This window comes from Sceloporus occidentalis, unplaced genomic scaffold (assembly GCF_023333645.1).
Source record: "Sceloporus occidentalis isolate IW3139 unplaced genomic scaffold, rSceOcc1.0.p SCAF_378, whole genome shotgun sequence".
Classification (NCBI taxonomy): Eukaryota; Metazoa; Chordata; class Lepidosauria; order Squamata; family Phrynosomatidae; genus Sceloporus; species Sceloporus occidentalis.
In genome coordinates this window covers 1-144,179 of record NW_028317358.1, presented here as the reverse complement: position 1 = coordinate 144,179, position 144,179 = coordinate 1, and the positions used below count along the sequence as shown (strand labels likewise).

Here is a 144,179-nt window from a genome sequence, read left to right as displayed (position 1 = left end):
TCCAATGGGGGAATTTTTTTTAATGTAGAATGTTGAAATATGACATTTATCAAGTACTGCGCTGCTATTTGGGGTGCTATATCTTTAAATTTCCACAGTAAAAATGCACCATATTGTAAGATATTATATAGGGGTGTGTGTGTGAGATATGTGCAGTGTAAATGTGTTGGTCCAACGGTGGAATTTTGTAATATATGCAGAAATGTTATAAAAGGTAATTTGCTAGATATGAGCGGATATTTACCTTTAATTTGTTTTATAAACGTATCTAATTTTGCAGGGAGATATATTTGTGTGAGAACTCTGCAAAATCCACTAAAAATTGTAACATTATATGATTATTATCACATTTCCAGGTCTAATGAACCTTTTGCTAATCTAAAGAAAAAGCGTCTGATGGCATGCCCACTGATTTTAAAGGGTCTCATAGCTTGACTCCAGTTGAAACCAAGCACTATGGGAACTGAAAATAGTAATATAATAATTATATATAATTATATAATAATAATAATATAAAAATACCAATAAAAATCATAATTCTATAAAAAAATCTATCTGCACTAGCTAAAGAAAACAAAATGCAATAGTTTTGTAATGAAAAAAAATGGATTCCAATATGATCATTTAGTGACTCCCCCCCCCCCCACCATTGCAATAGCCCTTTAATAATAAAATGCAACAATAATAATTTTGGAGGATGTCACACAATGTATTACACGCTGGCAGATTAAACACCAGGTACTCAGGCTATTTCACAGTGGGGGAAGCCTTCTATAGCCCAAAGCAGTATTCTGTGAATTACATGTATATACTGCTGTAGTAATGCGGGGGATATTTTTTGTTTTTTTTAGGGCACCTAAAGTAGACTGACGTAGCTGTTTTGCATGTGGTTAACATTATATTTTCTTTCATAAGGGAAAATCACAGAAAGCTAAGAATTTGGTTAAAATGTAATGTGTGAAATGTAAAAAATATGCTTAGAAAAATAAGCGAGAAGAAGGCGATTCTGCCAAAACAAACCCACAAACACCTTTTTTAATATTTTCAAAACCACATCAACTACATGAACTGTAGTGAATTCCCAACTTCAGGCTGACAAAGACATTAACAAGCTAATATTTTAGGTTCCCCAACCCATAAAGCATTATTTATACGAATAGTATGAATGGATAATGTGGTTGACATTTAGGTCACCACAAGCTTTTTTACACATTTTCAAACCAAGAAAGAGCAATTTGACATTACTTATTGCCTATCCTAGATGTGTTTATTAATCTCATTTATCAAATGCAAGAACAAAAACAATTTTTAACATCATTAATTAATAACCAAAGGGCCACAGAAAATAATAAAGCCTCTAAATGAAACATATAATCATGACAGAGATATTAAATATATGTAAAACAATGCATTATAATAAATGATGAACAATGGCATCATTATTGGTGGACCCTAAGTAAAGGGATTTCATTAAGGATTTCATTAAGTCTTGCATATACAGATAAATGTGCACAAAATGAAAAAAAAATATGGTAAATTACTTCTTATCATGAGATTTCCCCCCCTAATATTTTATCAAATTTCCCAACATGATCATTTAGTACCCGACCCCCCTGATCTTCTGTTGACGTCTATAATATTGTGCTGTTTTGAAGATCACTGTAAGGTTTTTGCAGGGGGTGCCTTTAAGCCAGGCCTTAAAGAGCTTCTCATGGGCTGCATGTCTACAGCTAATGTGGGTATTTTAGCCGATGTGTGGCACAAGCCTATGCAGACCCCTACTATAAAAGTAGAGTTGGGATGATTTATTTTCACAGTGTACCGTATTTAAGTAGTTGATAATATGGATCTTCGTTTGGTCACTAAGAAGTATCACAGTATGTAAACATGGTAGGTTTATTTTTGGGTTTCCATTAGGTTGGTTTGCGCAACTATATGTCTCATCTAATTGTGTCTCTTGGAAGCACCAAACTTGTATCCTGATGTGTCCACTTACCCAGAAGGGTTTTTAAGGTGGAAAATAGATGTTTAGGGTTATAGGAAAGGGGAGCGATTGATGACATAAAATAGGTTTGTTTGGTTTAAAGTATGTGCAAAGAGTTTGAACTTGCATGATGACAATAAACGGTGATCACTTGGCAAACACTTGAATTAATAAGAACTTAATTTTGTTCAGTATGTTCAGTGGGTACAAGGAATACCCCTTCTGTAGACCTGGTATGGCCAATACTATGGTCACATAGTAAGGTGGAAGAGGGTCCTTAAGTTGAGTTTTGCCAAGATATCCCTAGTTGTAGATGAAAGCAAAAAAACAAATTAAGCAGATTTTTGCTCAGAAATTCCTTCATGACTCTATGTTCTTGGAACTTGAAAATACTGAGAAAGTCAAGTATAAATGTGAGATTTCCTACACCTTTGATTAAACGTGATAACATCATCAGCCGTCTATATACTGTATATATACAGTATATACATGGGTAAATCATAACATTTCATAATTTTAGATGATTTCCTGAATTGCCTGTCTCCTTAAACTTTATATGTAACAAAACATTGCTATATTAGATGTACAGCAGGTAAATGACACAAAATTGAAATACCGATAATTGTTCAGAATTTACATTAATAGAAGGCACAACATGGTGATTGATGCACATTATTGATGGCAGATGGCTATGTGGGGTCAAGAATCACTGAACACTGAAAGGAGAAATCCTCATTTTTATTATGAAAGAGAATAGAGCTGTTTAAACAAAAAGCCAATTTTGATCCTGGGAGATGTTATGTGAACAGTTAGTGTCTTTGGGCACTCTCCAAACATGACAGAGCTCTTGCTTTGTCTGACCTAACACCTTCCTCTACACTCACGCAGCCACATCATCAATGATGCAACATGGACTGGAAAAACTAATCTCAGATCACCTTAAGTCAGCTTGGGATACCATGTATAATGATAGTATTGTTTTAACACACAATACCTTGAAGATATGTTTACCCAGAATAATCATATTGGGACTTATTTATTTTTTCAGTTCTGTTTTGGAAGTGTTATATAAAGTTTATATTAATAAATTCAAGAAACAGAACAAATAAGACATTTGCCATTACAAGCAGTATGATTATGTTTGTAGCACTTGTGTTGTTGTTCATCTGAAGTTGTATTTACCTAATGTTTAGACTAGGGCTGAAACAACGAATCGATAAAATCGATAATAATCGATAATAATCGATAACGGAAATCGTTGTCGACGATTTCCGTTATCGATTAATCGAGTGATCGATTCGTTGTTGGCTCCTTTTACTTACCTCTGCGAGCGTTCCCTGCTTCCGCTACACGCTCTGCACTGCGTGACGGATATGACGCGTTCCGGGGGTAAGTATTCTTCATGTCTGTGCGAATCGCTCTGTGCGAGTGGCTCCGTTCGCACAGAGCGGTTCGCTCTGTGCGAGTGGCTCCGTTCGCACAGAGCGGTTCGCTCTGTGCGAGTGGCTCCGTTCGCACAGAGCGGTTTGCTCTGTGCGAGTGGCTCCGTTCGCACAGAGCGGTTCGCTCTGTGCGAGTGGCTCCGTTGGGGGGGGCAGGCCAGGGTAGGAGACTGAGTGCAGGGCAGAGTGGGGGTGCAGGGCAGAGTGGGGGTGGGGATGCAGGGCAGGGTGTGAGTGTGGGGGCAGGGGACTGAGTGCAGGGCAGAGTGGGGGTGGGGGTGCAGGGCAGAGTGGGGGTGGGGATGCAGGGCAGAGTGGGGGTGGGGATGCAGGGCAGAGTGGGGGTGGGGGTGCAGGGCAGAGTGGGAGACTGGGTGCAGGGCAGAGTGGGGGTGTGGATGCAGGGCAGGGTGTGAGTGTGGGTGCAGGGCAGAGTGGGTGCAGGGTGTGAGTGTGGGGGCAGGGCAGAATGTGGGGGCAGGGCTGGGTGCAGGGCAGAGTTGGAGACTGGGTGCAGGGGCACAGTGCAAAGTGCTGGGTGCAAAGTGCCAGGGCTGGGTGCAAAGTTCTGGGTGCAAAGTGCCAGGGCTGGGTGCAAAGTGCTGAGTGCAAAGTGCTGCGTGCAAAGTGCCAGGGCTGGGTCAAAGTGCTGAGTGCTGGGTGCAAAGTGCCAGGGCTGGGTGCAAAGTGCTGGGTGCAAAGTGCCAGGGGTGGGGCAAAGTGCTGGGTGCAAAGTGCCAGGGCTGGGTGCAAAGTGCCGGGTGCAAAGTGCTGGGTGCAAAGTGCCAGGGGTGGGGCAAAGTGCTGGGTGCAAAGTGCCAGGGCTGGGTGCAAAGTGCTGGTTGCAAAGTGCTGGGTGCAAAGTACCAGGGCTGGGGCAAAGTTTCTTGAACAGTAATAGTCCACCTCTTTTCAGAATGTTTGGGGTTATTTTGTTTCATAAATATTGTGTTTGGGTTTTTGTACTTTGAAAATATTGTTTTTTTATTACATCATAACAAAATAAGAATGTTAATGTAAATTTTAAGTTGTTTTTTAACATCCAGTTCATTAAATTATTTTAAATAAACTAAAAATTTGCATATTGTTTTTTTTTATCCGATTAATCGGCCAACTAATCGATTATTAAAATAATCGTTAGTTGCAGCCCTAGTTTAGACCTGCTAAGGAATAGATGATTGTTATTATGTCCTACACAAAATAAAGGCTTGAGAAAGACCTGTGCGTCGAAACGTTGCCTGTGTGAAATAAACTCACCTTATCATTTGAGTGCTGAGCCTCTGCTTCTTTATTTTGTTAGTATGTCCATGGAATTCAAAGAGGGTGTACTTACCTTCTTCTTCTTCACATGACTGTATGCTTGCAAGAGCTATAACACAGGCCTAAATATCTAAGAGGGGTTTCAACAGACTTTACATTTCACTTCATGCTCCAAGAAACTTGCTGTTTGTGACGAGGTACATCTATGATTTAAAAGCACAAAAAATGAGTAACCTGTCAGGGGAAACGTAATTGTGATCAGGTGCTGATCACTTGCCAATAAGAGCTTATTGTTTGAGGGTCTTGTGAGAGCTTAATTGATTTCATTTTTTTTTTTATTCTGCAAAATGTTTTGCACTCTGTACATGTATGGGGAAAAGAGATGGGGAAAAGAGAATGAAATAAGAGATACAGCAGACAGGGGGGGCAGAGAGTAGAAAGAGCAGCCCCGAAAAGGTGTACAGCCTAAACAGAGGGGCAGCACCCTTTATTTAGTTTGGTGTGGGAGGCTTAATTCTCCGTCACAGCGGTGGTCTATCTTAATGATGGATCCTTGGTGATCGTGGTGTTTGTGGTACTAAGGAACTTATTTAGACAGGAGCTTCCTTGAGATGCTGTTATTGTGGAGGTGTTCCTGGGCCATACGGGGACACCATTGAGCTGGTGTTTTGCGGCTGGTGGTATGGGTCTTTGATGGTAAGGTTTTGGGGTTCCGAGGGACATGTTTGTTAATATACATATTATATGTATGTTTATGATCTGTTAATAATTCATTCAACAGTTAAATTGTAAACGCTTCGGACGTTATCCAAAAGAACTACATAAAATATATTATATACATTTGTTGTGTCATTATTCATAAGGGTCTTGTTTGTTTGGGGAGAAGGGAAGTTTTTATACGATTGCTATGAGGATGGTCTGCAGTGTGGGTCGTTTACACTCCTCAATGTCAATGTGCAAAAACAGTATATGCATAAAAAGGTGAAAATGAATAATATTTATGTGGAACATGGGTACGAAGGAGAAATGTATATAATGAAAAGAGAAGAGGAGATTAACAACCCTGCAGAACCTAGTATTAGCCCTGAGCACTGGATACAGTAGTAGTGGTTGGATAGCTTTCCAGAGAATGGTTCTGAATTAAGCAAAATATGCACAGAGCAGATCTACGTTCAATTAAAAGCTTGATATATTTAACATATCACAATAATGAGTTGTGCAGTTACATCGGAGTATAGTGTGGTACAATAAATTATGCAGACTTTTGAGTGAAGTGGAATTAATTTGTGAAGCAAGTGTGTATATTGATTTAATTAACCACTGGCAATAGCATCTGTTGCACAATGTGTCTCCCAAGCACACATAAAAGCTTTATCTTTTCCATATAGTTTGGCGTTTATGTAGGGTGGATTAAGAATGTGGAAAAAAGAGACATTTGCCTCTTTGTAGCAAGGGGCCCCATATTGCTGCTTAGTTTTTGCCGAAATAAAGCGCGTGTTGCACTGGGTGATGAGCACATCTGGAAACTCTCCTGCTGTCAACCTTTCTTTTCTTTCTCAGATTTTAGGGTTTTATTCTACTACTCAGTGAGTCATGTTACAGAGGAACTTGTATTATCAGTACAAGTTATACCTTATAGCAACATGCATTTATTCATTTACAAAGTAAGTGTAAAAACCCTCAAACAAAATTCATACTATATTATGGAGAAGAACATTTCATACAGGTGCATAAGGGTCCAGTAACAAATCTGGAAAACGGGGAAGGAGAAAGAGCTGTTCTCACATCATAATGCAATGTGAATTCCATCTTGGTGGTGCTGCCATTGGTTCTCAGTAGTAATTTGGGACACTTGCCCCCAGCCCATCATCTCGATCCATGATGTAACGACATATCCTTGAATATCAGAATCTTTTAAAACCATATTATCGTTTCTAATACATACATGACAGTCCAGTGACATCTGATAAGTGTTATTATCGGTGACTTATTTTTCATTATGACATATTCATTTGTCTGTATGATACTTCTCAATAAAAATGCAAACAAAAAAGTGTAAAAACAAAGAACAAAAAACATTTGAATCTGCCAGGAGGGCTACATTTATAGTAATATTTAATATAATAATAGTTTTTAATAGTCTACCCTTGGAATTTAGAGACTCCAATGTTCAGGCAGAGATATAGGGAGAGACAGATGAATCTAAAACATGGATACTTGGGTTGTATGCTTAAATACTTTGCAGTCTGGCCTTAGGAGTGTGCGATCTGTACAGTTACATAGAGCCACCATGAGGTGGGGGCATTCTACATGGTATGACACCCCAAGGAAGAAGTAGGAGATCTGTCAGCGATGATGATGAGTGTGTAAATGTTATACCAATTTGTGTATATGTATAATGGTCAGTATATGAATGTTTAGTGTGTACCTGTCGACGTGCATATATCATATTTATCAGTATGCATGTATGTCGGTGTCAGTGTGGTGAGTTTCTGTGTGTCTTTTCAAAAGGTGCCTGATGGCCTTGGGTTCCCAGTGCTTACAGATTCCTCAGGGATGCACAAGGTATTTAAAGGTACAGTCTGTTTACATATTATTAATGTGTTTCTCTGAGGACATTATTTAACAGGAGTAGGACATTCTGGATGCATTTCGGTAAAGGCCCCACATGGCCAATGATTTCCCTAAGTGTATAGACACTTTAGATACTTTTATTGTCTGGATGAGCAGTTAGTATAGCCCAGCATTACTACTGTATTGATGTTGTCTGTCAGTCATTCTGATATTTCCTACAAGCAGTGTAAGTATGACTGTTTGTGTAAATGCACAGCTGTGTAATTGTAGTTTGGTTGTTCAGTTCCTTTTATTTAGAAAATAATAATAATTATGTATTTCTCAAGAAAACAGCAATCATATAGACAATGTGTAGCTATACTTGGGGTAATTTGGGGATATTGCCTTACAGAAAAGAGAAGTAACAGGAAAATCAATAATTTCCAGCTGCACTACTGTCTATGTAAACTATTTGGTTGCATATGTTACTGTAATACAAAATGCTACATTAATACCAAGGGGCAGAATTCTCTTAAAAAATGTAATGATATCCTGAGCCATCTGTCTGAATAGAAAATTAATGTGGCACAAATTCAAGAAACTTCCTTTAATAAAACTGTCATATGAGCGCTACTTCCCATATTAACTGTACTGAAAGCAGAGGAAAATTGGTTGCTTAATTTTAGTATCTGCTCATAACCCATTTATATTACCAAGCAACAAGGTAGATGTCTCTGTGAAATGGCAGGAAGGAACAGCTTATTCCAAACCAGCGGTCTTGTTAACCCTTAGTGTTTAAGGAAACAGGTAATGTAGCTTAAATGGCCAGGAATGTCTAGTGTTGTCTGACTATATGACCATGTGTGACCTCATGCCTAGGTGCCAGCAGAAATCCTGTGTGCCTTGGTCTCCAGGCTTTGTTGGACAGTTTGCTAGCATATAATGTACTTTTTATTTTTACCTACAATGTTTATATGAAAGTAAATGTATTCAGATTTATACCACCACTTTAAGGAATAGGCAACTAAAATAGTCTCTATGAAAATGTCTGCTTCTTTAATTAATATAGTTATTAATGATTAATGACTTAAAATCCTGAGATTGGAACGACAGATCAAGCGTCCACAGGTAGGTCAGGATCCAAGAGTAGCATACAGATTAATACAGTAGAATGAAATAAAATCAATCACTTTTTAAGTGATTTTTTTCAAGATTTTATTTAATTCCATTGTATTAATCTGTATGCTACTCTTGGATCCTGACCTACCTGTGGACGCTTGATCTGTCGTTCCAATCTCGGGATTTTTTACACTATATGGCTGATTTTGCATAACGTCATTTGAGTTATGCCACCAATTTTGTAAATTTTTACTGTACTTTATTAAAATTTTGGATAAAAGATACTGCACCATTTGGGTCTCTGTACATTTCCAGACTGTAAGAAGATTGAAAGCCCTTTGGTCTCTTTTGATGAGCTTCCCATACTGCAATACTTGTGAGTGCACTGCACACCTACACTACTAAGTGTATATTTTTTACTGCACTATTATTGTTGTTTTTGTTTTCTCCACATGTACTTGCGCCCCAATCTCGTGAAGTTTCACCCTTAATGAGATGTTGTGTTGTCACATGTTTGATATCAGATATGACATCACCATAACATCAATGAATTGTCTTTATGCAGCAAAACCCATGCACCCTCAACTGTTAACTGGTAAAGGGGTTGAAACTAATGACAGGAGCGGTATTTCATCCAAAAATGGGGTATAGTTTATTCAGGGGCGTACCTAGAGTATTTGGCACCTGGGGCGGATCCTATATGTGGCACCCCCCCCCCACAGGCACACTTTAAAACTGCATAGCTTCTACCGTTATATACTGAGGCAGACATTGACGGTGGTACAGCATAACACTTATCACTATATACTGAGGCAGAAATTGACGGTGGTACAGCATAACACCTATCACTATATACTGAGGCAGACATTGACGGTTGTACAGCATAACTCCTATCACTATATACTAAGCCAAACATTGATGTGGTGTAGGCCCACCACTTAATTGTCTGGCTTAGGGATGCACCGAAACGATTTCTGGACTGAAACCGAAAATGCAGCATTTACCTGGCCAAAACCGAATATGACCCCCCCACACCATAAAAAAAATCTAACACTTTTATTTAAAGTAAGTAACACACCAAAATAGGACAAAACTATTAAATAACTATATATACATATATATAACTGTTAACAACAATCACATTCCTATCATGCCCAGGCATACCCAGATTCCAGGATGTACTCGCAGACTTGGCATGATGGAAGTATGATTGCCCTACTACCCCTTCTCACTACCTTCTCCTTATCTACCCCCTATCCCCCGTCTCACTCCCTTCCCCCTATCTACCCCCTCCTAACTATCTACCCTCTCCCTCTTTGAAGTTCACTTACCTTTCAGGAGTCCTGCGGTGGGGGTGCAAGGCCTCTGTCTCCCAGCTCTGCCACTGTATGGAACAGTATAGAGTGATGGGAGTTATGATGTACTTTAGAGCATAATTATATAATGAAAAATACATTGGAAATGGTACAGCATAACACCCATCACTATCACACACTTACCAATCCACACATATACCAATCCACACATACACCAATCCACACATACACTAATTCACTCTCACTGTCACTCTCACTGTCACTCTCATGCTTTCCTACCTTTCCTCTTTTCTCCTTACAGCTCCTTTTCCTCCTCTTCGCTCCTCTTCTTCAGTTCTTCTGTCTTCTTCCAGTTCAGAGGGCACGGGCAGCGGTGGGCGCGGCTTCAGTGTTGTGCACAGCAGCTGTTGCCGCGCGGATCGCAAGGGAGCGGTATCGGAGATCCTTGAACCGGCTTAAAATCACTCAAGGGAGCCAGGGGTCTGTTAAAAACCTCAGATACCGCTCCCTTGTGAGCCTGCTCCTCCAGTGGCGGACATTACTGTCCGTCTCTGGAGGGGTGCCGGGTGCCGGCAACAGTGGCGTCTCCAGCTTTCATATTTAGGGGGGGCACATGGGGGGCCAGGAACCAAAGTATGGGGGCCAATTATAAAACGGTACATATACACTATATATATATATATATATATATATATATATATATATATATATACACACATATACACACACACGTTAGGCAGTTATTTCTCATTCTGTAATATTAGCCCCTGCTGATGACAATATATAGAAATATTACACCCTGCTTCTGATATATATTAATATTAACCCCTGCTGCGGATATATATTGATATTAGCCCCTGCTGCGGATATATACTTATATTATATCCTGCTGCCGATATACATAAAAATTATACCCTGCTGCCGATATATATTAATATTTGACCCTGCTACCAGTATATATTAATATTAGCCCCTACTGCCAATATATATTATTAGTCCCTGCAGCCAATATATATATAAACTTAGCCCCTGCAGCCAATATATATTAATATTAGCCCCTGCTGCCGATATATATATAAATACTAGACCCTGCTGCCAATATGAATATAAATACTAGACCCTGCTGCCAATTAATATTAATATTAGCCCCTGCTGCCAATATATGTTAATATCTCCCTCTCCCTCCCAAACTATCCTAACTACCCCCTCTCCCTCCCAATCTATCCTAACTACCCCCTCTCCCTCCCAATCTATCCTAACTACCCCCTCTCCCTCCCAATCTATCCTAACTACCCCCTCTCCCTCCCAATCTATCCTATCTACCCCCTATCTCCCTCCCAATGTATCCCTATCTACCTCTTCTCACTTCCTATCTACCTCTTTTCACTCTCTACCCTCTGTTATGGAGTTATTATGCAAATACTGTGACTGTCTGTTTATGGTAATATTGCATTGCCTTGTACTTCCTGTTTCCTGTTCCAACCTCTAACCTGGATGCAGTTATGCAGTTCAACATGATTCCTCAAACCAACAGCTTACTGTGTCTTGATTTCTTTACATGAAACATGGTGTCAGAAGTGGCTAGATTCAGAACTGAGCCTCTTGTTTGGAGCACAGCAGCTTTGGGATACTGCACAGGTTTGTGAATTATAACCTAAGACTGTGCTTTGTGGATTTTCAGACATTTAAGAGCTCAGAGGCTTAAACATGGCAGCCATGAATTGCATACCTCCCCCTGAGGGCATGAGAATCAGTGGGGATTGGAGCAGCAATTGGGATACTTTCAGAGCTGAATTTGAAGATTATTCCCTGGCTACAGGGTTGAATGAGAAATCTGCAGCAGTGCAAGCAGCAACTCTGAGGAGAATCATGGGCAGTGAATGTAGGCATGTGTATAAGCACAATCTGAACCTCACAGTAGGGCAGCAAGAGAATGTTACAGCAATTTTAGATGCACTGGAAGTTTATTTCAAACCTGCTAGAAATGTCATATATGAAAGATATGTGTTTGGATGCTGCAAACAAGAAGAGGGAGAATCTCTTGATAACTTTGTAACACGCTTGAGAGAAAAGGCAGCAACTTGTGAATATGGTACACTAAGGGATGAATTAATAAGGGACAAAATTGTTCTCGGTATAGCTAGTGAGAGCACACGCAGGCGTCTCCTAAGAGAACGTGACTTAACTTTAAACACAGCCATTGAAACGTGCCGTACAGCGGAGCTCACTGACAGGCGTATGAAAGTTATGGACCAGGACAGACAGCAGACCGACAGCATAAATATTGCAATGCAGCGACACCACATAAGCAAACCGCAGCAACAACGCCGCCTGTTTAGCACAAATGCTGCCGACCCTACAGCGTGTAAATATTGTGGGACTCTGCATCAAAGAATTAAAGAGCAGTGTCCAGCTTATGGGAAGTCTTGTAGGTCTTGTGGCAGAACAAATCATTTTGCTAAAGTATGTTTGTCAAGTAAAAGACAGCCATCAATAGGAAAGTTACACACCATGGAGAATGCATCTGCATATGAGGAAGAACCACACACCGCTGAAATGATATACAGCAGTGAATTGATCGGCGCTGTGCAAACCAGAGGAAAGAAATGGTTTGTCACTTTAAATTTGAATAATAAGCCCCAATCCTGCCAGCTTGATTCAGGAGCAACATGTGATGTGATGTGCTTGAGAGACAAAATGAAGTTAGCACCAGAAGCACGTTTACTGCCAAGTGACACCAGACTAAAGTTATACTCAGGTGACCTTATGAAATCTTTGGGACTCTTCAAGACTGAATGTGTCATACATGGACTAAGGCACAAGCTAGAGTTTGAAATTGTGGAAGCCTGCCAAAAGCCACTGTTATCCGGCTCAACCTGTGAGCGTCTAGGGCTGATACATTTCTCCATCCCTGCAGAGCTCAACGTGATGGACAATCAATTCAAAGGGCCCTTGACAAAACAACTTCTATTACAGGAATTTAGTGATGTTTTTACTGGACCTGTAGAATCTGTACCAGGGGAAGTTCATTTTGACCTTGACGTGAGTGTCCCTCCAGTCCAATGTGCACCACGCAATGTGCCAGTAGCCATTAAGCAGGCAGTTAAGGCACAACTCGACCAGTATGAAGCTGATGGACATATTGCACCAGTGACTGAACCGACTGATTGGATAAGTAACATGGTGATTGTAAAGAAGCCTGATAAGCTAAGAATATGTATCGATCCCAAATTCTTGAATCTGGCACTGAGGCGATCCCACTACATCATGCCAACTCTTGAGGATGTTTTGTACAAGCTGCCTAAGGCACGTCTGTTCACACTTGTTGATGCCCGGGATGCATTTTTACAATGTAAATTGGATGATGCAAGTAGCTACATGACAACCTTCTGGACTCCCTGGGGCAGGAAAAGATGGCTCAAATTGCCTTTTGGAGTATCCGTTGCACCAGAGGTGTATCAACGAAAACAACATGAACTATTGGCTGGACTCAGTGGTATTGAACCAATAGCTGATGACATCCTTGTGGTTGGTTGTGGGGATACAGATGAGGAAGCAGAGCAAGATCATGATGGCAAACTGCTTGACCTGATGAATCGTTGTAGACAGGTGAAACTAAAACTTGGCGTGAAAAAACTGCAGTTCAAGGTCAAAGAGGTCCGCTTCCATGGACACATACTATCCTTGGAGGGTTTGAAGGCTGACCCGGACAAAATCAGAGCCATACTGGATATGCCTCAGCCGGCGAATGTGAAATCCCTGCAGCGCTTCATAGGGTTTGTTACCTACCTAGCAAAATTCCTGCCGCATCTCTCAGAGGTTTGCGAGCCGTTGAGAAGGCTTCTGGACAAGGATGCAGTTTGGCATTGGCTTCCTAAGCATGATAATGCGGTGCAGGAGATCAAACGTTTGGTCACGGATACGCCTGTCCTGAAGTACTATGACGTTACAAAACCTGTAACTATTCAAAGTGACGCAAGCAAAAGTGGACTTGGGTGTTGCCTATTGCAAGCTGACCAGCCTATCGCTTTTGCTTCAAGGGCACTGACCCTTACTGAGCAAAACTACGCACAGATCGAAAAGGAATGTCTGAGTATTGTGTTTGCCTGCCAGCGCTTTCATCACTACCTCTATGGTCGTGACAAGATCACAGCAGAAACTGACCATAAGCCTCTGATATCAATCTTTAAGAAACCACTTTTGTGTGCACCCAAGCGCTTACAGAGCATGTTGCTCACATTACAAAACTATTGCCTAAATGTTGTCTATAAACCTGGACCTGAAATGTACATTAGTGACACTCTTAGCAGAGCTACAGCAGCGGGTGGTACACCTGAGTGTGCACAACACACAGTTTGCAATGTTCAGCTGCACCTGGATGACCTGTCGCAGATTAATCATTCAGACTATTTAAATGTCACAGACCAACGATTGCTTCAGATAAGACAGCACACAGAAATCGACGAGAGCTTGCAAGCACTTAAGTCTGTTGTTCTTTATGGTTGGCCAGATTCGAAAGCAGAGGTGCCATTAATTGTGAGAGAATACTGGACTTTCCGAGATGAAATCGGCATTCAGGATGGCGTACTGTACAAAGGGTCAAGGGTCATCATTCCAAGATCATTAAGATCGGAGATGCTGACACGTATACATGCCAGTCACATTGGTGGAGAAGCATGCTATAGGCAGGCACGAGATACCTTATACTGGCCCAACATGCAGAATGAGATTAGAGACTTTGTTAGTCGTTGTTCAGCATGCAATGAATATGCACAGGCACAACAGAAAGAACCCATGATGTCGCATGTGCTGCCCACCCGGCCTTGGCAAATTGTAAGCATGGATTTATTGAATTATGCAGGGCAAGATCTTCTAGTAATTGTTGATCACTATTCTGACTTTTGGGAGATTGAGCTCCTTCCCGATCTGTCTGCTGAAACTACGATCAAGCGTTGTAAAGCACAGTTTGCACGTCATGGACAGCCGGAGAGGGTAATCTCGGATAATGGACCTCAATTTGCATGTGAGCAATTTAGACGGTTCTCTACAGATTGGGGGTTTGAGCATCTTACCTCTTCCCCACGGCACCCGCAAGCTAACGGCAAAGCGGAATCAGCTGTAAAGATAGTAAAGAATCTTTGCAAGAAGGCCAAGTATGATGGAAATGACCCATGGAAAGCCATTCTACATTGGAGGAACACCCCAACCGAAGGCATGGACAGTAGTCCTGCACAGCGCTTGATGTCGAGGAGACTGAAGACTTCACTGCCAGTGGCCAACAAATTACTTGAACCTTGTGTGGTAACAGGTGTACTGGAGAAACTGCGACGGAGGAAACAGCTCTCCAAACTGACATATGATGTCTCTGCCAAAGACTTACCTGAATTAAGTGTTGGAGAGCCAATCCGTATGAAGCCACTCCCTGGTGACAGGACTGGTCGCTGGAGACTGGGTACCTGTGTTCAGAGGGTTGCTCCTCGCTCATATCTTGTGGATGTGGAAGGCAGTCTCTACCGCCGCAATCGAATTGACCTGCGAGTGGCTGAACAACTCACCGAACAAACCTATGAACATCCTGCACGGGACCCTACCGAGGCGCTCAATGCCCCTAGTCCTACTGGACCACGTAAGCAAGGCAGAGACAATACTGCTGTCATATCAGAAGGATACGAGGATGACATAATGCAGCCGCATGTACCAGTATGTTCTTCTGTGCCAAACACACCAGCCAGGAACAATGGCAGCCCCTTATCAACGCCTTTTGGAGCTGAACAGCTTCCCCCAGGCAAAATCCCTGTGGCCCTGCGTAGTGGTCGAGTTTCAAGACCACCAGATAGACTCAATCTGTAGTGTATCTACCTGTAACACAGTATGTTATGTTTTAGACTGTTCAGGATCTGTTTTTGGTTAATTGCTTGCAAATTCTGTATTGAATGCAAAAAAGGGGAGATGTTATGGAGTTATTATGCAAATACTGTGACTGTCTGTTTATGGTAATATTGCATTGCCTTGTACTTCCTGTTTCCTGTTCCAACCTCTAACCTGGATGCAGTTATGCAGTTCAACATGATTCCTCAAACCAACAGCTTACTGTGTCTTGATTTCTTTACATGAAACACCCTCCTCCCCCCCCCCTTTGAAGTTCACTTACCTTGGGCTTGTAGAAGTCCAGCGGCGGGATCGCGAGGTCTCTGTCTTCCTGGTTCTGCCGCAGTGTGCGCGGCTTCATTGCTCAGCGCCGGATATGACATCATATACCGGCGCTCGGCTTGAAATGCCCGCACTGCGACCAAGGCAGAGGCCTCGCGGTCGCGGAAAAGAGTGAGAGGCGCCGAACGGTCGCTGAGAACTTATTCCTCAGCGACCGCTCGGCGCCTCTCTCTCTCCTCCGGATCTATAAAAAAAAAAAAAAAAAAAGACGGCGTTTCAATTGGGGGGGCACACCGGGGGGCACAGCATGATTTAGGGGGGGCCATGGCCCCCTCTGGCCCCCCCCTGCAGACGCCACTGGCCGGCAAGTTGGCACCCCCCTGATGAACGGCACCCGGTGCGGACCGCGCCCCCCGCTAGGTACGCTACTGAGTTTATTATATACACATCACTAGGTTGTTTACAACACCCACCACACACCTGTCGGACTAGAACGCCTACAAGCTATCAAGCAGAATTTAGGCAATAGCTGTTAGTTTCCTGAGAGAAATTGCAGACTTGTAGATTCTTGTGTTGCTAGCTTATACACATTTAGATCTATTTGTTTGGGTTTATGCAAGATGCATGTCTGGTAAATTCAGACATATGCTGCCTTTTTTACATTGCTATTTCAATAATTGGCTAATAAATCTCAATAGGTATATGCTGCCTGGTATATATATATATATATATATATATATATATATCACTTTCTATCTTTTATCCCCTTTTCTGTAACGTTCTGTCTATTCACCGACAAACTGGATAGCATTCCTTAGTTGATCAAACCTCTCTTAATAAAATAATGTGATTTAATTGATTCAGCATTAGCATGTTATTAGCTATATGGCCATGATTTTTAACCAAAATATCCATAATTTGCTAGATTGAATCCAAACGTTCTCTTATTAGCTAGCCTAAAAGCATTTTGCCTTTGTGTGAAAAATGCACAGTCCATCAAAGCCTTGTTACTAATTGTTTGCAATAATTTTGAGTCATTAGCAATAAACCTTTTAGGCTTCTCTACCGCCGTTCAGAAACTTTAGAAATCCCCAATTCATACTTTTTTCAGATTTAAAAGCTGCTCTTATCTGCAACATAATTCTTTGACATTTATCAACATGTGATGGTTTATAGCATGCCTCTGCTTTAATGTCAATGTTTAGGGCCCCCAAAAGACCCAATGTTCTATTACACTCGCCTTCATGATAAGTGTGAAAAAGTGTAAAAAAGGGAGAGGGAACACTGCAATTGTCACTTTCTTAAAGTCATGACTCCATTATGATGGTGTTGATGTATCCTAAAAACCATTATGGCACAAAAAAACACTATGAACGCAAACAGATGAAGAGCTAGTCATATGCATTATGCAGCCACTTTTAGCTAGTCACAATCACATTTTTTTTCTATTCTTTGCTATTGGTAGAATATATAGATAGATAGATAGATAGATAGATAGATAGATAATATATGCAGTTCATTTCAAGGGGGTCTTAGCGCCAGTGTTCCCTCTAAGCTGTGCGCTTGTGCGCGCGCACATAGCATTTTTAGAGAGCGCACATGTCCAAAAATTGTGCGCACAACAGTTTTTCCCAATAAAAAAAATATATATTATTTTTTTGGATACTTTATGTGGCGCGGATATTGTGCGCACAAAATTTTGGCTCTGGGAAAATTTTTGCACAAGAGAAATTTTCTGCGCACGCCACCTTAGAAAAATTAGATGGAACATTGCTTACCGCTAGTACTTTCGGAAGTGTAAAAGAAGATGTAGAACAAATATATAAAACAACAAACCAACCTTTTACTTTCTCTACTGCCTGACCTTGCCTTCTCACAGCTCCAGTATCTTTCCCAACAACCTCCACCCTGGCACTTTTCCAGTGGTGTATTTACCTTTGGGTCCGCCAGTCATCTCCAACTCTGTCCACCTTTAAGAAATGGAACGCCAAGATATACTGTCATATCCCTGCATGCTGTATCTTAAAAACGTGCAGAGCCTTATAATAAAGTCTATGGAGGTTGTGCTGAGCCTCCATAACGTAATTAGGTCTGTTGGGGAGATCGAGATCATGCCCCCCTGGACCTGCGGCCCTAGGCCTGGGCCTAGTCGGCCTATGCCGGCATACATTCCTGCTCAAGAGACAGTGGAGGGAGGGAAATATTGCAGTCTGATGGCAGGTGAGGAGGAAGACATTGGGAAGCTTTAAATGTGAATGACTGTTGGCCCAGTGCTGAAAACTCACCACCTATACAATGGCTTAGTCTGCAGCATCCAATAATAGAGCTGGACTGGGAATGACTTTGTGGTCTTGGCATTCTAAGGCTGTGATGTAGGTGCAGATGCCACCTAAATAACGTAGCTGGAGGCCACACTCTGCAGGACCAGATCTGGCTCTGGAGCAGCAGTACCAGTAAGTATGTGGCCCTGTCTACCACAGACACAACAGGCATGTGCCAGGTGAGCCAGATGGCCAGTCCATACCTGTGCAATAGACAGTGAGTTTTAGCATCACATCAGCACCTTGGTGCCCTCCCCCCATTCAGGTGCCCAAGGCTTCCTGGAACCGTGACCTTGGGGGTGAATACAGCATTGTTAATCCTAGGTTGCTGTTAATAGTAATTTAATTTAATTTGAACTCTAAATGTAGACCCTTCACATCTTTACAACATGACTGTAATGAACCTTGTGCGGGATGTGGAAAGTCCTGGTCCCACATTGATATCTGTTTCCAAACAATGAGTTCACTTCTAATCTTTTTAAATTGCATCAATTTGTAAACCCAATGGGAAATTTCTCCTAGCACATAGCTGTCACATTTCCTTTATGATTACGCCCTTCGCACTTATCAACGTGTTTCGTATACAACTAAAATGATTGAGTGGGTGCAGAATGAGACATAACACTTTGGTCCAATTTCCTGTGTGACCACATCCTCTTTACAAGGGGACTGATTTTAATCTTTCTTGTAAAAGTGATAACATCAGATAACCTGTAATTTGTGCCATAAATCAAAGGTTTACATACCTCATCAAATTTCCCTGAAATAAAGGCAAATTGACTCAGGTGATTTATTAAAAAATACCTACATGTGGCTTAAAGGAAATGTTGCCCTCTCCAGGAGTTATCAGAAATACTGATACCATATTAACATAACATCCATGGTTTTATTAAAGATAACTGCATAGGTTATACATTTAGCCCGAGCTCAATATTCGTTATTCTTGTCCATATAAGTTGTTATGTGAACAAATATGCCTAGCACTGGTATTGACTGGGATAGACATATGGCTTCATCATAGGACAAGACCAAAGACTGAATAAAGGTTTGGGGTTCTTCTAGAATGAAAAAGGTAGAATAGAAGGGATGAATGGTTCTTTGCCTCAGACTCTGCCCTAAGTCTGACCTAGTGAAGCCACCCCTTCTATGTCCGCCGCCTTCACTGTGGATCGTCAGCACATGACATCATATCTCATTCCCACGTGACTTTTAAAGCAGTCTATGAAGGCTGTGCTGACTCATCACAACCTCTATGGTATAGGAGATCGCTGGTCTCCCTTGTAATGCCCCATTAAACGGCGACACACCAGGGGACAGATTGCCCTCATCAGGGAGCCTGGTCGCCCAAGAGGGCAATCTGCCCTCTTAGTTTAGCGGTGTGGGGGGGGAGACTCTCACCCCTCTGGACCTGCTAGCCTAGGACTAATCACCCTAGGCCAGAATACATTGCTGCTTCTTATCTATTATAGGGTGAGAAACACAGTAAAAAGAAAGTTACATTATCCAACCTAGCATAGTATAGTTTCCACATACAATATTGGTATTGTATTTCCTAAGCATGCACAGAATTCATTTTCCACATTCTCAATATTTTGTAAGAATTTAGAGTTTGTTCAATATAAGGTAGCATAGGAAATAAGAAGAACGTAATTAAGCACCCATGACATATATAACATATAATGTGGCGTTAATATATGTGTATCACAGATGAATTCTACAGATTATTTCTGTAAAATAAAATAGATTGTCATAATGTATATCTTTGTAGGAGGATGTGATGTTTGAAAAAATGCATGTTAAATGAATCTCACGTGTTGTTGGTCTTTTTATTATGTGAGAAGTGGGAAAATGTACGGATCTGCACGAATGTAAGGATATATGTGAGGGAGAGTCCCATGAAAGTAAACAGCTGGGTGCATTTAGTTTTAAGGGATAAAATAGGAAATAATATATACATTTCAACAAGGAAAATATTATGAACTGACAGTTGCAGTGTCCAGATATGATATTCTAGACCCAATGCAGTTAGCATATCATAGTAGATATAATATTTTGTTTTAGTTCAGCACAGAGGACAACATATTTGCGGTCACTCCTTTACAAACTATGGATTTTAAAACTATGCGGATAAGCGTGATGGAACTTAGCATTTTTTAAGTATGAGTAGTTTCAGCTTGGGGTACTTGGTACATACATTTGTCCCTGATCATAGGGCAACAGTTCAATTATTAATGCAATATATGTTTTTACAATTTTGGTGACATGGACGATTTTTAAAGAGCAGTGTTTTACGACCATGGTAGCCAAAGATTTGTTCATTTGCGCCAGAATAATTTTTTAGATCATTTTAACAATTAATTTAGTTTCTTTTTTGTTTCCATAGCTCAATTTTCTGCATCTTTCTCTCTCCACTTTGTGTGTTTAATTCCTAAAAGGAAGAAATACGTTTCAGTAAGACGTGCTGTATAGATTTCTACAACAACCTAAGAACCATTACAGACATGGGGATACAGTCAGTTGTCTGAATAGTAGCCAACAGAGCGGAGCATGTTTCTAAAAAAGAAACAAAAAACATCACCATCAAAGTGTCAACCTCTATTGACACAAAAAGAGATCTATCAGTCCCTTTGTGTCCCAGGATTGGCCGTAAAGCTTGCCTGGTTCAAGGCAAACTATGTTTCCGACCACATCCCAGACATAATGGAAAAATAAATTCTGGTGCAAAGCCAACTTCGAATCACAGAAACCAATATAATGGAATGCGAATTCCAACAATGTTATTAACAGCAATGAAGCTGTGGATTTTTGCTTGATAGACACTGAGTATGAGTCTATCACAGTGTTCTGCAGCCCTAACATCCACAATAGTGTGTATATAAACAAAAGATATGCGTTTACAAGGGTAAATTACAGGAATAAAATACATCATTTTCCTTCTCCATGTCTGGCCCCTCCCCGGGTCATACACTGTATGGCGGTGGACCCCCATTTTAAAAGAGTTCAATGGTGTCACTGAAATGCCTCAATAGCGAGCCATTCAGCGGCACCGAGCACCTACCCCACGACGCGATGTGACCGCTCCAGTATAACTACCAACATAAATAGTTAGCAACGTCTTGATAAAGCCATGTCTCCAAGCCATGCTTCTAACCATACCATCTAAAACCAGCACTTAGAAACAAATTAAATAGTGAAAAGCAGCTCTATCATAATGCAAAGATCAGTTTGGTTGATCTATCCGATATCAAGCAACCACATTAATACATGTGACATCATGAATTGCCCCACCAGGTTGTTGACAGCATCTTCTTATTGATATCAGTCTGTATAAGTATCTATATATCACCTTCATATCTATACATCTAATAATATAAGGTACCAACAGCTGGAAGCTAGTATACAAAAAGCCTCTGGGTATATTTATCATATTGGAACTAGTCACTTTCCTCCTTCAATCTCAAAGGCAGCAGCTGTGTCATGAAGTCTATATGAAGTCAGTGCGCTGAGCCGCTCTGAGCTGTGTTATCTATGAGCTGCAGCCTCTTTCATCTCCCACATGAAATCCCTTATCTCTGCTAAATAATATCACCCCAGTTCTCTCCTCAGGAAAGATAAGGCTTTGCAGTCTGTACACAGAGAGGAAAACCAAACTGATTTGTAGCGTAACTGCATAAATAAGACAAATCTTCATAAAATATTAAACTCCGATGTTCAAAGGAGTTAAAGGTTGCGCTATAAGCTTTTCGTTTAATAGATAAAGCTTCTTATTAACTTTTGATTAAAAGGGGAATTATATTTTATGTTACTTAACCAGGTTAAAAGTAATATCCGGTAAAACGATGCTAGCAATATATGTTATTAAAAACAAAAAAAAAAATTCATTTACAGTTTTTTCATTAAGGAGATTTATGCATTTTTGCTAAAACTACTGTAGAAAAGCACAACATTTTAGATTTCACTTCTTGTAATTAAACAATAAAAGAGTTTATTTTTCTGGTAATAACTGTTTAAATAAATGAATAATATATCTTCTGTCAGGTTTTTGTCATTTTTGTTTAAAGCAATGACTAAAATTTTATTTTGATTTCAATATATGCATGCAATTCTAATTAAAATTAAAAAGGGGTTAAATATTTTCATATAAATTAAGGGGAAACCTTAAGAGGTTATGTGAACTTTTCCTTATATCCTTTCCCACACTCAGATTTTGTTCCCATGATTTAAATTGGTTTTTTTATGGGAGAAAAATGATTGTCCCTCATTATTAAATGAAACATGCTGCTCCCTTGAAGAGACTCTTCTCCCTGGAGAGACTCTGTGGGCTCTCTTAAGATTTCATGGTCTTCTTTAGGTTGGATATTGAGCTTGTTGGTCAGAGCAGTTGGTGCTATGGCCTGGTGAGAGCAGGCGGTGAGTGTGTATGCAGGGCCGGCCCAAGGCAGCTGCCGGCGGCCCGGGAAAAAAAACAATAAAGGTGAAAAAGTTCGCTAGATGGTCTCCAGACCATCTAGAGAACTCTGGCTCCACTTGCAGGTTGAATACAGGTACTGCATTCACCATGCAAGTCAATGGAGCCCAGCTTTCTAATCACAGTGTGATTAGTAAAAATAAATTAAAAAATAAAATAAAATTAATAATAATTAGAAAAAAATAGTAAAAAAACAATAAAATGTTAAAATAATTTCCCACTGATGTCACTATCAGGGGAACCTTCAAGTTGAAATTTTTTTTTTTTTTAAAAAGGCAAGAAAAAAAAAAAATATATATATAAAAAATATATTTTTGTGAGGAAGTCCTAAAATTGGCATATTAGCTTAAAACAATTCTCGCATGGAAAGAGTTAAAATACTGGCATATTAAATGCCCATGGGGTGTCTACTTTTAAAAAATGTATGATTTGATGGGGTAAATTGAATTGGCCGGGTTCAACAATGTCCCAAATAACACGGGGGGAAGGATGGCCACACATCTAATTTCCAATTAGAAAAATGCACACGTACCAAATGTGGCCTTTTAATTCCCCCCAAAAATGACAAACCCATGCATGTGGGGTATCACTGCGCTCAGGAGATGTTGCTGAACACATATTGGGGTGTCGTGTGACAGCGGCATAAACCAGGAGCTGTAAACTCATACATAAAGTAGGTGTGTGCGGGAAAAATACACACAAAAAAATACTACTGCAAACTTTGAAAAAATTCTGGTGGTAAAATGTGTGCATGCAAAGAGTTAAAATACCAGCATTTAAAATACCCTGGGGTGTCTAGTTTTCAAAAATATATGGCTTTATTGGGCACACTGAAATGGCCCGGCTCAAAGATGTACCAAATAGGGCATGGGCAGTGGATCCCCAAATGCCAAAGTTCAACATTGAAAATGCGCATGCCCCAAATGTGGCCCTTTTGCCCCCAAACAGCAAGGCAAAATCATTCATGAGGTATCGCTGTACTCAGGAGATGTTGCTGAACACATATTGGGGTGTTTTGTGATAGTGACATATACGAGAACCTTTTAATTCATACCTGAAGTAAAATGTGTGTGGAAAAACAAATGCAAAAAAAATTACTACCATAAAGTTTGACAAAGGCTGATGGTAGAATTAGTGCTTTGAAAGGGTTAAAATACTAGCATTTGGAATACCCTGGGCTGTCTAGTTTCCAAAAATATATGACTTGATGGGGTAAATTGAATTGGCTGGCTTCAAATATACCTGAAATGGCACATGGGGGGAAGAATTACCAGATTCGGAAAAAATGGCTTTGAAATAGCAAAACGCTACCTGTACTTATTGCCCCATAATGTGTAGAAAAAAGCAAAAAAAACATAAAAACATTGGGTATTTCTAAACTCAGGACAAATAGTAGAATCTATTTAGCAGTTTTTTTCATTACCTTTTATAGATGAGTAAATGATTTTCCAACTAAAAGTTAGAAAAAGTCATTTTTTTTCAAAATTTTTCACCATATTTTATACTTTTTTAATAGTAAATAATACGATACAATCAAAACAATGTCATCTAAAGAAAGCCCTTCTTGTCTTGAAAAAAACAATATCTAATGTGTGTGGGTTCAGTAAACGGGAAAGAAGAAAATTACAGCTAAACACGAGCACCGCAGAAATGTTAAAACGGCCATTGTCACGAAGGGTACAAAAAGTAAAATCAGCCTTTGTCACGAAGGGGTTAAACAGGAATATCAACCATAACATACTGGTTGCAAAAGCACCATTTGGGATATGATTAGAGATGATCACAGCAGTGTAGAATAGGAAGGCGTCATCTCCAGACTGTGTGACCCTGAGAATCTGCCCCTTTACCCTCAGACCCTGATACTGGAGAAAAAAAAATCCCTGAGACTCAGGGTAAAACCCTGGGACTTCCCAGACATGCTCATTGCTCATCTTCCTATGTAAATATAGCCCATAATGTTCACAGTTATCTTGCACACTGTATCTGCTCTATCTTCGCATCGCGTTGACAGGCTCTAGGGCTTCTGAATGCCTTGTGTACTGTGAATCAGTCACTCACCTGCTACCCCATACTGATGCCCCCTCCATAGCAGGGCTGGCAGGCCAACGAGTATATTAATTGCTCAGGTATTTTATAGTATTATGTATTACCCAGGGATCCAAGACTTTTAATGTTTGCTGTTTCAGGTTTATAACAGAATATTATATCTCACTGCTCATTCATAGTGAAACTAGAATTATGCATGGCAAAGTACTAAGGATTATTAACTATTAGCAGATTTTGTCCAAAAGGGGAAAAAAGCCCAGATTTATCCATGGCATAACCTCTTATTGCATGTAGAACAAGCATTCTGGGTAACTGCTTGTCAATAAGCACCCACAGGACATCACTATTTTTGTTCTACAAATTTAAACATGGATATTTTTAAGCTAATGTGTGCTTTTCAGCACGGCTTTTAAAGCGTTGATCAGGTTAGAGTGCATAGGGAGAAAACCTTTAGCTGGTAGCTGATGAGACCTTTTGGGCATGACCACTTCAATGCTTATCCCATTTTGTGTTGCCCTTAGTAAGTGTGATTCACGGCATGCAGGGCCTTGCAACTCAGAGCTATATAGAAACAAAATAAAATGTACTCATCAGAAGACTAGTCTTTATCCTTTGAATATCAAGGATTAGGAGCATACCTGGTAACTTTTAGGGTTTGGCCCAGAATCTCAGGGTCAGAACCTTAAGCAGGCAGATGTACAGATCGAAGTGCATTTAAAAAAGGTTAGATTGGGAACGGTGGTCTTGGTGCTAATAATCCAAAGGCCGCCGGATGGAAGTGGAGGGGCACTGAGGGTCACACAGTCTGGAACTGACCCATTCCTATTCCACACTGCGGTTATAATATATAAGACTCCCAAATTGGTGCTTTTGATACCAGTCTCAAAATGTACAATGAACAAGTGGGGACATTTATGGTAGTAACTCAAAGTTACAGAGCCAACCCGTCATACCGCATTTTATTTGTTTTTAGCTGGATATTTTTCAGATATAGACAATCTCCTCAAGGTCTACAATGTGGGGTGCATTTTGTGTACTCCTCTGCTTCTATTGCTGCAATCTAAGCTTCTAGAAAAGGTGATGGGAAATTAACTGAGGGCTTTTGGTCACCTTAAGAGAGATATTTGTGCATGGAGACCATTTAGTCTGCGTCTAACCTGCATATTAATGAGCATTTATATTTTAGTAACGTAGGAAGGATACACAATACACATTAGCACAACCACAAGATTCAAATGTACTAAAGCAACTCTGCTGTCTCTATTCCTTTGGTGGTGTTTTTTAGGGCAAAAAGTCTGGCATTTTTTTAATAACTAGGCTGTGTAATTGCCGCAGAAATCCGACATGTTTAACTGGTTGGCACACTTGTCAGTAACCTTCTAATTATGTCAAACTATTGTTATAATTTGTTACAAGTACGAATTTCCATCACCTTGACAGAAATTATAACCCCCCGTGTATTTTGGCCTTTTATTTCCAAGAATATATAGTCATTATATGTACTCATGCTTATATATGTATTAATTGACCCTCTCAAGAGGACACTCAACAGGTAAAAGACATAAATCCAGCTGTATGTAGTTTTAGGAGTTGCTCATATGAAAGTAATTGTATACATTGTTTATGAAAATTGCCATAATTGTTTAATTTCAGTACATTTTTGCCTCTGGTTTTCTCTCAGAAGCACAGTCCTGTCCTGCTGTGGCAGGCTTTTCCTGGCAGAATTATTGGTTATTATTTTCCACCTATTTAAATCCACGCAGGAGTAAATTCTGGCTAAATCTATATCTAGCCAGTAAAATTGCTGTAATCAAAAAATGCCTGGGTAGAAAATTGTCACCGCCAGGCTTGATAAAGATCATATGGAGGTTTGAAGAATATTATTTTCTGCTCTATGCTACTGTCATGCGTTAAAGACTATTTTAATAAAGAATTTTTAGCTTTCAGTCATGGGCCATCACTTGGTCCCCGGCAGCTGCAGGGTTTTCACCGAGACATCAATGTAAGGGGCTAAAAGTCTCCAGCATGGGGTGATAACCTTGATAACCTTCCCCTGTATAAGGGCCCCGTGCATGTATATAGATATAACCTTCCCCTGTATAAGGGCCCCGCGCCTGTATATAGATATAACCTTCCCCTGTATAAGGGCCCCCGCGCCTGTATATAGATATAACCTTCCCCTGTATAAGGGCCCCCGCGCCTGTATATAGATATAACCTTCCCCCGTATAAGGGCCCCTGCTCCTGTATATAGGTATAACCTTCCCCCGTCTAAGGGCCCCGCTCCTGTATATAGATATAACCTTCCCCCGTATAAGGGCCCCAGCTCCAGTATATAGGTATAACCTTCCCCAGTATAAGGGCTCCGGGCCTGGATATAGATATAACCTTCCCCTGTATAAGGGCCCCGCGCCTGTATACAGATATAATCTTCTCCTGTATAAGGGCTCCCGCCCCTGTATATAGATATAACCTTCCCCTGTATTAGGGCTCCCGCGCCTGTATATAGATATAACTTTCCCCCGTATAAGGGCTCCGCACCTGTATATAGATATAACCTTCCCCTGTATAAGGGCCCCGCGCCTGTATATAGGTATAACCTTCCCCTGTATAAGGGCTCCCGCTCCTGTATATAGATATAACCTTCCCCCGTATAAGGGCCCCCGCACCTGTATATATACATATAACCTTCCCCTGTATAAGGGCTCCCGTGCCTGTATATAGATATAACCTTCCCCTGTATAAGGGCCCCCACGCCTGTATATAGATATAACCTTCCCCTGTATAAGGGCCCCGCACCTGTATATAGATATAACCTTCCCCCGTATAAGGGCCCCCTGAAGGTTCGGCGAATATCAACGACAGGAGCATGCTGGGAAAACGTGACAGCGAGCTGACGGTGATCGTGGAGGATACAGAGCTGGTCGCGTCGCTGATGGACGAGCAGCCGTACCAAGCCGGGAAGTTCGCACTCGGCCTGCTTCACGTGCGTCTTGGGATAGTCGGTGGCTGTGCGACCTTCTCCTCACTCGCCGTCTCTGTCAGCACTCTCTTGGGCGCCCTGACCCCCCCCCCCCACGCGTGAATGTCTCGGACCCGATTAGTGACCACTTCTTTAACGACGTTTGGAACCAGACGGCCGTCACTAACACAGCGCTGTACGATCAGGTGAGCGCTCGCAGGTGGCCCCCGAGGGCCGAAGAACGGGGGGTGGGGAGCGGACTGTAGGAGTCTCGTAGGGCTTGTCTTTCTTTCCGTCGGAATGAGAAGGCAAAGGCTGTGCTATTCATAAACCGAGAGCGTTACGTATTCGGGGGGGGGGGCACCTTCTCGAGGGTCCTCAGGGTTGGACGGCCTTCTTTCAGGGGTATTAAATAACCGTCTGTGTGCTGGTTGGAGTCCGGTGAGTACAAACCGGTGAGTCTGACATCTTGCGGTGGACGTTAGAACGCTCTTCTGAAATGATACTTTTTGGAATAAAATATAGCAGCGGATGTTCTTGTCTAGGCTGACAGCCCCCGTTCTGTATCACGTGGGGCAGACCACCCTGTCGGGCCATCAGCTCGCTGGGGCAATTAACGGGTCGGTTGGGGAGCGCAGACATAACATAGCTCTTACCTCCAAGGCAATCACTCTGAAAAGCCCCGTGACGGTGCCCCTTTACGCGTCTCCCTTTTTGTCTCCCCCCCCCCCCCACCACCACATATTCCGCTGTCTTCCCACCACCGCTGTTCAGACCCACCGGACCCTCAGAGAGTACAGAGCCGTTCCCAGTATGGCTATCACAGATCGCCCTTGAACAGCAAAGAGTGGGCGATCCCTACGGATGTCTGGACTTAATTCTGTGACGGGGACGGCGTTCTGGTGGCGCCCTCCGCCAGAACATCACGCAAAACATAGTCGCAAGGCTAAGCGTGTCAGCTTTCCCTCCACATACAACATAGGTCATCCTGCACTGACACCAACTGTACGTACATACGTGTTCCCACAGGCATTGTGTACTTATACCAACTATGCATGCACATGCTCAGAACTAATACAGGTTGTACACGCATAACGAACCCACCTCTATGCACGTAACATAGTGTGACGCCTTAATCCTAGCAGCGTGTGCACAGCGTCCCATACCGATCACAGCTACACACGCTAACCCCACGCACAGTGTCTTGTACCGATCACAGCTACACACGCTAACCCCACGCACAGCGTCCCGTACCGATTACAGCTACACACGCTAACCCCACGCACAGCAGCCTGTACCACCACAGCTGCGCACGCGGCATCCGCCTTTTAAATACACCCAGCGCATGAGCTGCCCTCAACCTTCCGCACACAATTTAGAGGCGGAGTCCACTCCTCCGCTCGCAGCGTCCTCCAATCACTATGCACGACGATGTATATATTTATTATAACGCTGCCTACGTCTTCCACACAACAACCGCGTCTGATCTGTGGTATTTATGTTTGGTAAACACTGATATTGATAGAGATATATATAGCTTCTCGGCATATTAATGACTGGAACGTTACCAATAAACTTTGTAGCTACTTGGTAGAGTTTTTACTCTCACGTGATCAGTTTATACACACACACACACACACACACACACACACACACACACACACACACACTCACTCCGTTCCACTCTCTTGTGGTGGTCTCAAGGTCCAGCCAGACGTTGTTACCTCCGGTGGTAGACCCTTTGGCAGAATTTGTATGAAACCATTTAAACGAGGGGACCTTTTGGCAGTAACAACGTCCCTGATTAGTTGGCGCTTACAAAAATCCTGATTTTAGTGTCTACAACGCGCCCTCATTCACACGGATTCCTGTAACTCTAAGGTTTTGATAGAAAAACTTTGAAACCGTACTCCGAATTACTAATTAATGGTAAAGGACAGAAACATGGTAAACACATAATTATAATGCTTGTGCGCTGAACTCCTCTGGGAGAACAGATTCCCCGCGCTGCCATTATGTATCCCATTTCACTAAATCATCTCATTCCCCGAATCCCAGATCAGAGCGAGAATGAAGCGATTGGCAGCAGACCAATTAAATCTGTTTGGCAAACGTTATTTATATCTGTTCCCAGACGGAGCGACGCAGCGGGTCCGTCGTTACAGAATACGAGAGGGTAGTCGGAGTATTATTACAGCCACGGTATATGGGTAGTCGGAGTATTATTATTACAGCCGCGGTATATGACATTCTAGGACTGCTCGCTCTGTTATCTGAGCCTCGATTCAGTGAGACTCACGGCAGTTACGGCTTCCCAGTCCCTCCCTGCAGTCACGCCCATGATTGGCCCCACCCCTTTCATTACACTCAATGAACCCTCCTGCTTGCCTACTCTGGTGATGTCACTGAAGGCGGGGAGTCGTTCAGAGAATCATCCAGAAAACATCACCAACACCGTGCATTAATCGTCACTGCCCCCAGGCTTTAGATTCCCCTTAGTTTGCCCCCCCCCTTTACCTGTAACCACCCCTTAAATTAATCCTGAACCCCCCCCACTCAACCACAACTGTCCCTAAGTTAACCCTAAACACCCCATTAACCATAACTGCCTGTAAGCAGCTTCATTTTTATTTTATTTTTTCTACAGAGATCACTTAAAACATTGTCTAAAATGGCAAGGCCCATGCCAATGCTCTTTGCAATCTAGGAGACGCTATGGTGGCAGCTATAGGCTTGGACAAGGAGACATTCAACATCTAGAACATTAGAGTACGGTCATTTGAGGGGTTTTAGTTCTGTTCAGTTTCCTGGTAACATCGTTTATAAACAAAAAACTTCACAAACACAACGAAGAGAGCGAGGGTGACAAGACTCAGTGACCCGACTGCCACCAACACCCACAGCTCCATCCGCCCAGCTTCCCGAGTCACAGCCAGAACCTGGCCACGGTCTCCTCCAATAGTCAGTAATGACCCAGGGGGGCCAGTTTGTGGTCTGGCTCAGGATGAGGTCCTGTAGGAAATGCAATAAGACCAAAATGCATAATTGATAGGTAGAGCTGGAAAGTCCAAGCAAGTCTGACCCCAATAGATCAGTGGGACCTAACCAAAGACTTCTGTGTGATTCTTAAATACTCATGTGGGAGAAGAGGACAGCCAAACCCCTAAGCTGTCAATAAACTGCTAAAATCAGTTCAGAAAGCAAAAAACACCCATCAAGTCCTTCTCTGCCGTCTTCCTTTAGTTGGGACGCAGCCTGTAGAACCACTACTACTGTCATGCCATTGAAATGAGGACTGGATAATAAGATTTCACGGAGTAGCTGATAGGGTTGTAGTACAGATTCTGCACTCACCAGATGCAGCCTCCTGTGTCTCAATAGAACTGGAAATCCCGGAGGTGGTGCACCAGGGGTACAGGTACGGGTGTCACAACATCCGCAGATATCGGAGCCTTCAAGAGCCGACCAGCTGAGGAGACAACACAGGAGTCATTAACAGACCAAGACCAGAACCTTAAGGAAGAGTCTGACCAGCAAATAGACAAGCCACAAGTCAATGGCCACGAGACTTTGGTAGACTGAAATCTCGACCCGATTGAATGTTATATACAATGATGGGCTTTAATGCTGCATTACAATTCTAGATAGATGGAGTATCTTTAAACACGCATGTAACAGGTGTACAGCTCCCGACTCTACAATGAGACCAACAACCAATTAAGACAATTATTTTCTGAAAGCTTGACAGGGAAGGGCTGAGTCAATTTAGAATATATGGGGATTTGTTGTTGTGCCATTCATATTACAGGCTACACAGGATTACCACACTCACCAGTTGGTGGATTTGCTGTAGGAACAGGCCTTGTTTAGTGGGTCTGGGACCTGGTTTTCTGCAGCAGCTCTCAGGTTACAGGTGATGTAGATCTAGATTCAGAAGGACATTAGAGACACCTAAAAAGGTATAGACCCAGGAGATCAAACTGCCAGAGATACTCACCACAGAGGCATCAGTTCCAGTAAACCTGAAAGCATCCACTGCAGCGTGTCTGGACGGGGTCTCGGGGATCTGAAGGCGGAGGATGAATCCTCCTCTCTACCATCCAACAAACACCTGCCAAGCAGAACCGGGTTACATGGATTTACCTGCAGCCATAGAAACACCTGGGCATGTATTGTGACCTAACCATAGTAACCAATGATGTCATAACGGGGACCGGAGGAGCCATCAGGGGATAACGTGGCCACACAGCTGTCCACGAAGATCCTCATAGGCACGTGGTTCCCAACAGCGACAGAAGCCTCAATGTGGAATACTTCACCCAGCTTGAAGACTGTAGAGGATCTTGGGGCAGACCAGTTCTCTGAGAATACAGAGACCAGTGGGGTCTCAGCTACACCCCCTAACCCAGACTAACCACCCCAATTACCATTCATCAGCTGCAAGGAGATAGACGTTCCTCTGCAGATCCGGTGGAGCTGAAGGGCATCCACGTTGGCTTGATGGCGTTGCTGCTCACATTCCCGTGTCTGCAGGGGTGATAGGCACATAAAGAACGTCTTCTTGAGCTTCAAAAGAAAAGATTTATATAAACCATGCACAACAGGACTTGAAGTGGACCTACCTGGGGTAGTAGCACTGGATGGGCACCACAGTAGAGTTGGTCCCGATGATAGGAGAGTTCACAGAAGGAGTTGGGCTGTAGGTCAGGTTTGCGCTGTAGACCAGGAACTCAGGGGTCATCTGCAAGGATTTTACAATATAGAGTTTATTTATAAAAAGAGCCATTCGCTACAGATTAAGTCCCCCCACCTTGCGACCCACATGCTGCGCAGACTCAAAGGCTTACCATCAAACACTGTTATATTAGTAGCATAGGACGTGCGAGTACCACACAAACCAACTGCCACAGTGCTTACCCAAAATGCCCATCGCAGCTACTCAAAAAGACAGAAGTAGAAAATTGTTTATGAATCACAGGTTGCAGAGACCCCACCAGACTGTTTGCCCCCCCCAGGATTTTGCAACACAGTTTAATATACAGCACATGACTAAAGAGGCCGTTACAGTTACAAGTTTAGAAACCTACCCTGTTCCTATACACAATATGGGGGCTTTCAGGGCTGTGGAACCCTCTGATACTCCCATACCCAGCAAACATTCAGAGCGCCTAGAAGAGAGGGGCCTCAGGATAGACTGGCAGAGATGGACCTTTTACTACAAGGGTTTGCTCCACCAAGCCAGTTACCCCGGTTCCACCTTTCCAGGGTAGTATCAACAGCAGGCCAGCTAGAAGTCATGCCTACAACCAAGGTAAAGGGCAAGTTTCTGAATCATTACACCCAATCCATACCGTATTGGAAGAGCCACCTTTTAGTCTCAACCTTAATCCAGTTTCAAGAGATTCAATACCAAGAGGAACCCATCAGCAGCCTTCTCTCTCGAGAGAGAGAGAGTTCCTCAGCCTAAGCGACTTGTACCCCACAGGGCTCCCCACCACCCCAGCCTCACCTGTAAGGTGTTGCCGCACTCCTGCAGCCCATACTGGAAGATCACTGTAGTCCCTGTGCTCTCGGAGCTGGGTTTACACAGTCTGGGTCCGAGGCTTTCACCAGCCTCCCATTTCTATACAGATCCCTGTTCACAGACACCACCATCCTGTCCTCCATGACCAACTGGGTTGACCGACCACCCCACCATACTGTCTAACAGACCCCCAACCAGACCAAGGCTGAGATCCGCTCCTCCAATGGTCCCACTGACACCAGTTCCTGGCCAGGACCTGCTGACAGCAAACACCAACCCAAAGAGCAGGACCACCAGAACCAGGCAACTCAGTCTAACCCACCTCCCCATTTTGACCATAAGATAATAAGGGAGATCACAGAACAGGCCTGTATATACCCCTCCCAGCACCTGCCTCTGCCCCACCTGGGGCAAATAATCACAATCACCTGAAAATGATCCCACCTGGAGCAGATAAAACTCATCCTGCCCAAAGTTAATGAACTAATCATTTAACGTTGAGACAATGAATTTGCGGAGGTTGTATTTTGCCAGGTGGAAGCACAAATCACATAATGCTCAGCCAGCACCCTAAAACAAAAGGCGCGCATGTACTGAAAGCAGAGCATCGCGGAAATAGCAGATCAAGAAAAGAGGGGCGACAACCCCAGAGCTAAACACATTATGATGACCCACAAAGGGTTAAATTCAGGCTTTCACACCCACTGAAAGGCTTTCATGTTCTCTTCACATGAACTGAGAGCCGTACCCCGAAACTTTCCAGATGATCTCACCTTAAAGCCCCCGGACATTAACCCTTTATTAGTCTCTTCCGCTATAGAGACTCACTAATGTGGCAGCCAAATGATTCTCTGATGGACCTTATTGAAACTCTAACCTCAGGATATTGTGAATGAAGTCACCTGTATTCAAGCAGGGATTCCAGCTGTGATATAACAGAGAGAAAAGAATCAATAAGGATACTCAGATATCATTAACCCCCCCCCAATACCCCGAGACTGGGCCAAAAACCCCAAGAATCTGCCCGTTCATCCGATACCTCAAGACTGGGGTAAAAACCCTAAGAATTTGCCCGTTCACCACAATAAACCAAGACAATAAACCAATCACAGTTTTCTCGCATGTTTTGTGCACGCCTCCACCATGATTTCATTCCATGTACCTACTACCCTTTCTGTAAAGCACAAAAAATAACGAGGCACAACTGAGATTTGAACTCAGGATCTCCTGTTTTCTAGAAGGACACTTTATCCAACCAAGCCAGAGCGCCACACGTGAAGCTCTTTGCAGAAATAAAAAAAGATGAAGAGGGGGCTTCTTTAGATGATGACAAAAAAAAATAAAAAAAAAAATGCAGAGAACCCAAAAACCTCAGTATAATCCTAAAATACAGGGGCCGCGGGGGGCCACTGCACCCATCGCCTTCTCCAGACAAACGGAAAGAATAACAGGAGCCGATGTATCAGACATTAATAAACATTCTTTGTCTGATATATAATGACGTGTGATGTGTTTTACTTTTAAGGAAGTTATTAGCACGATATAAATAAATGTAATGTACATATATAAATCCCCTAAAAGAGATATACTGAAAGTCACAGACCCCCTCTGAACTCGGGACGCGGTTTGTTGGCTTTTCTTTGGTTAATTAACTCTTGTACAATCTAACGTGGAAATGAGCAAAAAGCAGGAATATAAAAGAAAGCAGAGATGTAAAATAATAATAAAAAGTGATATTTATTAAATGGAAGCTGTTTTCTTGGTGCGCAACAACCACCAGAAAAGTCCCTCCACGCAGGTCTGAACTGGGCATTGGGTGATACAGTCAAATAAATGATTTTCATTGGTTGGATTTAAAGTAGTTTTAATTTAGAATGGCTAAACGAACAAGACTAAACAACTATTACTATAGTTCTCTAGAAAATCAGGGGGTAAAGAAATCAGAATCACATCCGTGATCTATAGTTCCAGAATATGCTATGAGCCACAGGATATGTGCAGACAAAGGGTTAAAAAGGAGGCTAGGGAGGGAGTATGTATACATCCGGGTATAGGAATCCCGCTATACCTACAGATACACCCTGTACCTGCCTGCCTGTAATAGTAGAGACTGTGCATGGAATTAGCATGTACAGAAATGAAAGGGTTAATAATGCGTGCATGGAATTATCAGACAGTAAGTAACAAAAACGTATCCACATAGTGACTGCCGGGAACGCCAACAGACTACTGAGGGGGATTCTACGGGCCACACGTGTCATATACTACTGGGGAGGACTAAGGTAGCAGAAAAAAAGATGAACCAATCAATATAAAGTTTATATTTTAAATCAAAGAATTCTGGGTGTTTTACCAGCAAAATCATATTAAATAAATAAAATATAAAAATTGATGTATTCCTAATTAATTAAAAAATATGAAATAATGGGATTATTATTATAAAAAAGCCGCTCCCCTTCGGCAGGAATATGCGGTTGATAAACATCCAGTAGGAGCTCCTTCAATCCTAGCAGCGATTCCTCTGTAGGGTCCCGGCTCAATCTCTTATATCCCCTCCGCTGATACAATATCTTTACACATCTGGAAGGGCTGGCCGATCTAAAAAGTTTCCTTCATTGTCTGTCTCTACTTCTGCTTGCCGATTGTGGGCTGCGGGGACCTCCAGACACTACTACAGGGGCAAAACATGGCCCGAGGGGACGACATGCATCTGAAATCCATCTTTAAGACTCTGGTAGAGCAGCATTCGGAGCTGGCGCGGTTCCTTGTGCTCCAGTCCACAAATCTCCTACCTCACCGTCATCTGCTGAGTGAGGCCACCGCGCAGATCGGCTTCCTCCTAGAATTTATGAACCGTCCGGACATCATAGACTTACACAGAGAAATCAAAATATATCGGCTCATCAACTACATAACGGAGCTGTCAGAGTATTTCTCTAAAGAAGAGGAGGAGGCGGTAAAAAACTCCTGGAACACTCTGGTTCTCCAATGGACTTACGCGACCCGAAGAACCCGACGCTATTAAAAGGAGAATGGAGGAAACCATCGCTGATGATGTCATACCCGTCTCGGGATTCATCGACATGAAGGCGGCTGCGGTGATGTGACATCACACATAAGAGCGATGCTGATAGATTTAAGTAGCTGATATGACATGAATAAAACAAAGAGTTTATGCGCAGGCTTCAGTTTCAGAAACACAAAGAATTTCCAGAACCTGCATAGAAACCGAGTTATTCCTTTAACTAAGACTTTGGTCACTTGCTGTGCCGATGCTCCAGAGAAATGATTTCCAGTCACCTGCGGAGAGCTTAAACAGGAGTTTAGTCTATATCTGTGGCATTCATTTATAGAAGTGTCCTGCTACTAAGTACAGCATTGCATTATGCGCAGTGCTCTTACCTTCTGCATAAATCTCCATCATTAATATCTTTTCACTGTGTAACTGTTGCTATCCTACTTATAACTCGGGCCAATGTCTGGAGCCCCAGGCTGCTCTAGTGCTCTGTGGGAGATCTGCCTTAACTTAATTTATGAGGAAATAGATCAGCACAATGGAAAGGAGTTTGCTAGGCCCGTATTTTACAAGTAGATTAGTTATGTATATACTAGACCTGGGGCTAAATGAGAATTAACATTGGACTTGGCACTTTAAGGCCAGCACTCAATAAACGACATAAATGGGGCCACGCTATATTCTCCTATACTGTTTCAGGGTGCAGTTGTGTGTATCAAGCCAGCGGAGCGAATCTCCCACACCAGTGACTGCAGAGGTGTCACTAGCTACTGGCCCACTGGACATATGCCTGGTTTGCCAGATGGCCAGTCTGGTCCTGTATCAGACCATTGAGGTCCAATTAGAAGAGTGGTAATGGACTGAACCAAAGGTCTGATGGCAGTAAACACTACAGCTTTAGTTATGCCTATTTTGTGTTAATATGATGTGTTCATTTAAGAAAAGGGTAATAATATGTCAGTCTTAACCAGCAAGCTTTCTTTAGTCTAGACCAGGGGTAGGCAATCTTTGGCTCTCCTGATGTTGTGGACTACATCTCCCATAATGCTCTTACAGTCATATTGCTGGCAAAGCATCAAGGGAAATGTAGTTCACAACATCTGGAGAGCCGAAGATTGCCTACCCCTGGTCTAGACTAATATTCCCGGACTGTGTTAGCAATGATACTATGCAAATTATCAGACTGCAACATCTGTAAGTGTTATTATTATTTACTGATTTATAAAGCGCCATATTCTGTAGCTCTGTACAATGGAGGGTTGGTGGGGCTCAAACAAGCTTACAATCTGGAAGGTATCTATATGTATACTACTTACATCCTTTAAAGTGTCGCATATAATACATATGCGACTGACTAAAATCCTGTTACATTAGGGATCTGCTACAGAAAAGAAAACTCAGGAACTTGCTTTTCACTTGGGATTTGCCTTTAATAAACAGATCAATGGCATTCTCATGACATATTAAGGTTAGATGACATATAGATTGACAGAGGGTGTCCAGTGACCTTTTCATAATAGGGGGTGAGTGTTCTGCAGTGACAGAAAGTCAAGCAGTTACTGTGTCTCCCACGACACATCAATACATGCCTTGTCTGTTATCTGAAGAATTTTCTATTTTTCATAGTTACCAGAAGCTTTTAAAGATGTTGTTCCACCTACTTACTGTAGTTGCACCTGTTAGGCAGTGTTCTCTGAATACATTGTGATGGAATGTTTGGGGTAGGGGGTAAAACCTACTTTTTACTTCACTGTGAGAGTGGTAGATGAATGGAACAACATCCCAGCAGAAGTGGTGGAGGCTAATACAGTGAGGGAATTTAAACATGCATGGGATCAGGGCCGGCCTTTGGGGTGTGCAAGCTGTGCAGCCGCACAGGGCGTCATGGCAGCAAGGGTGCCACTAGGTGACCATGTGTCCTGGATTGCCCGGGTCCCGTGCAGCCTCATTGAAGCGCCATCTTTTTTTTTAAAATTGACATGGAGGAGAGAGAGGGGTGCCGAGCGGTCGCTCATGAAGTTGTCAGCAACCGATCTGCGCCCCTCCGTCTCCTCCGCGTAGCATCTAGCTTGGTTGCGGTGCCGGCATGTCAAGCTGAGCACCGGAATATGACGTCATATTCCGGCACTCAGTAGTGAAGCAGCGCACACTGTGGCAGAGCAGGAAGACAGAGGCCTTGCAATCCCAGGGGAGGGTAGATAGTCAGAAAGGCGGGTGGATAGTCAGAAAGAGGGTAGTAAGAATATTCAACTAAATAGAGTGAGAGAATGAATGAATTAGTGTGTGGATGAATTGTGTGAATGAGTGAGTGAATATATATCGGCATATATATATATGTTGGGAGCAGGGGCTAATATTTATATATTGGCTGCAGGGGCTAATATTAATATATATTGGCAGCAGGGGCTGATATTAAAGAAGCGCCAGTTCAGCTGTCATTTTGAAATCATATTTCAATCAAGGTCTTTACTTCAAAGAGATAAGTCATATTATGTATTTAAAAATGCATGTCTAAGACATATACAGTATATATATATATATATATATATATAAATATATACCTGTGTGTGTAATCTCACGCGCTTCAAAGTGTGTCCCTGAATGGCACAAATAAAATGTGGTCACCCTAGGAGCCGGGCGCCGTCCTATCACCAAGGCCAGGGCAGTGCTGAGGCGCATGCACAATGTGCACCCAGGCAGCAGGGAGCGGAGGTGAGAGAGGGGCGCCAAGTGGTCGCTCCTGAAAAAGTTTTCAGCAACAACTCGGCGCCCCTCTATCTCCTCTGTCTTGGTGCCGACGCTTCATAGTGAGCGCCAGCAGTGGCGGAACTACCGGGGTCGCAGGGGTCGCAACTGCGACCGGGCCCCGGCAGCAGGGGGCCCAAGCCAAGGGGCCGCCCGAAATCTTTTTTCCGTTTTTATTTTTTTTAAATAAGGCAGGGGCGTCCAACATGCGGCCCTGCAGGCCAAATGCGGCCCGCGAGACCTCGAGGTGCGGCCCGCGTAAGATCGGCAGCCAGGGCAACCGATCTTACGTGAGCCGCACCTCAAGCCTTGCTACTTACTTGTGGGAGGGTCTTCTGGACTGCACAGAGGAAGCGGAGTTCACGTGACATCCTACTTCCTCTGTGCTTTAGCAGAGAAGGCAGAGGGAGGCCGCGCCCCCTGCTGAAGTCTGTGAGCGGCATTGAGGAGCTGCAGTAAGGGGGTGGGGAGGGTGTTTGAATGAGTGTGTGTGATTGAGGGAATGAATCTGTGAATGAATGATTATATGAATAAATGAGTGTGTGTGTGTGTGTGTGTGTGTGATAGCATGGATGTGTAAGTGCTGGAACCTAGGCATGATGGGATTGTGATTGCTGTTAGCAATCACACTCCTATCATGCCAAGTTATATTGCTAATTTTGTCCAATTGTGTGTTACCTACTTTTATTAAACATGTGAGTTTTTATTATTATTTTTAAAGGTGGGGGTCATTTTCGGTTTTGGCTAAGTGAACCCTGAATGTTTTGGTCCAGAATTTTCATTTTAGTTCATCCCTAGAATAAATCTAGGGAATCCTGAATTTGTAGTCGCAAAACTTTCAAGGCCCAGAAATCAGTGAGAGGAAGAGTAAAGGTTTTGTGTCATTTTACTTTATTTTAATCTGCATATTTTATTAAAGGCCATATTTTTTGTCACAGTGAAAAATGAGTGCGGCGCGCGCACGTATACAATTCTGATGAAGTGGCCCACTGCAGAAAAAACTTGGACACCCCTGGATTATGCCCTTTGTACATGCGCCCCTTTTTCTTAGATTTTTTTACAGATATGATTCAATATGTAAATTGAATTTGTTGAATTAGTTGAAAAAAATTGTTGGGTAAAAATCATGTTTTTTTTGGGGGGGTGAGGGGGTGGGGGGGCCCTTAACAGGTTCTCGCACCCGGGCCCTGAGGCGTCTAGTTACGCCCCTGAGCGCCAGAATATAACATCAAATCCCAGCGCTCAGCAGTGAAGCCGCGCATAGCAGCAAGACAGAGGCCTTGTGCTCCCACCACAAGACTTCATCAAGGTAAGTGAACTACAAAGGGGGATAGATAGATAGTGAGAAGTGGGGAGAGGAGGTAGATAGTGAGAAGTGGGGAATAGATAGTAAGAAATGGGAAAGTGAGAATATTGAAATAAATAAAGAGTGAGAATAAGTGAGAGAATTAATTAATTAATGTGTGGATGAATTGCTTGAATGATTTGTGAGAATGCATTAATGAATATGTGTAAATGATTGGTGTGAATGAGTGAAAGAATGAATGATTTTGTGAATGAAAGAGTGAATGAGTGACTGTATAAGTGTTTGTGTGTATCGTGGATAATTAAGTGATTTGGGGAAAGGCAAAGATGGCACATGCAGGGTGTTTATGGGACAAAGATGGCAAAGGGTGGGCTGTTTGTGGACAAAGATGTTTTATGCTGGGCTGTTTGGGGACAAAGTTGGCTCAGGCTGGGCTGTAATTTGTGTGTGTGTAATCTAGCTGCTGGTCAAGTTCTATGTGGACGCCAGGGCTGGCCTTTGGAGTATGCAACCTGTGATCTATGCCTGTAATTTAGTTTTTTTTTATCTATACCTTCAATGCTCAGTTAACATGTGATTTTCAATTGATCTATACCTGCAAAACTGGGTTTGTGTGTTTTTTTCCTAAATTAATATTTAGATTTTGGGGGGGTCGTCTTATAATTGAGCAAATACGGTATTTAATGTATATTATTGTTACCACTGTTTCCAGTTATATATTATTGTACTTGTTTGCACTTGCAGATAAATAATCTTTAATTAAAACTAGTTGTTTGTTACAAGATTTTTTTCCTTTCATTTTTTGTGGGATGGGGGGCGCCATAGGAGTAGTCTGCACAGGGCGTCTGAACACCTAAGGCCGGCCCTGCATGGGATAGGCACAAAGCAATCAACAATACAATGCTGGGTTTAACTCTTTAACTAAATGCAGCATTAACACATAATACGTAATGTTAACTGCTCAAACACTTAATAAAATCATGTTCAAATATTGCCTCATTCATATTTTTTCTCATTCACATTACTGTCGTGTGACATAAAAGCAGGAACTGATAGGTTGTTATCATAGAAACAGACAAAAAAAAATTCTGTGTAGTTTGATTAAACCTTCAGAGCAATGAAATGAAGAACACACCAAGGTGAGCATGCTTGACAATCCATGAATGTTTTGTCTTTTGGAAATGCACCTTTAATTCTTTCCAAAGGTCCCTCTCATTTTATTTACATATTTTATATATTCTATCATTTATATTCAATATACAATGGGGAAGAGCCTGTGACTTGAATTTGAAAAGTGTTATCTTTTGCTTCTGTAAGTCTAAATTGTTATGTGTCCAGTTACTCCATTGTACAGTGCTGCGGAATATGATGGTGCTATATAAATAAGTGAATAAATGATATTAATCATTTTTAACTCCAATCCCCTGGGTTTTATACCCTCCCATTCGATTGCTTCTTTATATAGTAAAATGGGTTTGTTATTGGCCCTTCCTTTTTGTGGGTTAGGAATATTAGAGAATATTAGAGGCCTTGAGTGTGAAGACTGGAAGACAAGATGTTAACCATAACCATATCTAGTATACAATGCACATATCAGGATCATATCAGATAAAAATATTTAAAAACGGAATTTGCAAATATACATAGACGCATGTAACATGTCAACATTTAGAATTTTGTCTTAGATACTTACCGTAGATCTATAAAACCAGTAGGATCTAGGTGTTCACATGGACATGTATTTTCTGTCCAAATGATGTAAGTATGGGGGACCCAACAACACAGGTATGCCCAGCATACCTGGGAATTTGCAGGCAGGAGAGGGCTCGCACTTTCAGGCTCAGGGGCAAGTAAAGCCATCCTCCCTTTGTTCTCCCAACATACACACTGGCATACATATGTACACACTCTTATACAAAGGTACACACTAACACACATGCTTACAAATACTTGAACATATACATACACTTGCTAACACACACTCACACCACCATTTTCATGCATACACACAAAATCATAACACAAAAACACTCACACACACTTACATATTCATACTCGCACATACACTTACACATTCATGTTAACACACACTTATGCATACATTCTCAATCTAACATATGCATACATTCTCATTCTAGCATACACACATACATTCATTTATTCATACATACTCCCTCCCTTACCCTCTCACTCACTTGCCGGCTTCCTTCCTCCCTCTCGCACTCCCTTACCTCACTGGCAGCTTTATCCATGGCTACAGTACATGGACACTGTTCAAGCAGCCTAGCTTTATGGGATCCCACGGCATTCCTGCATCCCCCCATGCTGGTCTAAAATTGTTCACAAAGGGCTAGTCTGACCCGGCCTTATCTAGGCTGGACCAGCCCTTTGTGGACAAGCCTTTTGGCCGTCTGCCATCTGGGTTATGCTGCCCCTTATTGCAGGTTTGACCCAGTCTCCAGGTAAAGCTCTTCTTCCCTGGGTCCGTCTCTTCTAGCTCTGGGTAGTGCAACAGTGTTTGGCCACACCCACTCCCCTTCCAGTAAAGGCTGTCTGGGGCTAGCTCTGCCCCTATGTGCAGCGAGCTCTACCCCTGTAGGCTGCTATATGGCTGTGTAGACAGAGTGTATGTCTGGGTGATTAATACTGAGCTATTCTATTATTTACCACAGGCAATGAGGCAAGTAGTCGGGTAGACTGGGCTAACACCTCTAGGACATATTCAAACGGCTTATATGCAGCTATCTGGGAACATCAGGCAAAAACACTCTAATTTAGACCTTCTCCTTAGCATCAGAAAATGACAAGTGTCAATTGATGCCTCTCGCAAAACGATGGTTAGTCATTTCAGGAGCAAGTTAAGTGACAGCACATTGCAGAAAATGTGTTTAAAAAGGTGTCAGTGCTTTGTGATGTACTTCTGAGGTTGGATGCTTCGTACAAGAATCCTTGGTATCTGCACTCCCACATTGAAAGGCTCATTTTATGCACACTGGCAGGCCTCGTATTTAAATGGTCATAGATGACTTCTTCTGCTAATAGTTTGGAGATCCATTAGCTGGTTTGGCCCCGGTAAAAAGCAGGCTCATTTGCAAGCTGTGAATGCTTTTAATGTGCCAGCATGTCACTTCTCTAAGGATGTGCAGTGCAACTGTTCAGTCTTAATACCTCGCTCATCTGTTCCCTGGACTTCTGAGCAATAGTGCGATAAAATTAAATGCTCTATCTTTATTTAACTTGTGAGGTTTTATTGTTTCAGGTTCCTATGCTAGCTGTGTACCATACAGTCTACAATATTAAAGCTACACTCCAGCCATTATATGCATTTTGAATGCAAATTATAGCGGAGAGGTCCCTCACAATTTACACGGTGTTCGTGGCATATAGGGGTCTGCAGAATACCCCCATGCATTTGGCCCTGTGCCTAGTCCCCATCTATTTTCCAACAAAGCGATAAACTTACCACCAGTCAGCTCCAGTGCTGGTCTAATGAGCCTCAAAGCCCCACCAATGCCAGAAAGTGCTTCCAGTGTTTTCAATTAGAGCACTTTGCTGACAATGGTTGGCTATTTCAAGTGACATTGGTTGGACCACAGAAGAGACAGGGTCATTCACACAGTATTTTAAAATGCTCCTTTGACATTTAACTGTACCTTCAATACTGTGTGTACTTTGCCAGCTTGATGGGGATTACTCCAGTAATCATTCTACACAATATATTGGTGCTTTATGTATAGCGTTTGCAAATAATTTCAAATGATACAGAAAGCTAGTACTGAGTGGGGTGTAGCATTGATTTTGTTAAGGGTAGGCTGGGAGAAGACACCATTCAAAAACTGTAGTTCACTTATGGGTACCAAAAACACCCTGGGCTAAAAGCTTGCCATTGCTGATTAAATGAATGATCTCAAAGCCTATGTTTTAAGAGTTGAGGACCAGGTCAACTCAACCAAATCAAGCAAAAATGTTCAAAGCTACTAAGAAAGAGATTATGACTCAATAGATGAAACTACATCCCATTATCTTTCCACAGGATGCGTTACAACACTTTGATCTGAACAGGCAGCCTGTAAACTGCAGCGTTCAGTTTGGTCACGTCTTCTTCTCTTTGTCCACAGGCTACCTACTCACTGCCCAGCGCTTTTAAGACTACACTTCCAAATCCTGCGTGATGCTCTTTAGAATTAAGAATAACATAGGGTCTTCTTCAGGGAATCATATAGGGTTCACTTATATTTATGGTATTATAAATGTGTTCGCTATAATAAATATCCATGTCTAGTATCATGCCACAGCATACTCTGACTCAGTACTTACTTCTAGAGACACACTCACATATACACTTTAGAAGAAGGGAGCATTGAGGCTTTAAAAAGCCTGAGGAAAGCTTGAGGTTAGGATTACTATTGGTTTTTGGGATTCGTGATCTCTGTATGGAAATCTGAATTTGTTGTATATACAAGGCTGGATTGACACACACCCTATGCACAGAGAATAACGGTGATCCCTCTGCAAAGTGGATACATGGTAGAGACATATATTAAAAGATTTGCCAGTATTTTTATTCTGATTTAGCTGCTTATTACAAATCCAGGAGTGCGTTAAGAGTTTATAGTGATATCTGTGTGTGTATAACACCGATCAGCCATAACATTATGACCAATGACAGGTGAAGTGAATCACACTGATAATCCTATTATTAGGGCACCTGTCAGTGGGTGGGATATATTAGGCAGTTTGTTGTGTATGGGGTTGTGTAGCTGTGGACCAGTCAGGATGCCCATGCTGACCCCTGTCCAGTGCCGAAAGCGTCTACAATGGGTACGTAAGCATAAGAACTGGATCACAGAGCAATGGGAGAAGGCGGCCTGGTCTGATGAATCACGTTTTCTTTAACATCATGTGGATGGCTGGCTACATGTACCCGGAGAACACATGGCCCCAGGATGCATCCATGGAAGTCCCATTTGGAAGCTTACAGGACCTAAAGGATCTGCTGCTAACATCTTGGTGCCAGACAACACAGCACACCTTCAGAGGTCTAGTGGAGTCCATGCCTCGACGGGTCAGGGCTGTTTTGGCGGCAAAAGGGGGACCTACACAATATTAGGGAGGTGGTCAGAATATTATGGCTGATTATATATATATATATATAATATAATCCGTATTATCTGTCTGTATTGTGCATATAAATACATATGCGTATAAAAAGAATGAAAATCCGCAGGGATTTAATAATGGGTGATATAACTGGTTGTCCATCTTAAAGCAATAGCTCCACCTAGCAATTGGAGATAGATTTACAAGTTAAATTTCCCTTTCCCTGAATAGAGGATTTATTACATTAATTTATTTTGTGCCAGCAGATTCTGTAGCGCTGTTACAATCAGTGGGATAATTTAGTCACACACACAATAACAAACTGCTCTTGAGAGCTTACAATCTAGTCGGTCGCTAAGGAGGAAGTGAAACAGTAGGAGAGGACTGCTTGGATAGGGATGAGTTGAAGGGGTGCGTTTTATCTGTAGAGGTTGTTGCTCATTTAGATGCCTTGATTAGAATGGTGGCTGTTGATTGCAGAGGGAGATGGTGTTGAAGTTTCCCTCCAGCGTAACTCCTCACTTAGAGATAAGGTGGACAAATAAATTACACCTGGGACGAGGCCACTGCAGCTACATGTTTAAGTGTATTTGTTTTAGTAGTGGGGTTTAATTGATATTGGGGTTTATACCTTAATAAGTTGTAATCAGATGGGAAATGTAACCTCGCAGTGTCAAGGCAGCTCTGTCACTTTTCCCAAAGCACAGAACATTGAATTTGCCTATTTAAATGATGTTAGGACTTAAGCCTCAATCAGTCCTCGGTCTTGTTTTAGATTCAGGATAGCTATGTATTTCATGCATGTTTAAATCCCCTCACTGTTTTATTCAACTACACCTCTTGGTAAAGTCAAACACCTTTACATTACATCTAAACATCTGACTCTCTAGTTTTGGACTATGGCCTCATAACTCCGCTCCTGTACTTTGTTAAATTCCTGCAAGTATTTAAATGTTTGTTACATCTCACCTCTTGCTTCTTTCCTCCAATACTGAGATCCCTTAATCCTTATGGCAATTTTGTATCCTGTAATAAGTACTTACAGAAAAAAAATAAAAAATATATATATATAGTGCGTCTATTTCAGGAGCAGCCATTAAAGCCTCATGTTCCAAGCATTTACATGATTTTAAAATTACTTTCCCATTCAAATAAATACATAGCATATGTTACCTTATTAGCATGCACACCACATGTGATTTATCAGCCTCTGGTCTTAAAGAGATTTTACCTCTCCAGTCTGGTTTTATTGGCACCATTCTTCATACCTTATTAAAACCCATCTATTCTCCAGGGTAAGCCCGTGTACAGCACTCTGCATACTTTTTGCTTTAAAATTGTTAGTAACATGGTAAGGGAAAAGTGTATTTTATCACCTATGTTCTCATAAGCTCTCTATCTCCACATGTGTAGTTATCAGTCGGGATAGCTTGGGTAAATTTATCTGCATTACCACACTGGGCCGATCCCTTAGAGCAATGCTAATGAAGTCCTTTCCTACACGGACGTTCCTTAGCGTGTGTGGCTGGGCCATTGTTTGGTAAAATGTCAGGGGGCTTGTCTAGACCAGGTTAAGGGAATAAAACATACAAATAGCCAACATCCAACTGCCTGAAAAAATAGAGTATTGGCATTTCTCCAAATAAACAGCTTTAATGGGTCAGCACACAAAAAAGGACTAGAACTAGTATAAAATGTATATTTTCTCCTAATGCTTAAATATTTGAGTTTGTTGATGCACTTGGATATTTTAGATTGAGGTGTTAGCTTGGGCTAGTAATGCTGGGTTCTATTCACTAAAGACTGAGTTGACTGTTCTTAGTGAACTGTGTTGAAACATGAATTAATAACTCATCATAAAATACTAGGCTCCCTTGAAACAAGAGCTAGCAATGCATCAGTTTTACCAGGTGGACTTGAAAACTTAAGGCAAACTTCAGAGAACTTGCAAGATTGAGAGACAGTTATTGACTTTTTTCCTGCTCCACACAGAGCACATTATTTGGATCTGTACTTATGATGTTAACATTAAGGCTTTACGGTCATATTACAGACACCACGGAAAGTCAGTTATTTGTGGGCCACAGGTAAACACGGCTACCAGCGGGTTCTTGATGCAGAGGTCTATTAAGTGGGAACAGCAACCACGAGCGGGAATCAGTGGCAGTCAACAGTTAGAAAGCTGCAGGTACCACCTCTTATTTTAGAATTGGGGTATACCATTACATACATAATCCCTTACTATGATCTGTTCTGGTGACACTATAGTTTCTATAGAAAGTCCCCCCCCAGCATATAAAAAACACATTAAATAAAGAGGGGACCCACAGCAAATACGAAGTGTATAAAACGATTTGAAAGCAAGTGGTTACATGTAATTTTGTTCTGTACTTTTTTTCTTTTTTAGAGTACTCTGCATCACTTTACCAGTCGGAATATAAACTCATACACTTAAATCTGGAGTGCGTGTAATAACGTCACTGATACATATCCATGCCTCAGAAAAGAAATCACAACATATTACCTTACTACAATAATCTAATCACGCACCAGAAGGGAAATAGGCATGTTGAACTTTGCATTGGGGGATAAAGACGACATCTATCAGACTATATTTGCTTGTCTACAGAGCCCATTAGAACAGGAAGCGATACATTCAGATAAACAACTTTGTACAATGAGGAAGGAGAGACAAAGTTCACAAAAAAGATTGACTTTTACAAGAACATTCTTTATTAAGAATTGTCCAGAAAAATAAACAGGCTGCATTTACTGGTCTTTCAGTTCCTTCAGTCTTCTGATGGCGGATTTCACGGTGACAGCAGAGGTGGTGCTGGAACAGAAGTAAATATCAGATGAGTCACAGCCAATAAACATCACTTCTATGTTCTCTTTAGAAGAGGCCGAATGAGATAAACCGAGGATGCGTAATTGGATTTCAGCATCTCTTCGAACAGTGTTCACAAAGTGCTTCAAAATGAGAAGTGCAGTCTTGCAACGCAGGCTAATTACAGTTTGCTACTCCAGTAAATTAGGACAGTATAATTGACTTCTGAGTGTACCGTAGAGAAAGAGATTCCCAGACAAAACATTTCAAGCAAAAAGCGCTTGTTGCTTTTTTTTTTTATTCTCAGATAATTACTCTAAACAGCATAAAAACCATTTTTATTTCTAGAAAAACTGTACAAAAATAAAAAGGATAAACCAAGATTCAGCAATAGTATCAGTAGCAAACTACAACAGGGCTTGACAAATCCAGGGCGCCAGGTCACTATGATGACTAGAAACCTCTTCCTGCAGTCAGGGTTTTGCAGGACAAGGGGGGTAACTAGGAGACTCCAATAGGCTCCCCCATGAAAGCATAAGGTGCTGCAATCACACTGCAGGAGATGGGCAGCGGTGTAGAATGCCTCAGTGGTGTGTGTAAACGTATAGTGCCAGGGTCAGTATGCGCGTGTGTAAACGTATAGTGCCAGGGTCAGTATGTCTATTGTAGTGCATTTTTCTATGTATATAGTGTAAGTTAGGGAGCTTATGTTGGATAGAATGTGCATGTTTAGCGTTAACATGTATGGTGTTGTGTATATTACAGTATGGCATTAGCATGAGTGTATCTTAGCATATAGTGTATGTCGTGTGTGTACACAAGTACAATGCTAGCATGTGTTACTGTAAGGTATTAGTGTGTGTACAAATGCCAACACTATACAGTAAGAATGTTTTAAACACACAAGCGTGAGTTTTAATGGTGTAAAATACATATACACATTATATATATACACATATATTATATATATATATATATATATATATATATATATATATATATATATATATATATATATATATATATATATATACACACACACACACACACACGTGACCTACTGGTATGCTACTAGTCTATTCTGAACTAAATTCCTCTTTGGAAGATTTGATTAGTAAAGATACTCTACAGTGGCTGCTACATGTTCAAATATTCATGCAGATGTTAGAGTAAATAAACTAATACCAAGTATATTATAGACTGTATTTGCCATTTCCCCCACTTGCACATACTCTAGTTACTGACTTAGCTCGTCACTCATTTGTGCAGAAGCTGCTTGCTACCAAAGCCATCAGTAATGATGAAAGTGTGGCCAGCATAGCAATTGAACTCATAACACTCTGAACTCATGCCCAACACAGAACTTATCCTGCAGAGAACAGACATTGAGACATAAAAGGCTACCCACACCTTCTAAATGACACTCACCTCCTAAACAAACCCTATTAGAAAACTATTTAGAAAATAGGCAGATTAGCTTTCTGGTCCACAACTCCCATCAACCAGATTGACATTCAGGGTGAAGATAGTTAGTCCACAAAGATAGGCTCAATCAGCAGGGTGGAAACCTGTATTTTTCCTATAAAATATTGCTTTTGAAGTATACTTAATCCCATCTAGTGATTCTACCTTGCAACATGTCACCTGCACCAGCTTTGTGAGGGGAAAAAATCTCACAAAAATAAAATAACCCTAAAGTAGAAATGTGAAAAATCTCAAAGGTATACAACATCCGGCAGGCTTGACAGGTTGCAGGCTCTCTAGGATTCTCCCAACAATGCACTCATGAGAAGGGCACGACGAAGCGCCACAAAAAGCAAGCTGGGTCACCATAAAATGCAAAAAAATTCTATAAGTCCTGCCTATAGAAGGTAGATATATATATATACACACACACACACATATAAATACACATATACACACACAAATTTTTCACAAGCTACCCTCATAAGTATGCCCAGACATACTAAAATGACATGTTTTTATATTTTGAGCTTCTTACTTGTATGTCCAGGCTCCTCCAGCAACAATTTTCATGCAGGATCCACAGTGCCAGATTCCAACAGCCTTTCTCTTCATTTTGGTCTATAACAAAAAACACTTTAAACATCAAAGGATAATACTCAACATGGATGTTTTGCACTCAGAACACAAAACTACTGGAAATGTGTTTAGATGTTCAATGAAGCCATTTAACTTTGTAGTATATATAAGTAACAAATTGTCTTACCTTTCCACAGAAGGAACATGTGTACTTGGCATGTTGGCTGATCTCAATTTTCTTGACCATCTTCCTTAGGGAAGCACCATATCGGGTCCCATATTTACCGACAATGCCGACCTTCTTGGTGCGCTTGGCCTTATAGAGAAAACCAAAAACATTTATAAACAAAAATGGCAGCCAAGAATGGAGAGCACTAGCATAAACTACTACAAATTACATTCCAAGATTATATAATTAAGCAAGTATCATTAATACAGATCAGCATCTGGGTCAGCGACCAGATCTCACACAGACAGTGTCTGGTTTTAGGGGGAAATCGATCCTCTGAAGGAAAGCTTATAAAAGTTACTTCTCTGCATGTATGGCAGTTAAATGGACAAATGGGGGTGAAAATTATTAAACTGCTAATAACACCAGCAAAAAATACACAATGCTATTTGTACTCTTGTGGCTTGAGTTTAGCAGCCCTCCCAGAAGCCATCATTACATTAGTCTGATCAACTTTTGACAGCCTGGCTGAGCAGCTAACTTTATACAGCAAATAAACGCATATTACGATATATATATATATATTATAACACGGTGCGCTACGCCGGATAATATAATCGCATGCCACACAAGTGTTTTGCAGGACGCCTGAGACACAGGCCTACAGACTACCCTGACCGACTCGACAACACACGGGAAAGGCGAAAACATAATAAAGCGGCCGGAATGAGGCATTCGGGCTTCTAACGTTTAGACCCAGGGCAAGAGGTTAACATAAACACCGGGAATTAGAAAGGCGCCTAAGTAAAATGGCCTGGTGGAAGCGAGAGGCCCCACAGAAAACAGGCCGCTCAGGCCTCTTTCAAATCCACACAAACAGACGCTAAAACCCCACTACAGCTGTTAATAACACCATCGGAGAATTGGGACACTCTCTCAGGAACGCTGAATCATATCTGGGTTAGTAGCCGAGGCTTTCCGGTAATGGATGCAAATGGATTAAACGGACAACTACGGAGAATGAAATCTCTCTTACCATCTTCTTTCAGGACCCGAGCAAAAAGGGAGGAGTGTGATGCGCATGCGCAATATCAGGCCGCGCACCAGGAAGTTACCATAGAGTTGCACTGTTCCCGAGTTGTTTATGGTAGTGAGTCCTCCGACGGCTCCGAAGCTTAGTGTCTTACAGAGTTTGGTGTCGGTTCCAGCGGCAAACCGGTACCATGGCTTCCTCCAACGCGATGAACAAGCAGCCCCCTATCCAGTCCACGGCCGGAGCCGTGCCCATCAGAAATGAGAAAGGTGAAAGCACGAAACGGGGTTTTGTCTGTAATTTAGCGCAGGGATCTGCTTGTGGAGTAGGCCGTAATCTGAATGTTCGCCTGTAACAGTCCCGAGAGATGGACCCAACACGAAATATATCGCTATTATGTCTAAATCCAAACCACATTGAATCAGTAGTGAGACTCGATTTAAATGTCTAAACAAAACAAAAAAAAAAACACCTTATAGCGTCATACAGTAGTCATTACTATTGATTAAGCCACCTCATTAACCGTAATGATTAACGATGCCATATGAGATCTAATAGTAAAACCGGCTAATTAAAGATGTGTGCAGCTGTATATCTGATAGATTATTGTAAACCAAGCAATAGTCCTAGAATTCCTGTGCATACGGAGATATTGATAAACGCCTATTTTCATAATCATAACATGCTTGTAGCCGTGAGTTACGTCATGGATCCAGCAGAAATGTATTAACATACAAACATGTATTATTTTGCAAACCGTTTCTATTAAAAATCTATATCCCAAATGTCCTTGACGTTTCTAGGTGTATTGTTTGGGGGGGCTCTCGCTTTTGTACTTGTACTATGGCACGTGTCTCTAGAATGTACTGGTCCTAAGCTTGTATGCAAAAGCTGATATTCCGGTTGAAGTCTCAATGTAAGGGGATATAACGTTGCATTAGAAGGTGATCCATCCCAAAGGAAACATCTGTTTCAACTCGATTATGACTTTAGAACCTAGTATTCCCCATAAAAACAGTAAAAAACTTGGTCTGTTTATATTAAAGACATTTTAGTTCATATAGTCAACAATCTGGATTTCATTACCTGAGTAAAAGAGCCGGTAGTGCAGTTATTCTCATTTCCAGGCATATACGCAAACACAGTGCATTGGCTTTGGAGGAAAAATCTTCTTGTATTGATGTATATGATGATATGGAGTATAACTAAAATTATCCGTTTCTTTCAGGTGAAATATCTATGGAAAAGGTGAAAGTAAAGCGATATGTTTCTGGTAAAAGACCAGACTATGCACCGATGGAATCTTCCGATGAGGAAGAAGAGGAATTCCAGTTTATCAAGAAGGGAAAGGAACAGGATATTGAGGTTGAGGAACAGCCAGAAGAAAGCACCAGTGATCCACGTCTGCGTCGTTTACAGAATCGATTGAACGAGGATGTCGAAGAGAGGTGACAGTGTTGCTTATTTAAACCCCTTTTAAGCCGTAGATTTGTGGTGGTGTATTGTTAATATCTGTAAATCATAATGATGAAGTATAATGCGCTCCTGTTTAGACTCTAAATGCTTTCTCCCCACAGGTTGGCCAGACACCGTAAGATTGTGGAGCCTGAGGTGGTTGGTGAAAGCGAGCCGGAGTCTGAACCAGGAGAGCCCTGGCATCCAGACCGAGAAGACACCAGTGAAGAGGAGGAGGAAGAGATTGATGACGAGGTCAGGCTTTACATAGATAGAAGAGTGTATTTGTATAAGCAGGTCTTGGCATACCCAAGGATGGCTGTGCCTAACTGCTAGTACAGATATAAAACTTTACAATCCACAAAAACATAAAGTTTGGGTTTACTTACAGTGCTTGAAGCAATCGAAAACACGCTGCCCTGTGCTGCTGTAGGTAAATGTTGTGACTGTTCCCTCTCAACAGCTGCAACTGTTGGGTATCGGTAGAAAGAAAACTAAGCGCAACAGAACAGAAATGTGCAGTGAAACACCTGCTTTTTTGTTAACATAGAACTGAAAAGTAAACATCAGATTTTTTTTTCCAATAGAGGGAATATACACATTAAAAATCTCGATTAATATAGTTAGTTGCCCTTATTTTCTTTATACATTTATTTTATGCCCACACATCTCTTTTGGTAATATCTGCAGTTTTGTAGACAAAATATGTGTGTGTTTTTATCAGGAAATTGAACGCCGGCGTGTTTTGATGCGTGAAAGAGCCCAGGAGAGAAAGAATGAGGAAATGGAAGTGATGGAATTAGAAGATGAGGGAAAGTCAGGAGACGAACCAGAGTCTGAGTCAGAGTATGAAGAATACACAGATAGTGAAGATGAAATGGAACCAAGACTCAAACCTGTGTTCATCCGAAAGTAAGTGGCATCATGTTAGTACTCTATTTACTCTGTTGTAACAGCACTACGGAATCTGCTGGCGCTATGTAAATAAGTGTAATATAATATATTCTCATGCCAGAGAACGGGCTGCACTTGTCCACAATGCATGTCACGGAATTCAGCAGATGTATTGCATTCTTTTTCACATTGCGACCACAGTCAGGTTTGGTAATGGGAAATGGAACAACATATTAGGAGCTAAAAGGAGGCTTGCACTGTGGAGTCAAAGTATTAAGGAAAAATTAGAATATTATTACAATATCTCAACATTAACTGTATAATCAAAGGCCAACTCCTGTAAGAAAGACTCCTTGATCCTTCGTAATGCAAATTTGAGACTCCATCTCATTGTTTGATTTATCGGCTCAAGTATATGCCAAAGGACAAAGCAGAGCCCAAAACCTTTTTTTTGTTTCAATAGGTTAATGGGTCTTTAAAGATAAACTTTATGTCTGATATATTGTTGCTCCCAGTAAAGCATTTGCTGCGGTTACAACATAAAATAAAATTGTGAATGTTACTCTATGTTTGTGCAATTTGTTCATATAAACATCTCAAGCTGTAAAGGTATGGTGGCAGGCACATGGACAGTAAGATGTTTAGCTCTGTATTAATGGATAGAGTATAAAGTGTAAAAGAGATACTGGATTTATCAATGGATGTAAATGTATTTTTTTTAGTTTCTAAGTTTGTTTTCACATATTTGGAATAATAATGCATAGATTATTTCTGTTCTGATTGCAGGAAGGACAGGGTGACTGTACAAGAGAGAGAGGCAGAAGCTCAAAAACAGAAGGAGTTGGAGGTGGAAGCAAAACGCATGGCAGAGGAAAGGCGTAAATATACATTAAAGGTAAGTAGATACATGGACAGGACGCATGCCTGGCCCGAGACATTTTCTTAAAAGGTCATCTTGTCACCATTTGCTTGCAGATTGTCGAAGAAGAGACAAAGAAAGAGATTGAAGAGAACAAGAGATCTTTGGCAGCGCTTGATGCTCTTAACACTGATGATGAGAATGATGAGGAGGAATATGAGGCCTGGAAAGTGAGAGAATTAAAGCGCATCAAACGTGATCGTGAGGAAAGAGAAGCGTAAGTGTTTGTAGATTAAATGGTAAAATTGGTACTTTGTTTCCTACATACTAGAAAACACTGTATAATAGAATGTCTTCCCTCCTTGTGGTGTAAATAGGTAATTATATCTTTATGAATCACATAAACTGTTCCTTATTTTGGATCTCTTTTCATTCATTACATAGAATAAGCTTTCTTAATGCATGCTCTTCCCAAAAGGAGCACAGGGTGATTGTAAACATTTTGCTTTTTGATTGCATAAAAGGGTGGAGAAGGAGAAGGCAGAGATTGAACGTATGCGCAATATGACTGATGAAGAACGCAGAGCCGAGCTCCGTGCCAACGGCAAGATTATTACTAACAAGGCATTGAAAGGAAAATACAAGTTCCTCCAAAAATACTATCACAGAGGTGCATTCTTTTTGGTAAGAATCATTGGATTATATTTTTTCTTTCCCTACTTGTTGATCCACTCTTTTCTGTAAATTAATTCTATGTGTATTTTCTCTAGGACGAAGACCAGGATGTATATAAAAGGGATTTCAGTGCTCCAACTTTGGAAGATCACTTTAATAAAACCATCCTACCTAAAGTCATGCAGGTACAGTTCACATCTGTTTTTATGTTGATACCAGTCTGAACAATTTTCTCGTTCAACTTGGCACACTTTTTGAAACTGAACAGGTGAAATGGACAGCTTACCATCACTGACAGTCCCATTGAAGAATGCATACTTAAGTACTATGACTACTTTAATATGCATTCTTCAAAAACTATAAAAAGCACGTATCTGAGGTAGGTGCTGGGGCCTTGCAGCTGCCCTCCTGTCCTGTAGTCTAATATTTCTTGCCACTGATTAGCTGCTTGACGCTGCCAGTTGGGGGAACAAAAGTTCTATTGAAACTGAAACAGACCCACACCCGCAGAAGGTATATCGCATGCATGGAGATATGTTTGGCCAAACACTTCTCTTGGGTGGAACATTGCCAGTTGGGGCAAATCTATATGGTGGGATGCCATGACAAGTTAAAGGGACAATGTGCACATGATCACTGAAGTGTACTTTAGGGTTGGGTCTTGTGATACTCCCTATTGCATATTCCAAAAAAAAAACGTTTGTTTCCTTTTCGGCTTAATTTTCCAGGTTAAAAACTTTGGTCGTTCTGGTCGAACAAAATACACTCATTTGGTTGATCAAGACACAACCTCTTTTGACTCTGCCTGGGGCCAGGAAAGTGCCCAGAACACAAAATTCTTCAAACAGAAGGCAGCAGGAGTAAGAGATGTGTTTGAGAGGCCTTCTGCAAAGAAGAGGAAAACATGATGGACCAAAATATTGCACTTGGCTTGATCCTGGATCAGGAAGGAAGGCTTTTGTTTTTTTTGTTGAATACTTAGGACTGTATTGACAACCTGTAAATATTTATCAAGGACAGGGTCTCATCTGTCCTTATTAAATTTGGAACATTTTCTGTGATCCCTTTGAATAAATACAAGACATCTGGGATCTTATTTTTATTGTGACCATCTTATATTGAAAACTTACTGGAACACATGAAGCACCATTTCAGCTAACAATACATATAGGCAGAACTGTAAATAAAGCCATTGTTTGTGTAATTGATGTTCATAGTCTTTTTGGAAAATTGTTTAATTAGAATTATACATTTGATTTATGGGACTTTTTTTTTTTTAAGCAAGCTAAAAACAGGGATTATTATTGATCCGATTGCTGTGTTCAGAAAATCTTTTTAACCCCTTCAATCCCAGGGGTTTTTGGTACCTCAAAGCCCGGAGCAATTTTGCCATATGTCGGTTCAGTGATTATTCGCTTTTCCTGTGAATAGTGTACCCATATAAACTATATATTGTTTTTTCAAGGAGAGATAGAGCTTTCTTTTGATACCATAGTTGGATGATTAGCTGAAAACTTAGAATTAGAAATTTAGTAAAAACTAGCAAAAATTAGAAAAACATACGTTTTTTTACATTTTCCCTCTGAATCCTCACAAAATTAGGTAAAGAGACAGAAAATTCCATCCAGATTTATCAATTCAGGTGTCCTGATTTCAGAAATACCTAATTTATATAGATTTTCCAGACTTTCCCAGCACATATAGGCAACATACTATAAGGTGTACATTACTTTATACAAAGCTGTAAAATTTTTACATTAGGTATGATGAGAATGTAACTCTAATTTTAAACAAATAAAACAAAAACACCCACAAAGGTATATATTTCTGTAAAGCAGACAACCCAGGCTATCCTATCAGGGGTATTTGGCCACCACCAATCATTGTCAAAGGTGGCCACAGAAATTAGTTCCTGCACTTTTTTCACCAACGCGTCTTAGTATTTTGTAGTATTCTTAGGATTTTTTGTACAGGGTATGTGTTACGGCAGAGATCCTATCCTAGGAGTTCAGCCGCCACTCCTGATTACAGAAATACCCCACATGCCTAGTTTTTTTGTGGCTTTCTGGACATTACAGGGCACAAACGGGACCATGCGCGTTATAGATTCCAAACGTGAAATTTTCACATTTTGCTTTAGTAGACCTGTTTCATTTGGGGCGATGCCGGCTTCTGCTGCCAGGGGGGAGTCCAGGCTGTCAAACGATGTGTCCCTGACGCTGCACGAAGGGCTAGACGCACCGGTACGTCAATAGGGGTTTCTTAGTGGGCGTTTTTTTGGACGTCCCGGTATGTCTATAGGGGATTGAAGGGGTTAAACAGAAAACGATTAAATAAAATCAGACGTCTGTTAATTTGTATTACTATTAACACGTTAGACATCTGATTTTGTTTTCTAGTTATCTGTTTACATCCACTGTTCTCAGAGCCGCTGCATATGTGTTTTTTTAGTGTAAAATTGTTAATTTTGTTCACTAAAGCAGGATTTAGTGGAGAAAGGAAGTCTTTAATATCTGCTGGTACTATGCATCAGTGAGATTTTAGATAAACTATGCATAGCCCACATTTTTTTTGAGAAAAAAAAAAAAAAAAAAGCCCAAATATTGGCCTTTAGGCTAGATTTCCACTTGGTTTTTTTATGCTAAAAACGCCCATAAAAACGCCAATAGCGCCACCTGGCGTTTTTTTTGTGGAAAAACGCAGCAGCCAGATGTTAGCTGTACTTCAATAGGAAATCGCAAAATGCCATTTCCACTTGGCGTTTTTCTGTCTGGCGTTTTTTCAGTCCTCTTTGGCGTTTTTCTGCTTTTTTGGGCTCTGTGGCAGTTTTTCAAAATCGCAGCATGTTGACACTCTGGCGTTTTTTCAAGGAAATCTTGGCGTTTTTCTCCAATAGAAGTCTATGGGAGAGAAAAAACGCCATGAAAAAGCCATGTGGGTTTATTGCCTTGGCGTTTTTTATGGCGTTTTTTCCACAGTTACAATGCAGAGGATGGACCCAGTATCTGTGTGTCCTACGAGAAATAGGCTGAAAACAAACAGTTTCACACAAAACAAAGTCCTGGACTGGTTCATATTGAATTTTACACCATTTGGAACAAACATGCCATTACAAACAAACATACCCGACGCATCAACTGGATCCTGCGTGCCAAAAGCAACAGCAAACAATTTGCACCATCATTTGGGGCCAATCTTCCCAGAGGAGCAGACATTCGAAATAAAGCATGCCTTACAAACCACAGAAAAGAGACAAAAGGGTCTACCAAGTAAATGACATCAGGAGAGGGCAGATACTTGCCATTTATCCTAATCCCTTTTAGCTGGGTGAAACTTCTAACTTGTAAAGGCTGGAAAAACTGCCTAAGGTCATAAAAAGCAATTTCCACAGAAAGGCTAAAACGCCAGAAAAAACTGCAGAAAAAACGCCAAAACGCAGGTAAATGCAGTGGCAGTTTTCTTGGCGTTTTTCATCAAGAAAAAAACGCCGGACAAAAACCCAAGTGGAAACCTAGCCTTAAACACATCACCTAATTTAAAGAAACATCAGGAGTGTCAGTATCAACAGCAAATTGCACTGTACATGAGTGCATATGGAAGGTAATTATAAGATAATGCAATATTTGAAGGTGGTTTTAAGCCATGTAATCAATTATATGGACAAAAAAACTGCAGTAAACACTAAAGGTTGGTTGAATTGATGGAAAACTATTCACTACAACTAGCTTGCTCCCAGGGATACCGGGTTAACATGCTGCTGTGGACATTGAGCAAGGGTATGATATAATGTTTGTAACCCACTTATCCCTACAGTACAGGCTTTTGCGGTATTTGTTTTACATTTTTAGTATGGAATATGGCTCAGCGTGAGTTAACATTTTACAACCCTGCACACACAAAGAACGACAGTGCCCTTCATGAACGAGTATATTTAGCCCCCCGCAAATCCCAACTACAACAGCTTTTCCGGCAGCTGTCATGTTTAACGGCAATTCTCCCAATTATTTTAGTGGACCTCCCTTTACTGCCCACCAGCCCAAACGTATTAGTTATTACAAAACGCGTGTAAGAAGCATCTTGGCTTCTATTTGCCATTGTCCTATTAATGTCCCATGGACTTGAAACATTTAACTCATCTACAATCCCCTAGGCTAGCAAATATCAGCTATAGGGGTATGAGAGATGTTTAGTGTCGTCTGTAATGGAGAAACAACTCTAATGCTACCAAAACTGACATTGGAAGAAAAAAAAAGTGGTAACTGGTAAATGTAGGTTCAGCTTGAACCTTTAATTTCCAATAAAATTGGGGTCTTAAGGCATGCAGCACCCGTTAGAGTGGTCTGGAGGTCGTGCCGCCTCAGCACAGCCCTCCATTGCGAACATAAATTAACTGGGAAGATCTTAGATGTCTCTAGTTAGCGCCCTATTAAGCAGTGACACACTGGAGGGGCCTGATGTCCCAAGAGGGTGATCTGCGGTGCTGTGACTGCTGCCTCCGGGATCTGCTACCCTAAATCAGAATTACAGTGCTGCTTAAAGTACTTATGAAGATTGGTGATGTTTTAAAATTAACTATCTCATTATGCCTTTAAAACGTGACAAAAAATGCAAACATCACAAAACTTCTAGAAAGATGGTGTTTATTCTAAATAAATTACAACTTGGTCAATTTGGCTTAAATATCACCAGATGAAAGCCCAGCATGTTCCGCTGTACCAGAGTACACAGAAAACAGCACAGATGCTCCAACCACCGAGCCTAAAGCAAAGTCTGATACCCAGTGCACGAGTTAAGAGGGTGCTCCGCTCACACTGCAAGTCTCCATTAACATGGAAAGACTATAAGTAATTGCCAAGTTTAGTTAGTGAGAGCAATCAGCGCATCAACAACATTTCCCATGTGTTCCCTAAGGCTTCTTTCTGCTGTTGTTCGAGGAATTTCCATTTCATTCATCTAAAGAAGAAAACAAAAAATGTTTTTAAAAGACTATTTCATTAGTAGGAAAGTAGAAAATTGCAACTGCTTGTGAAAAAAAAAAAAAATTAATGGCAATATTCAAAACTGCAACTATACACCCATCTGAGGCTCTCATGTCCTCAAGTGAACTTTCAGTCGGCATCAGCAGTGACATCTACCAGAAGGGAATGCCTGAATGAATGACAGTGTACTGTTGCTCGCGGCATGCGCCATTATATACGATCAGTGGACAGGAAGCCAGCGAGACGCTGCCAATAGGAGAGACGTCCCTCCCGTACCTGTACGTCCTAATGGGCTCCTTGCCACAGGTTTTAAGGATGTACAGATACATTCTAAGGGCACTGAAGAGGTTAGAAATATAAGATCCCATGTAATTTAAGGTAGTAGTATTTGTTAGCACTGTAGTTCTACAAATAATAAAAACCAAACACACTTACAATAAGCTCCACGTCTTCTTTTTTAATTGTGACTTTGGCCAACTCCCTTTCTCTGAAAAAAAGGAAAAAAACAAGTGGTCGATCAGGAGAGCAGCTTCAATTGATATAGAGATATATATATATATATGCAAGAAAATGTTTAATAATGACAGTACATTAACAAGAACTAATTAGCGGGAGAAAGTCACCTTTCTTGTTTTGCTTTCTGCTCTCTGGATCTTCTGTCTCCAATCACAGACATTGCCTGAATGAGAAAAAAAAAGAAATTATGTTTACTGAAATTATTATAAACACACTAGTATCTATATATAAAGAAAACTTGGGGTTTGTGGAGATATATTTTTATTGCAGTAACATTTTGTTTTCGGGATGAGCCACCTTGATATTTTGAACAAGGAAGCGGTCATAGAAGCCGTAGCGTTATAGTATAATCTCACTAATTTAACTATGCATTATACAGGGCTAGCCAAGCTGCTCCTGCAGCCAGAACTCACTGGTAATAGGCCCTCATAATGTATAGTTAAGTAAAGGAGTTGAAACAACACTCGCTTTAGTTAACAAGGCCCAACATGGCTGTAGCTATCGGTATCATTCTCTTTATGCATATAAAAAGTAAAATTCAAGAATAAGAGGAATCGCAGTAACTACTGAGATACTAAAAGCACACGAATAAACATCTATCAGACCTCACCCCAGCAGGTGCCAGGTTGAAGGCCCCGGAGTGACTGAGGGCGCCCCTCCCTCTGTTAGCTGCCGCTGCTCAGCTCCTACATACTGCTGTATCAGGTTTATAGCCGATAAAATAGCGCTCACATATATAATAATAGGCGCCCAGTACCGGTACCCGGGCACTACCCTGATGTACATGTCCAAAAGGCCCACATCCCTATCCCTTCCGCGAGCTGCTCTCACCGTCTCCAAGTTGGAGCTCTGAATCTCCTTCTCCTCCGCATAGTCCGTGACCCTCTCCAGATCGGCCGCTCCGCTGTCATGTTTGCGCGGTTTATCCGCCGGCCGCTCGGTACAGTTTTCGTCAGTCTCCAATTCTAATTCAACATCTCCTTCGGCAGCCATGTTTCCAACCGGAAAGGAAGACGAGTGCGTGGTTAAGGATTGGATCGTCGCTTCCGGCAGCGCGCACTTAGCTTGCGTCACATCCCCCCCCTGTGGCCGTGGTGTGTGACGGAGTAGTTGACGTTGTTTTCACGAACGGTGTGTATACAAGGCTGTAATGGTGGTTGTCAGCGGTGTGTAGAGTCCTGGGCGCCTGCCGCCTGCCCATAAACTAGTCCTACACCACAATTTATGCCGTTGTGTAAAAGCAATACTTAGAGCTCTGCCCAGCAACACCTTGCGACATTATACCGTGAATTAATACCTCGTGGGGTTCGGTGGGTATGGGTAATGTTCACAAAATAAACTCGCTGAACCGGTGTTTTGTGTTACAGTGGAGACTGTGTTACTCCGATAAGTTTTATGTTATGAACATGACTTATTGACAATAAGAATATCGAAACACAGACTTTGATAAGGTTTGGCTCATCTGGTCTGCCTATTTTTCGTTTTGTAAAGACACAGAGCTTTTACATCCAGGATAGCTTTATGCCAATCCAATGCGTGTTTACATTCCCCCACTGTATTAGCCTCTACCACTTCTGATGGGAGGCTGTTCCACTTATCTATCATGCTAAATTTAACTAAAAACAAATCATTTAATGTGGTGCACCAGCAGCCAACTCTCAGTTTCATTAAACAATATTATACCCTAGATAATACTTTGTAACTATGTAGCAACGAGTTTGTTCCATTTGAAAAACATCTACAACATGGTAATTAACCCCTTGACGCCAGGCATGTCACGGAAAAACATCCAGTTGACGTCAATTGACGTGCCTGGCGCATCATGAATATAAACGGGTGTAGAAAGCGATCTATGATCATAGAAAGCGATCTATGATCGCTTTCTTCTCCCAAACGGTGTTGCTGTTGAACTCATGAACACCGAAATCTGCAGCAGGTGCCCCATGCGGCCCCTCCCCGGACATCAGCGTCCGCCATATATCTTATGGCTATGGACGCCTGGTTTAGAAGAGTTTATGGAGGCGATCAACAAAATTGTATCTAAAGACAGCTCTTCTAAAAATATATAACTTATGTGGGTTCAGTAAATGAGAAACAAAGAAAATTACAGCTAAACACGAGCAGTCCAGAAATGTTAAAACAGCCATTGTCACAAGGGGTACTAAAAAAAAAAACAGCCTTTTTCATGAAGAGGGTTAAAAGGTTGAACATGTGTGGGGCTACGTTTCATAAGCACCAAAAGTAACAGAGTTTGCACAAAAACCTTTGTATCTCTAAAAACTCCATGTCTGGTGATGGCGTGTCTACAGAAATCCATGTTGGACGTAGATGCCCCAGTGCTCTAAAGCGTTATTCTTATATTTTTTGCTCATAATACTATGACATGTTAACGAACTAAATGGAATGGGAGGGACAACCTTTGAAAAGTTTTTTTTTAGAGTAATAGTTGTCGCTTTATTGAATTTTTGGAATTATAGGAATTATTGTTAATAAATTAAGAGTTCAATGTTTCTCTACACAAAGCATTTAACTTCCCATACAACTTCTCTTTTAGGCTGATGGTGGTCTCATATTTTTTTACATATAATAAATGACAGACCATACATACAAAAGTGGTATTAAGAGAAAGCATATATATTTCTTTAAATAAAACACTATATAGTTTGTGTCGGAAAACACTATACATGGAATGGGGGAATAATAGTTTAACAAATAAATGCTTAAATGGCAAAAAAAGCACTGGTCACTTGGAGTGGTCCATACGCATTCTTTCCTGGCTCGTTGTGTGAAGCGTCATCGTAACAATATGGATTGAGATGCTTCCTGCCGGGATTTATTGTAGCCGTTTTGCTAATCTAACAGGTTCACTGTTAATCCCGTTCCATTAATGGACGGATTACATCCTGCGTATCTGTTCTCACCTTCTTTAGACTTTTGTCAGTGTCCTCATATCTTCTCCGTGATGTCACTGTAGCGGCACGCTGCTTTCTTATCCTGCCTATAAGGAGAGTTAATAAGATTACATATGTTTATGTCTCCTCGACAGTAGTTTCTTGCCCTCTTCTTTTGATTTTAGAAATGTTCCATTAAGAAAAGGAGAGGAGCTAGCAATAATCTGACATTTTAATTAATCTCAGTTTAAAAATGCTTTTCTATTATATTTTTGGCCGTGACTAGCAGTTATTATTAACTTTCGTACCCATCACAAAAAACTTTTTTAATAAGCCGTTAAATTGTTACGTTTTTAGAAAGTTGACTTGGCTACACCAGTAGTTTACCAATATTATTATTAAGGGCCAAAGCAAGTGCACTCCCTGTGTGCACCTTTGAAAATTTAGCTAAATGGCTTTGCTCTAATCCCTTCTTATTACTGAGCCTTGGACGCCCCTTCCCCCACCTGTGCAGATGGCTTGACACTGGCTGAGTCTACAGTCAGAGGGTTATCTCTGCCTGCTACCGATCTGGAGACATGTTAACATACATCATGTAACTCTAGCAATGGTGTCTATAACAATGCGACCAAGAAATCCAGTGTTTCAGTGACTGGCAAGACTCTCGCCATCTTTCCACCTGATCTGGGACAATTAGGGAATTCTACACAATGGATATTCAACAACTTGGCACTTCCAATTTCGAGCAGGACCACGATGGACTGAAAGGAACGTCATTCATTTCTGAGCTTTCAATGCATCTCGAGTTAGGATTTAAACTCAAGACTGAAAATGATAACATCTGTCTGGTGTGAGTCGTATGGAAAGTGAATATCGCTCAGATATCATTCAAATATCATAAACACATCCCTTGTTTATTTCGTAAAACTAAATGGATTTTATTACTGTGATGTTTCAATACAAATAATATTTATCTATCTATCTTTCTATCTATCTATATAAATCCTTGACAAGTTGGGATTGCTATCTGACATTTGTCCTTGGGCTTAGATCTTGAACATTTGGTCTCTTGGATGATTTTTGTAGAAAATGTTTTCAGACGTGGCTTTTGAATGCTGTACTTCTGGGTGGATCAGTATCACAGCTCAACAATGAAAAGAACATTTGCAGTAGTGAGTTATATCAGTTTTGGGATGGTTTCGTTGGAGACATGTCTTCCCAGTGGAAGATGGCTTCACATGCTCAGCACACATTGAATTCTTAATCACTTGCATTCAGTTCATTGCTAATCATGAAGCTAATTGATGAGACGGAAGTTCGGAAAGCCCTGAGGCGAAACAGGCTTTGCAGAGATTTCCTGGACTCTGTCTCTTACCAGGTTAGTCACATCATTTATTACATTTATAAGTACATATTAGAAAACTACTATGTTTCGGTCTGAAATATACCAAGTTATTGTGGTTAGATAATTAGAACTGTCTACTTCCCTTAACAAAAGCTCAAAACATTCTCATTTTTCAACAAAAAGTGACCTTTGGCTGAAACTAGCCATTACCAGGTGCCTAAATTAATACCGTGATTGCCTTATGGGTAAGCATACATATTGGGGATTCTGTCCTACTATACGGCCTGATTACTTTATTATTAATGTATGCCCAATATGAGCTGTTACAGATGAGGTGATGACTATTTGTTTGTTATGACATCCAGATATGCTGCTGCTGTGGGCCGTCACCGTGTTCTCTCTGCTGCCAATGTTTTCCTAGCATTAAAGTGTCCACAGGCACCAGGCTTCTCTACACCTTCTTCCATATTATGGCCTCCACAGTCTGTTGCCTCATGCTATCTAGAAAGGTGTCAGAAGCTGTCAAGGAAAATGTAAGTGTGGAAATTACAATAACAATGATATAATATTAGTATACACATTTCAGGGTATTATAGAGAGATATTACTTTAAATATTCCTGAACATTTAGTTAAATATATTATCCAAAAGATGTTATGCTTGCTGCAAGCAGGACTGTCTTTACGATACCCAAAAGGGTCAACTGTCCAGGGCCCAAAGAGCTCCAGGAGCCCATACTCAGACACCCATATCACCACTGATTATTGCCAGAACATGGGTGGGGTGTGGGCATGGCCAGTCACTATTCCCCGGCTCAGAGGAGGAAGAAAACGAGCCGGAGACACAGAGAACCAGGCCTTAACCTGGAGACTCATGGTCAAACCTGGAGAAGTCCCAGGTATGCTCATCAGCAAGCAGCTCATTGGTCATGCATAAACCAATGCATGTCTTTTCTAGCAAAACCATCCCATAGAAATGGATTTAGGAAATCGACATGCTTACATTTTAATTAGCAATTTTTTTAGTTATGTCTTGGGAATGGCCATCTGCGAGTTCCTAATAATATACACATATATTGTTAAAAGAGAAAAGAATGCACAGGAATAGTAGATTGACAGTCAAATACATACATTGATGCTTACCACTATTGGCAAGCTGTAATTATTATATTTTTGTTTAACTACAGGTGCCTTGGTTTTCACTCCTATGCAAATACCTTCCCGGAGGAGCAGATTGCGATATTCTTGTAGGGTACACTGCTGTGTACAGAGTCTGCTTTGGGACTGCTTCTTTCTATTTCATCCAGGCTGTTTTCCTTGTAAATGTGAAATCTACACAGGAATTTAGGGCAATGGTCCACAATGGGTAAATTCATCACAGTAATTGATTTATATATATTTAATAGGAATTTTTTTTTAATTTGTATTCATTATTTTCCCACAAGGATGAGTTACACAAGTCACATCTCTGTATCTGTTTATCTCTTTATCCAACAGTTTTACATTTATCTTTGGTCCAAAACCGACTTAATTTATAGTTACAATAGTAGGAACCACAGATCAACTGGCGGTTTGCATGCTGAGATTGATAGTTATGTTATCGGTCTTAGGATGTAGTGATTAGAAATCATGGTTACTACATGACATCAAACACCTGCGCTGGCCATTTACCCCTGACCTTTAGAATTAGGTATATCTTTGCAAAGAGAATTGACTTATTACACCCAGCTGGGGTAAATGCATAATTAATTAGTACTACCACCTTTAACATTATTTTACATTCCATTCAGTAATACCCTTCTATGCCATGTTTAAATTATAACTTGAAATTTTGCACTTTTGGGTAGAGAAGGAAGAAAGGAAATTAGTAAAAAAAGTGTCAATAAGCATATAGGAAGGACCTCCTACATCTCTGATCCACTACATGATCCCATTCAGTCTTCTCCCTGGGAGCTACAAAAAGATAAAAGAAGTTATACATTTTATATTTATATCCCTACACTTCCACATCCCGTCTTCTTAGGTTAGTTTGTATGAAGCAAGGAAAAAAATATTTTTTCACAGTAATTTTCATTTGTAGAAATCTCATATTTTCTTTTTCAAGACTGTGATCATAATAATTTGGTCTTTTCTCAGGTTCTGGTTTTTAAAGTTCCTGATTCTGGTTGGAATGTGTGTTGCAGCATTCTTCCTCCCCACTGATTCATTTATAAGAGGTAAGAGAACGCATTACCTGTCAGTCTGCATCCATCAGGGGTGGATCATAGGAACCCTATTAGAAAAAGCCTACATATAGGGTTACAATAGGGCCCTGTGCCACTACGATGACTGCCAAGTCTCTCCAACCAGTTGTTACCTATTTTACATGCGTCTGAAACAAACCACAAGAGTTTTACTTTCCAAAAACGGATTTGGTTGCCAGCGAAAATGTATTCTTTATATACCACAGGGCAAGTCTTCCACATTAGAAAAAATCCTAACTCAATGTTATCTGGAGGCTTTAGAAACCACATACATCTTTTACATCTGTGTCGAGCTTTGTTGGTCCCATTTGGTTCCATGTTTTTCCTGAACAGTGAAGGATTAAATACCTTGGATTACAAAAACCATACATTTTACAGTGCCACTATCAGTTTTACTGTATTTACGTATATATATATATATATATATATATATGTTCTTAGTTTTCAGCCCTCTTTTGCCTTTTCTTGTAAATCTATGACTATTAACAGTGACAACCCTAACCCCTTTCTCCTCTTACCCCTTTGTTTGATCCTCAACACTTTTAATGAAAACTCAGGTTAAAATGGATAGTCCATTAAAACAAACAATGTTCAAAGTGATAGATCCTCGTCAAATATACTTCCTAAACTTTGCATCCCAACTTGAATGTATTTATTTATTTTAACAATCTTTTTATTCACAAATATTCCACAAAGAAAATTACAATTTAACAGCACAGCTATGATTATGTTGAAACCCCATCTAGTGCAAATTACCACTGTCTAATTTTGCCACTAGGGGGCAGCGTATTCCTAATAGTTAATCCACTAATTAGGGGGAAGCAAGTATAAATGTAAGAGGTGTACTCTTTCAAAGTCCTTTTATTCTTGTTCATGAACTATTAAATTAAAGGGGAAAAAGCACCAACATTTTAAAACTGTAGATTGGATGTTCTCCCATAATTTAAATAAATTGTAATTTAATTATCGTAAGGATTTGCGCTACATTTTTTACATTCATATAACCAGTTGTGGTGCTTGGAAAAACTTTACTCCAATAGTCCAGTAAAATCTTGGAGTGGCAAAAAAAGTGAAAAAATGTACTTGCATCCTATAACTTGCACTGCTTTTGTCCCTACAGCATGGCACTATGTCGGCATGTGTGGAGGTTTCTCATTCGTCCTCATCCAATTGATTCTCATAACAGCTTTTGCTCATACATGGAACAAGAACTGGTAAGACTTTTTACAGACCTTGAATATTCAAATAATCCATTGACCCCGTAAATTGCTTCCCTAACAACGACTATTTCTGGTACAGCTCATATTTGTAAACCTAAATGATAAGAAGAATCCTATGGAAGAATTAATCTGTCTGTTATGTATGTCTGTTTGTTATGTTATATACTACTTGTCCTGTGTACCCATTGTACAGTGTTGCAGAATATATGATGGCGCTATCAAACAATAAATACCGTATTTGCTCGATTATAAGACGACCCCTCAAATTTTGGATCTTATTGGGGAAAAAAAGAAAAGGCCTGAATATAAGACGACCCTAATGGGAAAAAAATCAAAACCACTGTTTTTGTGTTTTTTTCTTTTTTCTTTCTCACCTGTCAGTGGGAATAGCAGATCTATATGTCCCATCAACATGTCCCATCAACTTGTCCCATCAACATGTCCCATGCTCCTCAGTCACGCTTAAAGGGGTCTGGGAATCATGGGAAATGTAGTTCACTAGGTTGTGCCCCTAATTGAACCAGCTATGCAAATCATTCCTACCTGACAGTCTATGCTCCTCTTCACAAATTGTGAACAGGAGCACAGACTGTCAGGTAGGACTGATTTGCATAGAATCATAGGCACAAAACGTAAAAAACGAAGCTGGGTCAGGTGAGAACAGCGCGACCCACGTGACCCGCGCATCTGTTATGGTCACAGCTTCCGATTCGGCCGCATCGGAGGATGCTGAAGCCGCGGATTACGGAGGCGGCGGCTGCTGCCGCGGATTACGGAGGCGGAGGCGGCGGCTGCCGCGGATACGGAGTTGGCGGCTCCCGCGAATACAGAAACGGCGACGGCTGCCGTGAATACAGAAACGGCGGCGGCGGCGGCAGCTGCCGCAAATACAGAAGCGGCGGCGGTGGCTGCAGCTGATACGGCGGCGGCGGCTGTCGATGGAATTGTGAGGTATCGTGGGGGATGATCTGAGGCCTGATTACAAGACGACCTCGATTATAAGACGAGGTCGGTTTTTCAGAAGTTTTTTTCTGGAAAAAACCTCGTCTTATAATCGAGCAAATACGGTAATAGTAACCCCGGTGAACCTCTAAACTCTTGACCCTTCTTAAAGGACTTGAAGACCTGAATAAGGAAGTGGGTGTTTATATTATTATTGTTTATTATTTTATATAGCATCATCATATTCTGCAGTGCTGTACATATACCATAATACATTGTTGTCAGGGACGGATTAATGTAGGGGCTGATGGAGCTGCAGCTCCAGGCCCCTACCTGAAAATAGGCCCAGGCTGGCCCTCCGCTGGGCCGGGCACGCACTGAAGTAGCCGATGCGTCCGCACGACCGCCAGGGCCGTCTTTGGTGCGGGGCAAAACCCCATAGCAACCACAATTGCAGGATCGCAAGGGCCCTGCTGCTTACCTGTGCGTTGCTCCCACACACTGTGAGAGCAGTGTTTTTTGTACCCCCAGGGAAGCAGGAACCCAGCGGAGTCACGTGAACTTACATCACGTCACATGACCCTGCTCCGTTACAGCTTCCCCTGTGCAGTACCATAGAAGTTGCTCGCACAGAGTGCGAACAACGCAGAGGGAAGCAGCGGCCCCTGCGGAAGTCTGGGAGCAGCACCAAGAGATAAGCAGTGCAGGTAAGGGGGTGGGGAAGGGTGTAAGAACAAGTATGGGTGATTGAGGGAATGTGACGATCAAGTTATTTTGTTATTAGTGTAGACAGTCCAGGGTTGGTCAGTTGGCAATCATGAACATGAAAGCTGCAAGGTAACATGTACTGGATAGATAAGGATGATGCACGCTGTACCGGTAGGTCTGTGTACACACAACAACTGGTCCAAGCACATGCCACATTATGCATTCTGTATAATTGTTAATGTTTTGCCCAGCAAAGGTTTAAAACATTTGCATTGAAATATCCTGCTACAATATTGTGATGCAAAAGACTGCAGTCTTTTTTTTTTCAGAATTGCAAAATTACATATTCTAGCAATTTCTTTACAGTGCAATGAAAGTCTTGAATAAGCCATCTAAATGGTTAAAACACTGTGCCACATTTTTTTCTGGTGCTGTAAGAAATGCATTTCTTGGGGGTTTTTTTCGAACGCCAATTGCAAGGTCAGAATTCCTGAGATATGATTAAATTGGGAATGCTATATCACTTAACACATATTGAGCATTTCTTGAGGACAGAAATATCAGTAATTGTATAGGAAGGGTAATGAGTGGAAAAGAGACAACACAGATGCTGTCAACACTTCCTCCTTGTTTGGGGGCTAAGTGACTCAAAACGTTCGCTGATACATCAAGGGGCCGTTCTCTCCACGTGTCAGAAAATCTACAGCTTGAGAAAAATACATTTTACTGAAATCAAAGAAACCAAGCTAGGTTAGCATATTCCCTTTATACTGTCATGTACGTCACATCACAAAAGCCTTTATAATCCACAAAGACTAAAGCATAAATTCTATTGGTCTATTAAAAGAACCAAACAATGGATCACCAAACTATATAAAAAGAATGTATGTTAAAAATACAGAGAAACCTAAATACGCTCCCAGGAACTCAAGGCTCTCCCCTTAATCCTATACTCTCCTCTGACCCCAAAAAACGTGTAGCAATAAGTAACTTTCTCCCATCACTGCTGGAATGATTGGTTCTACTTGACCCAAAGGATCTAAAAATGTAGCAAAAAACTCTATCTTATCTACAATCTTACATGTGTGTCACCTCATTGGAGGCTTCATCAGGAGCTTGGTTGGAGCCTAGCGCTTAATATTTACTGTCTATGAATACATCAGTGGTGCCTTCACATCAAAGTATGTATTTCTCTGCAGAATTATACATGCAGAAGTGCTTTTGTCTACAATAAAGAACATTAAAATCTGTGCGCTGTCTGGGTTATTCATTCCGGGCAATTGGTCTTCAAACACTTCTCTCCTTTTTCCCAGGCTCACGGGGGCATCTAAAGACAAGAGATGGTATATTGCTGTTCTGGTGACCACCTTGCTCTTTTATTCCATGGCCTCGGTGGCCTTCTATTTCCTATATACTTACTTCACTCACCCAGCTGGATGTCTGCTTAACAAAGGGCTGATCTTCATGAACATCATCTTGTGCATAGTCATGTCCTTCATTTCCGTGACTCCATGTGTACAGCTCAGTAAGACTGCATGCAGCATTATTATTATATCTGGTTTATTATTACCATTTATTTATATAGCTGTAAGAAATTATCCAACACGTGAAGCAGTTTAGGAAATATAGAAATTGGTAAAAGAAACCAACCAATACATTAGATGGATAAGCCACTGGCCATTTCATTTAGAGTGAATGGAAACCGATACATCACAACAAACGAATCATTCTCTTAATATCGTAATATCATATAATCAGAGGTGTTCAACTAGAATATTTAGTTTAACTAGATATCTTTTTGTATGGTTACAAAACCATTTCCATTTTTTACACCATTAGAAGACTAAAAAGTCTTCTAATGGTGTAAAAAATGGAAAAAAAATATTAGCCCAAGAGTAAAATGGATACTCTAATAGAAATTGACACCTTTTATTGGTCCAACATTGAGACCTTGAGGTTTCCATCTGAACAAGAGACCTCTAAGGTCCTGAAAACCTATGTAAATTTAAATTCTTTTCTATGTTGGCCCAATAAAATGTATCAACATGAACCAAAGACTCATGGTGGTTCCAAATTGAAATAGGCAATATATATTCATCATAATCCCAGTAATTGTTATAAATAGTGTTAGGTATCAGGGTTTCACAGGACCTTTGCAATGAAGTTCTTTGTACATTATATATTCAGGAAGTGATACTAGTGAGGGAGCTACTTAATCTTTTTATTTATATAATTACAGTTCGGTATAAAGATTAAATTCTTATGTCTCCATAAAGACGCCCGCTGTGATTCATCTTAATTTATGATGATTTTGTCTGGCAGCAAAGTAAATAAAATAAGATGAGCCCCATAAAACCAGTATTTTCAGTGTTCATAGGAATCTGCTTTCATGTTTTTTATATGCCAAACATTCTTGTCCTGAATGGTCTTAGTGTGTCAAACATACGATTTATCATTATGTTACACCAATATGGTGTGTTTTGGGGAAAATGGGGACATAAGTAGAGCATTCCTTTATTAGAGTAAAAAAAATTTCACCACTTATGTAGTGATGGACACTTGAAAAACTAGATCATCTTCTGACGATTGATCCACTGTAAAGCTATACGGAATAATCATGATCGATTCCCTAGAGCTGTTACAGAACATGCTGCACTGTCATTATTCTATTACTAGAACTATTGGCCCACATAAAATTCAATGGCGAAAATTAGGTTGAGGAAACACCTGGATCTCATTAGCTGTTCTATTTACGCGTCTGTTGAAGAATCTCAATCTCTTGTCCCTCAGAGCAGCCGCGTTCCGGATTGCTTCAGGCCTCCATCATCAGCTGCTATGTCACCTACCTCACCTTTTCAGCCCTGTCAAGCCGTCCTCCAGAAAGAGGTCAGTGAAAAACCTGCTTGTAAGAAAAACAAAAGGTGTTCCAGGGAATGTAGCCTATCAGTCAACCTCATTCCACGTTTATTTAGGTTTCCCTTTTTGTGTCCTCACATCAACCTTCGCATGTGGGAACAGGAAAATGCCTCTTAATAATGAGATCAGATCCACTGCTAGCCTCCTATGTACCTTTTCTACGCATTTTTATTATGGAAATGTTTCTGGTGAAATGGTTTCCCATTATAGCCTGTAGTTATAGTTTACTATAGTTTATATCGACTACACACTATAATGGGCCAACAACATTATTTTATGTCGCAGATACAGTGTCCTTTTAATGACTTTTGAAGTCTGAAATTAACCCTATTAAATAATTCCCCTACATTGATACTTTTATTGCATCTTATTTGTTGTTTCTTATTTGTTGTTTCTTATTGTTGTCCAACCTGGGCATTTATGACTGCTCCGTTTTTTTGGGTTTTTGGTGCAGTACAGTACAAAGGGGAAAATCTCATAGTCTGCTATCCGAGCATCAGCCGAGACGGACTGCAAACAGAAGACGCATCTATAGCCATTATGGGAGCAGCCATTATGTATGCGTGTGTCTTGTTCGCATGGTAGGTAGATGTACCCTCGTATGAGCACACACTCCATTACAGAGTCTTGTTTTTAATTGTTTAATTATGTAAAAAATTGCAACTCATTTATAGGGTATGATGATTATAATAATGTTTTCTTTAGTTCTTCCACTCAGCTTTAGCATGTGTAATGTCCGGTAATTAGAGTGACCCCCTTCAACCTAACTGCCCCCCTATACACTTTAACACACATGGGAAACCAAAAGCCCAATGCATGTTTTATACCAGTGGTGTGCTGCTTCATGCCTGGACAGGACACACGTATTGTATATCCCAGCATGAGCACAGGCATCTCTCCTATTCAGATACATTAATACACTAAATACAAAGTGGGTTTTAAAATGTGATTCTGATATATAGTTTGAAATGTGATCTGAACATAGCAACCAATGGAGTGGCCCAGTTATCACGAACATTGCATTGGTTGGTGATGTAATAAGACCCATTTTCATTCTTTGCAATAATATTGCATTTTATGCCTAACCCTTATGGTATATTTTATGGTGACTTGAACCACAGAGGTGATCAGATGCTCAGAACACGGTGAAGCTTATCCAGCTGAAACATAACTAATGCATCTAGCGGTATAAAATGTTATGATATATGGAAGCTTGAGTTGTAAGTGTGTATGTGGCACTACTACATCCTGGGGGGGGTTAATAGCGGAGTTATTTTTTCTCTAGTTATGCATGCCAATAGAGCCACAGCATAACTATTGCTAAAAGTTTACAAAAATATTCTATGTTTAGACCAGGGCTGACACTACTATATAAACAGATAAAGCAGCTGCTGGTGCCCCCTCGGAAAATGACATGGAGAAACCTATAAATGGGTGACCTGGATTCATCATAAAGTTATATCTCTGTAATGCAACCAATGTATGATCTTCAGTATTGCATTGCTTTTGTGTTTTGGATCAGGCTGTAATTTTATGTGTAGCCCGACATTCATCAAACTACAGGTGACCGTCGTGGAGTGCAGATGTAGGGAGTGGAAGCCGGGGGGGGGGGGGGAGTATGCAGTAAATACGGAACCTAAACATGGAGAACGCATGAAAAATATGTATGATTATCTCATTCACCACAGCATTGTTTGCCAGCTGTTGCAAATCATAGTGTTATGAAATCCTACTAAGCCTGGAGTGGAAAGAAGTAAAAGGTCATAAACACAGCAGCATGGAAAGCTAGTGGAATGGCTGAGTCTCTGACTATGCTAAGTATTTGTCTTAATTAAGCCAAAGATTTAGACGTTCAAAGCACAGGGGCCAGTGGCAGCTGCCCTCTCTCATTCTATTCTTCACCGCCCGTCTACTTATGGCCGTGTGCTAAGTCTACACGCTGTAAATATTTGTAAATTGTTATGCACCCAAACCATTTACTGTAGCCAGCTAAAAAGGGGATCGGGTTCACCCCAAGACGTCTCCTGCCTGCTCCCAAATCATAGAAAAATAAATGTAGTGTCACATAAGCTTTTAGGACCTCAGTGGTCTCTTGTTCAGATAATAAATATTCAAGCCAGCAATCATTACACTGCCAACTCCCAAATTTATAACCGGTTCAAATCTAATCTACTCCTCTTAAATTCCACAGCGAGCTGTTATTTCATAATTGTTTTTTCGGTCAATGTAGTACAATTTACTGGAAACTTGTAGAAAGGAAGATCAGATTATAAGGCTTCTCATTCCACACTAAAATTAAGACATTATATATAAAATCTCTAGTTTAATGCCCCCATCTTATCTTATTTTGGGAAACTTCAATTTCCCTTTAGCTTAGGGTGTAAATTATAATTGCATTTTATACTTTACTACGAAATAAATGGAGACGAGTAATAATAATAATTTGTATATAGTCACAAGCGGTGGACTTAGCATAAGGAAGTTATGATGTCATATTATACTTCCCAAGTTTCACTTTTTTATGACACCAATTCCTCTGTCTTCTTTAAGAAGAAACAGTGTTCCCAGTTATAACTTATTAATTCTACGTTTTTCATGAAAAAATAATTGCAGTACACATAAATATATGAAGAATTAAACAAGGAATGAAGCATTGTGTTCATCCATAATGTCTAACAGAATGAAAGCCATAAAGTCATATACGTTGTGGGAATAACTGATGGCATAAAATTATTCTGCTCTGGAAATTGCTTTATCACAACCAGATCTGAGCCCAAGATGTCGTGTCTGTGTGGCGTGTATCTTGTTGATCAGGTCTTTGGGCAGACGTCCAATCACACAGTTTGAATGCCCATTAAAAAAAGGAATTTTACAACATAAGAAAGATATCTAGCTGAAAAAATGATTATGCCATAAATTTCTAGTGCATTTCTAAACAAGACTAAAATGAGCTTTTACTTATTTATTTTGCAGTAATGAAGCCTCCTATCTTGCAGAAATGTTTGGTCCAATGTGGATGATTAAGGTCTACACCTATGAGTTCCAGGTCGGTGGAATATAACATTTCTTTCTACAATTACCGTCCGTCTTGTTGGTTATAATTCTGATTTGGACAGTTTATGCAACAAAGTTTTTAAGCAGAATTACCTTGCCTGCATTTCCTTCCTGGTAGATGAGAATTAGATGCGCTCAATATCTAATATTTTAAAGTTCATGGGAAGTTCAGATCAGCGTGAAATATAGTATTGAGATAGAGAAGAACTCAACCAGAAATACCTATAACTGCATTGCATTTTAGAATAAACTTTGTTTGACCCATCCTTCCGCCTCCACAGGCACACCAGATACCTGCCTGTCTCTAATATCCAATGTAATTTATGTACTTTTACATATACAGCGTGGTCTGTTCAATATAATGTCCATGAACTGTGTAAGTACACAGAGTGATGAGGCAGGAGTGTCTCAAGATGTTAATTGAGTGGATATCTCATTTGGTCTGGAAAAATCACTGTATGTATGGACCCGGGGGCCACAGATTTCTGATAGCGCCCCTGGTTGTATACTATGTGTGGGTATAAATCACACTGTTGGCTGGTGCAGAAATACTGTAAGCAGCTCTAGTGATTTTTTGTCTTTTTACTCAAGGACCTATCTTCAGGACAGTTGAGACAAGAGTTGGCTTCAGTCCTTCACCCTACATAATGTCAGTCATTTTTGTTGCGAAACATGAAAAACAATAATTATTTGTTTTAATCACAGAAAGCATCCTGTTGTTTCTGTTGTCCAGAAGAGGACGAGGAAGGAGGTGAGGGATCATGCGTGATGTTCATGTTTGCGTTAAGAACAATTGTGTAATTGCATATTGTCAGTTTTAATGTTGTTGTTAATCTTTAGTGTCCCCCCTACTGTAATAGTGCTACGGAATCCGCCGGCACTCTAAGTATATGTAATGTAATGGAGCTGCCTTTAAAACTGATGTTCTAGCTGGTTGGTCCTTACTCTACCCTATGAGAACCTATAAGGATGTATCTATTTAAAGTGAGACTATCATGTAAATATCCGTGTTACTCACATAGACACATAATTCATAATAGTTAGATTTTTTTTAGGGAATTTTTTATTTTAGTTATTATGTATGGTAATAAATGACCATCTCATATATGTGGTGAGAGCTTAACGATGTTCTGTTCTGCTTAGTTTAACAAATGTATAATCGAGTATAGCATTAGACACACCATTTATAATACCGTCAAAGGCCCAGACACTTTCCAGAAATAAATATTTTATCATTTAAAAGGTTACCTCATTTATAAATTTTTTAGGGAATGCTTGTCATGTGACACAAGAACTAATAGATTGTTGTTATAGTAACTAAAAAAGCTTGTTCATTTTTTTTCTGTGATTACACATTCAGAGTAATGAATACATTGACAGATCTAGAAAAGAGTAGCTCCCGCCCGCTGCCGCTGATTTTCTGACCATTACCGCCAGCTCCCGCAACGTGTGTGTTCCACTCCCACAACATATGTGTCCAATCCGCCCACTCCCGGCGAACATTCTGTAACAGCTTTTAGAGAAGAATTGAATTCCCTCATTCACAGATGCTCATTCATTCCCTCATTCACAGATACTAATCATTCAAAGATACTCATTCATTCCCTCAATCACGCGTACTCGTTCATACGAGTGCGCGGGATTATGTCAGGAGCAGGAATCAGAAAGGACAAGTTCAATAGGGAGCAGAGCTCAATATGCAGGCAGAGGCGCTTAGCAGATAAGGCCAACAACGCTGTCAGGAAACGCCGAGGTACGGTACACAGGCGGGCCACGAGGTACAGGAGGAGCAGACGAGCCAAAGTCAGGACACAAGCCGAGGCACGGTACACGAGCGGGCAACGAGGTACAAAAGGGTCAGGCAAAGCCGTAGTCAAAGGAGAGCCAGGAATCACGAACCGTTTAGTAGATAAGGGTCAGGCAGGAGCGTGGTCAAAGGGAAGCCAGGTAGGTACACGGAGAATTACTAGAAAGGCGCACTCAGGATGTAGCAGGGAAGCACAATAACTGAGCACTGAGCAAAGCTCAGTGCTTGGTTTTAAACTTGCCGCTCGGGGGAAGCTCCGCCCCCGAGCGGGAGGCTACAGCGGCGAGCTCCCGCGAACCTTGTTCGGGGAACAATAAAGTTAATAGAGGGCGCGGTCGAGTGGAGAGGCCGGTAGGACACCTGCTGGATCCGATGCCCGCGGGTAGCGGGCATCCAGGTAAGAGACCGCATCGGGTCGCCGGACCCCGGCGGGTACCGCATCGGGTCGCCGAACCCTGACAGATTACTGTGACCCGCAGGTACATTATCTGACCGCCCGCTCCCGCCCACAACTCCTAAAAAACACCCGCAAGTTTTTGGACAGGTCCCGCAGTACCCACATCCCGATGCAGTCCTCAACTCCAGAGTGCAATTCATGAACAACATCTTTGAGCATGCTTGTGGAATATATCAGAATAGCTGTTTTCAGGCCAAGTAATGTTATCTTAGATTAACTTTTGTGCTGTGATTCTCTATGCCGGTATGTGATTTTCTTCAGAAATATCATATAAGCACACCTGCTAACCACTGTTTGTACCGGATCTGGCAGGGGACCGGAGCTGTGATGAAAATGAGGATAACAGCGGTGGGCAGACGGTGATCCACGATGAGCACGAGCGTGTTATTTACAGCTACTCCTTCTTCCACTTTGTTTTTGTCCTCGCCTCGCTCTACGTGATGATGACGCTCACCAACTGGTTCAGGTGCGCATTCTGAACATTCCCAGGTGCTTAATGTGTATTCTCTGCAGCACTAGGGCTCTGTTTACTAATAAGTGCCTATGATTTACAATACCCCTACCCAGAATCTAGGAGCCTCCCTCTACTCTTGTTTAGCATAGTTAGTAACGCACCCTTTGTATGTAATGGCCATGCAGTTAGGGCTTATGTAATTCTAGTCATGTCAGGAATTTTAAAGGCACAGTAATCCTTAGAATAAACAGAATATATATGCACTGTGCATATACACGCATAGTCATAGTAGTGTGTCCTTGGATATCCGTGGTATAACTCGTCTGAAACCCTGTAATTATTCTTCTTCTTCTTATTATTATGATTATATTTTATTTGTGGAGCAGATACGAAGAAGGGGCAATAGCGGCAGAATCACGTTTTCAGCATAACCTCCGTTGTATAAAAGAATGTGTGCATTAGTTTGGAAGGTCACCAGGAGTGATATTTTTTCAATCATACTAGATATTTTTGGCTAGGAGATGTGGGTAGAGGCAGCTTTCAGGGTGGTAGCAGAACCATTATGGTGCATTATGTGTGCACTTTAAAGATACTATTACTAAACCATTGAGTTCCAGATGATTCACTAGCAGTGAGAAATCGTTTGCCTCCTGGTGGTCCCATTTTACGCATCAGGTCTGTACACATATCTGTGTTCTAGGTGTATTAAATTATTTGTTATGTATAATTACCAGGAAACATTCCTTACGTGTGACTTGCTTCAGCCCTGTTAGTGGTAACGGCATAACTGTGATACAAAAATGTGTGTGACTTCTAGTGAATTAAAATGTTAAAAGCAGCAGTAATGCCCCCCTTAGCGCAGACACTAACCAAAACAAGCTATTCTATTAACCATGACTAGGGTGGTCGGCGATCTGACCCTTACAAAAAAAATACTGCAGTTTTTCTGAAGTAATACTGCAGTTTTTTGGACATGAAAAAACTGCAATACTGCACTTTTACTGCAGTATTACTGCACTTTTACTGCAGTATTACTGCACTTTTACTGCAGTTTTACTGCATTTGTACTTCACTGTACCCCAGTTGTACTGCAGTCATTTCTGTACGGAAGTACAAATGCAATAAAGCTGCAGCACATTGAAGAAAACTGTAGGTTTGCAATATAAAAAAAAAAGTGCAGTAAATATTATTTCTGTTATTCAACACAAGCAGTTTGTCACTCAGAAATGTCACATCTGTCAAAAATGTGTATTGAAGTGGTAATCAGAAGAAACTTAACAGACCCATTTGACTACACGTGGCCTGGGGTGCTCTATGTCCTGTAAAGAAGACCATTGTGGATAAAGCATAGACATAAAATAGGGAGCCTTTGCTAAAACAGGTTAGACATTGTTAGCCGTGGATGGGTGCGGATATCAAGATTTTCCCTGATGCTGCAAGATAAGTCTTACAGAGATCAGATTGGAGAGTTGTGACTGTGAAGGGGCATTGGTAGGCAGCACACAATGCATAATTTAATGGACTCTCATTGATTTAATCGCTATAGGCCTCTCACAGTGCATACGGAAGCCAAGGATTGAAAATGAAGGTCACCAAAGTTTAAACTACAACTCTCCCTTTAGCGAGAAGACGGGTTTTCACTTTAATAAGTGTTTTGTTTCCTGTAAGCTATATGTATATTGGATAGAATACTTTTCTCTACCTCCTTAAGGTGGAGTAGGGACGGGTATCTCACGTAAGCAGCTTGTAGCTACTGAAAGTTGCCTGAGAGCACAGCATGAAAGGGAGAATACAGTGCGTGAAATGAGTTGGCTGTCTCCCAGTTTAATTATTTATCTGGAGGGTGGATTCGCTTTTCTCACCCGTCTTTTACTTGCTATGCACATTTCAGCGAGTATGAGCAAATCTATACTTATTAATGCATTCAAAGCACCAGGTAGAATCATATAACCCCCTCAGACACCAAAATGTGAAACATTTAGATGGCCATAGGCTTCCTGTTGTTGTTTGGCTATACTCCTTGTAGTTAATTTACACAAGAGCGCTGGGAAATAAAATATGTAATATTGAAGGATCACGATAAGTAATGTTTGTGTCACATTGTATTTTCTGTTCTTTTAAAGCTATGAAAATGCATCACTGGAGACAATCTTCACCCATGGCAGTTGGCCGACATTCTATATCAAGGTGGCATCTTGCTGGACCTGCATCCTACTTTATTTGTGGATACTTTTGGCACCTGCTTGTTTTGCTGGATCAAGTCAGACACGCAGGAACGGTCCACCAAAACATATCCTGCGAAAAAGAGCTTTCAGAAGAGTGACTGTCTCAAAATGATGGCATTTTCTCGAACACACGGACGTAACATGTCATTACCATAAGCTTCCGCTCTGGCAACAATGTTTAGGAGTGAAATACTGCCAGAGGATAGTGAGCAAGAATTGGGAACAGTAAAAACCATAACTTTATTATGAACTGGCTTAGAAAATTGTCGGGTGAAAATGAAGCGGTGGGGCAGTGGTGCTCCCCATGTTGAATAGACTTTGATGGCACATTGAGGTGCTACATATTCAGAAATGTTGTTGCAAGATGCATACGCACTTTGGGAGACATTTTGCAATAGATGACTACGTACTTCTAAATACATCTCCTGCTGGTTCTGGCTGCCTGCAGACTATCAAATAAATATAGCACTAATGTGTGTGCAATAGCATTACATCAGATTGATATATTTTGTAGAAGTGAACGTTTCCAATAAGTCCACTTAGGCACACGCTATAGAAGGGTCATTGTCATGAGGCTCTGTTCCCTAAGGACAATACTATTGCGTATGATTTTTGTCAACAGGAACAGGGACTACCAGGATGTGAAAGAAGTTATAGCAACCATTACAAAGGACTACTTTTGATTCCCTGACATTGTTCCCTAAAGTACACCCAGCTCTGTGAACAGTGCAATATGGAGCTGCTGGTGCAGAAAGGACCGCTACTGATCACAGTGTTCCTGGCCACTGCAAAGCTCGCTGGGTTAAGCATCAGAAAGCCAGTGCTAAGAAAAATCTCTAATGAACTGACATTCCTATGCTGACCCTTGGAAAAGCCAGTCAATCCCCCAGGACTGAATGACACTTCCTTACAAAAGGTTATTTTGTATAAAACTGCCCTGTGTACTTGTTAAGCGTAGATTACTGTGAACGGTGTCAACTATTAACTATTTTAGTGTTTCCAATGCTTTGTTTTAGCAGCCCTAAATACCAAACAGCTTTTATAGAGAACATATTTTGGGACTAAGCCCTGCAGGCAACACAATAGAACTTGCATCCAAGCTGTGCAGTCTGCATACCTCTGCGTTCGTCTATACATAATGAGATTACTGCAATGAAGCTACCTGAAGTGTCCCATAAAAGCCTTAAGCATAAATCCTTCAAAGGATTTACCTTGACTGGCAAGGTCAGGCTAGATCCAAATTAAAATTACTCCAACTAATTCTTCATAGTACAGGGAAGAAGGGAATGTCCAATTTGAGGGATGGTTGGCAGTGCAAATAAGGGGGCTATGGGATACTACGTAATCCTTCCCTTAGATTGTCAGTGCACTAGGCTTTGTATCATAATAATTATGTGAGGCAGTGGCGACCCATGCAACTCTTTAACATATCATTAGTGCAAATTACTAGTGTCTAGTGACATGCAGGGTGCCAGCCGGCTGCTGCCAACAGTGTGAAAGCATTTCAATATTACCATGTAGCCCCAAATATATATATTTACATCTCAGCCGTATAGGAGAGCTGCTGATGTGTACAAAGGTTCCTTGTATAGCTTCCGAACTCTAATATTATGTCAGGGGCGGTCCAACATGCGGCCCGCGGGCCAAATGCGGCCCGTGGAACCTCGAGGTGTGGCCCGCGTGAGATCGGCAGCCAGGATCCTAAGAGCCCTGCTGCTTACTTGTGGGAGGGTCTATTCTCTGCTCCAGTCCTGCCTCCTCTGTGGGGAGAACGAGGGAGGCCGCGCCCCCTGCTCAAGTCTGTGAGCGGCATCGAGAGCTGTAGAGCAGGTAAGGGGATGGGGTAGGTTGTGTGAATGAGTATGTCTGATTGAGGGAATGAATCTGTCAATGAATGAATTTGTGTGTGTGTGATAGCATGGATGTGTAAGTGCTGGAACCTAGGCATGATGGGACTATGATTGCTGTTAGCAATCACACTCCTATCATGCCAAGTCAGCCAGTACATGCTGAAACCTGGCTAGCTGCCCCCCTTGTGTATTGATGCGGCCAGTAGTATGGGGTCTGCACTTACAGCCACCCTGTACCAGCATGTACTGGCTGACTTGGGATGATAGGAGTGTGATTGCTAACAGCAATCTGCTAACAGCAATCACAGTCCCATCATGCCTAGGTTCCAGCATTTACTGGTTGCCTGGGTATAAAAAGAGTGTGTTTGCTGTTAGCAATCACACTCCTATCATGCCAAGTCAGCCAGTACATGCTGAAACCTGGCTAGCTGCCCCCTTGTGTATTGAGGCTGCCAGCAGTATGGGGTGTGCACTCACAGCCACCCCGTACCAGCATGTATTGGCTGACTTGGGATGATAGGAGTGTGATTGCTAACAGCAATCTGCTAACAGCAATCACAGTCTCATCATGCCTAGGTTCCAGCATTCACTGGTTGCCTGGGTATAAAAAGAGTGTGTTTGCTGTTAGCAATCACACTCCTATCATGCCAAGTCATATTGTTGATTTTTTTTGTCCAATTGTGGTGTGTTACTTTTAATAAAAGCGTGGTTACACACTAAAATTGGACAAAAAATACAATGCCCAGCCAACCAGTACATGCTGGAATCTGGGTATGCCTGAGATTGCTGTTAACAATCATAATATATCATTTTTTTGTACAATTTTGGTGTGTAACTTACTTTTATTAAAAGTGTGTGGGGGTTCATTTTCAGTTTCGGCTAAGTGAACCCTGAATTTTTGGTTTTGGTCCAGAATTTTCATTTTAGTGCATCCCTAAAATAAATAGAACTATTTTATTTTTACTTATCCAGAATCCTGAATTTGTAGGCCCAGAATTCAGTGAGAGAAAAGTAAAGGTTTTGTGTCATTTACTTTATTTTAATCTGCATATCTTATTAAAGGCCATATTTTCTCTCAGTGAAAAATGAGTGCGGCCCTCGCACGGATACAATTCTGATGAAGTGGCCCACTGCAGAAAAAACTTGGACACCCCTGTATTATGTTCACATTCATTATGAAAGCCTGAAACTTTGGGACAGATCATACAGCTGTTATTACCAGAGTCTACACTGTAGAGGGACAGAGTACACTGACAAAAGCCACATCTAGTGTCACAGCCATACGCAATTAGGTAGGTCTAAAAAATATAGCTAAAAATATATCACAAAAAAAGGATGCTATTGATTTCAAAATAGTTGCATTCAATACAGTTAATCGCGATGGCAAGGGATCCCCCATCAAAATAATGCAGTAGCTAATTTCCTAATGTTCCAACTGTGGTTAATCCTTTTGTTCAATTAATTTAACTTTTTGCAAGTGGAAACTTCTCTGCAGGGACTCGGTCTTCTATGTAAATGTCCCTAAAAGGCAAAAAGAGATTTTAATCTAGTTTTTAACCAATATAGTTGGCTTCATTTCTTTTGGGGGCAGACAGGGAGACCTGAAAGTGATCGTTAGTGTTATCTTTGCATGTCTAGTACAATAACTATTAATATGTAACCATATTCATCTAGTTGTTCTAAACATGGTAGAGCTATTACCCCATCCACGTGGCTGCAAGACACCTGACGCTGTCATAACCCACGCTACCAGTCCTTTAAGGTCATTATAGCTTAATTCCCATGTCTTGTCTATGAACATAATGTTACACTTTTTGTTATAATGAATATTTTGCATTTCTGTCGTAATTTATTAAAGAACGTGTCTGCAAAACATTAACAACTAGAAATTATTCTTAATATCCTGGCTTACACAAAGCCGTTGGCATGGCCAAGTGCGACTAGACTTCTTGTAACTGTTTTTATCTACTAAAAGTCAGATGTGCAATAAAAGTAACATTAGCATTTCAGAAACATTTCACACCATGAGTAATCCTCAGAAAGGTAAAAAAAAAAGGAAAAGCAGGATTTTTTTCCCCATGACTTGGATTTATATTGAACAGATCTTCACGTTCGTTTGTTGACATGTTTTATTAAATGCTCCATAAACATTATCTGTACATCGACATTCGCACAAATACCAAAACTTACACGCCTTATGTACATACCACCCTGTATAAATATAGAAACTCTTGCACACCTGTGTGTGACTCTTGTACTAAATTTAGAGTTCATTTTGCAAGCTGGTGAAAATAAATTATGCACACAGTATAGGTACCTCTGTGATTTCATTGTTAAATATAAATATAGATTGATATATTTTATACAAATGCTTAAAAAAAATAACCATTCTAGCCATGAAACATACTGTGAAGACGTGAGAGAGCAGAGGATGAAAAACAGCCTCTTTGTTTCATCAACATTTTTAAACCATTCAGCAGTTTTTAAGATAGTCTTAATAAAATATGTTTAAGAAAACAAAATACCATTGCCGCTAATTATATTATGGCACTTATTAACCCCCCCTCCACTTTCATGATTCCAGCATCTGTTACAAATCAGGATACAGTTAGGAAGAGGGGGTCAGGTATATGCTGGGAAATGCCAGGAGTTATTGCAAACCTGTGTTTATAACCATTTGGAAAACTGCTGAACTATTTAAAAAAAAATACTAAAGCGCGTAGGCTGTTTTAACGCTCTACTGGTTATTGTAGCAATGTTAGAGGTGACAGTGCCTCTAAAGAACGAGCCTCAGGGTTCTTTGCGCTTCTGTAATAAAATGTGATCCTGAAACTCTTTTTGTCAATTGGGCAACTGGTGCCTTGGTCAACAAAGAATGATTTCACCTGGCATTAGCAGGGTTAATCCCTGGAAACATCACTGGCACATTCCTTTACCAAACTGTTCCAAGTGGGGCAGACAGTAGGTAGTTAAGCAAAGAAGTTATTTAAGAATTATTTATGGCGTCCTTATGTGCAACCATCTCCCTTAGAAAGACTTAGAGGTTCTGCTTTGAATTTATTTGGTATCCATACTTGGCACATTCTTGATCAAGATCCCTTAACAGCTTGTGTTCCTTTGGTCTGTAAGGCCGTACAAAACTATGTGTCTCCAGCAATATCCTGTTTAGTGTCTGTTCGTAATTAACATGCCTTCTCGCCATTATTATGTATTCCCTTTTCTCCAGCAGATTTGGACAATCACAAGTGTTGGGGACCCAGATGTACTCCCGCCTCAGGATGGGGAAATTGTTCTTGTATGTCATTATCACTTGGATATCGTAACATGTTTCCCTTCCGACAATCCTTTTGTTCAAAACTCTTCCTCGGAAAACTATGAAATAAAATAAAAAATAAGCCACAGAAAATGTCAGGTGTTTCTAGGACATTCTGCCTTTTAATGCTGCAGCCAGACACTGTTTGGTCTTCTGCTGGCAGAGCAAAAAAGAGAAATCAGAATTACTTACCAAAGTCCTTCTGACAATACTGCTTGATTTTGTTTTGCCGTCCTTTGACTTTTCTGCACTTTCCACATTTATCTGCAATTAGAAAAATGGAATTTGGTGATTGCTCACATGCTTGATCCTTTTTTTATTGTGTTTTGTTATCAAGTGGAAATATCTTGCAAGCTTTATCCTTTTACAGTCAAAACAGAAAAAAATGACTACCCTGGAAAAAGGGTTTGTTTTGGAGGTTGCTAAGGTGAACCGCTGGAAAACAATGTTAATAAAGGATCAGCTATGTAAGAAAGATTAGCAGAGCTGTAGTTATGAAAAAGTGACCCAACCTCTGAACACAATGGATGGTAAAAGCATAGCTGCCAACTGTCTGATTTGGACAGGATAGTCAAAACAGTGGTCCTCTTGGTAGACCAATGTTCCAACAGTCTTACGCTGATTTAACCAGAACATGCAATTTCTATTTCGCAGTGAAGAGGTGTTTGGCACATGGCTTGACCATAATATTAGCAGGATGTTACATGCTATGTAAAATGGACAAAGCATGAAGTAACACTGGAGCTTAGACCGTTTCAACTCAGCACAGCACTCCATCATGTTAATGGGCCAGTTAGGGAGATCAGCAATATCCTATTTAACTGGCCCTTTGAGTAGTGGCAATACAGGGAGCAATCAGGCTCCTTATTTTGTGGTCTCCTCCCTGGACCTGTAGGCCTAAACCTGAATATGCCACTGGACTAAGCGGCCATTATGCCAAATGAAAGCTGGCAGAGTTCTTTTACCCGGTCACTAGGGGCAAAGGCACTGGGGATTAAACAGGTGGTGTTTTTATGGGTACTATAAGTAAATAAAGTTATTGGTGAGGCAAACACAACCTCCTTAATGCCTGGGGGAAAACGGCCATTCCTGTACCTTTAAACACCAATTTTCTGCTAAGGTTAGGTAGGTGAATAATTTGTTTTTCCTTTTTTTAGTTCAAATGAATGAAGCAGAATGCATTTTCACTGTACAACTAAATATAGTTGTGTTAACAGACAGGAAAAATAGATATGATAGCATGGCAAAAAATGTATACGATGTTTGCATTTCAAGTGTTTGAAATAATCCATAAATGCAGCTGTGTTTAAAATTTTTAATTTTTTGCATTGTACAACCATAGATCATTTTTTTACTCAGGTTCACATGACAGCACAATTTATGTATAGAGACAACACTTATTTAAAAAACAAAACTGCTATCTTCAAATACCAGATAGACATCAATAGGATATGGAATTCTTAACGCTATCTGCGAGTCAGATCAGTAAGAGTCTCTAATTGCAGGATCTTTCATAAGGAACAGGAAACGAGATGTCTTCAAAAGGACATATCCTATCAATCTTGTTTTTCAAGACAGATTCCATCATGCTCTCTATATTGAAAATACTTAATAATTGCCAATTTTTGGACATCAGTAAAAAAACTTGTGAATTTTCTGAAATCTAAGGCATTCTTCAAAGACCAAAATAACTACAAATCACAGTCAAGACTTAAAAGCATTGTAAAATAAGAATTCAACCAAATGAATCTCGAGTCCAATAATACAAGTAAGACATAAATACTGGCCATACATTCCATTTAAAACACTACTGAATAGGTAGTCTGAATGTTGGGCATGATGTTCCATTTCGGTGCTGCCATATTAAGACGAGGATTAAGAATGCCTTTAGGTACTCTCATACTGGTTTATACTGGGCCTGTTGCGTGAGTGGACACTCAGCCCAACTGCCGAGTGTCCACCATGAATTGGATGTGAAATACATTAACACCACACTAGAGTTCCTCTACTTGAATGAAACCTACTAACTTTGATGACCAATCCTCCATGTGCTCCTGAACCAAATCCCCACTTAAAAACAGTCTTGAAGGCCTGGTCTCTACAATGATAATTATATATTCTTAATGCACAGCAGAAGCAGCTGGGAAGGAGTTTAGAGACAGAAGAAACCCAATAACTAAGGAATGCCTGCTTGTATTTGTATTCAGTAGAATGCTCTGGTGTCCAAAATGGACTCCAATATGCATTTAAAATGAAAACAGGACTGGAGTGCTCATTAGACAGGTGACTGCCCAGGAAGCTTAGCTGGTACAGGCGCTGCCATGGGTTCCTCCCTACATTAGAAAGCAAGTTCATGTAGAAATGGTTGCTGGAGGCATAGTTCATGTACTGTATTTGAAATTCTAATGTCAGCCCTGCTGGAACAAGCAGAGATGATCCCAGATTGTATAAGTTTCAGGCACCTTACGCAAGTTCTAAAATTCAGGGTTTTGCTTTGAACTTTTGAAGCTCAGTACTTCAGTAATGAGATTTCAAAGCCAACCACAAGAAGCCCCTATGATGTGGTGTATCCTTACAGGACAAATCAAGGGGCAGATATTGGTTAAAATGTGGTGTCTTGTTCACTCCACAAATGGCTCCACAAATTCTTCCAATGTAATAAACAAGGAAGGCAGAGGGAGATAATATCTCGTGAACATAAAAGCTTTGTGGAGCCAACATAAGTGCATCCAGCGAATGTGACACTGATATATCTGTTATATCCCACATGTTGAGCCTGTGTATCAGTCTGCTGCAATACCATCTGAACAAATAACAAGGTCCAAAGAATCACACACACCCAATTCCTCTCTACCACAGAACCGAATTGTTGAAGTCTGCACTTGGCTCAATGCCAGGCTGTTTTTGCCAAATAACTGACATCCTGACTTTTTTTTCCAGATAATGTTCTGCGTCTTCGCTTTGCCACTCCTGAAATGATATCCTGCTAACAGATCAAAGGTAACATTTTCACTCATTCAAGCAGAAAATATGAAAGAAAAATGGAGTCTAGCACTAAATCATTCCTATGAAAAGAGTGTGTGAAGGGAGACGGTTCAGTTTTTTATTTTTTTATTATTAGATATTATTAGATATTATTTATTTTCTACGTATGGCAGATAAAGTTACCGCAGAGTATATTTCACATCCTTTATTTTACTAAAAATAGAGCAGCAGCCAAGCTGGTATTTCTCAGCATTTTCCTGATTCCTTTAAGATCCAGTCATGTGCATTACGCTGTACTGCAACATATTGCAACTGGGCTGTCCCGACCAAGCCTTCTGTACCACAATAGTTCTTAAATATTTGCTCCATAGGCCCTACTTTGTCTACTATGGACAGGGGGTACTGCTTTTACACCCCATTGCACTGATAGATTATAAGTAAATCACATATCTCTGTAAAATAATAAGACTGAAATAAGGAAACTCCATATTTCTAATAGTTCTGGGGTGTCACTTTTCATCCATTTTTCCATCCAAATGCGTGGACGAACTTATCAGAATTTGGTCTTCTTCCCCACCGCACCTTCTTGTCTTGGAGGAGATGGGTTCCATCAAGTGCATCTTCTGCTGATCAATGTGCACGTGAGGATATTCACCTCCAGTCAGCGCCAGTGCTGGCACACGTGAGATTACCTGTAGGTCTCACACACATGCACATGCTTTAAGCAGCCAAAACTGGTGGGAATCATGGAGAGAGCGATGCATTGCAGCATTTTAACAAGGCAAGTACATTTTATATGAAAAACATTTATTGTAGATGAGGCTGTATGGGGCAGTAGATTGTCCTATTTAAAGCCAAACTAGTTTAAGGTGGAACAAAATATTCTCCAAAAATAGTTAGCTGCAAGATCAGACACTCCAAAGAAGTAATCAAAATGTACAAACTGAAGCGCTCTTCAAAGCCCATCCCAATGTGATGCAAACGTATGATTTGGAGTTCACTTAAGGAGAGGAATGCGGAATAGTGCAAAATCAATGGAGAACTGGGATGGGCTACAAACAGTACTTTTATATTTCCTTTATATATGGTGACAAATAATGCCTGCATAGTAGAAATAAATTAGACTAGAAATATCATTTGGTCACTCAAGCTGCTGCTATACATAATCACTTATAAAGTAGCATTCCCCGAGAGTTCAGATCTCCAGTCACTATCACGGGTAGAAGCCCCACTGTCCTGCTTTTGTGGACTGATCCAAGAAGCTGTAAATTCAATTCAACAGCACCGATCTCCATTGTAGCTTCCACGTTGCCAGTCTAGGCTGACCACATCGGCCATGTTTTCCAGGACACATATCATTTTACAGATTGCTGACCAGCCCAGATAAAATGCTGCCCTGCAGTTTGAGGGATGTGTATCTGACTAATTGGTTCCCTTCGATAAGCATTTTATCTGGGCTGGTTACCAATATGTAAAGATTATATGAGTACTGGAAAACATGGCCGATGTGGTCACCCTAGTGGCCACCTTTCAATGCTCTGAAGCGGGTGGCTTTTCCTAAAAGAGTAGCCTGCCTTATGGGAAATCTGGCTCTATTCATTACATCTCACTGCACCTGCTGCTTATATTACAATCAGAGTTAGTATGTACACCTGGACAGAGTGATGACATTATAAATATGAAGATATTCGCACATTGCACAAACTTTACTGTAGACCACTTGTTTAATCATTAATCCAGTGGTTTGAAGGAACTTTTTAAAAGAAGGACTGCAGTGGTGACATTACACAGATATTTTTGCTGCTGCTGCACATTTATGGATACAGGGAAGACGCCAAAATCTTGGGGTCAGAGAGACAGATTTCTCTGTATCAGTCGGAGACATGTCTCGCGTAATAGTTAAAACAAAAAATAATACATCAGAAACAAGAGCTTCTCTTCATTTTTCCGGCCAAGGGCACTAGTGCTGGATTCCTTTTCCACAACCTATTCCCTCATTCCAACCAAATATGATTATTTTGTCTATCCCAAGGCTTGGGGTAAGCAAGCAAGCATTTAACAAAATGTTTGATCAACTACATAGAAAAACCCTCTTTCATAATGGTAACCAAATATTTTTATATATTTTGGTAAATGTTCAAGGGCAATAATTTTCCCCTAAAAGAAAGTCATTTTACTCACTGTCTGCTGTTGATTCTTTAATGAGGTTGGACTCCATGTTCTCCCTTTCGAGGCGGGCCTGATGTGGACGTTTTGCCAGTGTTGTTGCTCTTTGTGCTATAAAGGAAAAACGTAATTTAACCGTGAGTTCAACATTCAAGCATATCCCCAAAAGACTTCCATTTTCAAATGAGATTAATAATATATTAATATTTGAGTAATAAAAGAGCACATTTTTAGTCTGCCTTATTCCGAACAAGGTGGACTGTTTATTATCACAAAATATCTGTGTATAAGATTGTATTACTTCTTAGAGTTTAAAACTAATTTATAGTATGCAACTACGTGGTTTTATGGCAACCCAACGATTCTATAATTTTCATAGAATTTGACAACACATAAGAGCCATTTGGCCCATCTAGTCTGCCCAATTTTTGTATAAACCTCAAACTTTATTTCGCATTCCTGTTTAAATTCCCTCACTGTATTACTATAGTACTAAGCTACACGCATTTATGCAAATACAATTCCATACCTTCAAAACAAAAGAGTAAATTGAAACAATAGTCTAAAATCTAATTACCAAATGATTCCATGACTGAGGAGCCCAGTGTTCCATAGACATGCATGGCCAAGGCCGGTCAGACAAAATGAACTAAGCTTTTTCATCCTGTATTCTCATCTCCTCCGTTTCATCCCATTGATTTCCTTATGTTATTTCACCCTCTTTTATTTCAGAAAAATAGCTTTTTGTATTCCCATTTTCATTAATTTAAGGTTTTGTTGTCCTTTTATTTCATGTGACTGATTTACGTTAAATCCTTTTTTCGAATTTTTCCCATTTTGTAAAAAATGCACTATTTCTAAGCTTCAAAGGGGTTGGAAAAAACCTTCACTCATGCAGCATGCCGACTGATAAAAGGATATGATGCCCTAACACATTTCAGGAAACAGAAACGTAAATATTAGTGACTTTTAACCCCTGAGCTCAAAGAGATGGTAACATTTTGTTTGTGTCAGGGTTCTGTCTTCTGTTCTCCTTAATTGCATCTCGCCGTGGGAGTGTACGTATGTTTATACAATGTAAAAGATAGCGAGTCAGGGACAGCAGGGACATTTTAAACAGTCCGAGGCAATTATTCTGCGTGTGGGAGAATTCTGCCCATAAAATAATCCTGCCATTCGGAGCTCAAAAGGTAAGTGTTTACAAAACTGGAGTTTGTCCATGGAAACGAGCCAGTCAATTCAAAAGGGTTTCTTACGGAGAGCCTGCTAATCCTTCCATCCAATTAAGTTCTTGCAGACACTAAGTTTATAGCATGCAGCGTATCTTCAACCCTCCACACTTTGACTCAATTGATAATCATGTCTGTTGTAAACCATATGACCCAAAGATATATATATCTAACCCTAAATATATATATATATATTATTATTATTTTTTTTTCGTATACCCATACCTGGGCCTTTAAATTTTGGAGGTATTACAGCAGTTAGTAAAAGAGCATCTTAACTCTGCAGATCCCTGCCATGTGGTTTTGCTCAGATGCCGAGTGACTATTCACTTATGGTTCCTGAGCTCCCTTTTTTCACTCTTTATGTTTTTGAAGACCATTCCCAGCGGAATACTGCTTTGTGGAAGTTGAAGCACCATAGATCTAGGAATATCATATTTTCACTCACCACTTGGTTTTGTAGTTGTTGGTGGCCGGGTGGTAATTGGCAGAACAGGTGACAGAGACACTTCCACCTGGTCTTGTAGCGAGCTTCGGTCCCTTTGGTGTTGAATATGGTAATCTTTAGGAAGCCAGTATTCATATTCTATGCCCAGATTCTGCTCGGTAAAAAGGACCTGGAATAGAAAACATTTATATCATAGATGCATATTTTTTCTGCATTTTTCTGTATTTAACACTTAGAAGTGAGTGTAGAATCAGTAACTGCATTCCAAGTACTTTTGATTGGGTATACAATATAATTCCTGAACCATGTGGTATTTTCCTCATTCATATTTTTGCAAGAAGCATTACCAGTAATTGTCATATAATACAATAAAGCAAGCAATCCCAAAAAGTTTCTTCAAAGAAAATAATAAACTTAGAGGTCTGCTAAGGTATATTTTCTTAACATGCCAGAAAGCTTATCACTGATGACAACACATGTAATATCACAATGCTGTACATCCCCCAAAAATACTTTATAACAGAATATGGCAGCAGGCCTTAACTAACCATTGCGTGTGTGTGTGTACATACATGTATATAATTAGGCTAGCAGAATAAATCCTAACCATAACATGCAGATCCTCATCTGTAGGCCCTGTTGCCTCAAAGCTTTCTTGGTTGTCAGCAGACCGCCGGTATTGAATCTTGGTCCCAGCTACATTGTAATCTCCGGGATGGCTAATGGCCCAATTGCCATTGATCATGTAGTGATAATTTCTGTTTCTCAGAGCTGTAAAACAGAACATAAAAATTTAAGGTCACTTGATTGGAAAACAATCCCACCCCGTGCTAGAGCAGTATGGCCATGTCACCATACGTCTCAATATCCAGAACCAAAGGGTCATCAGAGTAATACTGAATTTACATAGGAGAGCTTTATTTTTTGGGGATGATGTGTCAGTAAAACCAGGAAGACTATTTTGTGGACAAGTTTGGTTTCTGTAAAGAATTATAATTAATCGACACTTTAAATAGGAAGATTTTTTCTAAAAAACATAAATTATATATTTCAAGCTACCTTCCCAGTAGTACATAAAGTCTTTTGCACTATAGTGGATGACATAATGAAAAACAATAATAAAAATACATTTAAAATTTCTGTTGCCAAATGTTGCTAATCAGAAATGATTACAATCATTGCATTTATTTGGTTATTTATTAGCACTAAGTAATAACAGGAATACATTAGATTTTTTACAACGTCCCTTACAATAATCTAATGTGCCAAATTCTGTATTCGTTCCTCTGCAGAAACTTGTTTTACAAAAACTGTCTATTTCCTTATTCTGGCGTCAACAGGAAGCTTTTATAATAATGAAATACCCTGTAAAGGACGATCAAAGGAGTTATATTTTTAATCAGCCAGAATGAAGTTGCATAAACAGCAGAGGAACATCAATTTATTCTTGGACTTTTTAGTGTTTGGCTTATTCGCGGTCAGCAGCTGATCCATTCTTTTCAAGTATTTCTTTTGAAGGTTGCTGGAACAATTGCTCCTCTACTGGATTTCTTTTCACACAACAAATGAAAGTTGCATTTTTTTTTTACAAAACATCAAGAAAGCGCCGACAAATGTTACAAATTCCTTAAGTGTTCTTAAGATATTTTAAGTTGTAACACTGTTCTCTGAGCGTGGGAGATAAACAAAAATATATTGTTCTATATCAGTGCACATGCTGATCCAATTCTCCAACAAATAAAACCCAAAGAAATGTCAACCATTTGTCAGCCAATTGGTACGCATGGAGCCAGAAAATGATCCAGTTCAGCTTCAACTCTTTTTTGGCTTTATCATCATTTGTTGAAGTTTTGTATATGGTCATTCTGTGTTCTGCTTATTAAGCATTAATTGTTGCCTCCTCATAAACACTACACCTATTGTCTTAAGGACCATGTCTACATCATAACCAGTCTTCTTTACCCCTGCCTTGGCAACCAAGCATTTGAATGGAATAAAAACCAGTGTTAATGGACAAGTTTCAGTACAGAGTGGAGCTAATGATGGGGCAATGACTGAGATTTATGCCTAATGAGTGACACTTGAGGTTAGCCATGGTCTAAAAACACTCCCACTTCTATACATTGCATTCAACGCCTAGAAATCCATAAAGTCGGATGTCATTCCCAAGAGGTGAGCTGACAGGGGTAGAGGCAAAGGTGTCTTTTTTGTCTCTGTGTTTCTGATTCCTGGGCAAGACATTACCTGCCTTGATGCGGAGTCCAATGAACAGATAAGAATATGTTTAGAAAAAGCCAGAGGGCTTAAAAATACCCTACTAATGAGACAGCTCAGAACATACACAAGATCATGCCGATTACTAGGAGCTTTATGGTAATTATTTTCCATGACATATACCACAAAAGCTCTTAGCTCACTTTTTGAAACATGAGACTTCAAACACGCTGTTCTTGGAAAAATACATGTTTTGATTCTACAATAAATTTAAACCTAAAGTGGCAATTAATGCAGCACGCAGTCCATATGGGGTTCCATTGTAACCCCTAGAGTGGGGTATCTGCTGTGTCTTCTCAGAATCTAACATATTATTCCAGTAAAGCTTAGCATTATATTAACGTTAAAGTTCTGAAAGAAGGCTCTTGCCATGTATTATTATATTACACGTTAATGGAGCTATGTTAATTAAAGAAATGAAGGTGGAATTTTGGACAAAATGCTTAATTTATAGCTAGGAGAAGCATTCCATTGGGTTCTATGGAACTATACCCCAGAAAGCACCAGTTTTGCTTTTATAAACACCAAACATAGCTTGTGGCATTTGGAGAAATGTGAACTTAGAGCAAATACCATTGGAAATCTTTCAAGTATCCTCTACTTACCCAGGTAATTGTTACTCTTATCGGTCACTTTGATGTGTGTAGCACCTGCAGGGATCATGGTCACTTCGTTGTATCCAAAGAGCCCTAAAAATGGATTGTAGAGTAACCAAAAATGAATGAGAATTCTTCCATAAGGCACTTCTCTAAATAGCATAGCTGTATCTGAGATTGGAAGGCTTAAATGTCCTTGTATTTTATTGCTTTGAAATATAAGTCCATGCTGTAATTTGTTAAATCATATGTCTGGATGCTTCTGTCAAATTCTTTCACTTTAGAGTATGCTCATAGGTTTTAGCGTGAATAAATATGGCACACTCAAAGGGTCAGAGAAGCCCATTTTGTTCAAATCGAAAGGACAACTGCATGCAAAGTAATTGGGGTGAGTGTGTGCTTACGTTCTCCGCTTGGACTGAGCTCTGCTAGCGTCTGCCTGCCAGGCCAAGCAAAATATCCTGTTCTCAAGTTTGTATTCAACAAATGGCATGATTGTTACTTTAAAAAACCTTGTGACAGTGCTACCCTTGGCCAATGATACATGTATACACCGCGGACTATGAATGTATAACCCAGGTCCCAATAACGAGCACTGCGTCCAATACACTTTGCATGGGTTTGTAGAAGATGTTTTCCCACAAACAGTCATGGAAAGATAGTAAAATGTTTAGCAGCTGCCCACTGAATATGTTGTTATAATACAAATACAATGACCCCCTCCAGAAGAATATGAACGATTTTCTAGAAGCCATTTTATTGAAACTATGAGCCATATTCAGTTTTACATCTGTTCCTTTTCGTGACTACCACCTCCTCTCTAAATATAAAAGTGTTTGACATCCATCAACACAGGCATACTAGAATAATAACTATAATCCCTGGCTTTACAAGTAACTCGAAAGCTGACACATTAAACCACAGTGTGTTCCTCGCAGGGAGTGTTCATCATAATAACAGAAACTGGAATGTGAGAAGAGACAGGTAGACATGGAGCCATGCGCTGGAGTACATTCATGGATAACCAGGGCATCACCCACACACTGGACACTACACGTGGAACAGCCTCCCAGCAGAAGTAGTAGATTTCATGGTGGCCAAGCTATCCTGAATCTACAATGAGACCAGGGACTGGTTAAGGTTTGAGTTTTTGCATCATAAAAAGGATTAGAATGGTCTTCTATGAAACACATTGACATAACGTAAGGGGATTGTAAAACGGATGTTCTTACCCTAGAAGCCCTAGTCACTGGGACTCTCATCATTGCATGGAAAGCAGGGGGCATAAGCCCACAAGTGGGAGGAATACAAGGAGCAGAGATGAAACCAGCACTCTCTCCCACACACTCCTGCATATACTCCTGCTTCTGATCTATGCTGGAATTACCACTTTCCAGAGAAACTACCCTATTGATCGCTACTGGACTTTGAAACAGTCTTATTGTTTTAATGTTGTATTCACCCCAAGCTTACTGCATGATGCTATTAATAGCAGTTAATAAGAGATATCAGTGGATTATGTGTCATTTGATACTTAACCTATGTGTTCAACAAATATTTTACAGATTGCAGCTGGGTTACAAATAATTATTAGTCTTTATTAGAATTGTTAGACACAGGGAAACTGTAGCATGCAATGTCGTTTTACACAAAAGGAAACAATCCGCGTGAGCCATATATTCACTGGCATAGCTGTTCAAAGCTGATAAGGTCCGAATTCACAGCCGGAAGAATAAGAGCTACAATTGTCTCAATATTAATTAATATAATCCTTGGATAAAAGCTCAGCCGGCTATATACTGAGCATAACGATTTTTGGTTCTCTCTCCTGTTGAACAGCAGTGGTCACAACTGGTGGCCCTCAATTGTTTTGGAGCACCCTCATAATGCCTGCAATCTTAGACTGTATTGAGTTGTCCTCATCTATGTTTCTGAATAATATGTCATCCTCCACGTTAGGGTGATTAGTCTAAACTATAGCTGCAGGTCCACATGCTTTTGTAAATATAAAATTGTTTTGTATTAGACATTTTTACATAGTCTACAGTGATAATAGTTCCATATGAGTTGTGTTCCTAGTCATCTTCTTTTCCAGTGGTTCTAGATGTTAATCATCAAAATCAATGTTTGTGTCTGTCTAATATTGCTGGTAAGGGCCGATTTTCTGTGAAATAAAGTAGGAGGAAGGATAAGAGAACACAAAAGCCCGTCCCATAGATGGTAAGTTGATGAGCTATTCAAAGATGATTACCAGAGGCGGGATACTTTGTAGTGTAGATATTGTGGTGATGTCTGCACGATACGTTTTTTCCTCCACAAACACCACAGATGTCTGCCTTCTCTTCTGATCCTAAGATGTGGTCACAGCCAACTTTCTGTTGGGAATGAAAATCCATCAACACAAGTATCACATGAGATGAAGAGATGACATGGAGAGGTCACCAGAACTACAAACAATGAGTTTAAAAAAAAAAAAATTTTTTAAGACTGATAGCATTCCTTTTACGTTTTCCTTCAACAGGACCAGCCAGGGATGGCAATGTTTTGTATGGAATGTTTTATTTTGGCCTGTACAATCATATGTGTTGGTTTTAGCAACATAACATTCAGAAACAAGACAGAAAAATCTTCAAAAGAAAATCAGCTCTAGAAACATCAATGATGTTTGTAGGCTGCCGTCCGGGACTCCCTTGTGTAAGTTCTAGCTGTATATAGCAGGTATCACAGGTGTATAGGTTTAATACACATTTAAATAAATTCATATGCTGGACTCAAAAATAAATCATTCAGTTTTTTCATATGCAAGGATACCGATGATGATTTTTTTTTTTAACTTAAAATAGATAAAAGTGTTTTTCTCTTCACATCAACCGTGGGTGGGCACACTTACCAGGCACTGGCCATTAATGCAGATGCCATCATGTTCTTCTCTGCACGATGTTCCATCCAAAACCCGGCCAAAATTATAATAGAAATTTTGCCCTTGTGCCAAGCAGCTGAGCTCACAGTCACTTTGTCCTTATAAGGAAACATAAATGTGCAGACATTGATATAAAAACATGGCATACAGATCTTTTTCCCACACACAAAGTCATTGGGATTTATCTGATAAAGCCAAAGTTTGCAGGAGAGCTGCAATTTCAACTCCACGACTTCTTAGTGAATCATGAAAGGCCCAGTGACGGTCTCCTGCAAGAACATTTGAAAATTACTGGGGTTGGCCCTTAATGTTTCACCATCGAGTCAGGGAACTGAAATTACCATTTCTTGGTTGTTGTAACCACAATTAAGGGGCAGAGGAGAAGATTGACAACGGTGGTATTTTCAGAGGCCAACATCCACTTAAGCAAATATATATGTTTTTAAAACTGTAGTACACAATGTCTGGCAACTTTAAACCTTTAGAATAAAGTTTATTCTAGAATACATACACCATGTTGTTTGTTAATTGGGACATGACAAGCCTAACCCATTTTTATGGAATGAAGAGGAGAAGCCATAGCTTTTTCTCCTTGAGGAACATAGATACTGGATCATATTAAAGGGTTACAAGTTAAGCAATGTAAATTACATCTCTGGAGGCAATTTGGCTCTTAAGCAGTACATTTCCAGGTGATGTGCTGGTCTATTTTGAGGATATTTATACATCTACTGGGCTTTAAAAAAAAACATATCAAATGGGACACTCATCACTTGCTTATGATACGGTCTAACTGTTAGCAACGCTGTGGTAAATCATGCCTAGATTTTTGTTTGTTTGTTTTTAGAGAACCTTTAAATATTTGAGGCCCAGCTCGAATAGTGCACACAGGAATAGCTATTGAATCGTGTATCAGATAAGTAACTCAACAAAGTCAAATTGTGGTTGGAAACAGTAGCTGAACTGTAAGAGGACGTGATGGTTTTGAGGGTTTTAAAAGTTGGCGAAATGAGTTGCTTGTTATACGATATGGATGAAGGATATACCATGTCAAGGAGGAACAGTATGAGAGGACAGTTTATGGTGAGGTAGGCTAGCTTTGTGCCAGCAGTGTCACTGATTAAAGACTAAGGCAAGGGTAGGATCGTACTGGTAGGGAGAAATTGGAATATGGTTTATCAACTGTATTTTGTAGATGCTGAATCTCCCAAATTAGACGCCAAGCTTCAAGAAATGTCAAGATGACCAACTTCTAGACATTTAAAAGTTATTAGACCAGGTATATGGTATGCAATGTTTTGCTGGTCATTGTAGAAGACATTACAAAAAGGGCCAAAGCAAGATGTTCTGTTTACCTGAATGAAAGGGGACCCATCTGTAGTAGTTTCCCATTAAAGGCTTGTGGTTGTAAGCAGAGCACTGAAAATGCCTGAAGTCGGTCACGTCTGTGGGGCAGACCTATGAAAGATGCGGTTCATTTATTAAATAAATATATTAATGAGAGAAGTTTTAATCTGAACTTCTTATATTCAGCCCAGATCCACTGTGCATAGATTTAGCACTAGTTTGGCATTAGATGGTATCCTTACCTTTGTGTTACACACTTGGTATTGTCTTTGGTCCCCATGACAGGGCAAGCTCGTTGGAACCCTGTAGGGTCGAGAAAAGTAAATGACATGAGTGTGATCTATGCAGACAAATATGAAAAAGATGTTAAAACTGCACATACAGAATAATTCCAAATCACTCCTTTAAAAAAAAGTACAAATTTTCAACAGCCGTTTTTTTTTTTACATACTTTTAAATTATTTGTAGAGAATTTCTACAGGAGAAGACATGCCTACAAGAAGTAAATCTTTAGTAATAGATTTTACACTGAAAGTAAGCTTCAAAGCTTACATTTGGCAGATTTAATGAATTTCTTAAATGCGAATCATATAGTATTTCACATGATCACATAGGTCTGTATGAAGATCAATAAATGACACCTTTTTAATGTGTTTAGCAAGTATGTGTCTATTAGGGAATACTTAATTTGTATGTCAAAGTGTAATATGTGTGAAGTAACAAAACTGCATGGTATCCATAAAATTAGAATCACTGCAATTGAGTTGTGGCTCCGAATTAGACTGACGCATCAATATGCTCCAGATATGATGGAATCCTAATCTAGTCTCTTTATGATAACTTGAATGCTATGGCCAGTTTGGAGAGCACAGATTCAGTGTATTATATGAAGTGTCAGATGTTGCCTCAGGGTGCTTTGAAACTGGTTTTAAGCGCATACGTAGGAAGATATCACTTCTCGTGTCTCTGGAATGTTTCTGTGCTCCTTCCATGGGTTACCTCTAAATATCTGTACTGGCTGCTTATGTTACTGGACTGGTTAACCTGACATGAGTGTGACAGTGTACCTGATGTGCATTACAGGGACATAGGTTGTCCTAGTATACCACAATGACCGATTATGGGCCAGAAGCTCTTTTGAATGAATTACTGGTACAAAAAAACAGAAGACCTTTGCACAATTCATTGTATCTGCACTAAATACATCTCCATGCATACTTGTAGATCATTGAACAACCTTAGAAAAACCTTACTCTACGGCAACCCTGAAAAGACTCATAGTTCGATTGAAAGAGATAGACCTAGAGATTGTCATGAAGCAAATTAGTATTAAAAAATGCATATTCCTATGGAAACATTTTATTGCATTACTTTACAAATATTTAGGTAAATCAATTATCTGCACGGCTCCTTATCCTCAGTTTTCAGAACAGCTCCCTTTACTTGTAAAGGACCGGACATATGTGAAGATGGGAGGAATGCCATACTTTTACCTGACGAGACAATGTCTGGTGCGTACTGCTACTCCCCCAGCACAGGTTCGGGAACATGGTGACCAGCTTTGCCATGAACTCCACTCATTGCTGGACCTCAGAGGTGGACTGTGCTCAGGGCCAAAGAGGTTGACCTCTCCTCTGTAATATGGAGTCCTCTGAACCTAATAAAGGCACAAAATGGAGCTGTGTTAACATGCAACTGTAGCTGCTCAATGTGTTGTTTTAAAGCTGGAGACCAGCTTCTTTAGGAAATGGAAAATATGCAGGATTCTGACAATAGGCAACGAAAACAGGATTTTTATCTGGCTCCTGGTCAGTTTAACTTGCTTTGTTTTCATGACAATATATGTGGGACATCTAGCCCCGAGGGCAGGGATGGACGTGGAAAGAATTGTTTGGTAAAAGAATCAGGGTCTTCAAAATAAGCTTGGAATATTGACTCAAAAAATCACATTTTCATAAGACAGCCAACCTGAAAAGAGATGGCCTTTTACCAAGTAAAATAACAAATATCTCTGTGTCTTGTTTGCAAAGCTCAAAAAAACATAGACTGCATGAATAGAATACCGGTAACAATAACATGCCAAGGTGGTTTTTGACGGCTGCATTATGTGAACCATGGAAAAAAAGTCAATTACGTTCATGGCTATTAAAAATATGTAAACAATTGTCTAATGGACTTTTCCCTCTATAAATAGTATTTTATTGGGGGGGGGTTCGACGTCAGGCCTCTGGATATGCGTGTGCACTCAGGCCCAGTTCCAGTAATGAGCCAGGACCTCCACATCAGCACCTTAGCCTGCTCTCTAGATCTCAAGTCACAGGGAGGACTGAGGGATATTTTTTAATTTATATTGATATTAATTATCTGTTTTTTTTTAAATAATACTAAATTCATAGGAGCTGGAGAATTTAAATGCCCCTAACTACTCTTTGCTCATTTTGAAATTTTCCTTTATTTTGTCATTCTGTGTAATGTAATGTAATGTTTATTAGTATATTTTTATTTCTGAGAAAAATTTGGAACCTTTAAACAGAAAGAATATAGATAATAATGATGTTCATGTGTTTGTGTATATATGTATATATATATATATATATTCATATTAGCCCAAGAGAAAAAGGTGCATTTTGTTTAAGTTGATACCTTGGGCCGACATAGAAAAAGATGGAGTCTCAACTAGGTGTTAGTTTCACTACCATAAACCGCACAGAAATTACACCTTAGTCACCTAGCTCCAGTACACCGGGCATGGTGGACTTTGAGAAGATTGAAATAACCCTGAACTTTGAACTCCTCCATAAACTCTACTCTAATGAATGAGGGCAGAGCAGTTAAAGATAAAGAGCATTTGCATCATCCGCACGTGGTATTTAAAGAATGATAAACACAGCATATAAAAAAAAACTATGGAAGACTATTTTCAGCATGACACAGATTTCAAAATACCGTATTTTTCCCAAAGTAGGATGAAAAATCAGCCGCGTCTTATGGAGCGAAGATGCAGGCAGGCAGGCAGGCAGGGAGGGAGGGAGGGAGGGGGGGGGGGGCAACGATATACCGTATTTATCGGCGTATAACACGCACTTTTTTAACTAAAATCCGGAGCTTAAACCCTACCTGCGTGTTATACGCCGATAAATCCGGGGTCGCAACTGAGGCAGGCGGCGGCGGCCGCCAGCAGAGGAGTCCTGGATTTCTGCCAGTCAGGGGGGCCCAAGGGGTGCCGAGCGGTTGCTGAAGACAACCGCTCGGCAACTCTCGGGCCCCCCTGCCTGACAGATATACAGGAATCCTTTGCTGGCGGCGGCCGCCACCGCCACCGCCGCCTGCCTCAGCGCTTCAACTCCTGTGTTGGAAGCGTTTGTCTCGGGTGCCGGCGCTTTACGCTGGGCGCCGGCATATGACGTCAGACGCCGGCGCTCAGCAGTGAAGCGCCGGCACCCGAGACAAACGCCTCACGCTTCCAACACAGGAGTTTAAGGTAAGTGACCGGGGCGGGGGGGGAGATCCTGAGAAGGGGGGGTTAGGGAGTTAGAGGGGAGATACTGAGAAGGGGGGTTAGGGAGGGAGGTCTTACTGTGTGTGTCTTACTGTGTTTGTGTGTGTGTGTCTTACTGTGTGTGTGTGTCTTACTGTGTGTGTGTGTCTTACTGTGTGTGTGTGTGTGTCTTACTGTGTGTGTGTCTCACTGTGTCTGTGTGTGTCTTACTGTGTCTGTGTGTGTGTCTTACTGTGTTCATAGCTTATTCAGTTATTGTAATAAATATTTTAGCCCATTTTTTAGCTCAAAATATTTTTTCCTTTTTTTTCTCCTCTAAAATCTAGGTGCGTCTTATCAGCAGGTGCGTCTTATAGAGCGAAAAATACGGTAGTTAATCGCCAGTCTTCTCAAAGTACAAACGGGGATTAGTCACAGAGTCCACGGTTTGATACGAAGAAGCCGGTGGAGCTGTATCTTTGAAATAAACCAGACCCTGCTTTGTTTGTAAAGTTTTTGTATACACAGGGTTCCAAATGATAACAGCCATCCTACGATTTGTACACCGCATTACAAGCAATATTATCACCAAACACAACAAAAAGACAGGAAACATATTTAAGATATTTAACATCTGTGATAATCGGAGAGGTGTCTTAAATTTAGAATGTGCCTAGAAATTATGGAGAGAATGTTCTATGCGGTTCAGATGACTAAGCCACTGCCACATGAAGGTCGGTATATGAATGCCTTAATACAACAATCATTAAAAATATGGATGTGACTTCCAACTTTTTTATTTTTTGGTGTTTCGCTATTTTTAAATATTTTTGTGTTAAATCACATAGTAAATAGGAAGAATTCATATATTATTGAGGATGTTTAGGAGGACGACCAACACTTGGGTAAAAAAATAAATAAATCAATAAGTCAATGTACCTGGCTGAAAGATGGGACAATCAGGAGGAAGAAGATGACACACACAGTAGCCACACATTGATATAGCAACCTGGGGATGGAAACACAAAGTGAATAACAATGGAAAATAAGGGGTTTAACATATCTGAGTAACACTAATAATGAAATGGAAGTTAAATGCCTGAAATTGTAAAAAAAAAAAAAAAAAAAAAAGCTTTGTTTCAGTCTTTTCCTTTTAGCAAAACACTGATGCAGTATCCAGGAGCAATATGGACTATAAAAGTCCAGATTTCTCCTCAATGAAAGGCAGCAATCCCACTACCTTACCCACCAAACAGTAAACTCAGATCCTCTTATAGTAGGTGAACACGTTACTTATGAAACCCACAATATTGCTTTTGGGTTTATCCACTAAAGGGAATAATACGAGCAGTTTCAACACACTTGTATTATTCTTCATTATGAAGGGCCAACACTAGAAGGTTTCCCCAACAAGAAGGGCTGGGCTGGCCCTGTATAATGCATAGTTCAAAGTGTGCCGACACTGTAAAAATCTCCTTGATTTAACTATATGTTATACTACTACAATATCTCTTGTAGTTGGATTTCTCTTTCTATGCTCAGCAAATCTCATTACATAACGAACAGTTCAATTCAATTAAAATAATGTTTCACTTGTTTGTACTGCTTACTAAGCAAATATTAAAGTTGCTATTTTGAATGTTATACGGGAGGTTTATTTGTAGAACTATTACACATGACAGAGTAGATTTTTTTGTAGACAGATCAATCACTCGCTCCTCCTTATGAGAAGGTTCTTTCACCTATTGAAACTATGTAAACAAAGAGAAAAAGGCAAAGAATCCTTAAGTGTCTACATTCCAAGCAGGTGGTAACTAGATAAATGGCAAATAAAGAATCGGGTTTCCTAAAATTTCAAATGACAACTGAGGAAAAAAAAAGGAAAAACTTTAATATTAATAATAAAAAAAATTAAAAAAATAAATAATAAAAATGAATAAATATATATATATATATATATATATATATATATATATATATATATGGCTTTTGATTGTGTTAACTTGTGTATTTTGGTTTTTATGTTCCAATGCTCACCAATTCTTTGTGCTGTGTATTCAAGTTGACCATGAAATGTTTGAATTTTAAAGAAGCCAATCAATCTTATATTCCTGATGGTATAATGATACTAGATAACACAACACCTCTTGCTAAACACATCTACTTTGTTTTGCTTTTTTTGTTCTCCAATAAAGAAATAGGTTGGAATCGTTAGGATGAGGCACAAGTCCTATGCTAAACATGCAATGCAAAAAGAGTCATAGAGAAGCCACAAATGGAGCATGTAAAGGGTCTAGACATGGAGTGATCACTGCTTAGGACCTGATGGCACTCCAGAAGTCTTAGGAATTGCCACTCCTAGGTGACCCTATTATTTAAGTTTGGGCGACCCATCCCCTACGCGTTTGCCTGACCGCCTCTGCGCTAAAAAAGGGATAGGATTCCAAGTGAAATCTATATACTGTCCCTATCTCCTTCATGGTCATGGTCATGATCTCTGCATTGAGTGTTGGCATATAATCATACCTTAGAGCTCCACTTCATTCAGAGATGCAGAGACAATAGGCATCAAGGAGGTAACTAGCTGCCCTTTGTGAGGACATTAGAAAGATACTAATGCCCTTTTACTGTCCCTAAAAGGCACCAAAATATCCTGGGGCTGGAGCCCAGCTTGCTGCTGCCTAAGGGCAGAAAGTCATAAAAGCTTTTTAGACATTCTCCATCTAAGCAAAGGTTATCTGAGGTCTTCAAGGTTTATATGACAACTTTTTACAAGAAAAAGTTAACCAAATACCCAAAAGCCAGAGCCTAACTACTCAATGTAGTTTACATACAAGAAGCACATATTGCACATATGCTTTTAGATCTGTTTCCTAAATTTAGAAGTCCTCCTGTGGGGTGGTTATAATAATTTTTTTTTTAGGTTACTCAGTACAAAAATATCAGTCATTAGCAATATTAATCTTAAAGCTGAGCAAAAGAATGGAGATCATCAGTCAACTTTGCGTCAACCCTTTCATTAACTTGGCTTTGGTTATACCAGTTGGACACCAACCCCAGCATAATACAGGCAAACATTTCCAAAGTCTCACTTCATTAGTTACAAATTAGTTTTAGGTAAGGAATGAACATGTACTAAAGGCACTGACATCAGTCATCACCAATCCTATGAGTGATTGCTTCTTAACAAAAGGAGGTTTTTGTGCCAACGTGAATATGGAACACAGATCACACAAAGGAAGCTAATTATGTGTAGATTCAATATTATATATTATTATTAGTAGTAATAATAATACAATTTCTAAGCCAAAGGAGCAAATTATTGGACAAGAAATTAATGAATGAAAGAAAATTGATTTTGTAAATTATCAAAGCACAAGACTTACTTCGCACCATTCACCATTCCTTTAACCCCTTAAGGACAACGGGCCATTAAGGGGTTAAGCCAGTTCTTCTAGGTCCCATCTAACTAAATGTGACCTGAGGTTCTCTGTACCAATTATTATTAATGATAATGTTGCATATCAAGGTAATATAAGAACAATAACCACATCAACAGATACTACTCCAGATGGACTCCTTACATGACCCCTGTATTATGCGAATAATCCCATAAATACTCCAGATTGCTGCTGAATCAACAAAGTCATTTTGCGTAATCTAAGTGCCATTTCATTTTTATTGAAATGGACATACACAGGCTGGAAAGTACACACTATTGTTTTTGCTGTGCTTGCATTAGCACCTAGAGCGCTGCAAGTACTCTCCAGATGTAAGTGGCCCTGTCCTTGGTGTTTGATCTCCTTTTTTCTCTGATGCAGGTTTCCAGCTTGGCATGTGGAGTGTTCACCAATGGCCCACTTGGATGGTCGCTAAGCATTTCAGGCAAACAGCCTCGTTACATCGTTTGCAATGACACCCTACACCCAGTAATCTCTGCAAATATCTAGGATAGGGCACGTGACATCTAGTGAACAGAGAAGAGCAGCTGTCACATCTCTCATTCATTCCTAATGTGCCTTGTTCAGAATAACTATGTGCAGAACATACAAGACTGCTCTCCATTGGGAGGAGAATGGCAAGGCTGATTTTAATAAACGTTGACCCTAAAAGTCACCAGGTTGTCATCCCAGATAACGTGTAATTGCTTCATTCAGAGAAGCATCCTTACATGACCTTAGCAGAAACTAGACCTGATCATGAAGTTAATAGACACAGGTACCTTCCTGACTTCTGCAAAAACAAACAAGTGGGTCTCAACTAGTTAGGAAATACTTTTGAAAGCGTCTTTCACCATTTCTACAAAATTTTATATGTTTTTGGTGTATATGGCACTAAAAAGGAAATTGTTGTAACAAATTTGCCCGATTCTCCATGGGATCTTTTTTTTTTTATAACGAAAGATCCAGAGATAGGTTTGAGGCCACATATTTCATCGAGGCACAGGTGGTGAGCATAACTTTATGGACTCACCCGTACAGAGTACATGGATGGTCTTGCAGGTGTTCTTGCTTGGCAGTAAAGGTCAGGGTTGTGCATTTACCTGTTTCTTCTGGATAAGCATTATGAACCTACATATTGTCTAATTCATGGGTGGCCACCATCTAGATCACAAGAGGTTGAGGTGGCTCAACTGTGGTTGCCAGTTAAGGGTAGCAAGCGGTTCAAAAGTTAAGCCTCAATCTCTGCAGGAATATAAAAAACTACATGTACCCCGCACATCACATTTTACTTTCTCAGTCCTAATACCAATCCATGGTGTATCATCATTTTTGGCCTCATAAATAAAAATATTTATTCAAACTGCAATAATATATAGTTATCTTGTATTTCAAAAATAACTAAATAATATTTCAATTATTACCAGTTAAAATACACTTTCCAGGTGCATACTTCTGGAGTATGGAGTAATTTGTAAAAATGTTGGGAACTGAAATCTGAGAATATTTAACATGTGGAGGAATCGTGATTGAAATAAAATAATAGATGCGGATAGTTCCGTATTGCACACAACTCACCTGAAGCTAGGAAGCATCCTCCTCCCTCGTGGCAGAGCAAAGGTTAAATTGAAGCAAGCAGCGAGCCTGTGAGATCTGTGAGAACCCGGCAGGAGTAGAAGGGGAGACCCGCAAAGGCTTTAAGATCCACAGGGGATTAATCCACGGAGAGTGTACCCCACCGATCCGTGTTCTGCATTAAGCGTCGGTGCTAGCACAGCCATGGTCATGCACTCAGAGGACAGGGGTGAGTGTGATCAGGATGTGGGCATCCTCTATCCCATGCCTTCCAGTTCCTCCCTGCCCACTGCACGCTTCTCCGGAGTTTAACACAGCGATAGTTCCACGGATGTCACATTCCAGATGTACGGAATGAGGCTCTGCCCTCCCACACCCCGTGTCTGATCCACTCGCCTTCGTGAGGTGTCTTCAAGTGTTGCAGGGAGGAGGCGCGGGGCTGCCTCATGCTGCATGACACCGGCACGGCGTGTGATGTCTCACTGTGTACATGCGATCCCTGCCTGCGTACATATGATTGCTGTGTACACGCGATCCCTGCCTGTGTACATGGGATCGCTGCCTGTGTACATATGATTGCTGCGTACACGCGATCCCTGCCTGTGTACATGGGATCGCTGCCTGTGTTCATGTGCACTTAGCTTCCTGTTTGCAATCACCATAGGTGTAGCTACTATTGGGACTAGTTCATACCTGCCAGGGGACCGACCACAGTATACTGGGTGCTGTACACAGAAACAGCGTTAATCCGGGGTACTGGGATGGGTATTTATATACCAGGAAACTTTTTGTAGAACCAGAAATTTCCGAGCATATTTTATAACACACTCTATGTAGGGGCCATATATTGACCACTATATTTCTACAATACACATCAAGAGACTTCTGATTACCAGGAACAGGCCTGGACTGGGACAAAAAATAGTCCCGGGCATTTAAGCCCGAGCAGCCCATTTTTATTTATTTATTGTTAAAGCCCACCCTTCATGTACCATCTTTGCATTTACTCACTCATTAACACATTCATTAATGCAGTCACACAAATCATTCAAGCAATTCATCCACACATGAATTCATTAATTGTCATACACATTCACACAATTCATCCACACATTTATTTATTCATTCTCATACGCATTCACACTACCCCCTCTCCCCATCTTATCCGCCCCTTCTCACTATGTACCCCCTTCTCACTATGTACCCCCTCTCACTATCTATCCCCTCTCCCCATTTCTCACTATATAACCTCCTTCTGCCCCTTCTCACTGCACCCCCCTCCCTCGCCCTACTTACCTTGTTGCCGGAGCAAGCAGCAACTGCGACCGGGCCCGCGGCAGGGCCGGATTGATTTAGGGGCTGATGAAGCTGCAGCTCCAGGCCCCTACTTTAAAATACGCCCAGTCAGGACCGGACTGACTGGGCCTATGCAGCCTCTACGGCCGCATTAACGCAGGGCCCCTTAAGCCTGCCGCAACTGCGACCGGGTCCGCCACTCTAAGGGGCCAGGAACCCCCCACCAGGGCCAGCCTTAGGGGTCTGCGGCCGCACAGGGCTTAAATTAAAACATCTGGGTTTTTTTTTTACTTTATTTAACATCCTCCATGTTAAATAAAGTTAACAAAAACTTTATTTAACATGGAGGATGTTAAATAAAGTAAAAAAAAACAAAAACAAAAAAAACCCCTATGTTTTAATTGAAACCCTGTGCGGCCGCACACCCGTAAGGCCGGCCCTGGTGGGGGCTTCCCGGCCCCTTAGGGTGGCGGACCCGGTCGCCAGTTGCGGCGGGCTAATGGGGCAGGGTGCCCCTTATGCCTTGCGTTAATGCGGCCGCATAGGCCCAGTCAGCCCGGTCCTGACTGAGCCCTTTTTGAAGGTAGGGGCCTGGAGGTGCAGCTCCATCAGCGCCTAAGTCAATCCGGCCCTGCCGCGGCCCGTGCCCGATGGCCAGTCCGGGCCTGACCAGGAATAATATAGCAAGTTACTAAAGTTATTCTCTTCTAGTGCAGTTTAAGGAAGTTTTACATGCTGATGTAAAGAGTCAGACTTTAATCAGTCCTTATCTTAGATTCAGGATAGCTTAATGCTGACCTCATGCATGTTTACATTCCCTCACTGTATTAGCTTCTACCACTTCTGATGGGAGGCTGTTCCGCTTATCTACTATCCTCTGTAAAGTAAAACTTCCTTGCATTACGTCTAAACCTCTGACCCTCTGGTTTTAGATTTTGACGTCTTGTTCTAGCATTTCTATTACATCTACCCTTACCTTTCCTCCAAGCTGTACATATTGAGATCCCTACCTGATATTATTTGTCCTGTAAACCATTTGCCATTTTAGTAGCCGTCCTCTGAACTCTCTCCAGAATCAAGAATCTAATGAAATCACAAATTACATTACATTTATTTATATCCCACAACTGTGGTTGAGCGGGGAGAGGACTGCTTGTAAAGGAATGAGTTGATCAAGTCAGGATGATCTGCAGAGGCTGTTGGTCGCTCAGATGGCTTGATTAAGATGATGGCTGAGAGTGTTAGGAAGAAAGGTTGTACGCTTCTTGAAAAAGGTGATTTCAGGGAGCTTTTGAAAGTCATATACGAGGGAGAAAGTCTGATAGAACGAGGAAGGGAATCCAGAGAAGGACAGTAGAAGAGATGCGAGTCATGAGAGGAACGAAGACAACTGTTAGGGGTGTATTTGGATAGGTGGGAAGAGGTATAAGGGGGTACAGAGTAAAGGACTGCATTGGGAGGCGGGACCCGCCAAAAAACTTGCGGGCGTGGGCGGTGTTGCGGGCGGGAGCGGGAGGTCAGGCACTATACCTGCAGGTCCCGGTAATCCTGCGCAGTCCCGCAAGGCTGCCTTCTTGCTGCTCCCTCACAGTGTCTCTTCTTTTGCTCCGCCCAGGAACAAAGCAGAGTCGCGTGATGTGACATCACTTCCCGTGACTCCGCCTTGTTCCTGAGCGGAGCAAGAGAAGAGACCCTGTAAGGGAGCAGCGAGAAGGCAGCCTTGCGGGACTGCGCGGGAAATCTGAAATTCAGGTAAGGAGGTGGGCGTGATTGGCCACAAATGTGGAGGGAGCGGGTGGGAGTGGAACACCCACATTGTGGGAGTGGGCGGGATTGGGCAAAAAAATCAGCGGGAGCGGGATTAAAAAAGCAGTCCCGCGCAGGGCTCTAGTACAGAGTTGCCAAGGGTTCTGTAGGTCAGGGTCAGAAGTTCAAGTTTAACCCTGAAGGAGGTGATTGATTGATGACAGAGAAAGATTATTCTTACTGCAGTGTTAAGAATGGATTGGAGCAGTGAAAGGCAGGAGAGATCAGTTACTAAGGAGTTGAAATAATCCAGGTGGGATCACAAGGGATTGAAGTCATATTTAGTTGTTTCTTGTGTGAAGAATGGCTGAATTCGGGAGATGTTTTTCAGGTGAAGGCAGCAGGATTTGGTAAGGGACTGGATGTGAGGGATGAGGGAGAGAGCCATCAAGTGTGACACCAAGGCAGCGAACCTGGTCAGTCGGTTGGATGATGGATTTGTCAAAAGTGATAGAGATATAAAGGATTGTGGACAGAGTGGATGTCAGGATTACCATAAACTCTGTCTTTGAGATGTTAAGCTTCAGGTAATACAAGACCAGAAAGAGAGTCGATGAGGTGAGTTAGAAAAGAGGATGAAAGGTCAGGAGAGGAGATATAGATTAGGGTCTTGTCTGCGTATAGATGGTATTGGAAACCAAAGGAAGATATGAGTTTTCCAAGTAAGGGGTGTAGGTGGAGAAGAGTAAAGGCTCAAGAACTGAGCCCTGAGGAACACCAACAGATAGGGGTAGTGTGGAGCAGCATGTTCCAATGAAGGAGTATGGTCAGAGAGGTAGAATATGAACAAGAAAAAGCTGTCTCACCGATGTGATGGGCATAAAGGGTTTGTAGAAGGAGGGGTGGTCAACTGTTTCAAAGGCTGCAAAGAGGTCAAAGAGTATAAGTAGTAAGAAGTGGCCTTTTGTTTTAGAATTGAGGAAAGTACCAGAGCTACCAAAGAATAATAAAGCTCCTCCATATTCTGTATACTATCCACCCTGCCTATCCAGCTCTTGAGTCTCCCATTCCAAAGGTAAGGTATCAGGGATGTGGCAGCACACATGATACAGCTTTATAGATTATTTCAGCTAAACAGGATATCTAGTCACATTTCTAGAGAACAGACTGTTCTGGGTTTTCAGTTTGTAAATCGCATTCATTCTCGTCAGTACAAATATATTTCACTACCCTGTCACTAACATTGTCGGTTAACAATTCTTGGTGTATAATATCTTACGCAGATCAAATGATGTGGAAAGTCCCTTGATACACTGAAATCTAGAGAACAACCACCATAAAACAAGTGTCATTTACATAATATTAGTGAATGACCCAATCTCCCCACTTTCTTGTAAAGTTTTTGTCTCAGCATGTTAAAGCCAACACTAATTGCAGATATCTGGAAGAAGCTTGAATCTCAGGTACATCCATCATCCAGGCTGACTCATGGTAAGAATGTTGGTGATCTATGGCTACACCAAATCCTCCTTCTGCAAAAGATGTTAAAAAATAATATTGCATCACAATGTAGGTGCCGGGGTGTGAGGTTTATTTATATAGAAATAAGTCAGATTTCCCCTTCCTTCTCTTCTAAGTATGTACACTTCTTTTAAAAGGGAGGCATTTGCTTAAAGGGTGCCATCACAAGCACAAGACATGTATGACCCGAGGAGATCTATGAGACTAATGTTTGCCCATCCTCTCACAATGAGACAGCATGAGATTTATGCTTATCCCAGTACATATTTCCAGCATTGATGGCTCTCCTATTGTCTTAAAAGATAGTTGGCTACAGAGTATGAGGCCACAAGGTAGTAGCTTATGGAGTCAGATATCATGCCATTAGTTCAATATTGGTGAGTTCCCTCCTTCTGAAGGAATGGTGGACAACCTGTAGGCAAGTCCACAAATTATGGATTGCAGATTGAAATCAGGACAATGATTTTTTGCATATGATTCTAGCAGCCACATATTTACATATCTCTATTAGACCTTTTTCAAATTCTTCTTTCCGTACAGGACATTCCGTTCTTTCAGTTCTCCCTTACCTCTGGCTGAGATCCTGCTTCTGCTCCTTTAATGATATTGATGAGCGGCCTTCGCCCGTCTGTATACACCTGTACAAGTCATGCCATGAGATGTTTCATTTCAAAATCTGACTTCTTTCTGGAGACCTTCGCCAAAGCTTACCCTTTCTAAGCCTCCTGCCAAAATTAGTTTCTGGCATATAGTACACAGGAGGCCTGGTATTTGTTAATTGAGATTTTGCTTTATTTTTTTGCCTTCGTTATCTGACTGTAAAACATGTTTCTTTCCTGGCAGTGAATTTCTTTGGCTCATGTTCTTATTTTCGTTCTACTTGTAAAGAGTAATTCCTTTCATTCAAGTTGCGTGAAATCTCTCTGTACCATGTAGATGAGTTATTGTTTCCAGTATCACACCCGTCTGTTCTGCAAAACTATCAACACCTTTGCAAGTTCTGCTCCTGTCAGTAGGTGTCTTCTCTCTGTTGCATTTGTAGCTATAGAACAAAGTCAAGCAAAAATTATCACATTAACGTTGCTTCTGTTTGAGAGAAAATAGAAGTATAAAGGGATCAAAAAAAATATAAACCATATGGGCAAAAGTATTGGGACACCTGGCCATTAAACCAACAGGGACTTTTATGACATTGCATTGTAAACACATAGACATTTATATGAAGTCGGTCCCCCTTTGCAGCTATAACAGCCTCCACTCTTCTGGGAAGACTTTCTACAAGATTTTGTCCAAATTGTCTTGGTATGCGGAGGGGGACATACCAGTACATTTTGGACATCCCAGACATACTGGTTAATACCTCCCAACAGGGAATGTGGATAAAGGCATGGCTAAAAGCCTGGGCTTCCTCTGACTTACAGGAGTAATTGTGGCATTTAATATGAGCAGGGCTTCGTATGAACACAAGCAAAAACAGGAACAAATTAATATCTTGCACAACCCTTATTTTATTGGTAGGAAAGTGCAACTGAGTAAATACAATATATGACTAAAAGTATGAGGCCACCCCTCCTAATCATTTAATTTAGGTGTTTCAGCCACACTTATTGCTATCCAGCACATAGACCTCCATAGATAAAAATTTGCAGTAGGATGGGTCGTACTGAAGAGCTCAGTGACTTGAATTGTGGCACAGTCATAGGATGCCAACTTTGCCACAAGTCAGATCGTGAAATTTGTGCCCTGAAGTGGAATACTTCTCACTCTGTCCATATTCTGATAATGGCTGTTATACCTTTAGGTGAGTGGCCTAGCTGAACTGTCTAACAGCCTCAGGCTTATTAGGCTGCATTATCCTCATTCATACCTCACACCTGGAACCAATTACTTAATTTTCCTGCCAATTAACAAACTATATAAACTCCTCAAACATGCCTCTAGGTGCTCAGTTTATTGGTGCTTGCACCACAGCCAAGCAGACAACAGCTCTGCCTCCCTGCTCATGGCTTGTCCTTTCTCTGGGTTGACCACAAATGTGTTTACAATGTACAGAGTACTATGCCTTACCACAGGAAAGGATTAGCGAATAGTATAATAAAAGCCTCTGTAATAGACCTCACAAATGCTCTTTTGGCTGAATGGGCACAAATTCCCACAGAAACACTCCGAAATCTTGTGGAAAGTCTTCCCTAAGAGTAGAGACTGTTCTAGCTGCAAAGGAAGAGGTGGAATGGGATGTCCAGCAAGCTCATACAGGTGTAAAGGTCAGATGTCCACATACTTTTGGTCATATAGTGTAGGATAGACTTTATTGGAAGTGCATTCCTAGTGCATATACATGCAGATATTCTGAAGAAGGCCTGGTCTTAGCGTTATTTGATCAAATGGGTAGTGTCCCAGTGTCCACGGGGTTCCCCCTAAGATCAGCGCAAAGGAAGCAGGAGATGTTTGATGGTAAGGGTTGTGTGTGTGCTGTTTTACTGCATATGTTAGCTGAGAAGTCCTATGAGAGGTCAATGTAGTCTTGTGGTCGGAGACCACAACCACCTGTAAATTAAGTAAAACTTCAATGCTTGTTTTTCTTGGTAGCAAGTAAAAGCAACACAAAGTAATATGAAAATGCCTCCTAATGAGACATACGTGAATGTACCACCACCTGAGTTGTACACGTGTATTATGTGCAAGGTATGCTGAAAGAAATTTCCATTGCCTTCTACAAAATGGGTGAACCTTTATGATATAGTTGGGTTGGGTTGCCTTTATTCAGGTGATGTAATCATGGGCAAAGGGGGAAGTTGATGATTTTATGAAATGTTATTAAATTATAATTATAAACAACATTAAGTTAATAAATTAGGCTGTTTCCTTTACACCAAATGGATGTGTGATATATTGTATTAGGGTGTGGGTCACATCAGAGGTGGTGCTATCATATAAATAGATTAAGTAGTCTAAGGGTCCCCCTTGGAGATTGGGAGATGGATGAGAATAATTAATCTTTTCAACTTTTGAATTACAGATGAGACTTTTTTTTTGCTTAGGCTCTAACAACCTAGGACCCCACCTGGTTTACACGTACACCACCATTCAAAAGTTTGGGGTCACTAGGAAATTTCCCTGTTTTTGAAATAATCCCAGTTTTTGTCCATTAAAATAACATAAAATGGATCAAAAATACAGTGTAGACATTGTGAATATTGTAAATGATTAATGTAGCTGGAAACGTTTTAATGGAATATCATCATAGGTGCACAGAGGCCCTTTAACACTCCCATCAATCAGTTGTGTTCCAATGGCACATTCTTCTCGCTAATCAAAGTTTAGAAGGCTAATTGATTATTAGAAAACCCTTTTGCAATTATGTTACATCTAGAAATTCTATTGATTTCCACGAAAATGGCTAAGTGACCCTAAACTTTTAAGACCCAGGACCCTTTGAAAAATAGGTAGCTTAATACACAAGAAGCAGGGCTAGTACTAGACCAAGCGGCATCACAGACAAGAAGCCCCACTTTTACTCCCCATGCACGCTCCATGTCTTTTACTTTTAGAACGACGACGTAGGTGTAGATATACCGCACATCACCCACACATTGGTGGCTTCCATTGCACATCTGCCTGTACCAGACCTACTTGTACCAGAGGGGGCATTTTCTGGGGTGTCTGCAGCTGCATGACTCGCCTGGCAGTAAAACTGGCCGTGATGACGAACAAAAGCCAGTATTTCTAAAAATAACATTGTATAAACTCTGGGTAGTTTCCACTGTCCAGAATTGATAACAGTTACGTGAGTAATGTAATCTGAAACTTTTGAAAGTTACCAGGAGATTTTGTCATAGATTAAAAGAATAGTCCTGCCTCTCCAATTTAATGTCATTTATTAAACAACGTAGGCAATTTCCATTGCTTCCTGCACAATGTTTACTTGAACAATGCTGCCAAACGTAGAATGTAATAATAACAATTTTATTTGTCCAGTGACTTTCAATTGCAGAGTGATTTGCAGCGATACTTTAGAGGCATTCATGCATAGGATGCTGGCGGCATTCCTTGGCATAGTTCTACAGGTAACCATCTATAAGCAAGGAATCTGACACAAACATATTCCGCCATACAGTACCTTTACAACAGCAGCTAATAGACCTTTCCAGTCGTTAACACTCTTTATTAATTCACTTGCACAAGAAACTGTGCTTGCACTGGGCTAAAGCATAACTAATCTAAGAAAGAAATGAAGGCATGGTAAATAAAACATAATTTAATGTCGTCAGTACAGCTGGTGCTTAGTATTAATTTAGTTATGATTATGTCTGCTATGTCTGTGTCCCTCCATTCCATGTTGATTATTTTATTATTATTATTAATAATTATTATTATTTGTATAGCGCCAACAATTGACACTGTGTTTCTTACAATATATATATTAATGACAAGACTAGAGTAAACAGACTAAGACAAACTAGTACATTAGGTAAAGAGGGCCCGGCAAGTTTACAATCTAGAGGTTGTAGATACCATCCCTTCCTTTTAAATGTGTACTCTGAGCCCTCCACTAACATCTGGAAGTTGGCATCATGGTGGTACAGGATGGAGGAGTAAATACTTCATATCCCAGCGCTACACAGGGTAGAATAAAGATTCAGGAGGAAGGCCTTGGAGGATCCCCCTGCCTGCAAGGTAAGACTGTGGGGTACTGCCTTAGGTCGGATCTAGGGGAACACGCTCTTTAAATACACCACTGCCTGTAGGTCTCCCTAGATAAGACCATCACAATAAGGCCATGTGGCAAATAAAAGTCTGTGACACAATAGACCTCTATTGATTTTCACAGCTCACTGGCTAGTCAAGAGAGGACAAGATGATCTCCCCAAATGGCCCAAGATCCCCACTTCCTGCAAGATTGGCCCATGAAAAGTAAGACACTTGGTAGGTCTCTTGTTATACAAATAGCCCCAATATTTAATTGCTTTCTTTATATTCTCACAATGCAGTCATGGGCCCAGCCACAGATCAGAAGTGATCATTCAGCCAAAACCACTTAATATACAAACATTTGTTACAGAGCTCCTTCTCCATATCAGCAACACATGGAGTAACCTTCTAGCTAAAGGCTAGAAAAATTGTGAATGCTTTTTGAAATAAATAAGGCTATCACGAATAAAGAAACAAGTATGATATCCTATGGTGGATAGGGAAATGGTTGCAGGATATTGATTCCTATGTTTCTAATTCCTATGCCAGACTCAAAGACTCACACCTCTGCTTGGATCCCAATCCATTAATCCACTACTCTACCCAAGCAGCCTATAATTATATTTATTTTGTTGGCACCATACCGAGCATATTACAAATACAGAGGCTTTGCGAAGGATTAGAGTATCATGAGGAGAATGTCAGTGTTGAAATTCAGTGAGTCATTAAAGAGGTATTCTTTTGTGCCCTTAGCCATGAAGCTGTTTCACAATCTTTCATAGGTCTTCATATCTTTTCTGGGGTGGGGTGAGGGTTGGTCAAATTGTTTCTTTTTAAAAGGTTCACTATGAGGGAGTGTTTTTAAAAAAAAAAATTATGTCATATGTGCTGTCAAGCTCATCTTGGCTGGAACTTTTAATGTTTTATTATTTTGGAACATAAACGAAAAAATGATTAAATAATAATATCCACAGGCCCCTGTCAGTAAATTAATTCACAACGTATAGCTCGGATACAGAAAACACACACTGGTTGTCAGGTAACAACACAAGTGCCAGATAATACTGCGTTAAAATCTCGTAAACAGATAAGAATAACGTAAAACAAATGGTTAAATGCATACGTTGCTTAAAATACATATTTCCTAATATTTGATGGTTATTTTTTATCACTTAACAAAATGCAAAGTGAGTAATCAGAAGAAAAATCAAATCAATATTTGATGTGACCACCCTTCAAAATTGCATCAATTCTTCTAGGTACATTTGCACAAAGGGATTTTGTAGCCATATAGTTAGGTGCACAGCAACAAGACACAAAAAGTTATACTGTACCAGCAAGGTCTATCTCAGACAGGAATTGCAATGCAGATGGGGGTTTCCAGATGTTCTGTCCCAGCTCTTTTAAATAAGCACAAAGAAACGGGCAATGTTGAGGACCGTAGATGCTGTGGTCAGCCAAGGAATCTTAGTGCCGCAGATGAAAGACACATCATGCTTAATTCTCATTGCAATCTGAATATATCACAGTGCCATTTGCTCCACACTGGCAAAAAACAGTGGGACCTGGGTACACTGATCAACTGGTCAGAAGAGACTGGTCAGAAGTGGTCTACTTGCAGCCAAAAACACAGGAACTGGGGTGCAAAAAATGGCAGGAGGTGCTCTGGACTGATTAGGCAACATTTTTAATATTTAGATGTAGCAGAAGGCAGTTTGTTTATTGAAGAAATGAAGAACGATATAAGAATGGGGGTTTGTAGGCAACAGTGAAGCATGGTGGAGGTTCCTTGCAAGTTTGGGGGTTCATTTCTCCAAATGGAGCTGGGGATTTGGTCAGAATGAATGGTCTCCTCGTGGTTTAGAAGCTCAGGCAGATACTTATCCATCATACAATACCATAAGGGAGGCATCTAATTGGCCCCACATTTATTCTGCAGCATGACAACCACCCCAAAAATACAGCCAAAGTCATTAAGAACTATCTTTGGCGTAACAAAGAACAAGGAGACCTGGAAGTGATGGTGTGACCCCCACAGAGCCCTTATCTCAACATCATTGAGTCTGTCTGGGGTTACATGAAGTGAGTGAAGCAACCAAGGCTGCCTAAATACACAGGACTGTGCTTAGTTCAAAGATGTTTGGAACGTTTTATGGTTCCTTAAAAAACTGTGTGCAAATGTACCTAGAAGAAATTATGCTGTTTTGAAGGCAAAAGCACACCAAATATTGATTTGATTTAGATTGTTCTTCTGTTAACATACCTTGCATTTTGTTAAATAATCAAAACAAACTATTAACGTGTCTATCTTTGAAAGTATTCTTACTTTACAGTTTTTTACACCTGCCTAAGCATTTGCACAGTACTGTATTTATGTAAATATACACACATACAATACTAAAACAAAACTAACTAGATTGATATTTTTTGTGTTTGATCATAAAGTAGTGAAGGGAATTGAGATGCGGTTCAGGAAAGTTTACAAAGTAGCCAGCTGGCATGACATCACTGGTTTTTACTAACCTAATTGATTTGTGTGTACACTCAACAGCAGGGGAGCCGGGACTCACAACGTTAAAATAATACCAGAAGAATTAATTTTATACAAAATATAATCTGGCAACTTCATTAAATAATTTTATGTACAGTGCTATGGAATGTGATTGCACTATATAAAACAATAAATAATAATATATAAATCATATATTGGGTTTATGTATTTGCACATACCTATGCACTATATGGACTTTTACAGTAACCACTAAAACTCATTCTCCCCCTGCTGTTTCGTTTGGGTATAGATATTTAGCTTGTATAGGGTTCAGAAGACAGGACAACATTGGTCATTATGGTGACCGCACATTCTTACTTATTATTCAGCTCTGAGAGCTTTTGGCCCTTTGTAGTGTACAGAGAAATTGTAACTGCAACTGGCTGCCAGCTCCCACTTTATTGAATATACCACTATGCAGGGTGGTCCTTTGCATTGTTTTGCCCGAGCCCACACTCAGGAGGGTCCCACACTCCCACCTGTTACATGAACCTGCAGTGGAGTAACGGATCTGCATTAAAAGTAGCTTCATGTAAGGTAAAAGGGAGGGGGAATAAGCTGTGTTTTCTGTATGTGTTAGAATGTGTGTGTTACTGTATGGTGTTAGAATGTGTGTGTGTAATTGTATGGTGTTAGAATATGTGTGTTAGTGTGTTTAGCAAACACTTTAGCTACAAATTTCAACCAGTTCTGCTGGAACTACAGACAAGGATAAAAACGTATCTCCCTTTAAAATGGGATCATTACAATACAACATACAGGGCAACAATAATTTTAATGATCCATTGTCATTTTATGACTTTATAATGTCCTTGGTTATAGGGAAACCTGGCCTTCCTTACATGGGGTGCGGGGCCCAGGGAACTTGACTTTTGCGGGTGGCCACTAGCAACAACCCACACAATGAGTTTTAACACCATACACTTACACATACCTCCCAACATTTTCAAATGGTTATAGGTGTGGCTATTGGGACGAGGCTTTACCAAGACTTTTTAAGTGACTTTGTTACCCCTTGATAGTTATGTTTGTAATGCGTAAAGCATTTAGAAGATAAATATTGTATTATTTATTACAATATTTATTTATACGTGCACTTTCTGCTGTTTGCATACATAATATTGTAACTTTTAGGTCTGTAGAACACTCAGACACAGTGATACCCTCCAAACATTATGAGATAATAGGAAAGCGGGCAATGTCGGATCTACAGAAGGAATCCACTGAATCCAAATGAAAGTTTCTTTTCTCAATGTTTTAGTTGATAGCAGATTTTTTTTTTTTTACCCAGATAGATTAGAGAATGAACAAGGACTTGTTTCATAGGGACACTTTGTTTTTTTATAAAAAAAATAAATGGCAATTTTGTTAAATAAGTTGACCTGGAACTTACTAAATAACATTCTAATATTAGTTTTATGTATGTACTACAGTTTTACTTAATTTCTTACATATTTCTATTGAGTGACATTATTTTTCTCTGTTTAATTAATTCCTATATAAAACGGATTTGTTTTTGAACGGAACTTCCAATCATTCTAAGCTGTTCATGTCTGTCGATTCAATGATGTTACTAAAGTGAAATTTGCAATAACGGTCGTAATAATTAAAGCAAATGTAGACAATATACAAGAAACTATAAAACACACTGTGAATAATAGACTTCAATAAACATACATTAGAAGAGACACATGTTTCTAATCTGAGTTGGCTAAATTCCCAGACTTATGTTGAGAACTGACCTGTCCATTAAGTGGCCTCTTATAGAGCACAGCCTAAAGAGCATAAAGGGACACACATTCAGATTCCTGGGTTGCTGCTAAAATAATAATAACCAATAGGTTATATGTTACACAACATAGCAATAAATCAGCGCAGACCTAACGAAAGAACGAATAATCGGTATTTCTGGAGCACAGAAAATTTAGTCAGGAGCATTAAGTTCACCTCATTATCTGTACAACTACTCAGGGTTGCTGTCAGTTATTAAAAAACTAATAATGAAAATGGATTGCAAGTGTACACTAAGCAAATGTATTGCAGCTTCTAAGTGATAATTAATAGGTTAGTATTGACATCTTTGAGGATTTAGCTGTCCGTATTTACTGCTTTAATCAGTAGCCAGATGTTTACCGCATTGTAGGTAAACTTAAAGGGCTCTGGTGGCCCAGCATTCACCGTTCACTCTTAACTACTAATAACTCTGGTGTGTTTCTCATGCCACCTGCAGTCGCTTCCAGGTAATGATCCCTTTACCATGACCTGCATAGCAAAAGCAGAATTTCTATAACTGCCACTGCTTATGACATAATAAAGATAAATTATACCTGTGACTCTTCCGATATTTTAACAGTCGGACAAAAAGACCAACTGTGTTCCACCACTTTTATTTCAACCACTTCTTGCTATCTTTAATTATAACCTTGTTATTTATTCTTTTGTCTGGTTCTGTTAGTTTGAGTATTTTAGTATATTTGTGTGATATAATCTGCACCATAATAAGGAGCTAAATTATGCATATTATGCAGGTTGCGCCAAGTGGGCGGAGCTTTGGACCAGTGGGTGTGGTAAATTTTCAAGTAAGTAATTGATAGCTGTGCTGCTAAATTTTTTTCAGATGTTGACAACTATATATAATATATTTAGAAGTATTACTTATTTTGTCCAACACACTTCTGGAAAGATATTTTATGCCTTGTCTGCCAGCCACTAGTGATTGTTTCCACAACAAGGCAGAAATAGAACAGAAGAGCACACAATATGCCAGAAATCTGTGTTATGTTGTGTGAGATCTGAGCAATAAAAAAATATTTTTTTAGGAAAACCTTGTGTTGATTTTTTCCCCTAAGATTATGCAACAAACAGAAATATAAAAGCACAGATGGTCAGACCTAGGTGGAACCTCAAACGATATTACAATACAGTCTCCCAAGGTACCACACCCTTTCCTGTGTGTGACAGGAAGTGCTCTTTAGAGCTAGAGCAAAAGGAAATGTGTTCCCCATGTTTACTGAAAACATTCAAATATTCTCAGTCTCAGTATTAAAGATATAAAAATGTACCTTTTTAGAAACAATATATGAAATTATATGGCCATTCATGAGAGCTTTTATGAAACAAAAAGTCATACAAAACATGTTGAGATTATGGGAATATTTTTGTGTCCAGCCAGGAGTTGACCTTCCATTGAAATCTTGTGGAAACTTGGCACGCTTGGGTATTTTCCACGACAATTTTCCAAGAAGAATTCTAAAAATAAACTGCAAAAGTAGGAGCAGACAAGCATTATTAGCGATAAGGTGAAACAAGCTAAAGTATATAAGGGAGGGAAAGTGGAGGAACGTATTACAAGTGTGTTATAAAATAAATATTTTGATCGAGATCTAGTATCTAGTATCCATCACATGCATAAAGCCTGTTGGATACTACTAATGCTGATGCATTCTTTTTTTTAAAATACAATTTACAATTAGCTAAGCATATGCTAGTAGTAGTTTACATTCCAATTTTATAACTCCAGCACTGTGGTACTTAATTCAGAGTTTCTTGGTTTTTCTCACCTGTCGGGTTGTCCTTTAATTTTGGCGGGTCTGTAAGACCCTGGTCAATGCACCTCTGCTCATCTAAGGAGATCGTCTACACTCCTTAGGGTACCTGAAGGCAGACACTGAAGAAGTGCTATCACTTGAACCAGATAATACATACAGATGTGGGAGGAATTTTCTAAACAGTCGTGAATCTGTGGAAGCTCTAAGTAATCTTAATAAATGTTCAAAGAGACATACCTTGGTAAGATGACGTGAGAGAGCCCAAAGTCTAGTTCCCTTGACAATAATGCATCAACATTATTATATAAGTCACCACAACTCATAACTAGATTCTGGGCTGAAGGTGTGGGACACTGCCTTTCAATGACACACTCTTAAGTATTTTGGGAATATTTCTGCTTTGTGCTGCAACTTGGCATATGGGGAAAGTCTTAAATCTTACCTAAGAATCATTTCCCAGTCTATTGCACAGCAGCACATAGGTCACCTAATGTCACGAACCGAGGACACAGATGGATAAGGAGCCCAGGTGCAGGGGATACAACAGACAACAGATCTGGATCAAGAGTTGTATTGAATAAGGTGGTACATCAATAAATACAAAGAAAGTCACGCGACTTGGCAGGAAGCCCACTTGCGGGGCACACGGCAGATAAGCCCTCTTGCGGGGCACACGGCAGATAAGCCCTCTTGCGGGGCACACGGCAGATAAGCCCTCTTGCGGGGCACACGGCAGATAAGCCCTCTTGCGGGGCACACGGCAGATAAGCCCTCTTGCGGGGCACACGGCAGATAAGCCCTCTTGCGGGGCACACGGCAGATAAGCCCTCTTGCGGGGCACACGGCAGATAAGCCCTCTTGCGGGGCACACGGCAGATAAGCCCTCTTGCGGGGCACACGGCAGATAAGCCCTCTTGCGGGGCACACGGCAGATAAGCCCTCTTGCGGGGCACACGGCAGATAAGCCCTCTTGCGGGGCACACGGCAGATAAGCCCTCTTGCGGGGCACACGGCAGATAAGCCCTCTTGCGGGGCACACGGCAGATAAGCCCCCTTGCGGGGCACACGGCAGATAAGCCCTCTTGCGGGGCACACGGCAGATAAGCCCTCTTGCGGGGCACACGGCAGATAAGCCCTCTTGCGGGGCACACGGCAGATAAGCCCCCTTGCGGGGCACACGGCAGATAAGCCCCCTTGCGGGGCACACGGCAGATAAGCCCCCTTGCGGGGCACACGGCAGATAAGCCCCCTTGCGGGGCACACGGCAGATAAGCCCCCTTGCGGGGCACACGGCAGATAAGCCCCCTTGCGGGGCACACGGCAGATAAGCCCCCTTGCGGGGCACACGGCAGATAAGCCCCCTTGCGGGGCACACGGCAGATAAGCCCTCTTGCGGGCACACGGCAGATAAGCCCTCTTGCGGGCACACGGCAGATAAGCCCTCTTGCGGGCACACGGCAGACAAGCCCCCTTGCGGGGCACACGGCAGACAAGCCCCCTTGCGGGGCACACGGCAGATAAGCCCCCTTGCGGGGCACACGGCAGATAAGCCCACTTGCGGGGCACACGACTTGAAGCCCTCTTCCAGGGCACACGGCAGGTTGCCCACTTGCAGGGCACACGGCAGGTTGCCCACTTGCAGGGCACTCAACCAGGGGTAGTCCGCTAGTGGGCAGTCATCCTGGGAGTAACGATGCTGGGCACTCCAATTGGGAGTCCACTTAGTGGGGCTCTGGCCGCAACTCAGGAACATGGCAGGTTGCCCACTTGCAGGGCACACGGCAGGTTGCCCACTTGCAGGGTACTCTACTTAGGAGTCCACTTAGTGGGGCGCAGGCCGCAACTCAGGAACATGGCAGGTACTGGAGCAAGGCAGGTACTGGAGCAAGGCAGGTACTGGAGCAAGGCAGGTTCTGACAGGTTCTGAAACAAGGCAGGTACTGGAACAAGGCAGGAACTAAACAGGTAGTCCTTGAACAAGGCAGGTACAGGAACAAGGCAGGTACAGGAACAAATCAGGAACCAAACAGGTAGTCCTCCAACATTAATGTCAAGGCCCAGACTGCAGGGCTGGGCAGGTTTATCAAGGCTGACTTGATCAGGTAAGCCACTGCAGCTGGACCTGATAATTAGTCTAGGATGTCCTGATTGGCTAGGGCGGCCACTAGTGGCAGGAAACGAGAAATGAATAATGCAAAATATAAACAAGTCCGGTCAGCGCATGGGGAAACGTGACACCTAACCAGGAGAGGGCTGGCAACACGGCAAGTGCAGCCCCAGGTACACAATATAACCCAACAGATACAAAGCTCAATATAAATAACCTTATCTAAAACACATGACAAACCAATAATAGGAGTACAGAATGACTCCCTCCATTGAGTAAATGCTGCCTAATGTCAATGTTATTCTAGACAGCCCAGTGGCGGTGTGCATACCTAGGAACTATCAGGGTTTAAATGGGAGTCTCTGGGTGAAGCTCTTCTTTCATTGGGTCTCCAGCCCACCCTCTAGCATCTAATACAGCAAAAGAAAAAAGACACAGGAGATAATCGTATAATTATAGTAGTTAGTGTGTATAAAGGAAGAGGCTCTGACAAACTGAAACCATTATTTTATTATTCAGTGTACTTATCTGCGTGGACTCATAATTATCACATTCGTAAGATAAAGAAATCTATTCTGGTGGTATTTTAATGAAAACTCTGCCCTATAAATAACTTGTTTGGATTTGCAGCATTATGGGAAGTCTAATAGACTCTAGTAGCAGCTGCAGTGAAAATTCAGATTCTAGCCACACGGTGTCTCTGCTTTGTCACTTGTTTATGAATCCCTATTGCTAGGCAGCTGCCTAATATCAAAAAAAACAACCAATATTCCATTGTAAAAATAATAATCACCAATAAATATATATATATATAGGATTTGGCAACAACGGCCTGATTAGCATTAAATATTTCATGCCTTCTCAAACGGCCAAAGGACCTAGGAAAGAATGATATCGAGGTATGAAAGAAAGACAAAGGCAATTCCATCCTAAAGAGGAAGTCACCCTTCAACACAGACACTTGGAAGTTATGTTTCTCACTTTTTTGTTTTGAAAAGAATAAACCAGAATGTGTGTTATATGTCATCAAGTGTTTGATTTCTTGTGAATACTTTGTATCTCAGCTGGAGGTTACAGAAATAAGATCTGATTACTGGGTCCCTGAAAGTGTGATTATGGTAATTTGTTGGTGGGGGCTTGGCATTTAGCACTCAGAAATACCTGGGAACTCTCCAGGTGAAACGTGGCTTCTCCGAGTCACTAAAGGGAAACTCCAGGTCTCAGGTGTTGCGACACTTTACTTTCTCTAATACCGTTCCTGTGGTATAATTAAATGGCTGGGAACTGTACAAACACGCTGATCCACTCTGTCAGTCCATCACTTAGATCAGACATGTTAAACGCAATTCATCATTGTCTTCAAAAAGACCAGGCTTTTAGGGTATCCCAGCTTGAACACTTTATGGAGAGTCAAATGATGAATCATTCATGGCCTCTAAGAATCTCACATAGCAGGAAGTGTATAATATAATTTTCTTTAATGTAAAAACAGGACAACAATAACATAAGTGATGAATGGTTTTCAGAATTCAGAATTGTACTTTGTCTCCAGAATGAAAGGTCTTTAGGAATTCTCGTTAAAGGTGTATTATTTACACTTTTCAGTTTCTGGCTCTCTCAGTATGAAAAGTAAAATGGCCAGATTCCTTCACGTCAGGCGCGAAAGCAAATATAATGGTGGCCTGGTTTTCGTAACAATTGTAATACTGAGCTCACTTTTAAGATGACTGAATATAAACTATGATTTGTAAACAAAAAATTCATTGCTCATGTGTTTTGTACCTTCAAACAACCCATAACATGTAATAGTGACACTGCAACGAACTGTTATAACTAATTTATTACTAGCACTAGGTCGAAGGAGCATCAGGGAGTCAACAAGGCAATACATTTTACACCAATGCTTTTTTCTGTGCCATAAATGAGAATAACTAGGCCCTTCCCCACTTGGTTACTTACGTATTAAAGTTTTATTGTATAATAGGTATCATTTCTATGTATTTTACACATATATGCAGTGCTGCAATTAATTGTACACAGAATGATAATAGTAACTAAAACTGGCCTGACCGACATATCACAAAAATAAACCTTTTTCCTTGAAATGCAATTGAAATTATTGGTTGCTTTATAAAGAGTATTAAATAGAAACAGAATCTCAGTGACTCAGGTTACTGACATGGGCAGGCCCGGACTGGCCATCGGGCACACTGGGCATTTTCCCGGTGGGCCGGGCGGCCCAGGGCCGGATTGACGTAGGGGCTGATGGAGCTGCAGCTCCAGGCACCTACCTTAAAATAGGCTCAGTCAGGACCAGACTGACTGGGCCTATGCGGCCGCATTAACGCAGGGCATAAGGGGCACCTGCCCCTTAAGCCCGCAGCAACTGCGACCGTGACCACCTCTCTATGAGGCCGGGCAGCCCCCACCAGGGCCGACCTTAGGGGTGCGTGGCCGCACAGGGCTTAAATTAAAACATTTATTTAACATCCTTCATGTTAAATAAAGTTTGTTTAACTTTATTTAACATGGAGGATGTTAAATAAAGTTAAAAAAAAACCCCCCGATGTTTTAATTTAAGCCCTGTGCGGCCCTGCACCCCTAAGGCCGGCCCTGGTGGGGGCTGCCCGGCCTCCTAGAGTGGTGGACCCGGTTGCAGTTGCTGCTTACTCCGGCAACAAGGTAAGTAGGGTAAGGGAGGGGGTGCAGTGAGAGGGGGGAGAGGGGTTAGATAGAAAGGGGGAGATAGAGGGGGTACATATTGAGAAATGGGGAAGGGGGTACATAGTGATAAGGGGAAACATAGTTAGAAGGGGCAGATAAGAAGGGGATGGGGAGAGGGGGTAGTGTGAATGCATACAAGAATGAATGAATAAATATGTGGATGAATTGTGTGAATGCGTATGAGAATTAATGAATTCATGTGTGGATAAATTGCTTGAATGATTTGTGAGACTGCATTAATGAGTATGTGTTATTGATTTGTGTGAATGAGTAAGTGTTTGTGTCTATCATGAATGTTTAAGTGATTTGGGGAAATGCAAAGATGGTACATGAAGGGTGGGCTTTAAAAATAAATAAATAAATAAAAATGGGCTGCTCAGTCTTAAATGCCCGGGCCTATTTTTTGTCCCAGTCCGGGCCTGGACATGGGTGTAGCATAAGGATCATAATAAAAATACCATATTAAAAAACGTAAATCTTGAATATCCGTTTGATTAAGATATTTCAATAAAAATTGAATTACACAAAATATTTGTTTTGTGACACTTCCAAAACGGATCTTAAAAAAAGATCTGTTAAAAAAACATCAACAGTATTCCGAAAATTCTAGTTCAGAACATAGGTGTTTATATAGATGTGATGATGGATATCTGGTGATGGATATCTGATATTTTCACCCATCCCAAACCACCCCTAACATCACAGACAGCCCTTCACGCTAAATGGCAATGTGTCCTACTTTTAGGATTGTGATGGTGTATAGTAGACTTGGGCACCATCTCTTCGTGTTCGTCTTCATGCTCGTCTTCAGCAAAAAAAAAAAAAATCTTCCACGAATATTCGCCTGTTCCTGTCTTCTCTTTGGGCGAATATTCGTCGACATTCTTCGTGTTCGTTTTTTCTTAGTTTTTTCCGTTTAAGGGGCTAATATGGGGCTAACGCGTACTGCATCAGCTCTGGCACCGGGAGTTTAAATGTCCGTATGAGCAACTCTATTGGTAGCCAGCAGGGGGCTCCCAATAGGCTCACTCGCACTGCCCTATTACCCCTGACGGCGAACCTATGGATTTCCGCTTCCGTCAACTCCCGCGGTGCCGCGAAGATAAGGTAGGCTAGATGGGGAAGGGACTGGGGAGATTAGTATACGAAGACGATCGCGAAGATTCTTTGTGTGTGTGCCTTCATCTTCGTCTACATTTTACCGCCGCTGTCTTCTCTTCATCATGTCTTCGGAATGAACACGAAAATGGAGACCCCAGTACACATTTCAACGGGAAGCCATCACTAATCATATCTCAGAAATGTATTCTATGTGCAAATACCTCTGTGGCAAGAGGCCCCTCTCTATTCCCCAACACCAACTAGCACAGCCACATTCCTTCCTCTGCAGTGCATACGAATGCATAACTTACATTACAGCAAGTAAGTGGGGGACATGCCACCAGGGGGCTGTTAATCTGCCCCCTTTTCTGTATGAAAAAGGGTTATTTATTTTCTACAGGAATGAGGAAGAACCAATCAAAACACTCTGTAAATCATCTATCTTAACTATGTGACTATGTGCACAATTTTGGGTGTCAAATATAGACGCTCTGCCAAAAGGTAAAAGGGGAGCCCAAATATGAAGCTATGTGTCTTAGATCCAAGTGTATGTGCCAAGTATGCATTTCTGAGTGTGATTTTTTGTTTGCATGACTTCAAACTAAGACAAACAAATTGTGTGCATTTGATCTCTGGTTAAATTTGCTCATAATTTTTAAAATTGTTTAATAGTACAAATTCCCTACCAGTGCCTCTATTTTATGAGCAGATGCTCAGTGCTTGGGCTTTCTGCAAAAACAGACATTTTTTGCAACATTCCTAGATTTTTATATTATTATGTACTGATATGGAATGCATTTTTAATAAGCATATTCCCTTTTTTTTTTGAATAGCGTAATATTTTGCTGTATTTTTCAGCTGGGCCTCTGAATCCTGTCTGTCTTCACTGAAGGGGCATTACCTTTAAGCTCATTTAACCTCTCTCATTAAGCTCATCATAATCACAAACGCCACACTCGGTCACACTCACTGGCCATCACTGTGTCGATGTGGATCTTTAAAGCTTTGTTGTTTCTTATGCTGGGGCATGAAATGGTAGGTGAGAGTGGCTGCAGACTGTCAGGGTGCTGTGATATAATACATAGGGAAGGGCTTTGGAGAAATGACAGTTTCTAGACAACTGTAGTATTTCAATAAACTTTTAAACACTGTTTTAAGAGACAGGGAGCATTAAGGATGAAAACAAAATGTCGGCTCCTCTTTTTTGTCTATCTACATGATGCTGATTTCTTCCTGTGACCCAGTACAATGGTATCACATATAATGGCACCCCTACTATGTATTTATATGGGAGGGCAGGTAATTCCTCCTGGAACCCAAAAGATGTTTGTACAAGTGTATCTTACATACCTGCTGGAATGTGCTGCGTAAAACCGTGTTGTCAATTCCCTTTCTCCTCATGCATGTTGCTTGTAAATTAAAATGCAGGCAGGGCACGGAACTATGTATTGAAACTGACAGATCACCATAAAAACTAACAATAAAGGGACACTGTTACCACAACGCAATGTAGTTGCATCTATCTATGTATCTGTGCCTGCATCATGTTCATTGGGAAGTATTACTAAAGCAAAAACAAGTGTATCATTAGACTTAACATAATTAAACCAAAAGAAAACCTCCGAGTGAAAAAGCTAAATATATTTTCTGCTGTGATTGTGAGTTTTTTTTTATTTCTGCCAGGGGGCATGGTATTATACAGAACTTTGCCAATATGCCAATATTCAGCAGACTAATAAAGGCTTGCTCTGGAGAACTTTCTAGAAGGGGATATGACCAGTTAAATAGCTAAGTAATATAGCAGTCCAAAACATATGACAACATGTAAATGGGACAGTTAATGAGATCTCCCTAAGAAAAATCAAGAATAAGTCAAAATACAAGCTTTTTGGAAGATCCAGGAGCCTGAATTCCTATTTATGTAGAATGGGTCCCAAAATGTGTAGGACAAATTACAGACCTATCCATTCTGTTCCTACACATGCCCCTTGGTGGCTACACACAGGGCTGGTGCAAGGATTTTTGACACCCTAGGCAAAACATAATTTTGCTGCCCCCTGGCTCCACCCCCACAAGCCCCTCCCCTTTTGCCACACCCACTCTTCCCTATAGTGACCCCGAGCCGCAGCCATGCTTACTGAATGACCGTTCCATAGGAGGCGCTGGCCCTGGTTACACATGAGTATGAAACACTTATACTGGAGACCACTGTTCATTACATTGCATTAATAGGGTGTAGGAGATTCCATAGTGCTATCACCATATCATGGAACATCCCAGGCCAGGCTGAACAGAGCTGTCATTCTTTGGGGATATGTGGAGTCAGAATGGGAGGGGGGTAGCCACATATGATGATGGGGCTAGCCACGTAATGGATGTGGTTAGCCCTGCAAAGGCTGGGCTAGCGGCAGACAAGGAAGGTGCTAGCTCTAAGTACTATGACATGGATTGGGAGTGGTAGGGGAAATGTAAGCTGCTTATAGAATTGTTAAAGAAAACAAAACACGTAAAACTAAAAATTGCCCTGGTATGGAAAGGCTTTGGGCAATGCTCAGAAAATCTAAAGGACTGTCCTGAGGAAAATGTATTCTAACAAAAATGTGATTTTTTTAAAACAATTCAGTGCTGGACAAACTGGTTTTGTTGAATGCATCAATTACGTGTTCACTACAAAATATAACTCTTGTCTTCATAAGTTGTTCCCAGCCTGTATGTAAAAGAAACAACTGTAAACTGTACAGTGTAAATTTGCTGTCCCCTCAAAATAAGTCAACACACAGCCATTAATGTCTAAACCTTGGCAACAAGCAGTGGCGACTCTAGAAACAATATATAGGGGGGGCACAGTCAAAAAAGATAGCACAGTCAAACTGGGGGGCATTAATAATTTCCACCATTAAATCATACCACTGAAAAAACACACATATATATATATATATATATATATATATTTTGCCAAAATTAATGTTTTATGGAATGATACTTTTGTTATTGGACAATACAATACTTGATCATTCAACATGGGAAGCCTGAAGCCACAATTTAGAACAACTAATCCTTGAAATCCTTTTAACAACACAATACCTTAACTTTTCCACTAAATGATTTCAGGGCCTAATATTAGTCCCTGCTGCCGATATATATAAATATATATATAAATATTAGACCCTGCTGCCGATAGCAGGTATAGATCAACACATTAACACACAAACCCAGCTTTGCATGTATAGATGAATAATAGATCAAATAAACAGAATCAGACATACAAATCCTGTATTTGCAGGTATACAATAATAATATATGAAATGTAGCATTGCAGGTATAGATCAAATCAATACATGGAAACAGCATTGCAGGTATTAATCAACTGAACAAGACATACAAACCCTGTATTTGCAGGTATACATAAATAATGTATGGAAACATAGCAGATATGGATCTACAGAAGAACACACAAACCAAGCTTTGCAGGTACAGATCAATTGGAATTCACATAAAAACACAGCATTAAAGGTATATTTAAAACCCCCTAAATTACAGGGATAGATCACAGGTTGCACACCCCAACCACGCTGCCCACATAGAACCTGGCCAGCACCCAGATAACACACATAAGATTTGCCGTCTTTGTCCCATATACACCCTGCCTGTGCCATCCTGTTCCCCAAGGCTCAAACATCCTGCTAGTGCCATCTTTGCCCTTCCACAATTATACATCTATAATACACACAATCACATTAACTCATGCTCTCCTCATTCAGACAAATCATCCACATATTAACTCATGCTCTCCCTCATTCAGACAATTCATCCATTTTAAGAAACTACACCCCTTGGAGCTTCAAATGAGGGGCTACATGTATTTCTAGGACAAAAGCGCACAAATAATGATGGAATATGTCACTTTGGCTTGAAAATATGTTTTTTCTAACCATAACGACATGTTCATTTGTGTCTTGCGCACTCCAGGTTTGTACTAGAAACACATGCAGCCCCTCATTTGATGCGCCAAGGGATGTCGTTTTTGCAAATGTGTACTTTTTGTGCCATAATTTAACTTCCTACGTGAGCAGTAATGCCACGTCAAGGCTTCAACCCTAATTACTGATCATTCACACGCCTTTCTTATCTCCATTCACTCACAGAAGCACACGCCATTCTTTCCATACATTTACTCACAGTAGCACACACCATTCTTTCCCCTTACAATCCCAAAGAAATGATGGTAAAGGGAGAAGAAAAAATCACTTTTACAGCAAAAAAAGTTTTGCAGTAAAAATGCAAGGCGCTCCAGGGATGATATGGTTACTCACGTACCGCACAGGCTAAATGGCTGATTTTAATAATATTTGCAGTTCATCAGGATTTCAAAAATTGCCTCCCTCTACCGTTGGCTAAATTTAACCCCATGATCAAAGGGATCATAGGATTAAAAATTAGTATTGGCCATTTTTAAAAAGGGAATGTGACTTTTTATAGCTATATGATCGCTGTGGTAACATTGGCTACCACAGTGATCATTTAGCTAGAATACTTAAACTTTTTTTTTTTTTAAAGTTAAACTACTTTATGTTTAAATAATTTAATAATTTAATTTTATCTGCCTTTAGAGACCCCCAAATCATTTTTTTTTTTTTAACTTAATATTTTTTATTCTTTTTTTACAATCTATATACCATTGGAAAGGTGAGGCGATTACCTTTCCAATGGTATATGTTGGGGGTATGTAGCTGCAAAGATGCCTGAGATACATGCATCTAAGCAGCATGCCCCCATACCTCTTTAACTGACAATTGTCAGTTGTTAATAAAGTTGCGCGAGACGTCACCGGGCAGATCGGGTGGCCCCGGTGATGCCCTTCAGTGTGAGGGGCAGATCGCCGGGGTAGGTGGTGATAGAGGTCCACAGACCTCCATCAAGGTAAGATAGTGCTAGTGACGGCATGGTGCCGTCGTTAGCACCTGACTGGGACTGCTAGCGACGGCACCATGCCGTTGTTAGCAGTCAAGGACTGTCCTGGGTGGTTACAAATTCGGCGGGGGGGCAACAGTTGGGGCAAGGAATAACCTAGGGGGGGCAACAAGTGAGTACAACCCTAAGTGGAAATGTCCAAATTGGGCCCAAAGTATCAATATTTTGTGTGGCCACCATTATGTTTGAGGATGCCCCACAGATGCTCAATAGGGTTTAGGTCTGGAGACATGCTTGGCCAGTCCATCCCCTTTACCCTCAGCTCCTTTAGCAAGGCAATGGTTGTCTTGGAGGTGTGTTGGGGTCGTTATCATGTTGGAATAATGCCCTGAGACCCAGTCTCCAAAGGGAGGGAATCATGCTCTGCTTCAGTAGTCACAGTACATGTTGGCTTTCATAGTTCCCTCAATGAACTATAGCTCCCCAGTGCCAGCAGCACTCATGCAGGCCCAGACCATGACACTCCACCCACCATGCTTGACTGTAGCAAGACACACTTGTCTTCCTCACCTGCTCCTCACCTGCATACCGCCACACATGCTTGATACCATCTGAACCAAATAAGTTTATCTTGGTCTCATGGGACCCCAGGACACGGTTCCAGTAATCCATGTCCTTAGTCTGCTTGTCTTCAGCAAACGGTTTGCGGGCTTTCTTGTGCATCATCTTTAGAAGAAGCTTCCTTCTGGGACGACAGCCATGTAGACCAATTTGATGCAGTGTGCAGCGTATGGTCTGAGCACTTACAGGTTGACCCCCCCCTAGCAGCACTCATACGTCTATTTCCCAAAGACAACCTCACTATATGATGCTGAGCACGTGCACTCAACTTCTGTGGTCGACCATGTTGAGGCCTGTTCTGAGTGGAACCTGTCTTGTGAAACTGCTGTATGGTCTTGCCCACCATGCTGCAGCTCAGTTTCAGGGTCCTGGCAATCTTCTTGTAGCCAAGGCCATCTTTGTGTAGAGCAACAATCCTTTTTTTCAGATCCTCAGGGTGTTCTTTGCCATGAGGTGCCATGTTGAACTTCCAGTGGGCAGTATGAGAGTGTGTGAGGGGACAGCAAATTTACACTGTTATACAGGCTGTATACTCACTACTTTACATTGTAGCAGAGTGTCATTTCTTCAGTGTTGTTACATGAAAAGATATAATAAAATATTTACAAAAATGTGAGGGGTGTACTCGCTTTTGTGAGATACTGTATATATATATATATATATATATATATATATATGTGTGTTGTCACAGACCAGTCAGGGTGCCCATGCTGACCTCTGTCTGCTGCCGAAAGTGCCTACAATGAGGTGGTCTGGTCTGATAAATCCTGTTTTCTTTTACATCACGTGGATGGCCGTGTGTGTGCATCTCTTACCTGGAGAACACTTGGCACCAGGATGACTTAAAGCAGTGGTTCTCAACTCATGGGTCGCGACCCTGTCTTCAGTGGGTCGCGGAGGGTCAGGGCCGGACTGGAGGCATACCGGGAAAATTTAACTTTCCTGGGGCTGTCTTACACATTCTAGCGGCAATCCGCGAGCAGCAGGCTGTCAGGACCGCGGCCGCAACAATCAGTGCCATTAGGCAGCCTCCGGTCCGGCATGTACTTTGGCATTAATCCCCGACCGCAAAGCAAGTTGCTTGATTGGTTTGCGGTCGCTGTCTGTTCCTAGTGGGAGGGGAATAAAGTTTTTCTCTTATTGCTCCTCCCCTCTTCCTGCTGCAGCCCGCGGGCAGCCTTTCCACTCCCTCATCTTTTCTGAGGTTATTTTTGGGTCGCAACTTAATGACCAAAGACAAATGTGGGTCCTGAGGATACACGGGTTGAGAACCACTAACTTAAAGGATCTGCTGCTAACGTCTTGGTGCAGATTCCACAGCACACCTTCAGAGGTCTAGTGGAGTCCATGCCTCGACGGGTCAGGGCTGTTTTGGCGGCAAAAGGGGGACCTACACAATATTATGCAGGTGGTCATAATGTTCTGACTAATTGGTGTATATATCTATATATATATATATATATATATATATATATATACATATATATATATATATATAAGGGGAACTCCCGCCACTATTAAAAATATGTTTTTCATAATGTAAAGTTTTCAGGCAGGTGCATATTAGTATATAGTATATATTATATATATATATATATATATATATATATTAGTATATATTCTAGCAGTTCATCTTATTTTCAGCCTTATTTACTAGACTTCTTTTCATACAGCCTAGGGTAAGCACTAGAATCACTCAATCTTAATCACCCAGCTGACTCACTGTATATTATGCTCTAGAGGTCTTCCCAAGAACTAGCGAACTTCTGATTTCTAAATCGTGTTTTACACATTTGCTGAAATCTTCTAAACAGAACAACATACAAACTAGAGATTTCTCTCGCAGCGTTACATATTTCTACACTGGCTGGTATCTTCAAAGCCTATGGAATATTAGATTTAGGTAGTAGCAATGATTTTACTTTTTCTTTAAAAACAGACATAGGAAGTGGATATTATCTTTTCCCATTTGCGTATATAATTCAGAGGCATTTGCATGTCCTTTCATCCATTCTCCTGTTCAATGTTCTTCTACTTCTTTGCATGTTTTTGCCCTTATCATTTATATTCTCCGTTTCTCTCCCTCAGACCCTGTTGGTACACCATACAAATGCATTGGTACACAGACAAATGGCATTTTTGCCTTCAGTAATACGTCTTTTCACTTTGGACTCTCAAGAATATTGTGCCACAGAGAGGCTTCATTATTCCTGTAAAACATGGGGATGAGGAAGCAGCCCTGGCACATTGGGCTGGATACAGACACACGTTACCTTTTGATACTCTTGCAGCATGTAGCTGTGCGTATTCAGCTGGTGGCTGGACACTCCAGGATGTGATATCCTGCTGGAGTGGTAATATCCCTAAGTTGTTGGCCCTTTTGGCCACTGGCCTACTCGCCATTTTTCTGGTATGCAAGATGGCCCTTCCAGACCTGGTTTATCACACAGATTTTGTCTTCTAAGAAATAGCCTAGAGAAGTTGAAGTTTAGCTGAAGATGAGTCACTTGAGCTTTGGCACATCAGAGCTCTCTTCCTCAGATTCAACTCAAGTTCACTGTAAAAGTATATTATATGTATATATGATATGATATTAACGTATTATTATATGTTATTAATATGTAGCAGCATTTTTATATTGACTGCGATGGTGGTGTGGTCTTTGCTAAGAGACTCAGTTTGGCTTCTGTATTGAAGGTCTCCAAACAGATGACGCTATCTTCACTTGATGAAGATCTCCGGCGACTGGTGTATATGAGTTATTTTTTAACAAACATCAAGACTTTTTTTTAATAATTCTTCACATTTTGTGAACTTGGAAAGCACAGAATAATTGTGGTCCAGAAACGAAATCAGTCTGTGTAGGATTTTATTTATAGTCTCTGTGACATTAAATAAAAGCTCAAGTCCAAGTAATGCATTCGAGGAAAGAAAGTGAGCTGCAGGAACCTAATCTATCACATATGCTTACTTTCTCGATGATGATTTGCAGTGACGTTCACTATGTTGACAAACTTGCTCTTAATTTTGGCTTTACCTGCTGTTAAGTCTGTGAAAGCATTAAGAAGCATTCTGCTGTTATAACCCTTGGCAGTAATCGCAGTTGCTCATTGTAATAAGTCACTCACCTCCTATACATTTTATGAGAGGAGTAATGGCCATAATTGACTATTTATTCAGTGACACGCAGTTTGGAAAGATACAGAATAGGTTTTAACTGGGACGACACTGGTTTCTCTGTCTATAGAAAGCTAAACGCAGGAATATGTGCACATTATTTTTGCTGGTTTAATCCTTTATTGAACTTCATTTGTGGCTATACGAACAACGGTCGGGGCAACCAGTGGCCCAACGGGCATTTGCCCTGCGCACCAGATGGCCTTTCCGGGCCTGAATAATGCAGACTCCTAGCAATGATCTGAGCACCGCATGCTTACCAACTGCACCGCTTTGCGTGAGACAGTCCCAATTTTGCCACTCTATCCCACTGTCCCATCGAGCTCTACCTCTGCGGACAGCGGGATGTCTCAAAGATCGGAGAATGCATACGATACGGTGGATGTGCAGAATTATGGGCATGCACTGTAGCGATTTGCGTCCGGATTCTCTGGGGGTAGAATTTGGGAGGTTTGGCACTAATAGAAATGTTTAAAATGAATTATCTGCAGATTCCAAACCAAAACTACTCAGGGATTCCAGAGTCCATGAAAGCAGGAAGAACTTCAGATGTGGATTAAAGAAGAACAAAGCAGTGCTGGGCAGGTGGAGCTGGAGGGGGCGGGGCCTGTGCAAGGTGAGGGCAGCCCTGCCTGGGGATGCAGGAGGTGGATGGGGAGGAGTTACTCCGATGGGATGGAGGGCTGCTCGATACGTTTAAGGACTGGAGTAGAGCGAACCCTACTCCTGATCTATTACCGATTTACAGCTGGCACAGGGGGAATCCCCACCTGTGGGATTGACCTCCGGCACCGATGCGGTTTACAGTACAAGGAACGTGTCTTATGCTAAGCTGATGTGGGGGTAGGACCCGGTTTGAAACCGAACTCCCCGGCAATGCCTGGGATGAGGATCATTTTAACTTCTGGATCAGTGTTGATCGAACGGTCGTAAAGAGGTCCTAGCAGGCGATTGGCGTTATTACCCCGTCTTTAGATTCTGCTGTTTCGAATCAATGGCATTCCCTACTAGGAGGAACTAACCGGACTCTACTTTAGCTGCTCCCCGTATAGTAACGCAGCGTAGTGACTGCGGGCTAGTGCGGCCGTAGAGTGCACGTGAAACAAGTGGCTTGCTTCCAGTAGCAGCCATCGGATCGCGGGAGAAGTGGGGTCCCCTCTGTGTCATAGACCCCCATTGTGAACGATTCCGATGGGTTCTGTACACGACCTGTCCCAGCTCCGGAGCTTGTTCTTCGCTTGCGATGTGAATGGCTCCGGGCTGGTGGAGCTGGAGGATTTCGCCTCGGTTTGCACGGAGCTCGGGGTCCACTCCAGCCAAATACGACCCTTATTCCGCAAGCTGGACATGGACCGGGACGGGATCATAAACTTCCAGGACTTCTCTGCCCGGTTCGAGGAGGTTTCCGAAGTCCTAAACCTGTCTGCCTTCCATACACCTGAAGCACCCGCTGCCTGGGAGGAGCTGGACAGCCGGCTTGGGGGAGAGCTGGGGCACTTGGCCAGGTAAGGTCCCCTACCCCACACAAGCTAAGCTTTGACTGGCTGAGTGTGATGGGTGTCAGGGCTAACAAACAGGCATGTTCTGTGTTGACTCTTACTAAGAGGCAAGTAAAGCCGACACAATCCCTCCTCACTTTGTTTATAAGCTTATTGATCTATTTAATAACCTGGATCAAGAGTCTGCAAGAGCTTGAAGGTTAACCAGGTGAATAAAGATTGTCACAAAAGGGGTTAAACTTCCTGAAGTTCTAAGTGAAGATTATTTTTGTTCTCCTTCTATTCCTTTGGCCACCTGGAGGAATGTCCGACACGCCTGTAATGTCAACCTGATTTATTGCACGTTGGATATTTTACAATGTATTACTGCTGTTTCTGTTCCTGAGATCATTTTATTTTTAGATCCCTTGATTATTTTTTTTAACAATAAATATTTTTTAGATAAATAATCTATGCGTTACAAATGTTTGGATGGGGGTGTTGAGCAGGAGGACAGAAGTGGTCATTAGAAATATTACATTTATTGCATTCTGACAATAGGTTCCCTATTAATAGCGAAAATATTTAACAAAGGCAATTAAAAATGGACAATAACTTTGCCAGTTGTTAAGACATGTTGGTGCAGAAGGAGAAGCGGGCTCTTCCCTTGCAAGCTTACAGTTGTATCAGGGCCGGACTGGGGATAACAAGGTGGCCCTGGCACTTGAAGGCCAACAGATGGATATGACATTTTTATGCTCACACAGCGTGCGACTGGGCATACCCAGCTGGTGGCCGCACTCTACAGCACCCCATCTGCTACTTGAACGGCATATTGGGTGCTAATGGGGCATTGTAGTGCATTTGCCCGTGTGCCAAATGGCTAGTCTGGGCCTGATCAGCACTATATTTATGGGGTTGCTTGTGGAAATCTTTTGAGTGACAAATTCCTAAGGCAAATTAATATATCGGAGTCTATTGACTTAAGATAGTGTATGCAGGGTAGTTGAACCTCTAACAGTTTTAAACTCTACTTCTCTGTTCTCTTTATTGATTCATTGTATACCACCTGTCTGGAATAGATTTTTAGATTCATGTCCGCAAATAAGATTGTGGCTAAAGCTATCTCAGGTGGCCTCCAATTTACCACCTTCCCATGGATGGTTGTATGGTCGCTGCACGTGGCCTATGGTGCCAAAGGAACTTGGAGTTAAATTCTATCCAGTTAACATTGTAATGACCAAAACAACCCTGGGAATGGTCCTATCAGTAAACACACTGCCAGGATTGTTCTTTTAATGGTAATCCTGATTGAGTGCTATCCGAATAGTTCCTGTCTTCCCTTGTCATTGATACTATCTATGTCAACACACTGGTTAAAAAGAAAGAATTAAGTCAGGAGGAGGATAAACTGTTTTTGGGTTCCTCATTTATATTTGGTACGTACAAAAGTTTGTCTTCTCCTGCTGAGTTTGTTTGAATGTGGAGTTTGGCTATTTACATTGAGACTGAATAGCCGTGAATTCCAGTGTCTGTGGGGCTATATGCCTCAGGATCTAATCTGTTTCCTGAACATATGTGATTTTCAGATGTTGCTGTCTGACAGGGAATCAATTATGGTTCTCGACATAAAGATTATTAACTAAATGAAAGTAAGGAATAGTCACTGTGTCAAAATTGGCAGAATAAGCCAAAAAGTGTGGAAATTTGTATTATCCGTTTGTACAAATTGTCACTTTCGGATTACTCAGTGGCTTCATTGTTCTACCCTCCAGCAAGTCTGATGGATTTTCTTCCTGTTTAGCTTCTGATGACTAAATTTGCTCTTTCTTAGTAACTCTAAATGTCTGCATTGTTCCAAGCCTCATTTACATTGCACAACATAGAACATTTCCATGTTCGAAATTGATGCTAATTATATGAATTACGTGTGTTGACGTTGACATAAAAGCTGTTGTATTGAAATTTGCCATTCGGATTTTAGTTTAGGTGTTAAAATTTTATTTTTTACTTTGAATTATTTACCGTTATCCAGAGCTTGGGGTTTGATTTCCATACATTTAGTATTTCCTAAAGAATAATTGGTATCTCTTATGAATGTGGCACAAAAGTCTAACCATCAATCGGCTCTCATGTTGATGAGATTGGGATAAATGTCGATTTCCTTTTGATACACCAGTGAAATAATAGAAAAGGAGGAAAGAGATGGAGATAAACAAACTGAGCCGCCAAATAGAAGGTCATTCCCAATGACTTGGAGTGCAGTAAGAAAGAGACGAACTGGTGATGGCGCTATTGAAAGTAGTGGACTAAGAGACAGAAATTGAATTGATTTAAAATGCAGTTTTAATATAATATCTCACTAAAATAATAGACATCCAGAATAAAAATTTTTTTTTTTTAAAAGGAGCTTGCTTTGTGTCAAAACCACCTGATGCGTTTCACCGACAAGCTTTTTGAAGAGGTGAAATTTAGTGTTTATATAGTCTAAACTTCACAGTGAAACGTGTCAGGTGGTTTTGACACAAAGCAAGAACTTTTTTAATTTGTTTTTTATTTATGCTAGATGTCGGTACTTTTTTTTAATTTAGATATAATAATAATAATAAAACTGTATTTTATATAAATTTAATTCCATTCTCTTAGCCTGCTATCACCAGTTTGTCTCTGCCTTTTCCACATGGCTGCTGTTAGATACAGTCTTATCCTCAGGACGAGTATATAACTATGTTAAAATCATCTGGATTGCGAACAGGTTAAGTAGTTGTCTTGTTTCTGTTCAATATGATTTTTTTTTTTCGTGACGCTGTAAAACTAAACCGGCAACTATTGATCTAGAAAGCATTCTTACTCCCAGTCTGTCCTTGTACCGACAATATTTAAAAATGTACGCCTCAACTACACGAAAGTTTAAGTTATTGTTTTATAAAATGAGGGGATACAGACTTTTAGCACCTAAGGACCCCCTCCTTAGGTGCTAAAAGTCTGTATCCCCTCATTTTATAAAACAATAACTTAAACTTTCGTGTTGCTTTGCAGTGTTTTGCAAGAGTTTAGACCCATTCTAGTGTGCCCATTGATAGGCTTTAGTTGTCACCACTGGCAGAAAAAGAGTTAAACATGCTAGATACTGTCTGACTGTTGCCTCCAGGTATAAGTATGTTTCTTGCTATAACACACGCTTGACATAACCTGTTTGGCAAACGCATATTCCTGCTCTGATATGTCTGACCTGTAAAACCTGCCCTGGTGACCGGGTTTTTATTAGTTAGCGTGTGCTGCTCTTAGCCGACATTCCGCCTGTAAGGCATGTAGAGCAGACTGAAGCGGGCCGCTGCTGTCCTAAGTGAAAGGTAAATCCCAAACAAACCTTAAAGGGGATGCTTTTCCCCAAATCATATGCGCTTAATACTATGTCTGCCAGAATGGCGTGTAGTTTAAGATAATGTACCAACACATGTTTCAAGACCTTAAAATACAGCCATGGTTGGCCTTTTAGGTGTGTGACCTGTGTATGTCCAAAACCGTCTGCAGCTTTATATTACCTACTATTGGCAGACTGTGTGTGTGTGAATGAATGTATCTATATATAATTGGATGGAATGGTAATTGCATACCTATCTCCCTGTCACCTAGGCAACAACTGGATCCATTCCCATCTCTTTATAACAGAGCTTGTTTGGCCCCATGCCTATAGCGATGAATCACTAGTCACTGATTCAGTGCTGTATATCTCCACCTAGACTGTAAACAGTCATACATATGTCACCGAAGGTATTCTTCATGTTCTGGAGCGCTGTGAGGCTGGTCATAAGAGCTACACCTGTTTGAAGAAGATAAAAAAAACCTTTCCCCTCCCACATTCCTCACTATCCCAGTTTAAACTTGTAGCAGACTGACTACTTTTTACTGCTGGATATTTACTATACTGGTTCACGGCCTCTCGATTAATGAATGGAGAGCATATGGTGTCTGGCAATATAAATAACTTTTTTTAATGTAATACTACGTGTGTGTGTGTATGTATGTGTGATATATATATATATATAACTAGTCAGTTGCTA

The 144,179-nt window shown here is 40.9% G+C and overlaps 5 protein-coding genes and 1 pseudogene across 5 annotated transcripts; 2 read left to right on the top strand and 4 right to left on the bottom strand.

The window, feature by feature from the left end:
- Positions 1-30,440: 30,440 nt before the first annotated feature.
- On the bottom strand, positions 30,441-33,275 carry LOC149273399 (zona pellucida sperm-binding protein 3-like; annotated as a pseudogene).
- A 14,759-nt stretch (positions 33,276-48,034) lies between these two features.
- Positions 48,035-50,913, bottom strand: LOC149273398 (large ribosomal subunit protein eL43). Its single transcript, XM_089506361.1, has 4 exons — positions 50,899-50,913; positions 50,369-50,497; positions 50,141-50,223; positions 48,035-48,144 (listed from the first exon to the last, which is right to left on the bottom strand). The coding sequence occupies exons 1-4, from the start codon at positions 50,911-50,913 to the stop codon at positions 48,081-48,083; spliced, it is 291 nt and encodes a 96-aa protein (XP_089362487.1). The 3' UTR covers positions 48,035-48,080.
- Positions 50,914-51,573: 660 nt separating this feature from the next.
- Positions 51,574-56,174, top strand: LOC149273397 (microfibrillar-associated protein 1-like). The gene is made up of 9 exons (XM_089506366.1): positions 51,574-51,652; positions 52,612-52,831; positions 52,961-53,093; positions 53,563-53,750; positions 54,519-54,627; positions 54,708-54,868; positions 55,116-55,275; positions 55,362-55,451; positions 55,995-56,174. The coding sequence occupies exons 1-9, from the start codon at positions 51,574-51,576 to the stop codon at positions 56,172-56,174; spliced, it is 1,320 nt and encodes a 439-aa protein (XP_089362492.1).
- A 3,949-nt stretch (positions 56,175-60,123) lies between these two features.
- LOC149273396 (huntingtin-interacting protein K) lies at positions 60,124-61,754 on the bottom strand. Its single transcript, XM_089506373.1, has 4 exons — positions 61,593-61,754; positions 60,869-60,924; positions 60,681-60,732; positions 60,124-60,219 (listed from the first exon to the last, which is right to left on the bottom strand). Exons 1-4 carry the CDS (start codon positions 61,752-61,754, stop codon positions 60,124-60,126), a joined length of 366 nt encoding a protein of 121 aa, XP_089362499.1.
- Positions 61,755-64,943: 3,189 nt separating this feature from the next.
- On the top strand, positions 64,944-81,133 carry LOC149273395 (serine incorporator 4-like). Its single transcript, XM_089506359.1, has 12 exons — positions 64,944-65,030; positions 65,363-65,530; positions 66,183-66,361; positions 67,132-67,211; positions 68,359-68,452; positions 71,422-71,633; positions 72,899-72,994; positions 73,479-73,605; positions 75,998-76,070; positions 76,784-76,824; positions 78,644-78,808; positions 80,920-81,133. Exons 1-12 carry the CDS (start codon positions 64,944-64,946, stop codon positions 81,131-81,133), a joined length of 1,536 nt encoding a protein of 511 aa, XP_089362485.1.
- A 3,201-nt stretch (positions 81,134-84,334) lies between these two features.
- On the bottom strand, positions 84,335-139,768 carry LOC149273394 (ADAMTS-like protein 5). The gene is made up of 11 exons (XM_089506358.1): positions 139,660-139,768; positions 138,432-138,509; positions 98,773-98,900; positions 98,134-98,257; positions 95,892-95,975; positions 93,620-93,783; positions 93,013-93,181; positions 91,351-91,446; positions 86,377-86,448; positions 85,946-86,243; positions 84,335-84,392 (listed from the first exon to the last, which is right to left on the bottom strand). The coding sequence occupies exons 1-11, from the start codon at positions 139,766-139,768 to the stop codon at positions 84,335-84,337; spliced, it is 1,380 nt and encodes a 459-aa protein (XP_089362484.1).
- Between the last annotated feature and the right edge of the window lie 4,411 nt (positions 139,769-144,179).

Excerpts from the sequence above, each read along its gene's own strand:
- LOC149273398 (XM_089506361.1), bottom strand. Across the intron at positions 50,224-50,368 it reads CATGTTCCTTCTGTGGAAAG|ACCAAAATGAAGAGAAAGGC; the intron begins GTAAGACAATTT and ends TTTTTGTTATAG. Across the intron at positions 48,145-50,140 it reads GGAGGAGCCTGGACATACAA|CACCACCTCTGCTGTCACCG; the intron begins GTAAGAAGCTCA and ends CTTCTGTTCCAG.
- LOC149273397 (XM_089506366.1), top strand. The coding sequence starts at position 51,574 with ATGGCTTCCTCCAACGCGATGAACAAGCAGCCCCCTATCCAGTCCACG. Across the intron at positions 54,869-55,115 it reads GATCGTGAGGAAAGAGAAGC|GGTGGAGAAGGAGAAGGCAG; the intron begins GTAAGTGTTTGT and ends ATTGCATAAAAG. Across the intron at positions 55,452-55,994 it reads TCCTACCTAAAGTCATGCAG|GTTAAAAACTTTGGTCGTTC; the intron begins GTACAGTTCACA and ends TTAATTTTCCAG.
- LOC149273396 (XM_089506373.1), bottom strand. The coding sequence starts at position 61,754 with ATGGCTGCCGAAGGAGATGTTGAATTAGAATTGGAGACTGACGAAAAC. Across the intron at positions 60,925-61,592 it reads AGAGCTCCAACTTGGAGACG|GCAATGTCTGTGATTGGAGA; the intron begins GTGAGAGCAGCT and ends TTTCTCATTCAG. Across the intron at positions 60,733-60,868 it reads CAGAAAGCAAAACAAGAAAG|AGAAAGGGAGTTGGCCAAAG; the intron begins GTGACTTTCTCC and ends CCTTTTTTTCAG.
- LOC149273395 (XM_089506359.1), top strand. The coding sequence starts at position 64,944 with ATGAAGCTAATTGATGAGACGGAAGTTCGGAAAGCCCTGAGGCGAAAC. Across the intron at positions 66,362-67,131 it reads AGGGCAATGGTCCACAATGG|GTTCTGGTTTTTAAAGTTCC; the intron begins GTAAATTCATCA and ends GTCTTTTCTCAG. Across the intron at positions 73,606-75,997 it reads GCGTGTGTCTTGTTCGCATG|TAATGAAGCCTCCTATCTTG; the intron begins GTAGGTAGATGT and ends TTTATTTTGCAG.
- LOC149273394 (XM_089506358.1), bottom strand. The coding sequence starts at position 139,768 with ATGGCTGCTACTGGAAGCAAGCCACTTGTTTCACGTGCACTCTACGGC. Across the intron at positions 98,901-138,431 it reads TGCAAATCATCATCGAGAAA|GACAAAGTGACTGTGAGCTC; the intron begins GTAAGCATATGT and ends TTTCCTTATAAG. Across the intron at positions 86,244-86,376 it reads GTATTGTCAGAAGGACTTTG|TTTTCCGAGGAAGAGTTTTG; the intron begins GTAAGTAATTCT and ends TTTATTTCATAG.